At 51.8% G+C, this 137773-nt stretch overlaps 8 protein-coding genes across 12 annotated transcripts in view; 5 read left to right on the top strand and 3 right to left on the bottom strand.

The window, feature by feature from the left end:
• Positions 1–1673, bottom strand: part of AHSG (alpha 2-HS glycoprotein) — a 10862-nt gene extending 9189 nt beyond the window's left edge. Inside the window, exon 1 of the mRNA XM_051991761.1 lies at positions 1420–1673. Coding sequence (XP_051847721.1) covers positions 1420–1629 — 210 coding nt within the window. The 5' untranslated portion in view covers positions 1630–1673. The remainder of the gene's footprint in view (positions 1–1419) is intronic.
• A 25653-nt stretch (positions 1674–27326) lies between these two features.
• On the top strand, positions 27327–55213 carry LOC127558380 (anosmin-1-like). 4 transcript variants are annotated; one of them, XM_051991759.1, is made up of 10 exons: positions 27327–27457; positions 30789–30836; positions 43378–43440; positions 44684–44891; positions 46035–46219; positions 47160–47289; positions 50303–50505; positions 50759–50894; positions 51599–51669; positions 52842–53722. In XM_051991759.1, the coding sequence occupies exons 1-9, from the start codon at positions 27401–27403 to the stop codon at positions 51661–51663; spliced, it is 1095 nt and encodes a 364-aa protein (XP_051847719.1). In that variant the 5' UTR covers positions 27327–27400; the 3' UTR covers positions 51664–51669; positions 52842–53722. The 4 variants fall into 4 exon arrangements, with proteins under 4 accessions (XP_051847719.1, XP_051847720.1, XP_051847718.1 ...); XM_051991760.1 differs by lacking the exons at positions 27327–27457; positions 30789–30836; positions 43378–43440; positions 52842–53722 and adding an exon at positions 55089–55213 and having other exon boundaries at positions 44805–46219; positions 50759–50809; XM_051991758.1 differs by lacking the exons at positions 27327–27457; positions 30789–30836; positions 43378–43440; positions 52842–53722 and adding an exon at positions 55089–55213 and having other exon boundaries at positions 44805–46219.
• Positions 55214–56970: 1757 nt separating this feature from the next.
• SENP5 (SUMO specific peptidase 5) lies at positions 56971–73600 on the top strand. The gene is made up of 10 exons (XM_051991756.1): positions 56971–57072; positions 63415–64825; positions 65956–66061; positions 66213–66360; positions 66728–66775; positions 67303–67380; positions 68378–68515; positions 69132–69215; positions 70232–70282; positions 70639–73600. The coding sequence occupies exons 2-10, from the start codon at positions 63448–63450 to the stop codon at positions 70747–70749; spliced, it is 2142 nt and encodes a 713-aa protein (XP_051847716.1). The 5' UTR covers positions 56971–57072; positions 63415–63447; the 3' UTR covers positions 70750–73600.
• A 1980-nt stretch (positions 73601–75580) lies between these two features.
• On the bottom strand, positions 75581–81737 carry NCBP2 (nuclear cap binding protein subunit 2). Of its 2 annotated transcripts, none has more exons than XM_051991754.1 (4): positions 81573–81737; positions 79557–79719; positions 77500–77621; positions 75581–77336 (listed from the first exon to the last, which is right to left on the bottom strand). In XM_051991754.1, exons 1-4 carry the CDS (start codon positions 81648–81650, stop codon positions 77262–77264), a joined length of 438 nt encoding a protein of 145 aa, XP_051847714.1. In that variant the 5' UTR covers positions 81651–81737; the 3' UTR covers positions 75581–77261. The 2 variants fall into 2 exon arrangements, with proteins under 2 accessions (XP_051847714.1, XP_051847712.1); XM_051991752.1 differs by having other exon boundaries at positions 77500–77638; positions 79538–79719; positions 81573–81732.
• Positions 81738–81772: 35 nt separating this feature from the next.
• Positions 81773–82831, top strand: NCBP2AS2 (NCBP2 antisense 2 (head to head)). Its single transcript, XM_051991755.1, has one exon. The coding sequence runs from the start codon at positions 81871–81873 to the stop codon at positions 82147–82149; it is 279 nt and encodes a 92-aa protein (XP_051847715.1). The 5' UTR covers positions 81773–81870; the 3' UTR covers positions 82150–82831.
• A 2440-nt stretch (positions 82832–85271) lies between these two features.
• On the bottom strand, positions 85272–94263 carry PIGZ (phosphatidylinositol glycan anchor biosynthesis class Z). Its single transcript, XM_051991751.1, has 2 exons — positions 91192–94263; positions 85272–88404 (listed from the first exon to the last, which is right to left on the bottom strand). Exons 1-2 carry the CDS (start codon positions 91463–91465, stop codon positions 86879–86881), a joined length of 1800 nt encoding a protein of 599 aa, XP_051847711.1. The 5' UTR covers positions 91466–94263; the 3' UTR covers positions 85272–86878.
• A 16445-nt stretch (positions 94264–110708) lies between these two features.
• SCLY (selenocysteine lyase) lies at positions 110709–129418 on the top strand. The gene is made up of 12 exons (XM_051991750.1): positions 110709–110900; positions 112947–113059; positions 115823–115923; positions 116397–116583; positions 118081–118208; positions 119585–119749; positions 121733–121839; positions 124479–124515; positions 125834–125917; positions 126300–126399; positions 127232–127301; positions 128079–129418. The coding sequence occupies exons 1-12, from the start codon at positions 110803–110805 to the stop codon at positions 128236–128238; spliced, it is 1350 nt and encodes a 449-aa protein (XP_051847710.1). The 5' UTR covers positions 110709–110802; the 3' UTR covers positions 128239–129418.
• Positions 129419–134457: 5039 nt separating this feature from the next.
• Positions 134458–137773, top strand: part of ESPNL (espin like) — a 33519-nt gene continuing 30203 nt past the window's right edge. Inside the window, exon 1 of the mRNA XM_051991749.1 lies at positions 134458–134751. Coding sequence (XP_051847709.1) covers positions 134458–134751 — 294 coding nt within the window. The remainder of the gene's footprint in view (positions 134752–137773) is intronic.

Raw genomic sequence — 137773 nt, 5'->3', positions numbered from 1 at the left:
CAAAAAGAGAGGGGCTGCACTCTGGAGCCTGTAAGATCCCTTACATCTCAGAAATCAGCAATCTACAAGATCATAAATTCTATGAGGATGAGATCTGTGGCTTCCAGGTTTATCTTCCTGTTTATCCATCTTCTTTTTCTTCCCCTGTAGGACCTAGGACAGAGTCTAGCCTTAGGCAACCTTGAAATCAAAGTTTATTGAGGCGATGACCCTCACTCAGAGGCTCTCTTCCCTCGTCCAGAGTGGACAACAGATCCAGACAAACATGATGTCCCCAAACCCATTCACCGAGTAATAGATGACTTCGGATGACAAAATTTTGAACCATTTTGCCTTTCTGGCTCAAAGAAAGTGATTTTATTTCAAGCCCCTCCTGAGTCGCAAATTAGCCAGGAATATGCTGTAAGTACTTAACAACCGACTCTGAGAAAGAACATTATGAAATGAACATTTCAATCCCATCTGCATTATTAATATTTCCTATAATACTTTCTCAAGTTCAGACCATCAGCCAAACCACTCTAGCTGATTTGTTTGTAACTGATTTCCCTGGCAAAAATTGAAGTCCCTGAGAGCTTGTAGGGCTGACTCCAGCACCCCCAAGAATGGAGACAACCACAGAGCCTCATGGGACAGCCAAGGATTTGAAACTGTCACCGGTAGAGATTAAACTCCCAAGTGAATACAACTTTCCTTCTACAAAGCTCTCTCTTTGGTGTATTATCTTATGTTTGCTCTAGTGCACTCCTTGGGGACCTAGGATAGAGACAGAATAAATGGCTTGCCAAGCAGGACAAGAAATAAGTCTCCTAAAGCCCATTCTAATGATCTTTTCAGTAGATCATCCTTCCCATGCCCTGTAGCCTTGGGCTAATCATTTATTTTTTTATAATAGCTTTTTTTAATTTTCCAAATACATGCAAAGATAGTTTTCAGCCTTCACCCTTGCAAAACTTTGTGTTCCAAATTTTTCTCCCTTCCTCTCTTCCACCTCCTCCTTCTAGACAGCAAGTAATACAACATAAGTTAAATATACTCATCATTTAAAAGCAGCCTTCTGGACTGTCTGACTTCTCATAGAATGTAAGATCCTTGAAGACAAACTGCCATATTTTTGCCCTTCTATCCTCAAAATCAAGCACGGTGCTTGACACAATATGTACTGGGCAAGTTTAAGTTTGAACTCGGGTCCTGTCTTCTGATCGAGCATGAATGTGTCACTGCCTCTATGGGACCCCTGCCCAGGGAGAAAGACCTGAACAAACTGGCCCCATCTGGCAAAGGGCACGGCTGGCAAGGTGGAGCTGGGCACGGTGCTACCCAGCTCCCGTAAATGGCAATCAAAGCTCCAATCCTCCGCCTCCCAGCCCGGCCAACCGCCCTCCACCCAGAGCAGCCCCCAGGCCCTGGCTCGCTCACCCGCTGGTACACTCTGGCCTTGTCCACCTGATTCAGGGTGTACTTGTACCCGTGCCTGTGGTTGTTGTTGACATACTGCACGGCCGCCAAGGCGGCTTGTTCCACATCTAGGTCGTCACAGTTCGGGTCCCTCACGGGGGGCACGGGACTCCGAGCAGCGGCCCAGCTCAGAAGCTGAGCTAGGCAGATGAAGGCTACCAGGGACCTCATGGCTTGGGCCAGGAGAGACGCTGACCTCCTCAGCAGTGGCTCGCTGGAAAGGTGGACGAGCTCCGGGACTCCTGCTCATTTATAGGTTGGAGGGGGATAGGGACATTGCACAATGGCTGGATGCCTCGGTTCCAAGAAATCCCTGCAAACAGTGGAAATGGAAAAGCAAACAAGATCAGAATATTCATGGATGTCTAGAGAACTCTGCCAAAATCAATGTCCCCGGGCTGGGGATGGGGGAAGAGGCTCCAAAGTCTGCTCCCAATGGGATGACTTCAGCACAAAGTAGACATTCAGCATGGCGGAGAGCTGAGCAAGGCTGAGCCCCCACTGGTGTGTCTGGTAGCAGAGGGAGAGCGACAGACCTGATGGGGGGCCTAGCACATGATAGATGAATCTGAGACTGTCGGGTGGTCCCCAATCATGGGCTCTGTCACCGAGAGGCAGCGTGACGAGAGCCAGGAGGAACTGGGGCACAGACGTTGTCCCCGGCACTTGGTGCACTCTGAAATAAAATAAGGGTCATGCTAGATATCATCAAACTCAAACAGATTTCTGCCACTGTGGATGAGCTTAATCACATTTAATCTTTTTCTATTTTATTATGTTTTTTATTTTGTTAAATGTTTCCCAAAGAGATTTTAATTCATTCTGGGGGGACGGGGGAAGACTGTGTGTTCTGCAGGTTCTGAGTCTGATGTCTCTGCCCTCCAGCATCATTCCTGGGATTGTCATGAGAATCATAACAAGGATCTCAGATTGCATTACTGGGCATCAAGGAAGGGATAAGGGAAGGAGCCCAGAGTCTGAAATCAGACAAGCTGGATTCCAATTCTGTCCCTCCTATTTATGACTTTGAAAAAATCACTTCTCATGGCCTCTGTTTCCTCATGCGTAGATTATACTACATGGATCCTGAGGTCTTTTCTAACTCTGACATCTAGGTTATATTATAGATTGGGGACTGATCCAAATCCTATGCAAAGGAGCCCCCACTAGAAGGTCCCTCCCTATAGCAGAAGATCTCCAAGGATGAAGAACTACCATCTCCTTAAGTAGCCCATCCCTACTGGACAGCTCCGGAAGTTCTATAAAGGTTAATACACCAAATGTATACTCACTGTACTCACTGCATGAAAGGCAGATGGTGCTAATGATAAGGAAAAGCCCTCTTCCCCTAAGTAACTGAGGGCATCAACAATTATCCCAGTAGTCCCTCGTCTCAGCCTTGTGTAGCACCAACTGGTTCCTGGACCTCTCCAAGTGGATACCCTAAAGATTGAAGCTTCTTAAATGGCATTCTGCATCGTGTAACTGAATGTGGGGGTCAAGGTATCAAATATCCCATCAAGATTTAATTTTTTATGTAAAAATAAACAAGGATGTCTACCTCAGTATACAAATTTGCTTTCATTTTTAATAAATGGTAAAATTATACATACCAAAGAATTGTTCTAAAATCAATTTCTTTAGGATTTATTAATAATAAGTGTTTGATTTGTATACTTGTTTTATGTACCTGGGGTCACGTAAAATTTTCTCAGACAAAAAGGGGATGCGAGTAGAAAAAGTTTAAGCCCTTCTTTAGACAGCTTTGACTCAATATCCAAAAGGAAACTCTGGGCCTTTCCCTAAAATTCTTCTCTTTTCCTAACTTCCCTGTCATTTCCAAGGCACTATCATGCTTCCAATGCCCTTGGGTCCCAACCACAACATCCTCCTTGACTCCTCCCCTCCCTCCATCTTCCCTTCTAATCGTTCTCCAATATTGACATTTCTACCCCATATCTCTTGGAGTCAGTTTCTTCTCTGTCCACTCAGTCACCACCCCATAGAGGTCCTCATCTCTCCACTCGACTCCATTTTCTACTCCTCTCCCTAAATAGATATGACCATGGCACCCTCTCCCTTCAGTTCCTACTTCCTGCGGGATCAGAGAGAGAATTGTCTGTCCGGCATTTAGTCCCTCTCTGTTTTTCCAGGATTCTCACACTTGACCCCCTCCACACCTGCCACGATCCAGCCGTAATGTTGCCTGCTTGCCATTCCTCACACACGACATCCATCTCCCCTCCTGCGATCGAATGCTCTGCTTCCTTGTCTCTGCTGCTTCCGGGCTCCTCCGAGCTCAGATCCCACCTTCTGCTGGGGACCTTTCTGGGTCCCTCATTGAATAATGCCTTCTCCTTTCAGAGTATCTCCTGTTCTGTTCTCTTCTTTAGATGTGTGTTTTGTGTATTTGTGTATATGATGTATGCATGTTGTATGTATATAAAACATGTGTGATATGTGCGTGTGTTTTATATACATATGATATGCATGTATGTGTGTGGAACATGTATTTGTTATATGGGCATGCTATATGTATTTATATGTGTGTGTGTTATGTACATGTGTACGTGTATATTGTGTTATGTGTGAATAATGTGCTATGTGGATTTATAGATGTCTAACCTATGGATGGGTATATATAGATATATCATATGTAATCAGTGTTTTATATGTGTAATATATGCAAATCTGTAGCATATGTATATATATTATATGTTTGAGTATACACATATTTAGCTTGATATATACAGTTGTTTATAGGTTCTATTGTGAGTCCCTCAAAACCACAGACAGTTTTTGCTTTTCTCTGTATCTATAGAGTTTAGCATAGTGGCTGGCATACAAGAAGTGCTTAATAAATGCTTTTTGCTTTATGAATTCTTTGCAAAAATCTCCATGATCTCAGGACTTCTGAGTCCATTTAACACAACTTATATCTGCAAAAAACAACTCTCTTGGCAGCCCACAGGTGACACCCAAGCTTTCTTTGAAGCCCTCTAGTGAAGGGGAAAATGTCCTTCCCCACAGCAACCCACTCTGCTCACTCTGGGGCAGCTCTGACTGTTAGGAAGTGTAAGAAGAGCCAGAATCTGGCTCCCTGCAATCATCTTCGGGGGCCAACCAGAATAAGTCCAATGTCTTTTCTTATGGCAGCTCTTCAAATTCTTGAGGAGCGCCATCTTGTCTTCTCCATAGCTTCGGTTTTCCAAGCGAAACATCCTCACTTCCTCTGACGGATCCTCTTTGGGCATGGACTCCATTGGCTTTAAAATCTCCAAAGTTAAAAGTGAACCTGACCACCCACCCCCACAACTTCAAACAAAGACATTACCTAGAAAATACTTGGAAATCAAATATCCAGAGCCATCTCTCCCCTGTTGACTTTCATCCCCAATTAGCCAATGCCGAGCTTATCTCTGGACCTGGCTTTTATGGCAAATAAGGAGTAAATGATTACCATATTTCTAGTTAGACTCATTCCAGAAAGCCTGATCAATGCAAAGACCTCCATCTTCTCCATGACCAAAGTTTCCTGCCTGCACGGTTATATCCTCCAGAATTCCTAGGGATAACACCGGTCAGACATAAAGCTTCTGCAACTTGACTCTTCAATGCTGGCCGAAGGTGGGCCAAGGAGCTAATGGCCCTCAGAGGGCCTTTGCTCTGAAGAAGGTAATGATCTCTCCAAAGGTGGTTTTCCTGCCAGGACACGCAGAGGAATCAATAAGCATCTGTACCTCCTCCAGTTTAAAAACTGCCTTTATCAAAACCTCTACAAAGGAAAAAATATATATACAACTTCCAGAACATGGACTCCTCCCAAAATAAACAACTTCCAGAACATGGACTCCCAATAGTGGGACCAAAGCAACATCTCTGTAGGTCAATTAATTCACCAACCAAATGATAAGACCAGAGCTGTAACTAATGTGAAGAGGCTGGGTCATTTCCCAAGGGGCTGAAATTTAGAAGGGGTGCTACTTTCTACTTCTAGTCTCTTTGGAAGGCTCTTTGGAAGCAAAATCTTCACATTAAGCCATACCTACAGCCCATTTTAACATGAAAGGGTAATTCTTCGAGAGACTTTTCTCTAAAGGTGATCATAGCTTGGTCTATATCTGAACTTCTGGGGTAGCAGAGCCTTTGAGAGCCTGGAAAATGTAACTTGTATTTCTTTCAGCTTCCAGCAAACCCTAGGCACTATTCTTTTTTTTAAGCTTTTTTTCCTTCTGGATTTGTTCTTTCTTATAAAGGAGAAACCCCCAATATTTTAGAATATCCCCAAAGGGCCTTTAATTCAAAGACGGTTCCCTCTCTTGATGAGGGAAGACCCAGGTCCTCATGGTCTATCTTGACTTCTAATAAGACATCAGCAAGAAGGGTTTTAATACAACAGTCAGCATGGGGAAAGGCAGAGGAGTGTGGAATATTGGGGTTTTCTCAGCAAAAATATTGGAGTGGCTGTCCACTTTCTTCTCCAGCTCATTTTTTACAGATGGGGAAACTGAGGCAAACAGGATAAAGCGTCTTGCTCAGTCACACAGCTAGTAAGTGACTGACGCTAAATTTAAATTCAGGAATATGAATCTTCCTGATTCCAGCCTAGTGCTCCATATTCCCTACATGCCCCAGTGGGCATACAGAAGAGATTTAATAAATGCTTGTTGACTGACCCTCAGACAGGAATTCTTAACGTGGGCTCTGTAAACTTTTTTTTAATTTGTTGATCTCTGTATTTCAATACATTTGGTTTCCTTTGTAATCCTGAATATTTTATTTTATGTATCTAAAGACACTGTTCTGAGAAGGGATCCACAGACTTCGCTGCCCGCCAACATGAAGAAGAAGAAACTGGTGGGACAGGAGATGCACCTTCCCAGAACACCCATCCCCAAACATCTCCACCACTCGCGGCTCAAGCACGAGAAAACCTTGGGCCAGAGAAGGGCTGATGAGGTCTTCCCACTGCCCAAGTAAGTTCTTGCCTCACCTGGTACAATGGAAGCCACTTGAAGATAAGGGCTTTGCCTTGACTCTCCATGCTCCCGGCTTCTTCCAAAAATGCTGGGAGCATAAGCACTTAATTAGAGTTTGCTTGAATATTGCTGAAGGGTAGCTAGGTAACTCAGTGGATAGAGCACCAGCCTTGAAATCAGGAGAACCTGAGTTCAAATTTAACCTCAGACACTTAATATTTCCTAACTGTGTGGTCCTAGGCAAGTCGCTTAACCCCAATTGCCTCAGCAAAAAAAAAAGAAAGAAAGAAAGAAAAAAAAAAGAAAGGAGAGAGAGAGAGAGAGAGAGAGAGAGAGAGAGAATTGCTGAAAGGAAGAAAGAAACAAAAAGAAAGAAAAAATTGCTGGCAGCTCTTTTTTCAGTGGCTAAGAATTGGAAATCAAAGGGATGCCCATCCATTGGGGAATGGCTAAAAAAACTGTGGTATATGATTGTAATGAAATATTATTGTGCTATAAGAAATGACAACAGGATGGTCACAAAAAATCCTGGAAAGACTTACATGAGCTGATGATGCAAAGTGAAGTGAACAGAACCAGGAAAATACCGTACACAGTAACCGCAATGTTGTTCCAAGAAGAATGGGAAAGGATTTAACTATACAATACAATAATTTAAGATAATTCCAAAGGACAAATGATGAAACATACTCTCCCCCTCCAGAAAAATACATTGTTTGAATACAGACTGAAGCGGGCTATTTTTCATTTCGTTCATTTTTTTCTTTTATTTGAGTTTTCTTGTACAAAATGACACATATGGAAATGTTTGACATAATTGCACATGTATTATCTATGTCTGATTGCTTACCAACACAGGGAGGGGGAAGAGAACGAAGGAGGGAAGGATAGGATTTGGAACGCAAAATTTTAGATTAAAATGTTTTTTAAATTGAGGGAAAATAAATATTTGTTTAAATAAATGATCGATTGAGTAGTAGATTGGTGGGGGTGAATAGGTGTTCAGGAAGACAAGTACCTCTGCTCTGGGGTCAGGCTTGCTGAGTTCTTTTAAGGGCTACTCATTCATCTTTGGTGCCAGCTGTTATCTAGCTCTAACCTGTGGCTCCAAGAAGCTGGAGCATGGGCACTGGGCACATGCCAATGAAACCACCTTGGCAGAAGTGCTAAACCAAGTTGAGGGTTTAATCTCATAGGGTCAATGAGTTAGAGAAGTGTCTGCCCCAAGCACATGAAGACTTCCCCAGCTTAATGTTCCAATGGTCAGGAAGTTGGCTGAAGTAGGCCTTGTAGAGAACTTAGAGGCCAGTCAGACGCTGAAGAGACCAAGGTCTCAGCACATCTAATGCCATGGACAGTTGTCCTGACTTTGGCCCAGCCATTGGATTTTAATGACTTTGGAGGTTGAGGACTTTGGGCAATTCGGCCTCAGTTAAATCCAGTTCATGAGCAAATACCACCCCATGGCCATCGCCAACAGTACATCGGTCCTATCTCTCCCTGAGGTCTTCTTCCTTACCCTTCTTCTGTCCTGCCTGAACAAAAAAAAAAAAGCTCCATAGTATGGCTTGGGTTGGCCCATCCTATTTCTTCCCTAGATATCACCATACTGAGGCAGTATTTAACCAGGATCATTATGAGTTTGGGATATGGTCCAGAGTCAGATCCATCAATACAGCACCAATCAAGCTAAAGTCAGTGCTTTGTCTGTCCTCTATCCCTTTCTTCTCACTAGAGGACCTAACCATATATTTTACCAAGAAAATGGAGGCAATGTGTGGGGAGCTCCCTCTTTTCCCCTAATTCTATGCCTCAAACCCTTTCAATATTATTCTTCATTCTTTATTTTTAAACTTTAGTTCTAAAATGAGGTCCCCCAATGTGCCATCATCTTGCCAAAGCTAACCCTTTTGCCTATGATCCTAGCCCATTGTATTTCTTCTGGGAGTTTGTTTTTTCAAGCATTCTCTCTTCTCTCTCTCTGTCTCTCTCTGTCTCTCTCTCTTTCTCTCTCTCCTCTCTCTCTCTCTCTTCTCTCTCTCTCTCTGTCTCTCTCTCTTCTCTCTCTCTCTTCTCTCTCTCTCTTCTCTCTCTCTCTCTCTCTCTCTCTCTCTCTCTCTCTCTCTCTCTCTCTCTCTCTCTCTCTCTTCTCTGTCTCTTCTTCCTTCCCCCAAATGGTTCCTTCTCTACTGCCTGCCAGCATGATCAGATATCCCCCACTGTAAAAGCCCCAAAGCCTTCATTTGCCTCCACTAATTATCATCCTATATCTCTCTTCCTTTTTACAGTCAAATCTAGAGGATGAAGCCCTTGCCCATCACTCAATGGCTTCCTTCCTCCCCTCCAACACACAGCTTAACCAACTGCCTGAGATCTGGCTTCCAACCACACTTCTCTAGGAGAGTGCACTTCCCATGGTCAGCAACAGCCTCGTGTAATCCCTAACTGCTTTTTTCAATCCTCATGCTTATCAACTTCTCTACAGCTTTTAACACTGGGGTGCCTCCCCTTCCGAATAATCTTACCTCCTTTAGTTGCTCTTTTCAGGTTTTCTTCCTGAATTACTCGATCTTTATTCCTGATCATCTTCCATGTATGCTGCCCCCGACATAGAGGTGCTTCCCAAGACTTTTTCCCAGGACCTCTTTCCTCTCACACTGTCTCTTGATAATTTTATCAGCTCCATGGATCTAGTTAAAGCTGGCTATACAGATTATATTTATCGCCCACAGGCTGGAGGGACAGCTCCACTGAATATTTTCCAGGCATCTCAAACTCTCCCTGCTTAAAAGTGAACTCCTGTCTCCCACCACCCATCCATCCTCCTAAATTTCCCATTTTTGTAAAGAGCACCCCATTCTTCAGGTGGGTGAGTCATTCAGACTTGCTGTCTTAGAGACACTTGTCACTGGGTGTTCCCTCACTCCACTGATCCTTCCGTTTTATACCAATGGTTGCCATGGCTATATCAGCGCCTACACTGGTTCACACCATTCTTACCTCCAGACAATCAAAGGAGCATCCTAGTTGGTTTCCCTGAATCAGTCACTGTCACTGAAGGGACACTCCAATCCTGACCAAGCCAGGCCTTGATTTAAAGCATTCTGGTGATCGCTGTTTCCTTTAGGCTCCAGAGCACCCTTCCTTGTGAGGCGTTTCACATCCTTCAGTCTGGCCCCAGCCCGTTTCCAGGCTGATCACGCAGGATTCTTTATCACTTACTCCATGTCCCACCCAGACCATCCTTCCCTGTGTAGAACATTCTAGGTCTTGCTGAGAACTGGGATGGAATCATGGAAAAGCAGGAATCATTTTCTTTTGTTCCAGGCTTCTACAACAATCAAATCAATCCCTGGAAAAAGTGATGCATTGACCTACCAAGGCTCAGGTCCCATTGGGCATCAGAAGGGTGGATACTGGCTGACGAAGAAATCAACATCGCTCTGGACAATACGAGTTCAGGTGTGAGGGAAAGAGACAAGGAAGTGGCCAAGTGAATCCCATCTAGAGCTGATGGGTCTTTGAAAGCCATTGAAACCTACCCAGATGGGAAACTGAGGCCCAGTGACATTGAGTGGCTTGCCTAAGATTGTAGTCAGAGGGAGCAACCAACCCAGGATTTGAACCCAGGTCTTACAACTCCAGAGCCCATGCTTGCTGCACTGCTATAGGTATCCTGGACCCCATCCTCCCTTTTCTCAGACAGTATCCCCCACGCTCTTCCCCACCGTGAACACTGACCTGCCTCATCCTCTCAGGGATCCTCTTGGCTAGTTAATGAGCCAATTGCAAAGGGACTAAGTTAGTCTGGGGTGATGAGGACTTAATGAGCTTTCCCATGCAAATACCAGTTACATTTTAACTTGCGCTGTCTGATATTTAACTCTTTAACTAAAGAGAGTCAGTGATGTTGGCATTTTGGACAATTTGACTGAACCTTTGAGGAGAAGGGAGGGAGGGAAGAAGGAAGGAAAGAAAGAGGGAGGGAGGAAGAGAAAGAAAGAGAGAGAAAAAGGGAGGGAAGGAGGGAGAAAGGAAGGAAGGAAGGAAGAAGAGATGGAAAAAGGAGGAAAGAGGGGAGAGAGAGGGAGGGAGGGTAAAAGGGAAAGAGGAAGGGAAGGAGGAAATAATAATAATGATATTAATAACTGAAGGCAAAAATAGGGACTATAAAAATAGGCTTATGGCTATCTCCCAAAGACCTCCTACTCCTTCAATGGCCCTCAGAAATCATGTAGTCCAACCCTATCATTTTGGATTTGGGGACAATTGAGACCAGAGAGGCTGAGTCACCTGTCATACAGGTAACAAATGATGGAGCGAGGACTCCTCCCACTGCACACTCATGCATATTTATGTATCCCTCCCCCCTGACTGGGACATAGGAACTGCAAGTATTCATGACCCAGACAGGGAGATTTCTATATCTCTGCCATCTAGATCTCTTAAAATGATCATTGATAAAATCCATCTAGATCTCTTAAAATGATCATTGATAAAATCACTCTCACTTCCTCTTCTTCATCTTGGATGACCTAAGATCCCTTTCAATTTGAAACCCATGATCCATCCTACAGTTGAGAACTCACCTTGTCCAACCTCTACATTTTTCTTATGAGGAAACTGAGAATCCAGAAAACTAAATCATAGAATTTTAAAGTGAGAAAGAACTCCAGAGGCTTCTAATCTAATCCACGCCAGAATAAGAATTCCAGGTGGGTTATCCAAGGAAAATTCAATTCCCAAAGTAGCTCATTCTATTTTTTGGAGAGCTCTGATAAAAAAAATCATACATCAAGTCAAAATGTTTTTCTTTCTAATTTTGCCTTCTTTGGTCAAACAGAACAAGTCTAGCCTCTTTTCATATAAGAGTCATGGGATAATTGGAGATAGCCATCAGCTTTGTATGTTCAAATAAGAATTAACTCTGGAACCAGAGGAGCTGGGTTCAAATCCCATTTTCCATACTTAATAATAACTAAGACCTAGCATTTATAGACAATTTTAAAGTTTGCAAAACACTTTACACTCATTGTCTCATTTTGTCATCACAATACTCTAGAAGATAGATAGATGCTATTATTATCCCCTTTTATAGACAAGAAAACTGAGATAAACAGAAGTGAAGTCATTGCTGTGGAGCACATGTTAGGGAGTGTCTGAGGCAGAATTTGAACATGGTCTTTCAGTGGTGCGATGGACAGGAGACTCATCTTCCTGAGTTCAAATCCATTCTCAGATGCTTTCTAGCTGTGTGACTTTGGAAAATCACCTCATCCTGTTTGCCTTGATTTCCTTATCTGTAAAATGAGATGGAGGAAGAAAAAGCAAACCATTCCAGTGTCTTTGTGAAGAAAACCCCAAATGGGGTCACAAAGAATTAGACACAACTGAACAACACTGACTCCAGGTCCAGCACTCTATTCATTTGGCTAGGCGACTATCTATGTGACCTTGAGCAAGGCACAGCCTCCCTTATTCTGAGTTTCTTCTTTTTCTGTTTAAAAAAAAAAGAAGAAGATAAGACTTTCCTGCTGATTTTCCCAGTTTATTCAACTGATATTCACATACCATGATCTACAGGGTCTGATTCATGGTTACCCTCCAACTGGTCATCATTTTTATTACTAATGATGCTCACTGTCTAGGACCCTAGCCAAATGTTCAATTTTTAATTAAATCTTTAAAGTTTAATCAAAGGTCATGATTTTTAAAAAATATCCATAACAGATCCTTGACTTCATATATATCTTTGTTCTGCAGAAACAAGCATGGGTTGTGGGCTTGTGGGGTTGGTGTTTGCACGTCCTGACCATGGACACCAGAAGCCCTCTTGTCTTCTTTGCACAAACCTATGTTTTATCCTGTTTATTATGTTTATCATTTTGCACAGAAACTTTACTTGCTGTGAATTGAGAACATATAGAATTTTTTGAGGTAGGAAGAGGGACATAGGGGAAAGCAAGGCTTACAGCCAAGTGAAATGTGGGAGTATAATTTACTTAATGGGAGGGGAAAAGTTAAGGAGCAAAGTCTAAACCCACAGGAGCAATTTGTAATCAGAAAATGAGAGAGATTATCTTTTTTTGTAAAAAGTCCAAAACCAACACCCCAGGCCTAATTTGCTTTCTGATGTAATGAAATCCAAGTCCATGGTCAGCATATTATTCTTATAGAAACAAGAAAGCACTCTGTCTTGTGGAGGTGGGCAGCCTTGAGGGTCTCAGATCAGGGGGAGAAGGTAGCAGAGTCTGATTCTGATAAAGTCCCTAGTTCCTGAGTCAATTCTACCAGAGGGGATCATTGTAAACCTGCAGAGAGGCAAGTGCCCACTAGGCTTTGACCAGTAGAAGAAAACACCATAAAAAAGTGCCATTCTTCTCTGACCTTAGGCACTGCAGACTCAGTCACTGCCAGCACCCAACCTTATTAGGATATGAGAAAAAAGAAGAGTCGTGGAGAATACGCACTATGGGAATTCTGTACCTTAGCTTATACCTTTTAGGACATGCTTTTATGTGCCCAGACTCTCCAACTGCTGAGAATTCAGCTAACAAAGCCCTGTATGGAACTGGCACTGCATAAATACAGAGGAAAGATTTCTGGAGGCAGGGGACCTTAATTTATATCCTGCTTCTGTTATTTATTACCTATGTAAACTTAGGGAAAAAGTACTTCTGTGGGTCTCATCACTCTCATCTGTAAAAGGAAAGAGTAAGTCAACTTCTAAGGTCCCATTCATCCCTAAAACTCTGTGACTTCCAGTGTTATATAAGCAGGTAGGTGGATAGCTCGCCAGACCTAGAGTCAGGAAAACCTAAATTCATATCCTGCCTCAGATACTTACTAGCAGTGGTCACATAATCATTCTCTGCCTCAGTTTCCCTATCTGTAAGGTAGGATTAATCATAGGACCTATTTCTCAGAGTTATTATATTAATATTATATTATATTATAATTAATAAATTAATATTTTGTTTATTTTATTATGTATTTCCTCTAATTGCTTTCACATATCACTCAGAAGTTTTATAAATTGCATCCAGCTGAGGACTATGAATTTGAAATCAGCCTCCTCCCAAAATGGGCAATTCACCATTGACCAGTCTCCATCTCTGGCCCCAAGTGACTTCTCTGGAGACAGAACTGACTATAGTTGGGAGCTCAACTCTTTTTTCTTAGACTTGATGAAGTGCTACACTGCCCAACATAATTGAACTTGTTTTAATTCATTTATAATTCCTATTTTGGAAAGATTTGATAGGTCATGAGGATTGAAGGTATACACTTATGGCTAAGACTAGTAACTGAGAAGGAACTATAAAAGGATAGGGTGGCCTTAAGGAGTGATAGAGCTAGTGACCAAAAAAAAAAAAAAAAAAAACTTCTGGAGTGTTTTGCTCTCATATGAGAAAAGTGATAACTGAGTTTTCTTAGAAAAGCAAGAGATATAGCAGGATCTACATTTCACAATCAATTGTGTGACTGTTTTGACCCAGAGGAGAGAATGGAGAATAATGGTTCAGAAACTGTAGAAACACAAATTTGCCTTCTGTGCACAGAAAAAAATTTCTAACAATCAGAGCTGGTCAAAACTGAAATGGCCACCTGGGGAGGGAGTAGGTCCTCCCTCACCGGATTCTTCAAGCAAAAGCCAAGCGATTGTCTGTCCCCAGAGACGATGTGTACTGAATCCTGTTCCCATCGGGCTGGATGATCTCTGGGAGATCTTCCAACTTGGATATCCTATGATTCTGATTCTCTGGAATATGCCATAGAAAATCACTTGTGAAAGAAACAGCCTAGTGGCCCTCACCATGTGTCCATGGAGAATATAGACCTCATTGACCAAGGGAGTAGACATGAGTTTCCCATATTTTGCTAATTCAGTTGACCAGCTTTGAAAAGAGCCCCAGATTTCTGTGACATTCTGTAATATTCTCTCTTCTTGTTGGGGTTTTCTTGGGGTCTCTGAAGGCAGCCGTCCTTTCAGTTCAGTAATCATCACAAGTGCAGCCAGGGATTAAAGTCCAAATCCTTCATTGTCTCTTTCCAAGTCTTATCTCCTTTCCTGTGGACTGGTTAGCTTCCTGGGGCTGGGCAGCTTTCTGGAGAGCCTTTCAGTCTGGCCTTGTTTCCGAGAGCTTGAGCTCGCCTGCCTTCTCTGGCTTCTGAATCTCTCTGACTCCCAAGGGTTTGTGCTTCAGCCTCCAGACACAACAAAGGTGGAAATGGAATGAATCTGTCTCAGCCTCTGAGAGCTTCTAGTGTGCTTGTCCTTTTTGACACTGAGAGCTTCTTGCTTATATACTGTACACTGAGTACAAACCAATTATTATATCACTAGGAAACCATTATTTGATGTAGGAGTAAATCGATGCTAAACTAGATTTAATCATTGTCTCCTCAGTTCCACTTAGTACCTTGTTTCAAATTCTGGCCCATAACATCTCCTTGTAGGATTAAATCAATCATATTGAATCATGCTAAATGAGATAACTTTGTCTCTATCAATCCCACTGACTTAGTACCTTGTAAAAATCCTTTGTTTCAAGTTCAGAGTTCTGGCCCATAATAACATTCCTGTTGGCCAATTGTTTTAAAAATGAGTTTCTTTGAATTCCTTAATAGCCTTATTTTTAGCAAGTAGATTCTAGAACTAGCTGTCCAGAAAACTCAAGAGTCAAGAATCTCAAGTCTTCTTTCAGGGAAAAGCTTAAGTTCTAGGTTCTTATCTGTAAATGGTTTACACTTAAAGTTGGTCAGGTATAGGACACTAATGTATCTATTCTGGCATAATTCTAGACAGCTCAGGTCTGAACATGAATTTTCCCTCATGCAAAGCCTTACTTAGTGGTATTCTATGTAAACAAATTCCTCCTCTGAAAAGTGAGGGCCTGACGATGCCTTCTGGTTCCAGACCTAAGCCTATGATCTTGGAAATGACCATTTGAAGGCTGAAGCTGGGTAAAGAGGGCAAAACCTCTGCCATCGCCTCACTCAGAGGTTCAGATATTACCATTTGGCCCGGTAATAGGATCCCCAGCTTGTCACTAACAGCAAGAAGGAAGCACCTAATGGTAGCTACCCAACCTAACTGACCTTGTAGTTGTCTCTTGGGTGGATCTCTAAGAGGAATAGCAGAAAAGCACCCCAGCCCCAAAATATCTCCCTGCCACAATGACTAACTCAGTTTAAAGAAAGGCTCCTTAACCTAGGAGTACCAAACCCAGAGAGGATCTGTGGATAGATTTCAGGGGGATCTTGAAATTTGGACAGAAAAAAACCCTAAAGCTTTATTTTCCCCCAACTTTGATTCTGAGAAGGCCAAAGGTTTCAATAGACTGCCCACAGAGTCTAACCACCAAATAAAAGCTTAAGAACCTCTGGTTTAAAGGATCAAAGGCAACTGTTAAAACACACATATGATCATGGAGAGCAACATGATCAGTTATTAGCACAGTTCCTCTTAATTACTTTATTGGAGTCTCTAGTTCTTTTCTTAGAGCCTTGAAGGAAGGAGACATAGGGAAGATGGATTTTGATTGGATAAAGGTCTAGAATACAGTCAATGGGCAGCTTTAGGGAAGATGAAATTGGATTAAAATAGGATAATAGTGGTCAAGTACTTAAGGGAATGGGATAAATGTCAGCTAATAATGGTAGCAATAATAGTGATAATATATAGTAATTATAGAAATATAAGCAAAGTCAGTTGACAGCTAGCTCCCTCTCCCCAGTTACGCAGTGCAGAGAGGGAGAGGAAGAGTAAATACCCATCAATGGCTACATTTTTGGGTATAGACTCCATCACTGAGCACATACTTTAAATCTGTCCAACAGTGGATCAATCAGCCCTTAGTTTTTGAGCTCCCAGGGTCATCCCCAGGCCAGGATGAAAGATTAAAGAAGGACATAAATAGGGGTCCTTCTCTGGCTTTTTAATGAAATCACAGAAATGCCTGGTATGTTTTTCATGGCTGCATCCAGGCACAAAAATCTGAAAATCTCTATTCTTATCCCCAGGACAGCTCTAGAGAAAAAAATCTCCCGGTAGATGAAGTGCTTAACTTAGCTTCTACCAACCCAGGGTTAGGGACTTTCCCCCACGACCCAGCATGAGGATGACAAGCATCTATCAGACGACCCTTACCCAACAAGAATAACCAAAGTCTACCTCAATTCCACAAGTCTTTGGGCTCAGGTCTGGATTTTAAATTTGCATCAACCCCACGTGTTTCACTATCCCTCAATTTTATCTCTTTGGAAAGATGCTATTGAATGTCTTGCCAACAGGAAGCCATCTGACCACACATTGTTTTCTGTAGGAATGAAGACCATTGAACATGATGGATGCTCCAAAATGAGAGGGTCAAATTATAGGTTAACAATGGACTTTGGTCTAAGCAGGGGGAGACAGAGGCAGCATGACTTTCTTGGGGCTCCCTGGAGCCCACTTTGAGAACAAAAGGATATGGTTTAAAAAAAAAAGAAGAAAGAATGCTACTCAAAACAATGACCTCTGTCACAGTTTTACATGGGCCTTGTGATTTATCAAACTTCATAAATCAGAATAGCAGATTTGGAACTGAAAGGAAATGGAGAGGCTTCTCAGTGCCACCTTTTCATTTTGCTGTTAAAACCAAGGCCCAGAATGATTAAGGAAGGGTAGCTAATAGGTGTTTGAGGTGGGATTTGAACTCATCTTCCTGGTTCCAAGTCTAGTGAACTTTGAACTCCAAGTCCGTCAAGAAGAAAGAGAAAAGGAGAAAGGAGAGAGACGGGGGAGAGAAAAAAAAGAAGAAGGAAGGAAGGAAGGAAGGAAGGAAGGAAGGAAGGAAGGAAGAGAGGGAGGGAGGGAGGAAGGGAGGGAGGAAGGAAGGAAAGAAGGAAGGAAGGAAGGAGGAAGGAAGGGAGGGAAAGAAGAAGGAAGGAAAGAAGGAAGGAAGGAGGAAGGAAGGGAGGGAAAGAAGAAGGAAGGAAAGAAGGAAGGAAGGAAGGAAGGAAGGAAGGAAGGAAGGAAGGAAGGAAGGAAGGAAGGAAGGAAGGAAAGAAGGAAGGAAGGAAGGAAGGGAGGGAGGGAGGGAGAGAGGAACAAAGGAAAGAAGGAAGAAAGGAGGAAGAGAAGGATGGAGGAAAAAGGGAAAGAAGGAAGGGATGGGAGAAAGGGATGGAAGTAGGGAGGAAGGAAGAGAGGAAGGGAGGGAGGGAGGAAGGAAGAGAGGAAGGAAGAAAGAAAAAAGGAAGCATCCTTTATTGGTTTTTTCTTCAAAAAGAAATGTATTACAGGGAATTTCTCCTTGTAAGCAATATTATCTAGGTCCCAAATATCAGGAGATATTATTTCCTGACAATGCAAATTAAAAAAAAACTAGGGGAAGACCTCTGGTAGATTGTGTGTACCCCTTATGAAGCACATATGGAAGGGTACCCATAGCCCTTCCTATGCTCTGAAGTCTACATGGGATTACATGTCTTACTGCATTGCTCAGAAAGACCAGACTGCAGTCAACCAACTGCCTTGGATAAAAATTGTGCATGACCAATGTGTCAGCATTGTAGGGTGGAAAGAGTAACTCTTCCTTCAATGAGAGGATCTGAATTCAAATGCTGTCTCTGATGCATAATATCTGGTTATCTTAATACAGATTCAGGAAGGGGCAGTATGAAGAAACATGAAGCTCATAACAAGCCAGCTTTGCTTTGAGGAAATAATCACAAAATGAAAGACAATCAGAAAGAAGGATGGAAACAAGTCCATTGGGGCCCCTGAATTAGAGCTGAGCTCCATGCTACAGTCCAGGGGGAAGAAAGTCCCCTCTCATCTGTGTGCTGAAGACCAGGTATGAAGGGGAAAGAAACCTGAACCTGGAGACTAGTGTATTGTCACAGGGAAGAAGGCAGGGGAAATGGTGGCAATATTCCAAAGTTGGTCAAAGGGGCTTTGGGCCATTGTGGTTTCATCCCGTGGTGACCCAGCTCCCTTGTGAGGAGGGATAAACATCTGCATTTAGCAGACTAAAGAGACTGCCGTATCCAAATGCCGTCCACAACTGTGTCTGGTTGCCAACAGCTAAGTGAAAATGAAGTTAGGAATAAAATAAACAAATGCTTGAAGTCTCAAAAGTGAAACAGGAAAGTGGTGAAGACGGACTGTACTTATAAAAACACTTTGAAGTTCAGTCTGCATCATTAATATTTTCTCCATCACTTTCTTAAGTCTAGGCAACCAAGAAAATACTGAAGCATGTCCTGATTTTATTGTTGGTCACTTTGTGAGGTGTAAATGCTCACAATGAAAACCGAATCTTTGGCCCTCCTGAGCTGGTTAGTGCTGGCTCCGATATTTCGCTCGTGATTCCCAGGCGTAAACATTTCTTTGTGTATCTACTCATCAGAACTTTTTTCAGGGACTAGAAATGACCTCACTTTCCTCCCCTGTGGCCTCATCCAGTTTTATATCGGCAGCAAATGCTCTGAAATGCTAAGTAAAAACAGGCCACATTTGAGTCTCATTGGCTATGCTGGCACATCAGTCTGGAGGAGTACTTGAAACTATTCAGGAAACAATTATGCTTCAATTGCCAGAGTTGTATTTCTTCTGGACCAAGGAGGAGACCCTCAGCTCCCATCAGGGCTTTCTTCAGACTGACGACAAGCTGGGTCTTTAAAAGGGAACATACTCCTCTTGGTATTAGAATACAAAAACCCCAAAAAACTGGGTTGGGATTCTTCATCAGGTTTTATTTCTCTGTACTAAGGGATCCCAAAGGTTTGTGGGTATTTAAGAAGGAAAAAAAATAAGCAAATGGGAAAGCGTAGCTTTGGAAAACCCAAGAGTGGAGCAGCCATTTATTATCTAGGGGTGTAGATAGAGAAGACCATGATGTGGACAGTCAGGAGCCCTGGGTGTGAGACCTCAAGGATTGACTGCTCTTCTCTGGGGATCCTTTCCTCACCTGTAACTGAGGGATGGGATTGGGAGGCTCTACCAGGCCATGCTCAAATGGCATTTCCTTGTTTATAAAATTAAGACTAGTTCCCATCCCTCACCCCCAAAGGATGCTAGGAGGCCCCAAGAGGAGACTCGATGAATAAAGAGTTTTATGAACATTCGAGTGCCAGCGACTCCCCCATTATTATATTGTCAGTTATGGGATCTTAGGACCTGGAGCAAGAATAAACCTTTGATCCAACCCCCTCCTTTTATAGAAAATGAAACTTGAACCTAAAAGAGGGACATCACTTGCCTAAAATCACACAGTCCAGCAGAGGCAGAGCAGGGATCCTCTGATCTCATCCTGGCCTTCATTGCCACTGAGATTTATAAAGCATGTCCAGGCTTACAACTGAGCCCCTAAGCCCTTTGGGAAGTGAATAGTGCTTTTTATTTCCATTCCTCCTTCTGCTCTCCCTCAACCTTTTCCCTCTCTTCCTTCTCTTCCTGTTCCCCTTCTCTCCCCTCTTTCCTCCCTCTCTCTTCCTCCTCCTCTCCCCAAAATCCCAGAGTTTGGAAATCAGAGGGGCCCTAGAGGTCACCCTGTCCAAGCCACCCATCCAGAAGTCATCTAGTACCTATGCTTAGAGACCTCCAGGGATGGGAAGCCTTTTTCTCCCTACCTCTTCCTCTTCTTATTCTTACCCTCTTCCCTGCTTCTTCCCTTCCCTTTCCTTCTATGTCTCCATCTCTCTATCTCTTCCTGTCTCTCTATCTATTTCTGTCTCTCATCTCTTATTTTTCTGCTCTTCCTCATCTCTCTACTTGTCCCTCCCCTCCTCTTCTCCCTCTTCCTTTCCCTTCCTCCTCTTTTTCTCCTCTATCTCTTCTCTTTCTCTATCTTCTCTTCTTTCCTCCTCTTCCCCCTTTGCTCTTCCCTTCATCCTCCCTTCCTTTGCTTCTTCCCCTCCTCCTTCCATCATCTTTTTCTTCCCTTCCCTTCCTCCTCTTCTTCTTTCCCTTTTCTTCTGTCTCCCTCTCTTCTTTCCCCTGCCCCTTCTTTCCCCTCCTTCCCCTTTTCCCCCCTTCTTCTGCTCCTCCCCCTCCTCGCTTCCTTACCCCCTCTCCCCTCCTCTTTTTCTTCTCTCCCCGGGACAGAGGCAGAGGCGCAGCGCTCCCCTGGCCGCGGGCGGACGGGCCGGGCCGGGAGCGGGGAGCGATGCGGTGGGAGCAAGGATGCCGTATCCTGGGGGAGCAGGGACGCCGAATCCTGGGGCTGCTGCTGCTGGCGGGGGTGGCGGGGGTAGCGGCTGCCGGCCGGGCTGCTTCCCGAGGCGTGGAGGAGCGGGCGCTGTTCACAGCCAGGTGCTCCTCCCGGTGCCTCGCCCTGCACATCACCCACTTCGGACTGGCCTTCCCAAATCTGCAGGTGAGGGGACCCCGGCCAGGTAAGAGGGTCAGTCTGCCCCCCCCAGGGGCGGGGAGGTGCTTCTTCCTTCCCTCGCACCCGTTCCCGCCACTCTCTTGGAGCTGGATCCCTCCTGGTCCTGCCTCTCAGGTCAAGGGCTCGCCACCCTGACGTCAGCACCGTGTCCCACCTTTCTCCAGCCCATCTGATCTCCCATCCGGGACATCCCCCCTTCTCTCGTCCCTTTCTGTCTTCTACTACATCTCAGGACTACGGCTCAGCAGCCTCTGGGCTGTACTTCTATCAGTTTCATGTGTGTATGTGTGTGTGCACAAATGCCTCCGTGGGGAGCATACAGACATAAATATCAGTGCATTGTATATAGACATAAATATAATGTGTATCATATGTAGACATAAACATAACATGTATCGTATATAGACAAATATAACTTATATCCTATATAGACATAAATATGACTGTGTATCATATATAGACATAAATGACATGTATCATATATAGACATAAATATGACATGTATCGTATATAGACATATATATGACCTGTATCATATATAGACATAAATATATTAAATCGAAATTTATGCAGAATTAGAAATATATCATATGGAAGCTTATTTCATTCTAACAATTATGTACTTTATAATCTCCACAAAATATAGATTCTTTCTTTTTTATAAAGCTTTTTATTTTCAAAATATATGCAGGGATAATTTTTCAACCTTGACCCTTGCATGGCCTTGTGTTTCAGATTTTCTCCTCCTTCTCCCCCTTCTCCCCTCCTTCTCTCCTCCTTCCCTTAGATGGCAAGCAATCCAACATAGGTTAACCATGTTAAAAAAAGATACGTATAAACATAAAATATAAATTTCTAAAAGACAAAAATAATATTTGACTCTAGAGTAAATAAGGAAACCCTCAGAGTTTGTTGAATGGAGGAGGGATGTGGTCAGACCCAAGTTTTAGGAAAATCACACTTTTGAAAGGATGTGTTAAAATGGGAGCCGTCTGGAGGAAGGGAAAGAGGTCCAATTAGGAGGCTCCGGCAATTGTCTAAGGAAGAGGTAACTAGCATGAGTAGCAAGAGGACAAGACTGGCCAACTGATTGGGTAGGGCGAAGGAGAATGGCGAGTTGGGGTACAAACCTGGGTGAATGGTACCTTCTCCAGAAGAACAGAAAGGAGGATGGTTCAAATGTCACCCCTTAAATGTCTGCTCATCTTGTGTGAACCTGACCCCTCCAAAAAAAAGCTGGTATAAACCTTATTTCTCTGGACTCTGGTCTCTGAGTGCAGAGACTGCTGTCCAAAGAGACCCTGCTGAAGTGGGAGGCAGAGCTCCTACTGGAAGCGGCAGAATTTTTCCAATGGCATCTACTCACTGACTGTTATAGGTACCCAGAAGTCTCACTGTTTGGCTATAGCTATCATCCTGAAGCTGGCATGTGGGGACATGCCCAGAGGAGGGGGCAGGGTGGGATGGTGAGCAGGATAAGGGTAATTGGATTGATCGGCCCCATAATCAGCTACAGACTTCTCACCCCACCATGGTATGGTGCCTCTTTTCAAATTTTAACTGAATTTTCTGATTCCCTCCATGCCCAAGAATTAATGAATTATTAGAGGAAACTTGTCAAATCACTTAGTGATCAATTCATAGATAACGATGATGATGATGATGATGATGATGATGACGACGACGACAATGGTGATGATAATTAGAATTTATATAGCACTGAGGTTTCAAAGTGTTTTACATATAATATCTTATTTGCTCCTCATAACAGTCCCAGGAGGAAGATGCTATTATTATTCCCATTTTACAGATGAGGAAAATAAGGCAGGCAAGAAGCTAAATAATTTGTCTAAGGTCACACAAATAGTAAAAGAAGACTAGTTATAATGGATAGAATTCTACAACGAAGAAGACCTGGATTCAGATCTGGACTTAGACACTGACCTCGCTGGGAGACTCTGGGCAAGTCACCTAATCTCTGTACCGATTTCTTTAACTGGAAAATAAAAATAATAATAATATTAGCACCTACCCACCAGTATTATGATAAGCAACAAATGAGATGATATTTGTAAAGTATTAGAGAAACGCAACTTCCTCCTAAGTACCTGAGATTGAATGGTTGAATGTTAACTCAGTTCTTCTTGAATCTGCACTCTATTCACCGTGCTATCTAGCTGCCTCTAAGATATAGGTGTAGATTGAACATAATGTAGATTAGATATAGATATAAATATAGACTGCAGCTAAGTGGCCCATTGGAGAGAGTACTAGGGCCTGAGTTCATATGTGGCCTCAGACAGTTACAAACCACATGACTCTGAGCAAGTCACTTAACTCTATTTGCTTCAGCTTTCTCATTTATAAAATGGGGCTGGAGAAGGAAATAACAAACCATTATAGTATTATCTTTTCCTAAAAAATCCCAAATGGAGTTGTGACTAAAGAATCACACACACACACACACACACACACACACACACACACACACACAAAAACACACACACGTATGTAATCATGTATATCATATGTGTGTGTAGAACATATGCTTACTGTTTAACATGCATATAGGAGATGTTTACTAAGTATTTGTTGAATGAATGGATGAATGTTTCCTGCTACTTGGAGGTATTGTTAGTTACATAAACAGAAGCTAAATAAGTTGGAAGGGAGCGTCTTGCCACCCCCTAGTTACCTGTAGCCTTTTCCTTCTACTTGCACCATAATTAAAGATAATTTCCTTTTTCCTCTATCCCCACCTCCTCCACCACCTCCCTGTAGCTCTTATTTTATTAATAATGAAAAGAATAATCTGTTCTCCTGTTCTGCAGACACAATTTTTTTCTCATTATGAACAGAAATAGCAGCCTTTTAATATTTCTTTTCCATTGGCAAATGGCTTCACTAGCTGCCACCCTGTGCTGGAAAAAGAGTATTAAGGATACCAGAAGAGAACAGGGCTATAGGCAGAGAGTGTCAAAGGGGGATGCCATAAAAAGACTGGTGGATATGAGAATGGTTTGGGTTAGGCAGACAAGAGAGGACTCAGCAGAGTCCAGGACAGGAGGGCTGAGTCAAATGAAAGGTGAAGAACTCTAAGGTTCTATTTTTTTAAGAACTTTTATTTTAATGCATAATTATTTGTTTCCTCTCCCTCCTACCTTGCTTCTTCCCCCAAAAGAAAAAAAGATAGAGAAAGAAAAAGAGAGAGAGAAAGAAAGAAAAAAAGAAAAAGAGAGAGAGAGAGAGAGAGAGAGAGAGAGAGAGAGAGAGAGAGAGAGAGAGAGAGAAAGAAGAAAGAAGGAAAGAAAGAAAATACTTGGCACACATATTCACAGTCATGTCAAATCAGTTTCCACATTAGCTTTGGCCAAAATTGTCTGTCTCATTCTGAATCTTGAATCTGTCACCTTTCTGTCAGGATGTATCAGGACCTTTATCATCAGTCTCCTGGAGTCATGGCCAGTCATTATATTGATCAAAACCCCTGTCTTTTAAAGTTGGTTTATTTTTACAGTATTTTTATTACAGCATAAATTATTCCCATCTTGCATCTTTACTCTGTGTAACTTCAGATAAATCTTCCCAGATTTTCTGAAATTCTCCCTTTCATCACTCTTTTTTTAATAGTTGGATAATCAAGTTGTTGATCCAATATGGATTAGCTTTATTTTTTCTTTTCTTTTTTTTATAATTGCTTTTTAATTTTCAAAATACTTGCAAAGGTAGTTTTCAACAATCACCCTTCCAAAATCTTGTGTTCCTATTTTTCTCCCTCCCTACCTCCCCTCTCCCTTAGACAACAAGTAATCCAATATAGGTTAAACATGTCCAATTTTTCTAAACACATTTGCACAGTTATCAGGCTGCACAAGAAAAATCAGATCAAAAAGGGAAAAAAAGGAGAGGAAAAAAACAAGCAAGCAAATAACAATAAAAAGTGAAAAAGTGAAAATACTATATTGTGATTTAGTTCCTATAGTCCTTTCTCTGGATTTCACTCTTATGGCCCAATAATGTTCCTTTACATACATAGACCATTTTGCAGTTGATGGGCACTTCCAGCTTCCAGTTCTTTGCCACTACAATAATTCCATTTTTTTGTGCATCCTTCATACACTCACAGGATCTCCAAGGGAGGGTCCATATATTCCAACTCATACATAACAAGAAATCCTGTCCCACAATCCCAGATGAGTGGTCATCTAGAACACTGTGCTTGAAGCCTCTCTGCTCCCAAAGTGACCACCTCTCTCTGTTAGGAATTCCTTCTTTATGTTGAGCTGAAATATATTTTCTGCAACTGTTGCCCAATGCAATTAATTGTCTTTAAAATTAAATCTCTTTAAAAAGACATAAAATAGCTTCCTAACCACATAGAAGGAATCTTGAGGCTTCAAAGACTATACCACCAGTGCCCAAGCTCTAGAGGTCCTTCTGATCTAGACCAGCCTCAGGGAGAGGCCTGCAGATGAACTTTCTGCTTGCCAGCTAGGACCAGCCTAGCTAATATATACTAAACAAGCTATAGACAGGATTAAATAGGAAATTTTTATATTATTATATTATATAGTCCTTCCTTTCTTGCCCTTTTTCCCTCCCTCCCTCTTTTTCTCCCTCCCTCCCTTCTTTTCTCCCTCCCTCTCTCCCTTATTTTCTCCTTCCCTCCCTCTCTTCCTTCCTTCCTTCTTTCCTTCATTCCTTCCTTCCTTTCTTTTCTTTCTTTCTTTCCTTCCTTCCTTCCTTCCTTCCTTCCTTCCTTCCTTCCTTCCTTCCTTCCTTCTTTCCTTTCTTCCTCCCTCTCTTCCTTTCTCCTTTCCTTCCTTCCTTTTTTCCTTCCTAGGAGATACTAGAATTAAGACAGGTTGATCAAGGCTTTCTGTAAAGGTGGGATTTTAGCTGGGATTAAAGAAAGCCTGGGAAGGGAGTGGTCAGAGTGGAGGGGGCTGAGTATCCCAGCCCTGCAGGACAGCCAGACAAAATGCCCAAAGCCAAGAGATGGAAGGTCTTGTTGGTGAAACATGCAGAAGCCAGTTTCTCTGGATGGAAGAGCGTGTGGTGGGCAGTAAGGTGTCAGGACCCTGGACAGGGAGGAGGGACATAGGCTGCAAAAGGCTCTAGAAGACAGAGGATCTGATGTTCCATATCGGAGTTTATTGAATGGAGGGGGCTGCTATGGTCAGCCTGAGCTTTAAGACAATCGCTCTGGTGGTTGAATGGAAGAAGTATTTGAAAGGGGAGAGACCTCAGGTGGGCAGCCCTCACCCCAGCAGATACTGCAGTAGTCCAGGGGGAGGCGATGCTGTGAGAGGAGAGAAGAGGGAGTATGTGAAAGGTGGAATGGACAGGCCTCAGCAGGGAGGGAGACGAAGCTCAGATCTTGCCTCAGACACTCGTAGCAGTGGCCAGCTCGGCTGTAGTTCAGTCACTCTTCGGCCAACACCAGCCCATTTGCTGGGAAGCACAGGAGCGGTATCTCAGGATGCCCCAGAGAGAGCACACTATGGTCCAGAGATATGAAGACAGGAATTCATGCTGCCTCAGTGATTCTCCAAGCTCAAGAACCAGTAATTCTGTGCAGCAGAGGAAGCTGGGCCATTACTGAAGCTCCGGCCCTCTTGCACTCAGCCATTCCAAACGAAGTGTTACCTGAGCGTGTGGGAGCAGCCACGGGGATGGATCTTCCCTTGGTGCACACATGGCATGACACTGGGAATGTTTGCATTGACTGATTCCAGGAGGCTGATAATGGGGAGCAGATGATGGTATATGGTGCGGCCTTTTAGAGAAGGGAGGATTTTATGGGAATGTCTCCATCCTCTGCCCCAGTTACAGATTGTTGAGTGAGGGATGGGAACATTGCTTCAAGCCGACATCGCTTTGTGAACAATGCTATGAAAACAAAATAGGAGTTCATGGCCATCCCACTGAGTGGATTATTATAGACTTATTGAGTCCCTTACACACATTCTCTCACCATCGAGGCTCACAACTCTATGAATTTAGAGAAGGAAAAAGAGCCTTGTATACAAGATATCTGATTCAAAAAGAGAAGAGACCCCAGAGGCCATCTAGTGTCATTTCTTCATTTACAGGTAGGGAAACTGAGGCCAGGAAAGGGGAGTGGCCCAGGCTATAGAAGGAGCCTGAAAGCCAGGTAATCAAACTCGTTTATTTTACAAGTCAAGAAACTGAGACTCAGAGCCAGATATTGATTTGCCTCTGGTTACGGGATTTGGTGACGGTATAATCGATGGTCCTCATTTGAATAATCATTACTGCCTTTTCATGGCCCTGGGAACTTGGCAAAGGCAAAATGTGCTGTATTTCACGTCGATCGATGAGGCAGAACCTGGAGACAGGATCATTCCCCATTTTTAAATGACAGAACCAGGGTACAGGAAGCTTGAGGATCAGCCTGGAAGCGCTAGGAGTGGAACGTGAGCCATGCAGCTAGAGGGATCTCAGCAGTGATACATTCATTGTCCCTGGGAGGCCAGGTGTGTCACTCTCTGCTGGATTTCCACTTTTGTGGAGGGTTCTCAGGTGTTCGGGGGCCCAGGATAGGAGCGATGCTGCCCCATGGCAGCCCCATGGGGCCTTTTAGCTGCCAGCCCTAAACCTGTTGGATGGAATCAGGTACAACTTCACCTCCCATAGTTGGATTTCATTTTGTGCTTGGCTTAAAACCAACAACAATAACAAGAAGTGTCTTTGGAATATTCTTTATTCTGTAGCCCTGACTTATGGTGGGAAATGGGACGTGAGACTTGCCTGCTAACGTGCTCTTTACCCCAGCCGGGACCGTACAGAATCTGAGCATGGTATGGAACCAAAATGAACATCACAAAGATGAATAGAACGATTTTGAAAACTGGATTAAACATCTTTGTAGGAATTTTAAAAGATAGATTTTTTTTAATCTTTTATAGAAAAAACTCAATTTGGAGTCAGGAAAAACCTGACTTTGTGTTCATCGGCAAGTCCCAAAGCTTCCCTGAGCCTCATTTTCTCTCCCCTCAACCCTGTAAAATGTGACTTATGATGAGTATAATGATAATAATGATTGATTAGTACTAATAATTATGAGATATATTAAGAGGAAGCTAGCTAACACAGAGATAGAGAGACAGGCTCATGGAGAGAAGGATCTTTGTTCAAAAATTACCCAAGACATTTACTAGCTGTATGACTCACATCAAGTCAACTAACTGCTCTCTCCCTCAACTTAGATATCTCTAAAATGGGAATAATTATAGCAGCTACCTCCCAAAGTTGTTCTGAGGATTAACTGAGATAATGTATTTTCCAAAGTGCTACAGAAATGGTGCTAGGATTATTAAAATGATTGATAACAATGAGGATGATGATGGTGATTGATAATGGCTTATTGGCAATGACAATAACGATGGGTAATAAGCACGATCAATTCTGTAGTCGTGAGTCATTTTTCAGACGTGTTGTAACTCTTCCTGGGTTTTTCTTCTTTAGCTGGTTTTACAGATAAGGAAACTGAGGGACAGAGAGATTAGGTGACTTGCCCAGATTGTCTCAGTTTGTATCTGAGGCTAGATTAAACTCACAAAATTGAGTTTTCCCCACTAATTAGGGAGCTCTGTGCACCATGGTGCCCCCTAGCTGCCCTAATCATGATAAATAAATAATATAAAGGATTAAACAGTAATAACACATTCCTGTAACACTTGAAGGTTTTGCAAAGTTTTGGGTTTTTTTTTCCCTCATCACATTTAGAGCCTGGATAGCCCAATGGGTGAGTGCTGGACCTGGAATCGAGAAGACCCGAGTCTATAAAATGCCTGAGCATATACCCGCCAAAACAGATGCAGGAACTATATGAACATAAACATAAAACACTTTTTTAGACCAATAAATTCAGATCTAAATAATCGAAGTGATATCTATTGTTCATGGGGAGATGAAACCCATATAATTTTTTAATGACAATTTCACCCACCTGTTTATTCACTGTTACCCTGGTTACATTGCTAAAAAAAAATTTACTAAATTAGAAAAAAATAATAACAAATTTCATCTGGAAGAACAGAAGGTCAGAATCTTTAAAAAAAGGGGTGGGGGGAAATGTAAAGGAAGTAGAATCGGCGGTAAAAGACCTTAAACAATATTAGAAGGTATAAGGGGAGATCGTTGTTGAAGCATAAAATGAATAATTTCAATTATCTTAAGTTAAAACTTTCTTTTATAAATAAGACCTGTGTAGCCAAGAATAGAACGAATGCAGAAAATTGGAAGAGGGAGGTTTCACAGACAAGCTGAGACAGAATGTGATTAGGTTGGAATATTACTGTGGTATACTGTGGAATCTACTATGGAAATGATGAGCTCGCTGATTTAGAAAAACAGGGAAAGATGGGGACTTCTGAAAGAAGATGCTATCCACTTTCAGAGAAATAGATTACAAGTAGAAATAAGTATAGTACAGTCATATGTATATGTGTGTATATGAATATATATATATCAATGTCAACATATATATATCTATATATATCAAGGTATATAAGTATATATATATCAATGTATATATAATATGGATATATATCAATGTATATGTGAATATTTAGAGATATCTATGTCTATATGTGTGTGTGCATAAATCTATCTATATGTATGTGTATATTTGTGTGTGTACACACACACACACACACATCCCTCTGCTTAATCGTAGCCTTCTTGGAGGGAGGATACAATAAAATAAAAATTACACAGCAGAGAACAAAAGAAAATCAACAAGGAAGCAAAGAAAAGCTGGGCAGCTTTGAAAACAATGTGTACTATTTTTAATATAGCTTTTCTTGAAATGGAAATTGATTATTTTATGTTACCTCCTCTCTTATGGTCTGCTATGTAAATAGCATTTTTCTCTTTTCTCATTTTATATTTAAGTTTAACTAAACAAAATTACAAAACAAAGACCTGAGTTTAAATTTAATCTCAAATACTTCCTACCTGGGCAAGTCAATTCACTGCTGTCTGCCTCAATTTCCTTATCTGTAAAATGAGAGTAATAATAACTGGCATTTGTATAGTACTTGCTTTGTGCAGGCACTGAGTTAAGTGCCTTATGAATATTTCATTTTTTGGTTTTCACAACATCCCTGAGAAATTAATAATAATAAATATTTATATAGCAATTGCTATGGGCTCAGACATTGGGCTAAGTGCTTTACAAGTATTATTTCATTTGATCCTTACATCAACCCTGAGAGAGAGGTAATATTATGACTCCCATTTTGCAGTTGAGGTAACTGAGACAAATAAGGTAAGTGACTTGCCCAGATTCACACAGCTAAGTATCTGAAGCTAGATTTGAACTTGGGTGTTGGTGACTCTGGGTTCAGCGCTCCAACCATGATGGCATCTAGTGCCCCATATAATAAAAAGCACCTCCCAGGGGTGTAGTGAGGATGAAATGAGATATTTGTTCTACAGTGCTTTGCCAACCTTAAAGCCCTATGTCAAAGCCAGGTTTTGCTATTAACAGCCCTGTGAAGTGGATCTATTATCTCCATTTTATGGATGAGAAAACATTCTCAGGAAGGTAATGTCAACAGATATGTAGAGAAGAGGAACCTCAGATCCCTTCTAATCCATTCCCCTCCTCTTATAGCCCAGAGAGGCTGTGGTCTCCACAAAGTCACATAGCAAGTGAGCGTCAGAGCTGGATTCACACCCAGGTCCCCAGACCCTAAAGAGTCCCTTTCCCTTCCTTCTCTGCCTTCCTCATCTTCTCCACATGGAGGCTGGTTGCTGGATGTTGTCCTTGTCTTGGGCTGGCTTCTTGGCCAAATCTTTTCAAGGGAAAGGGTGGTGATGGGCCAGTGTAGACATGTCGATCATGGCTCCATGCTAATCTCCCGGGACCTGATGCCCTCAGTTCCAGCAGCACATTGGGACTAATGCTGGCTCATCTCTTATTCTCTTTTCCATCTAGAACGATGAGATTCTGACCTGGTGCAGCAACAACCGAAGATGTTCTCAGGTGAGCAGCTCTTCCCCAGTACTATGCTTCTCTGGGTACCAGCTTCCTGCCTCTTCTCCCCCTGGTTTCCTGCCTTCCACCAGTTTTCTCATTCAGGGAAAGATGGAGCCATGATCTACATTCTTGCATTGGCCCATCACCATCCTAGTTCCAGCTTTACTCCTTAATTACAAAAGAGTATTCTCTTCAAGAAAGGGAAAGTACAAAACAAAACAAAAAAGAAAAAGAAAATTAAAAAAATAAAAAAGGGAAAGCACTGACATCAAGGGGACACGGGGGTCACTCACACTTCCATCTTCTGTCACTTGCACATAGGTCAGAGAGAGATTGGAGGAGTAGTATCCACAGACTCAAACATCTGTTTTATCTTCAAGTGAGATTTTACCCTCAGTGTTCTCTACTAAATTAGAAATGTGGGCTTGTTCTGGAATAGTGGAAATCAGTCAATCAAGATGCATTTATTAAGCACCTTCTATAGTTCTTAATCTGAGGTTCACAAACTTTTTAATGCTACATTTTGGTAATTTTATCTGCAGCCTTCCTTTCACAACCTTTTTTATCTTATTTTCTGCCTTTCAAAACATGATTCCAAGAAAGGTCTGTTGACGTCGCCAGACGGATAGCCCAAGGAGACGTGATAGGAAAAACCTGTTAAGACCGCCCTATGTGTCTAATTAGCCCTGTTTCATCGTGCAATTGCTAGATTTAGAGCTAGAAAGAGCCGCAAAAAATCATTTAGGTCAAGTCTTCTTAACTTGATGTCTCCAGATTTGTTTTCTCAGTATCTTGGTAGTTTTACTTCAATCAAAGTAAATCCATGTATTTTATTTAATGTATTTGAAACCATCACTCTGAGATGTGGCTCTTCCCGACCTCCAGGTGCTCTGACTCTGACAAGTTCCTTCTAGATGAGCCAGCCCCAAGAAGCAGAGGGGAACCCAAGGGTCTCCAGAATTCAGCCAACGGGCCAATTAGCCACCCACGTTATTTAGCCTAGAAAAGTGCCAGGCTGTCTGCGCCTTCCCTGGGTGCCACTCTGGATCCTGGAGGAATATAATCCTCCTCCATATGACTCATAGGTTTTAGGACCACATTGGTTTCCCCAGAATGCCGAAGTTGCATTTTTTTTAACAGCAAGGAATGTTCTTAATAATGAGGATCCTGTGTTCACGTCGCCGCTTTGATTAATAGCGTGGGAAGACGGCAGCACTTCTCAGCACCCATGTGTCTTGCCGGGACGTTTGTGAGAGGCGTGCGAACACATCAAGGAGAGCAGAGACCCTCAAATATGCTGTTGACATTTCAAAGCTGAGAGTTTCGAGAGCCCCGGCATTCTTATTAAATCAAATTTGATGCAGATCTGATTTTAACTTAAGACAGACTCCGAGTTTCCCAGATGGTTCTTGGACAAATCACCTTTCTTGGCGAATGCTCTATGCCCCTGCCAGGAGTCGCTGAATATTTAGAGCTGGCAGAGACCCAGCTCTAATGCATAAAGAAGTTAAATGGCCAGCCTAGTTTTAGGGAAAGCACCCTGGCCTGGAAGTCAGAATACCTACGTGACTGGGTGCTCCATATGTATAGAAGACTAGAAAATGGATATACATTTTGGCAGGGAATACAACCAGAGAGTGAGGTTTAAGCTGAGCTTTGAAGGAAAATCTGAGGAGGAAAATCCTAGGCAAGGGGGATGATGGTGACGAAAAGATCTGGACATGGGAGGCTGAGTAGCAAGTAGGTCAGTATAGCGGGGGGGAGTGTTTAAAAAGAATGGAAATGGAGACAGCTAGGTGGGGCAGGGGATAGAGCACCAGCCTTGGAGTCAGGCAGACCTGAGTTCAAATATGGTCTCAGACACTTAGTACTTCCTATCTGTATGATCTTAGGCAAGTCACTTAACCCCAATTGCCTCAGAGGGGAAAAAAAGACACAAAATGTGTGAAGGAGCTTCAGGTTATGACCCTGGAGGGCATAGGGAGCCATTTCTTGTTTACTTTAAATTTGGATTTTTGCACCAACGCCTGACTGCCCAGACAGTCAATGCAGGAATATCTTCCATATGCATAAGAAGCTCTATCCTCTCTTCAGCTATAGCAGTTTGCTTCTTTGTGATAGTATTTTGTTCTCGCCCACCCTAGAACCCGTGAATTTCTGGTTTTCAAAAGTGTTCATGACATCAAGGGGTAGGACTTCTCAGTTTTCTCCTGAACCTTCTTGCCCCTATATTTCCCCCATCCTCACCTTTCCCTTCCTTTTCACCGAAGTCACCAAGCATCAGTGGTTGTTGATTTGATTTGTAGAATCTCATCAATAATTTCATAGAGCTTGGCTACCATTTTGTCTGAAATAGCTGGTGAAGGCCCATGCATTACAGTCAATTCCCTTATTCTACTTCCCTAACCCAAGGACTTCCCATGAGCACACAAGCATGGGCATCATAATCAGGAGACTTGGGTTCTGGCTCCATTTCTACAAATCACATAAATTTCCCAGTCTAAACTTCCTCCTCTTTCTATTGAGTTCGACCGGGGTCCTTCCATCTCCAGCCTTCTGCGGTTCTGTGGTTCTTCTTTGAGGAGTGTGTTTGCAAGAGAGGAAGAAACAAGACAGGGATGGGAATTTTCCACTGGACTCACTCTTGGAGCCTGACTTTCTTTGCACTGGAAGAGTGGAATAAACATTCTGCATTTCAGAAAAGAAGGCAAATGCAAATTTAGTCCCAGACTTTAAGAAGCTGGAAGGCTGCCTGTCTCCAGATCAGTGATGAAAACTGCTGATGGCTGGGAAACCTCTTTCCCAACTAAAGACCACCAGGGACGGAGAAGAAACCCCAGAGCTTTGCTGTCTCATCTGTGACATGTTTATAAAGTTGGGCTAGAATGAGGCTTTGAAAGGAAACCCCCCTGGATCTCTCTGCCGAAAATGGGAGGGATGAGGGATTGAGCCATCCCACTCAAACCATGTCCCATTGGTTCACACAGCAGTAGGGATCTTGGTTTAGAAACAGAACTTCTCCCCTCCCGCTGCCCCAAAAGGTCCAAAGTTCCATTTAAAGATCTGCCTATTAGGTTTATCCAAATGCACAAATTACTCATAAGAGCTTATCGTGCCCCTGAGAAGAGCTTTTGCCACAAAGCTAGAAAGGAAACTTCCCATCCAATTAAATCCTGCAGAGCCAATTGTCCAAAGATGCCCGTTTGCATCTCCAGAGGCAGCCACAGTCTACATGGGCAGGATACAAATAGTCATGAGTTGCCATAATTTTATGTGGAATGGAAAAACTGGCAGCCAAAGGGAGTGCTCTAAAATATAGCCAGTGAGCACATCTGAAGGGGACCCCAGGGAGCATCCAGTTAGGAGAAAGGTGAGAAATCCCCAGAGCTGAGACTCAGCTCTCATCTCTTCTCTCTTGCTCTCTGGTCATAGTGGCCCATTGGATTTATACTAGAGGTAATGAAGAGCCACTCAAGGCTTATGAGGAGGACAATGACCCAGTCAGACTTGGGCGAGATTGTTTTTAACAGCTGGGTAAAGGAGGGATGGGGAAGGAAAGGAGAGGGCAGAGGAAGGGAGACCACTTAAAAGGCTATAGCAATAATTTAGGTTAAAAAATAATGAGGAGCTGGGCTGTGGTCAAGGTCATGGGAGCTGAGAGATGGGAGCCATCCTTCAGCAAGTCTATGTCCATCATGGCGCACCATGCCCAGCCTCTGGTCCTGTGAGCATCCTGGCCATGACTTCCTTTAGGACTGGGAGACCCTCTGTCATATGGACGTCTCCCTGCTGCATCCTGTCCCCATCTATAAGTTTCTGGAACACGGTAGTATGGCAACCAGTCTCCCCCACATAGTCAAGCAACCCAGCCTCCAGTCTGTTCACTGTACATGACAATTTCTCTCTCCGCCATGTTTTCACACAGGCTGTCCCCCCTGCCTATACTACTCTCCCTCCTCACCTTCCTATCTTGGAAACTTTAGCTGCCTTCAAAGCTTCCTTCAGATGCTACCTCCTTCTAGAAGACCTTTCCTGATTCCCGTGTGGTTGGGAGTGACTGCCCCAAATTATTTTATTAACTCCCCTTTGGATGAGTTGTATCTTACTTACTTACAAGAAGTAGCTTCTTGAGGGTAGGGATGATTTCCTTTTCTGTCTTTGTATGTCTAGTGTTCGATAGTCTGCCTAGAATAATGGTAGTTTAATAAATACTTCTTGAAGTGAATTGAACTAAACTGAACCTGATTGAATTGAATTGCCAAATATTACAAAGTTAACACTGGTTTCCCGAGTCAGAAGCAATGGTGGGGAAATGGATAATCACGTGTTACCCTTCCCATGATGACAAATCATGGGGCTTGTCCAGCTCAACCTCCCCCTATTTGTAAACACTGGTTCTCCCACTCCACACCCTCCATTTCTGGCAGAGGTTCCCACCCTTCCTCTTCTATACTCTTTGGACAGTTACAACTAGAGGTACCACATCAGTAACTGCAAAGGAAACTATCCCCATGTTTCACCCTGACCACCAACATACCCAGCGTCCTTTGGAGGGTGGGCTGTGACTCATGGGAGGAGACCCGCCTCCTCCTATGTAAGACAGAGGCAATCCCACAGGGTGAGTCGACGTGGATGACTCAGTGGATTTGCCATATGTATGAGATCGCCTTCTACTGTCTTATTCCCAGTACTCATCCCAACTCGAACTTGCCTCTTACTCTCAAGGTTGCCAAAGACCTTCCAGTCAGCCAAGTTCATAAGCCCAGCATCATCTTGGATTCTTCACTCTCTCTCATCTCATAAATCAAATCAGTGGCCAAATGTCGTCTCTGCTTTCTCTCATCTCTCTCCATGTCCCCTCCTCTTTACTCACCCAGTCAGGGATCCATATGGAGGGGACAGTGAGGCAGGTGACCTTGCCCAGCCCTCCCTCACTTCAGTCCAACTCGCCTACATGTCACGGCATCACCTCCCTGATCCCATGGTCCTCTTTGAGAACAAAGGACAAACAACTAGACAGGCATTATCTTGGTCAGGCCGGACCATTAGGATGGCTTGTTAGTGGCTCTCCCTGCATCCTCTTCCATAGCTACCAAAGTGACTTCTCTAAAGTTCAGGGCTAACCATGTCACTCCCCTATGTGAGAGACAGACGGACAGACAGACAGAGACAGAGAAAAATAGAGAGACAGACAGACAGATAGAGACAGAGAAAAACAGAGACAGAGATAGAGACAGAGATAGAGAGAGGTAACGGATCAATATAAGGATAGATACACAGATAATACATAGATTAAATGATACCCACATACATGAAAGTAGATGGGTGACAGATGACATACTTGGATAGATAGATAATAGATACATGAATACATGAGAGAGATGACAAATACATAGATACATAGATAGGTGTAATCTATGTTATATATAATCTAATAAAAGATATGTAATATAGATACACAGATACAGGAATAAAGATACATAATGATACATAGAGGTATACATAGATACACTGATGATAGATACATAAATAGGTCAGCAGACCATTTATTAAGCACTCCCTGCGGCAGCTGGTGGCGCAGTGGATAGAGAACCAGCCCTGAAGTTAAGAGGACCTGAGTTCAAATCTGGCTTCAGACACTTAAAACTTCCTAGTTGTGGGACCCTGGGCAAGTCACTTAGCCCCAATTGCCTAAGCAAAAAATAAAAAATAAAGTAATTTATTAATTAAGCACTTATTGTATGCCTAACCCTGGACCAAGTGCTAGAAATACAAATATAAGGGAAAAGAAAGAATCTTGTGCTTTCTGGACTCCAAAGCCCTAGTCCTCGATGGCAATTTCACCCTGGAACTTTGCTCAACACCCAGGGTCTCTTCCCCCTGAAACATCCACCTTCCCTGACGTCTCCTCCCCCTGAAGTTTCCCTCCATCCTGCTGGTCCTCTTCTTTCATTATGGAGTCCTCCTCTCCATTTGGGGGGAAGAGTTTAGCTCTACTCATCTCCAAGTTGTAGTTCTGACTTTCTGAACTTTCACACCAGCCCCAACACAAGGAGCTTCCCGACCTGGTTCTTAGCTCCATTTTGAGTGCTCTTCCTGCCTTAGACTTGCTTGTTCGGATTCATCTCCTCCATGCTTAGCTTAGGACCTGGTGCATAACAAGTGCTTAATAAATGTCCATTTCCTATTCATCTGCCAGTCCCCATAATAGAGAGAGGCAACACTTCAGTGGGAGCTGAAAAGTGGGGAGGGGACCAGCCAGGGGAAAGGAGATCCCCATAAAGGGTCACATCGAATTAGATAGCCTGGACACTCGAATGGAGATTCTGGGCAGGGCCTCATCCTTCAGAGGAGGGGTCGGCAGGACCACAGGGATATCCAGCCTTAGCATGCAGCTAGAGATGGAATAATCCAAAGAATCAAGAAACAAACTAATAATAAGCAACTCAGTACACTCCAGTGCCTCCCTACAGCTTCTAGGCTTAAATTTTATCTTTATCTTCCTTTTTCCTTTCCAACTCTATGTTAAGTTTTGTGATATAAGAATAGCTGGCTTTGCTCTAATGCTTTCAGTGTGTACATAAGTACTAGCACAGCACTCTGGGGATGTTACTTATAAATAAGTAAACGTATCCACGTTGGGAGCGAGTGCTCGCACTGCTCACTGCTGGGGATGCGAGACCACAAAAGGGTGAGGGCCGCTGCCTTAGCTTCCCAGGTGCTGGAATGAGTGCTAGAAGATTCTGGCCAGTCCTTTAGGAACGAGACAGGCAGGAAGGTGAAAGGAGGAAAACTGAAGGACAAAATAATCCACGAACCGGATCATTGCATGAATCATTGAGAGCAGAGGGGAGGAGAGAAGACCCCCCTTCCCAGAATGCCTGCTAGAGAATCACATTGAAGTAGATCAGAAGGTGGGGGCTGAGCAGAAAGGGAAGTCTCTCTCATCACAACAGAGCATCTTGTGCCCACATGTTCTGAGAAAGAACTACATTTCCCTGCCTTCCCCCTCTCCCTCCTCACAGGCTCTCCCTCTTGTCCCCAGATAAGAACATAACAGGCCCTTCTAACCTTGGGAGATAAGAATAAATGGGTTTCTATTGTGGACAATGGACGGGATGTGTCGAGGAAACTTTGGATGGCTGTCCGTGGTCCTCCCTGTTAGGACTGCAGCATGACCTCCCACTCCCAATCTCAGACTCCTTCCTTCTAGCTTTGTGTGAGCCTTTCAAACAAAGCCTTCTTGCAATTACTATAACAGAAATGTAAACCATGCTCGATGGCTTGGGATTTTGTTATTGTTTTGTTTTCACGGAGAAACTCAGGGAGTCAGGATAGATCTACACCATCTAATTATGTCTTTCAAAACCGAGGGAGAGCATGAGAGAACCTGAAAAAAATGTAAACCACTTCCTCAAGACAGATGCCAACGGAGCTGGACCCGCAACCCCCATCGCATTGCCATGTGATAGGCAGGAAACGAGGCAGGATTCAGCCGCCTCTCTAGCAAGGGCTACCAACTAGGATCAAGAAGATATGGCTTCAAATCCTGCCTCAGACTTTTTCTTTTATCTCTGTAACTCTGGAGACGTCACTTGGGCCTCAGTTTCCCCATTTGTAAAATGGGGAGGTCAGACTCCATGACTTCTGAGTTATAATCTAATTGCAATCTACACAACAATGACAAAGACATTTTCAAAGTGCATTAGAACCCTTGATCATGGCATTGTAGATGGAGCCCACTGGACTCAAGAGTCAGGAGATCTGAATCCAATCCTACTCCATTACTACCTCTTATTTTCTCTCCTAAAAAGCCTGGGAGAATAATAGCTGCCTCCCTAATTCCTAAGACCCCGGTGAAAAACACTTTGCAAACACTAAATTACCACAGGAAATATGAAGACATCATGGTAAAATCAGAGAAATAAGAACAGTGCAGTGAGTACTTCTAGATGCAACAGCAGGGAGAATAAGGGACAAGAAAGACCAAGTTTGCATCCTGTGTCCCTCTAGGCAAATCACTTAATCCCCCTGTGCCTCAATGGTAGTCACAGCACCTCCCTCCCAGGGTAGATGAGAAGTTTCAATGAAATGACAGGGGTAGAGGGTTCTCCAAACTTTAATGTGCTCAGTAAATATTAGCTATAACTATCATTATTATTATTGCTATTAGATTAGTGAAAATCTTTCTGTGAATGAGCTCAGTCATCTGAACATCAGCCTCCAATGTTACGTGACAGTGAATGTAAAAGAGGGAAGAGAGGGGAAGAGATTCTTTGTCCAACTGAAGGATAAAAGCAACCGAGAAAATTTTTTAAAAATGAAAATAAATAAAATCTGTAAAAATAGCAGCTGAATAGTCGAGGCTTACATTTTACTAGGAAAAGGGGATAATATGAAAAACATTCTTTTTCATTTGCTTTTAAAATTAAGAACAAGGCGCATAAAATCTGTGCAATAACTCCAAACATGAATGAAATCATTGAGGGGTCCATATACGCTTTGTTCTTATACTCTCTCTAAGGGGCCTCTCTGTTCTGGACCCACACATGTTGTCCAACTGGGTTCAATCCTTGGGGAGTCTGCCCTCTGATAGGAGATTAGACTTCCTTTCTTCTAACTCTTCAGCTCATTAAACTTTTAATTCAGGGATGAGCCCTAGGTTTGGGTTCAAGCTGGAGAAGAGGAAATATATTCATTGGATGATAGAAATCAAATATGGGAAGGCTATTATTTCCCACACACAAAAAGATGTAAACAGAAAACAAATGTGCCTTGAAAGTAAGACAAACTAAGCAAAGGGTAGTTTTAACTTCCTTTATATCCAGTTGGGAGATTGTTATTAAAATCCAGCTAAACATAAAGCAGTTTTGGAATTCCCTATTAGACATCTCGTTTTCCCCTGTCTCTGCGCTTGCCAAAAAACCTCCAGTTCTTGTCCTTTAGTGAAGTGGCCCAGGCTTGGGCTAACCTTTTGTTGGTGGAAGCTCCTGCTTTGCATCATTCAGCTCTGATTATAAGGACTTAAGCTCTCTGAATTTCTTGAACTCAGAAGGTTACCACAAAGTCTAGAAACAGTCAAAGTTTGCTCCTCCTCCTCCTTCTCTTCCTTCTTTTCTTCTTCTTCTTCTTCTTCTTCTTCTTCTTCTTCTTCTTCTTCTTCTTCTTCTTCTTCTTCTCCTCCTCCTCCTTCTCCTTCTCCTTCTCCTTCTCCTTCTCCTTCTTCTCCTTCTCATTTTCCTCTTCCTCCTACTCCTTCTCCTTTTTCTTCTTCTTCTTCTTCTCTTCTTCTTCTTCTTCTTCTTCTTCTTTTCTTCTTCTTCTTCTTCTTCTCTTCTCCTCCTCCTCCTCCTCCTCCTCTTCCTCCTCCTCCTCCTCTTCCTGCTCCTCCTTCTCTTCCTCTTCCTCCTTCTCTCCTCCTCCTCCTCCTCCTCCTCTTCCTCTCCTTCTCCTCCTCTTTCTTCTTCTCCTTCTACTTCTCCTCCTTCTATTTTTTTCTTCTTCACCTTCTCCTCTTCCTATCTTCCTCTTCCTTCTCTTCCTCTTCCATCTTCTTCTTCTTCTGTACTTTTTAAAAATTTAATTTAAATAAAAAATGAGAAAAGAAGAAAAACTGGCATGCATGAGACAGAACATAAAAAAGGATTAAATATAAAGCAAAAAGCTTCCCTTTCCAGAAACCCTATATAATAAATACTACACATTGTTTCTAAAGCTGTCAGCTTTTCTTTGCTTCCTGGTAGATTTCCTTTTGTTCTCCTCTGGGCACTTTTTACTTTATTTTTCCCCACCTGAAGAAGATTACAATTAAACACAGATATGTGTATATAAACATATACATAGATATCTATAAGCATACACATATATACACATATACATGCACATACATATGTGTAAGAATGCTTATTTCCACTTGTCATCTGTTTTTCTAAAGATAGATAGTATCTTCCTTCATAATTCTAGGTCTTTCTAAATCAACCAGTTCATCATTTCCTATACCATAGCAATATTTCAACCCACTCACAGTCTATCTGAGAGACTGTCTATGAAAGTCTTTCTCAGTTCTCTGCATTCCTTTTATTCTTTGCTGAACAAGTTTTATTTATACAAGAAAGTTCAAACTTAAAGTAGTCAAAATTATCCATTGGACACTCTCACCTTTTAATATAATTTAAGGTCTGATACTACTGAATGTGCTCCTGTTATATCTTTTTTTCCCTAGTTTCTTTGAAGTTCCTGACCTTTTGTTCTTCCAAATGAACTTTGTTGTTATTTTTTTCTAACTCAGAAAATATTTTTTAGTAATTTAATTGAGCTGAAATTGAATAAATAAATAGATTAGTTAGGTAAAATTGTAATTTTATATTGACTTTACCCATCCATAAACAGTAAATATTACTTCAATTCTTTAGATCTGATTATATTTGTATAAAAAGTGTTTTATTTTTATGTTCATATAACTCCTGTTTCTGTCTTGATAGGTACACTCTCAGGTATTTTATATTTCCTAGTTCTTTTAAATGATCTAAAACAATATTGAGTAATATTAGTTTTCCTGTTTTTCTCTTTTGATTAAATCTATTTTAGCTTTAACTTTGTTTAGGATTATGATTATCACCCCTGATTTTTTACATAATAAATTCAATTCCTGACCTTTTTTTTTTAATCTTTGTGTGTATCTCTCACTTTTATAGCATTTCCTGAAAACAACATATTGTTGAGTTCAAAATGTTAATCTGCTATCAGTTTCCATTTTATGGGTAAATTCATCCCATTCACATTCTAAGATATAATTACTTGTTGTATTTTCCTCCTTCCTATTTTTCTCACTGTCCTTCTGACCCTGTACCTCTTTCTCCTCACTCCTCTGCTTTACTTCTATCTAATATGTTGCCCTCCCATTCTTTAACTTACTAACCCTTCCAAGAATCTATTATCCTCTCTCCCCCCATATCCTTAACCCCTTATTTCTTTCTGAATTTAGAAGACTTCATATCCTTCTAGATATGTATGTTGTTCCCTCTTTAACCTATTCCGACTGAGAATATGGTTCCTGTACTACCATACTCCTCCCTATCAGTTTTTCCTTTTGTTCCTCATTTGTATGAGATAATTTTTATTCCTGTTTTATCTTCCCTATTAATTTTGTGAAGAGGGATTTTTATCTTTCCTTATTATTTTAGAAGTACCCCATCATAATTAGCTCAGCCTTTCCAAGTACCCAAGTAGTGATGACAATAATAAAAGTACTGATAATATTTTTCACATATAAGAAGTAAACAGTTTGACCTTATTGAATCCTGTATAATTGGTCTTTAATGTTTACCTAATTTTTTTCTTTGATGTTTTATGTTGAATTTTCTCTTAAGCTCTGCTGGTTTTGTCACAAATATCTGGAAATTTTTCAATTCATTAAATATCGATTTTTTTCAATCAGGATTACACTTAACTTTTCTAAGTAAGTTATCCTGATAAGCCCCAGATCTTTTGCTCTACAAAATATAGTATTTCAAGATCTATAGACCTTCAACATAGTAGCTATTAGGTCTTGTGTAATCCATGTTATAGCTCCATGATATTTTTTTTCTTGTTGCTGCCAATATTTTTTCCTAAGAGTTTTGAAATATGACTATGATATTCCTGTAAGTTTTCCTCCTGGGATCTCTTTCAGGTGGTGATGAATAGATTTTTTCCTATTTGTACCTTGCCTTCTTGTTCTAAAACTAAAGGGAAATTTTTCTTGATATTTTCTTGTAGGATTGTGTCAATTCTTTTTTACTGTAATTTCAGGTATTCCCACTATTTTTACACTGTCACTTCAAATCTTTTCTTCAGATCAGTTCCTTTTCTGATTAAATGTTTCACATTTTCTTCTACTTTTTCCTTTTTCTTGTTTTTCTTTTATTATATATTAGTGACTTAGAATGTAATTAGCTTTCCTTTGCCCAATTCTAGATTTCAAGGAATTATTTTCTTCCTTAAGTTTTTTATTCTCTCTTTCAAACTAGTTGACTTTATTTTCATCATTTTCCCTGGATTGCTGTTTTTTTTCCCCTAACTTTTCCTTGTTTTCTCTAATTTGATTTTTAAAATCCCTTTTAAGGTCTTCCAAGAATTCTTTGGGGGGGGGGGTGAAGGGGAGGGAAGGAAGGAGAGAAAGAAGGAGAGAGTGGGGAGAGAGAGAAAGACATTGACACAATGAGATGGAGTCCATTTGTATATAAATATAATTCTGACAAAGAAAATAATGGCCGAACCTCCCTTTCAGCTACACATACACTCAAAGCTGAGTAAAGAATCACTGCTCTTTTTGTACGTAAGTCACACACACACACACACACACACACACCTCTGACTTGTGGCCCACTCCAGATAGCATCTTACCCAGTTTCCCATGTCTCTGTTGGATTTGATCAATGAGGTACAGGCCAGAGGGACAGCTCGAACTGTCCCCTCAGCTCGAAGCCCTAGGGCAAGAGTGGGGGGTAGAAAGAGGAGGAGTGAAAGATGGATTGTTGATGAGAATCCTTTCATTTGACTTTTGCAGTGTCTGAAGCCATGCAGAGCTGTGGGGGATGCCCTGAAAATACAATGTTGGGAGTTATGTGCGGTAATTCTGTCTTTTCTCCTTTCCACCGACCTCTGGATCGGGAGTTTCTCTGTTCTTGGGAGTTATAGCTGCTGAGCTGTACCAGCACCAGTTTTTTTTCTTATTTATGCCTGAAATAAATCAGTGCCTCTGTCTGTATTTATCCAGCCTGTGTTCAGTCTTTCTGATAACAAGATCAATGGGATGGAAGCAAAGTAATGGAGAAAAAAAGAGGGGGAAAACTATAGAGACAGAGATTTGGAGAGACAGAGTCAGGGAAGAGAGGGAGGGAATCTGAGAGAAACTGAGACTTCTCCCCCAAAACACATTCTATAACTGGGAAGCTTGACTGAAATGTGCCACCTTTTTGCCACCAATCCAGTTCAGCGCTTAACTGAGCTCACCATTGGGCCAACTGAAATTCTAATATAAGGACCTAGATATATCAGGCCATCACAAGCCATCTCCTAGGTAGTGTCATTGCCTTTACTCAGTAGCCCAAGTCTTATAATCCTCTCAATTTGAAAGAAAACCATACCTGAGTTTATACTTTTGGTGGATGAATTGAGTCAATAAAAATGTCATGACTTTTTGTGATTAACTGAGGAGTGGAGGTGAGGGGAAGGAAGGAACTCTTATCATGGAAAAATTTATCACAGGCACAGTCCGAAATAGGGTCAGCTAGATCATTGGCTAAGAGGGGGAGAGGGAAGAATTTTTTTACATCTCATGCATCAGTTTTCTAAGCATGGGTGAGCAGGTCAAATATGGCAAAGATTTCTTCTGAGCCCTCAACTACTCAAGGAAAATCATTTAAATTCTCCCACACAAAAAAATAAAATAAAAAAATAAATAATAAAATAAAATAAAATAAATTCTCCCACACATTAATAAGGGGATTAAGTACTAGAAATGAAGAGCCACAGACTTAAAAAAAGAAAGAAACGAAACGAAACCTAGCCCTAGATGGATGGCTTCTCCTTCCAAATCTGCCACTTAGACCAAGAAATAAAGAATTTAAGACCAAGAAATAGAGAATTTAAAAATCCTACCAATTGAGTTGAGTCAACAATCATTTATTAAGTACCAAATAGGTGCTAAGCACTGTGCTCTGCACAATCAAACCATGATCCTAAGGCCTCTTCTAACTGTCAGTTTTGTGAATGCTTTGGGCCTCTCACTAGTATAAGATGGTACCCACTGATCCCTTAAAAAATATTCATGTACCTGAATGGATTTCTCCCTTTAACCCTCATTTCCGCAGACTCAACACGAGTGCCTGACCAGCTGCCAGTTTCTGAGGACCCTGCAGACCGTCAAGCAAGGAGATTGCCCGCCCTCAGCCAGGGCGTCCGGCTTTGCTGCCGCCTGTGTGCAGAGCTGCAGCGTGGACCGTGAATGTCCAGGGAGCAAGAAATGCTGCTCCAATGCTTGCGGGCACACCTGCCAGGCCCCAGACAACATGAACAGAGGTAAAAACTGGCACTCCGGAGCCCGTTGGGACTTTGCACAGATGCCTAGGGGAGGGCAGGGGCAAAATGCCAACAATACCATGGCAGAGGTAGAGCTTGGGAGCCAAGGAGGACGAGCATGATGGACGAGAGGGGCTTCAAGGGGAGTAGAATGAGGAGGGGGCAGCAGAGGATGGTCCTGAGTGCCCCACAGGCTCTGCCAGTGAGCCTGTATCCAAAAACAATTTGGTAATTCTCTCATTTTTAGGGGAAAGTTTGAGTTGATTTTTTCTAAATACTAAGTGAACTACATTTTTGTTTCTTTCATTCAATGAAGACAACTGAGTTTCATTGTGATTTTCAGTAAGTGATGACCTTAGCAAAATAAATGAAATTCCCGGGTGCACTCCCTAAAGACTTGGGGAGGGTCCCAGTGCTCTCCCCACTTCTGCAAAGGTGAAGGCCAGCCTGCCCACCACCAGCCTTTCTGTCTAGTTTCTGTTGCACTTTCCTGGGATTCCCCCAATACAGAGATGGCTTTCCAGAAGCCGATTTTTATCTCTTCTAAGTGTCCCATTGCTGGAGAGAGTGGTGAGCATGGAGAGACTTTGAACATGTCTTCATAAATACCCTGGACTTTGTTTTTCTTTCTCTTTCATATATCTACACAAAAAGAAAGCACGGTTGGTATGGAGAAGTCTCCGTATTGGTCTCGCCACAAAGAGCCCTGGGAGTTTGTCACAGATAACCACGAAGTCCGAGTCATCTTTGTTTTCTTCTCTCTTCCTTCTATTTCTCTGTCCTCTCTCCTTCTTTCCTTCCTTTCCTCCTTTTCTTCCTCCTTCCCTCCCTCCCTCCTTCCTTCTCTCCTTCCCTCTTTCCTTCCTTCTTTGTTCCCTTCCTCCTTTCTTTCTTTCCTCCCTCTTTCTTCCCTTCTTTTTGCCTTTATTTCCTTGCCTCCCTCCTTTCTCCCTTCCTCTTTTCTCTTTCTTTCCTCCTTCCTCCTTCCTTCTTTCTTCCCTTCCTCCCTTCCATCCTTCCCTTCTTCCTTTCTTCCTTCCCTCTCTCCTTCCTTCCTCCCTTCCTCCCTTCCTCCCTTCTACCCTTCCACCCTTCTTTCCCTTTCTCTCTATATCTCTTTAACTTACTTCATTTGGCTTTCAGGTGTCCCACTGAAGCCTAGAAAAGGTCTTGTGATTCTGGAGCGGTCTAGTGGAGCAATCCAGGTTTCTTGGAAACCCAAGTCCAGTGTTTCCATAGAACCCGTATTCTACATCCTGCAGAGCCGGTGGCACTGGGGGCTCCACCCCAGTGAGGACGAGGCTACTGAATGGGAGGTGGTAGCTGTGGTAGGTCTCCTCACTTACTCTGAACTGGGTCTCAAGCGCCCTTCCCTAGCCCCGTCAATGTCCAAAGGAACATCCCCTGGACCAGTTCTCTCACCACCTCCTTATTCAGATGAACAGAAAAGGGACAGAAAACGGGGTCTCCAGGGGAAGTTCAGGCAGCTGTAACATTACTTAGCATTTGGGTAACCTTGGATTTCAGTGGCTCAGAGCTCCCAGGGAAGACACCAAGGCATTCAGCACCTGCTCCTAGCCTTTCTCCTCTTAAAAAGTTCCTTGGGGGCACAGAGGGGAGCTTAGGAAACTTTCTCAGAGTCATCCCACTAGTGTAGTCAGAAGCAGTAAAGGAAGAAAGGAAGGAAGGAAGGAAGAAAGGAAGGAAGGAAGGAAGAGAGGGAGGGCGGGAGGGAGAGAGGAAGGGAGGGAGAGAGGAAGGGAGGGAGGAAAAGGAGGAAAGGGAGGGAAGAAAGAAGGGAGGGCATAATTATTAAAATTTACCACAGTTCTTGACAGATAATAAGATCTTAATAATCTTATTAAAAATTCAGTGGCCAAATAGTTCATGTCCCCATGATCATTTTACAAATGAGCAAACTGAGGCCCAGAAAGATGAAGTGATTTTCTCAGGAGAACACAGGGAAGAAGTGGCAGATGCAGGACCCCAGACATGGACTTCTAACTCCAAATAAACTGTCCTTTTCAGTGACCTACCAGGTCTCTATTTCCCCAACTATACCTTAAACTGGTTAAACTGGATGATGCTCAAAGTCCTACCCAGCTCTATAATTTCCTTATCAAGCTCCATAATTGGTATCTTCATTAACCTGTCATCCCCTTCCAAGAAAACGGAGCCTCGGTTTCCAATCTGGTCAAAAACACCATCCCTGGTCTGATTTAGCACAGGCTAGAAACATTGCAACTTCTCCTGACTTTGCTTTGTTAGACCATGGAGGAGAGCGCCCAGCTGGACGACCTCGGGCCAAACAGATGGTACCAGTTCAGAGTGGCAGCCGTGAATGCCCATGGCACCCGGGGCTTCACCCCTCCAAGCAAACACGTCCAGTCTTCCAGAGGTGGGCAAAGACCAGGCCAGATCTAGTCCAGTAGAGGGCACCAAAAGCCATCCATCACTGCCCTGGGTACCTGAAAGTTCTTACTGACTTAATCCCTCGAGCTGAACCTTCCTTCATCACCCTGAAAGGGCTGAAACTTTCTCCTCTTTCCAGCGTGATGGAGGCCAAAAGGTGGGGCAGAGACTTCCAGGTGACTGGCTGAGGAGGGGAAAGCAGTAAATGGCCTCAGAGTTTGGTGGGACTCCTCCGAGGCAGAGCCACTCACTCATTGGTCCTCCCTGAGCACCAGTGATTTCTGATCTCCTCCAAGTGATCTCATTTCAGTCCCAAGCACTTTTCACTCTACTGATGGACTAAGCGTACTTTATTGGAGATTATGGTTACCTCCGTACCATCCAGTCACTCCATTAGATTGTAATCAGCTCGGTATGGTTGGTATAGCTTAGCAGCTTTGTACTTCTTTCAGGGTTAGCACGGTTTGTTTGAATGAATGAATGGCTGGATAGATGAATGACTGGCTGGATAAGTGAATGAATGAATGAATGGTTGAATAGAGGAATGAATGAATGAATGCCTAGATATAGGAATGAATGAAGGGCTACATGAGTGAACGATTGGATAATGAATTATGCATGGATGAATGGATGGATGGATGGACTGCTAGCTGAATACATGAATGAATGAATGGATGGATGGAGGAATAGATGAATGGATAAATAGGTGAATGAACAAATGGTTGACTGGATAGATGAATAAATGAAGGGCTAGATGAGTGAATTGTTGGATAATGAATTATGCATGGATGAATGGGTAGATGGATGGACTGCTAGATGAATACATGAATGAATGGATGGATGGATGGATAGATATAAATAGATGAAAGAATGAATGGATAGATAGGTAAATGAATGAATGGCTGGCTGAGTAGAGGAATGAATGAATGGTTGACTGGGTAGATTAATAAATGAAGGGCTAGATGAGTGAATGGTTAGATAAGGAATTATGGATGGATGAATGGATGGATGCTTTGGGAATGTGTCAAGAGGGAACCTGGGATTTATATCTAGAAGATACTGAAGAGGCCATTTAGTCCAATGCCCTCATTTTACAGTCGAGGAAACTCAAGTCAAGAGAAGTTAAAAGAACCAATAAGCATTTATTAGCTACTGTATACCATGTATTGTACTCAGGACTGAGGTTACAAAGAAAGGCAAGAGATAATCCCTTTCTTTTGCCTTTCTTTGTAACCTCAGTTACAAAGTAACCTCCCTAACCTCCCTAAAAGAGTTTCTGATCTAATGAAGGAGACAATAGAAAAACATCTGGATACTAACAAGATCTATACAGGCTTCACAAGGGAAAAGCAACAGAGGACTGCCATTAAGGGGAATCAGGAAAGGCTTCTCAGATGGTGGATTTTACTGGGATTTGAAGGAAGCCAAGAGGTGGAATGAGGAGTGACGTATAAAAGGACTGGAAGTTAGGCAAAGGCAGGTTTATGGAGACCTTGAAAAACCAAAGAGAGGATTTTGTACTTTGTACTGGAGGAAATAGGGACCCATTTTATTGAGTAGGAAGAGACGTGGTCAGACCTGTTTTAGGAAACTCAATTTGAAAGATGAGCTGAAGATGGCCTGGAGCGGCAGACACAGAGGCAAGCTCATCAGGGTGCAGGGGGATGAGACCTCGGACCAGAATGCCGATGGCATGAGAGGAGAGATGGGGATATATTTAAGAAATGCTGCAGAGCCGAAAATGGCGCCATGTTGGTGGTGGGAAGGTGGGAGATAGTGAGGTATCCAGGATGGATCCCAGGTTATGAGTCTGGGGGACTGGAACAGAAACAGTAACAGAAAAGGTGGAGGACAGTAGGTTTGGGGGAAAGATCATGAGTTCCACTTTGGACATAGCGAGTTTCAGATGTCTACTGTTCAAGTTCGAGGTGTCTGACGGGCAGTTGGAGACCCAAGATCAAAGGTCAGCAGAGAGTTCGGGGCCAGAGAGACAGACTTGAGAATCACCAGCACCAGAGGTGGTAATTAAATCCACTGAGGAAAATAGGAACAGAGAACTCAGGGGACACCCAAGGGGAGCTAATGAAGATGCAGCCAGGAAGATAGAGGAGGTGACAGGGTCATCAAATAGTGTCAAGAAAAAGAGGCTGCCCAAGGGGGTCCCAGACCACAGAGGGGTTGGGAGGAATGAGCCCGGAATCTGGCCCTTCAGAGGTCCCGGCTAACAAGGGGGAGAGCAGCTTCAGCGGAATGTTGAGGTTAGAACACAAACTGCGAGAGAGTTAAAGGAAAAGTAACGATCCCAAAGAGATAAAAGTTTCCAGTCGCTTGAAGTTCCCAAGAACACTTTGTTTTGTTGTGAACTGGTCGTTTCTAACATTTGCTACAAACTCAGAAGGAACTGAATGCCCGGTGGAGGCCAAGGCCGGCAATCGCTAATTTGTGACGCTTTAAAGAGATACGTGGCCGGCACAATCTCATCGTGGACGTGTTCAAACTCTACTCGTTCCCTCGGAGAACCGGGGGATGGAGCGATAGTTGTTACCCTTAGTCCTGCCCTGATTTGGCGTGAGATAATGGCGGGGCTGAGGTGGGAGCTGACCAGACACTAAGCAAGCTCAGAGGGTCAGCATCAGATGAGACCCTCCCCCAAATCTGGGAGCTGATGTTACCCCAAAGGGCCTTCTGCTATATCACCCCTTCTTACAACCCCCTAAATCCTGGCCCCTCACCCTCATCCTGCCGTCGGGCATCTGGATTTAGACTCAGAACCAGATTTGTTCGACCCCTGAGTGTTTTTTAGTCCTCCCAAAGGATCAAGCTTGTGATTAAAGGCCTTAGTACACTACCTGGCACGTAGTAGGCATTTAATGAAAACTTGATTAAATTAATGAAATTATTATTAATGAAAAGCTGATTGACTTTTTCTGAACCGAAAGGGGCTCACGTACTGATTCTTTCTCTCCTGTTCCCCTCCCATCCACCATCCCCGCCTGCAGTTCCTTTACCTCCAGGGTCCCCCCAGAATCTCAGAAAAGGCAACGTCACCACCAACCGCGCTGGGACTCACAGCATTGTCATTTCCTGGGATCCCCCTCCTCAAGGGGTTCTAGCTGTTCATCACTACAGGGTCCTCTGGAGGCCCTGGACACCAGGAGCACATGGGCCTTCTCCGAAGCTGAGGAGCCAGAGAGTCGCAGGGGTAAGGCACTTATTAGCCGGGTAAAACTGGGCAAATCGCTTCCCCCTGTTTGCCTCAGTTTCCTCATGTGTAAAATGAACCGGAGAAGGAAACAGCAAGACGCTCCAGGACCCGCCCATTATCCACTGCCTCCCCTTGTCTGGTGTCTGAGCGGAATGGATGCTTGTTAAATCTGGGAAACTCCAGGGGAGCCCCGAGGTCAGTCCTGGGGACCAGGGAGGTATCTTGAAATGCCCCGATGTGTCTGTTACAGGCCAAACCTGAAGTGCAACTGCATGGACTGGGGGCTGGCACCGCCTACCAGGTACAAGTGCAGACCGTCACCTTCTGGGGCCAGAAACGCCTCAAGAGCGCCAAGTCCCACCTGCTCCTTGTCACGCCAGCCAGAGGTGGGGGGGCAGCGTGGGGAAGCTGGGTCCCGGCGGGCATCCTGACTGTGCTTAGGAGCCAGCCCGGGGGGGGCACGAGGAGGAAGTGTGGCAGGGGCCAGCTTTGGGGGCACAATAACAGAGGGAAGAGAGAGAAAGAGGGGGATCGGGAGCCAGGAGATGTGGGGGTTATGGGGGAGGAACAGTGGGTCCGTGAGAGAGAGAGCTGGAGATTGTGAGTCAGGGAGGATTCTGGGTCAGTGAGAGCTGGGATCGGCAAGAAGGTGGGGGGACTGGGAGTGTGTGTGAGTGTACAAGTGTGTGTGAGTGTATGAGTGTGAGTGTGTGTGTGTTTCAGTGTGTAAGAATACGTGTGTGCACGCGCATACATGTGTGTGCTGTTGAATCCTGCCCCCCCCATGCCATCTTCCCAGCATAAGAGAAATACAGACCCCTCCTCCATCACAGGATGGTTCACAAATGATGAGACTTTAGCCACTAATCAATTGATCTATCCACATTTATCGAGTCCCTACTGTGCGCCAAACCCTGTGCTAAGAAGTGGGGATACAAAGACAGATCCTACCATTGAGAAGCTCCCAGGCTAAGTGGGAGAAAAAGAATCCTGTCAAACAGAGCTCTAGCCAGGGTCAGTCTCTTGAGGGGGCCCCCTTTGGAGACCCCAATTCTACAGCAAACTCACATCTGAACTTTTCCTTCTCCAGAGGCCTCAAATGAGTTCACCGCATCCCAGGAAGGGCCCGCCCTGAGGAGATCCTCCACAGAGTGACCAAAGGTAAAGCCCTCCCCCCCCCCAGTGGGAGGTAAGTCAGGCGGGCTGCCCCTGGGCTGGGGACAAATGCCAGTGACTCAGTCCTGAGGAAAAGGAGAATAACATTGGTTTGCTGTTGGGTCCCTTACCCCAGCTTGTTCACTAGACTTTGTCACCTATTTCTCTCTCTGATGCTCAAAAAGTGCTTGGAGATCTTTCCAAAAGAGAAGGACACTGCCAGTTTTATCCCCACCCCCCACCCCAGGGCTCCCCGGGACTTGGGACTTCACTGGCTGGCCATAGAGAGGTTAGCCAGTTGGCCATGGTCAGCCTGGTCTCCTAATTCAAGGCGGGCTCTCACTCCCCTCAACTGCTGGACCCTCAGGAAGAGCCAGGTTTCCTTGTCTCGGTCTTTAGTCCAGAGCTGGGATCCGGGATCTCACCCAGCGGAGCACAGGCCTGCCGGGCCAGCCTCCCCTTGTCCTTGGAGGGAGGCAGGAGGGGGCAAATGCACAGCATCCACAGGCTCCGGAGTCCGGGGGCCCCACCTGTGAGACTGCCTGTGTGGCTCTTAAGCATTAACCCGTTCCCATCTTCAGTTTCCAAGTCTGAACTATGGGAGTGGAGGGAACTGCCTCGGGGTCCCTTTCAGCTCTGAATCATCTTCCCCCCTGCGTTTCCTCACTCGGGTCTCTCTCAGTGTTACTCCCATCATCCCAGGACTCTCCCATAGGCTTGTCTGGGACTCCGCTCACCCCCGGGTTATCCCATGGAGACCACCCAGGGAGCTCGTTCCTTCTCTCCTGTTAGGCTGGCCAGACTTGGAGGTCCCAGGGACAGTGACTGACGACCAGCCTGGCTAGGGACGGGGCCCAGCAGTGACCGCCTGGCCCCCCAGGCCTTAACAACTGATTTTCCCCATCATCTCTTCCAAATCTCCAATGCCTAAAAGCGCAGGGGATTGAGGCTGAAAGCCATCAGTCAACCAGTCACTGAGTCTTCCTAAGCACCTACTGTGCGCCAGGCACTGTGCTAAGTGTTGGGAATACCTCCAGACACGCGAAGGGGCCCCAACCTCGGGCGTTAGACGGGTATCCATCCCTGGCTCATCCATTCCTTCCGCAGGCGGTGGAGCGGCGCCGCTCCATCAGGGCATTGAGGCTCACGCGGGTGTTTTCCCTTCTCTTTCTGGCCAGCCCAAAAGGCCCAGGTGCTTCCCTGATAACTTGGGATCCTGTCTTGTGAGACGCCGATCATGTGGCGACGGCGGGCCAGCCTCGGGGCATATCGGGACTCAGTTTCGCCCAATCGCTGCCCCTCTAGCTGGAAGGAGCCTGGGTGACCATCCAGTCCACGTGAAGACTCCCTGTTAGACCCGGGGACAGCCAGAGTGTCTGAAAACGTCGGGCCGCAGTCCCTCCCCTCCAGGGGCAGCCCCTTCCGCGGAAGGCTCTCGTTTCAGGAGCCAAGTAGTCCCCCTCCCCCGCCACCCTCAATGGGAAAGCTCATTAAATATTAGCGTTTAAGATGATCACATAAGGGGCAGCTGGGCCAGCCTCCAATTTTATACTTCAGGACAAAGAGGTGCAAGAGTCATGAAGTGGTGGCCTAAATCCAGCGCCCTTTCTTGGCCCGCACATTTCTCCCTGGGTCTTCTCTTCCCATGCTCACCTGGCCTAGCTCCTTCGGTCAATAACCTCCAGGTAATCGATATCCCAGAATGCCCATGGACAAAGGCTAGGCAACATTGGCAAGTCGCCTGGCTCAGCCAACCCATTTTCCAGATGAGAAGGCTGAGGGCCAGACAAGAGAAACAACTTCTTCAAAGTCACACAGGATGTTGGGGGTAACGGTGGGATTAGGTTTATGGTCTTCTGTTTCCCAAAGCTAAATTCTACCGTCTCACAGCTGGCCCTTATCTGTGGAGTAATTAAGGCTGACTTAACTCCTCCCTTCTCCCCAACTCCTCCCTTTTGTTTCCTGGAGAGCCCTCCCTCTATGAGCCTCAATGGCTTTCCTCTTCTAAAACTAGGTCTAAAAAGAAGCTTGCAATTCCTATTCTCCATCTCATTTAGGTTCCAGAAATCAGAGTTCCAAATGGCTTCAAAAAAGGCACAATGTAAGCTCCATGAGGGCAAGTGTATGTGGGGGCATGTGTCTGTGTGTGTATGTGTGTATATGTCTGTGCGTGTGTGTGTTCCCAATCCAAGCTCAGTGCCTGGCACACATTAGGTGATTAATAAATGCTTGTGAGAGGAATCTCCTTTGACAGGTGTGATTACACACTTTTGAAGGTCAAGCCTCTCTGCTTACAAAGTCTTAACCTGGTGGATAAAAAGCAGGATTGAATGTCTGTGAAGAACACACTTTCTTTCCCTCCTCCATTCTTAATGTCATCCACAAGCTTTCCCAGAGTCACTCGGGAAGCAGGTGCCTGCCCCGCCCATCCCCACCTTCAAGTGTGTTGACCACAGTCCCTCTTGATCTCTGCTGACCCTTTTGTCCACACACGTCTGGCTCAGGCCAAAGGGAAAAAAAAATAAGACTCTCCCCATCACATTTTATTGCAGAAACAGGAAGAAAGCAGAGTTCTGGCTGGAATATCAAAAACCTCCTTTTTGGCTCAAATGGAAATATGAAGAAACAATATTATCTTGAGCCTAAAACCTATTTTCTACTTTTTTCCCCTTTGGGAAACTGTCTCTATGGTTCAGTAGAAAAACTGTAGTCTCAAAGTGGATTGCCCTTGCGCTCCCACTTTCATATTCTAGATATGGATTCCAGAGAGGAAGTCTTCTGAGGACTTTTCCAACAGGGACCTGGGAACTTCAAGTTGGAGAAGAAGTGGCTGTTGTTTTAGAAACTGTCATTTTTTTAGAAAGTGTATTTTAACATAACATGACTTTTCTTGTTCAGATCCTTTTAACTGTTACCCTAAATATCCTTGGGAGAGAGAAATGTTTCAAAAAGGAAGAGAAGAGGGAGGGAGGGAGGGAAAAAGGGAGGAAGGGAGGGAAGAGAGACAACTTGGAGTTGTCCACTCTGACAACTATTTGCAAAATCCCTGGGGATCTTCCAGTATTAGGTTTTTGGTCTTTTTAAAAAATTGCTCTCTTTGATTTTAAACTTTACCTTCCTTACGTTATATCCCTCTCCTCCTCTCCTCAGAAAGTCTTCTCTTACAACAAAAAATTCAAGAGACCCAAAAAAAATGTGTTGAGTAAAACTCAACATATGAACTGAGTCAGACAGTATATATGGGATGCTCCAGGCCTAGAGTCCCTGTCTCTGCAGACAAAGAGAGGAAGGACGTTTTCTTAAGTCTTCCTGGGCCGAGCTTCATTATTACACGTCTCATCTTGTTGCTCTTTCCTTATACGTCATTGTAGTCATTGTGTCCTGGCTCTGCCGCCTTGACTCTGTCTGTTGCTATGTCTTCGCAGGCTTTTCCAAATTCTTCCGATGCATCCTATCTCAGGAATCGCCATTATACTCCATAGAAGAGCAGCTGGTTGTTTTCCAGCATCTAATTAATTTTTAAAATATTGCCATAAATATGTTTGGTTCATACGGGGACTTTCTGTCTTTTATCTCCTTGGGGTATCCCCTAACACGGAACTCTGGGTATGATCTGGACATCAAGCCGACATTTGCTGTCCGGTGTTAGGTTCTGAGGCTGGGGGACTGGCAGGAGGCCGGTTCCCTGAGGGGTAACAGCAAAGTTCCGCTGAGGGTGAGTGCGGGGGCACGAGCATCATCCCTGATTTGGATCGGCATTTGGGACGCCGAAGGGACGTCCAGTTTAAAATGTCCACTAGCCGGCGGTTTTGTGGGACCAGGGACCACAAGACAAGATGGAGGGATGATTGAGGTGACAGAGGCTGATTATAGAGGCTGATTATGGAGCCGTTGGCAGAGACGGGCAGTGAAGCCACGGGAGCCAATGAGTCACCGTGTGAGACTGTGTGGGCAGGAAATCCTAGCGGGTCCGGGAGAGCCTCCCGGCCACCGCTGTAGTTGGGCGTGGTATGATCATCCAGCAAGGGATAAAACGTTGCGATGTATGAAAAGTTCGAGGCAATTTCTGAGTGATCGTTGTCATTGATTATGGCTAGGGAGCAATTTTTAAAACGACCATCGTTTGTGTCTCATTAACCAAAAGCTGGATCGCGCCTCTTGCTGCCCGTGTGCCCTCGGGAGAGCGGGCGCTTCTGCTAGAGAGCGGTCAACTCTGCTGGGCTAACAGTTCACGGGGAATGACTACTGGATGAGAGGGGGGCCTGTTCTGACTTGGGCTTCTCCACTCGGGTGTGGCTGAGCAAGATGGTGGAGAAAGGCGATCCCTTCCTGGGGATCCCAAATGCGGGTGGAGGGGCCATAGCTGAACAAGGAAACAGGAAAGGGGAAATCCTGAGTCCTGACTCAGCCATTGGCTGACACACAGATACACGGCTGCGGACTCAAGGGCCGAGCGCCCCATCCGCAGAAGTTAGTTCCCACGGCGGTGCTCTGAGTGGGAAGGGTCCTGCCGGCCAGCAGACACCGCGGGTGCCCGGGAGCATCGGGAAGCGGTCACCATGGTGACCGGTTGGTTACTATGGTGACTGCAGCCTCAGGCCACTGGACCCCCGAGGAGAAGAGAGTCTTGGGGAAGGGCGTTTGGAGCAGATCTAGGGCTCCTTTGGAAGGACCGTGGGAAGGTGTCAGCGCCAACCCTGCATGTTACAGATGAGAAAACTGAGGCCCAGACTGGGCGAGCCACCGAGGGCCTTACAATCCAGACCCAGGGCTGGAGGGTTCCTCGGCGGCTCGCTCACGCAACCCCCTCATTTTACAGAGAGCTTCCAGGGCACATGGTAGTAACTGTCAGAAGTGGGATTTGAACTGGCGACCTCCTGAAGCCGCGGTGATTGAGGCGGAATGACTGGCCAGAAGGAGGCGGAGTTTTCTGGGCGGAGTTTCGCCCAGCCTGGGGGAGGGCCGAAAGGAGGGCGGGAGAGAAGGCGGTGCGAAGAGAGGGATTATGACGCGATCAGAACGCGCCAGAGGCACAGTCCGCGGAGGCAGCTGGCCTGGCAGGATCTGGCGAAGGTCGCGCTGTGTGACGTCATCATGGCGCGCCGGCGGCATAGCCCCGGGAGACCGCTTGCTTGGCAAGGCGTGGTCGCGCGGCTGTGACGCACTCAGAGCGCGCCGGCAGCGGCTATACTCGAGCTGAGCGGGTCGCGCGGCTGTGACGTACTCAGAGCGCGCCGGCGGCGGCGGCGCCTGGGGAGAACTCTCCTGGCCGGCCGGGGCCTGGGGCGGGGGCGGGGTGGGGCGAGCCCACGTGACCCCGGCGCCGGGATGCTCTTGGGGCCGCCTCGGCCGGTGACGGAGCCGGGCCCTGGGACTAGCATCAGGACGCATCGCGCGCGGGGCCCGCAGGTAAGCGAGCGGCCGGCCCGTCGGGAGGGGGCCCCGCGAGCGATAGCGGGCGGCCCTGGGCCCGCCCCGGGCGCCTCACGCGGCCACTCTGGACCCGCATCTGCGTGGGCAGCTCCCGGCTGAATACATCCCATCCCCCGCACAGATTGGCGCCCCCTCCCCGGCGCGCCTCCGGGGGAAACTGAGGCAGGCGGCGGCCGGGGGGGGGCTGGGAGCCCCTCCCCCGCCCTGGCGGGGCTGGCCTCGGTCTCCCCTTCTGGTCAGTGGGGAGGAGGGGCCGGCTTCGGGACACGCCCGGGGGGGTGGGGAGGGGCCTTGTCCGCACTGCCTTCCTCCACCCTAGCGGTGCCCTGTCCGTACTGCCCCCCTTCACCCCAGGGATGCCGTGTCCATATGCCCCCCTTAACCCTGGGGGCGCCGTGCCCACCTGCCCCCCTTAACCCCAGGGATGCCGTGTCCACAATGCCCACCTTAACCCTGGGGGCGCCGTGCCCACCTGCCCCCCTTAACCCCAGGGATGCCGTGTCCACAATGCCCACCTTAACCCTGGGGGCGCCGTGCCCACGCGCCCCCCTTAACCCCAGGGATGTAACCCTGGGGGCGCCGTGCCCACCCGCCCCCCTTAACCCCAGGGATGCCATGTCCACAATGCCCACCTTAACCTTGGGGGCGCCGTGCCCACGCGCCCCCCTTAACCCCAGGGATGTAACCCTGGGGGCGCCGTGCCCACCCGCCCCCCTTAACCCCAGGGATGCCACACTGCACAGGTAGACAGCTCCTGCCACCCCCGCTGCAGGTACTTGAGCTGGCTCGGTGCTGGCTCCTTGGGTCTCTACCGCGCCGAGAGCTTCCCTGGGAAGGTTCTGGCCCCCGGACCCTGCACAAAGGCCCGGGGTCACAGACCGACCAGTGTCCGGGACCAAGCCCTTATAGGGCACCTACTGTGCGCCGAGCCTGCACCGGGCCCTTAGGGTGCTCTCAAGCATCCTCCCCCAGCCTTGGCAAGGAGCAGCTGTTATCGACCCATTTTATAGCCGAGAAATCTGAGACCGGCCAAAGTGACGTCACACGGCGAGGGCCGGGCCCCCTGGGCACTGAGTCACCCCCTGCCCCGGGCGGCGGGCCTCTCTTCCTCGCATGGATGGACAGCTGGACGGCTCAGTGGGTAAAGGGATGGGGCCGTGGGTAGCTGACGAGTAGGCGGGTAACGCACGGATGGATAGAGAGGTATTGGATGGATGGCCAGGTGGATATGGAGAAACATGAATGGAGGAGTCCCTAAGTGGGTGGGGGGATAGATGGAGCAGTGTCGAGTCCTGCCCATTGTGGCGGGAAAGGGAAACCCGATCCCCGGTTTATTGGCCTTTTTGATCGCCGGGAGCAGCCCGGCCGGGCAGTCTGCTGTTCTTTGTTCCGGGGCTCTTGCCCTGGGGCCCGGGGGCTTCCCACGGCCGAGCCTGGGCCCTGAGCAGGGCGGGATTCTGGGAGGTCAGGGCGGTTTCTGACTATTACAGTGTGGTGATCTGCTTTTAAAGTGAGTAGAATAGTTCTCTCTGAGGGAGAAGGCAGGTTTCTGGGGGAGGGTTTCTGGAGGCAGCCTTAGTATCAGTTCGGATCAATAATTACCCCACATGCAGCAGCTGGTAAAACTACCCATGGCTCTTTCTCCTTCCAATCTTGTCTCTTTCCTTGGGCCCGGACGGCTGCATTCTCAGAGGCCTCTCTCTCTGCTGGGCTCCGAGAGCTCCCTCCGAATGTCTCCAAATCCTAGGGTTTGTCCTTCAGCCTCTGCTTCCTTCAGCCTCCGGCCAGCACAGAGATGGGATGAGTCCCTTGCCTCCTTCACTCGGGGCTCGGCAGCTTTCTGGCGAGTCTTTCAGACCAGCTTGGTCTCGGGGGGGGGGAGGTGCAGGAGCCCGGCCACCACAGGGGTGTGAGATGAAGACGGATCTGGTTGTGCCTCTGAGAGGGCCTTCTCAGTCTTCAGTTCTGCTCCAACTCGGGGCTTCTTCTGACTTGACGCTCATCTCTTCGTGTAATTTGGCTGAAATCTGTCCGAGAGCCTCTGTCTGTTTCTTTTATACAAGAGGGAGGAATTGTGGGATACGAGAGAGAGGGATTATGGGTTTTCTCCCAGAGTGCTCTCTGGCCCTAAGAGCTTCAAGGGAGGTGTGAACTCACTAAGTTACAAAGTTTACTTTGTGAATCTCCCATACTTGTGAACTCCAAAGGTATAAAACACAAGCATTGTATCAATTAGTTCTACTTGGTACCTTGTTTCAGGTTCTGCCCAAAACATTTTCTTGTAAGATCAGATCAATAATCTATCAACTCTAATGAGTCAGCAGTTTGCAAAGATTCCAACGTTACAGGCCAGCTGGTTCCCCCTCTTTGACTGGGAAAACCGAGTCTGGAGGGTCAGTTGCTTGCGCGGCGCCCGCCCGCCTCCCCTGTCCCCCTGAGTCCGTGGGGCTCTCTGCGCCTCAGTCCTCAGGAGCCACTTCTGTCTTTCTCTGGGTCTCCCCTTGCCTTTGACTGGCCCTGCTCAGCGTACTGAGTCACCGCAGCCCCCCGCGGTGGTCCCGGCTTCCCTGCCTCCTCCTCCCTCCGTGTTGCCCCCACCGCCGTGGGTAGCTGGAACTAAAGGAAGCCTCTTCTGCTTTCCCGCTTGGGGGACTCGCTTCCTCAGAAGTAGCACAGCTAACGATCCAAACACCGTCCACGTAGTTATCTGAAGGCAGAAGCCGCCTGATGTCAGGGCCCCCCCCGGCCCCCGAGCGGGCATGTTGCTGGGCGACCTTGGGCGGCTCCCGGCTCCGGGCGCCCGGACTCGGAGCAAGGTCGGCGAGTTCCCAAGGTCCGGCCGCAGAGAGGTGCTGACGTCCCTGGGCAGGGGAGTCCGGGCCTCCTCCTGATGTGGTTGTTGGCTTTTTCCTGGTAGATTTATTTATTTCTAATACACGTTGCTTATGAATCGTGTTAGGGGGGAAATCAGAGCCAAAGGGGAAAACCCCGCAAAAGAGAAAAAGAAAAAGAAGCGACTGTACAGTGCTGACTTAGTCAGTCTCCTCAGCCCTTTTCCTGGCTGCATTTGTGTCCAAAGTCTGTTTGACTCACGGAGCCACTGAGAGGAACCAGGGCTTTCGGAGTGGATCTCATCCTCCTTTGAATCCTATTCTAGCTGCCTTTAGTTAATGACCTGCAATGATGGGGAAAGAGCTGGCTCTTGGACTTTTAACGGCCCTTCTTAATTTATAACTAAGAGCATTTTTTTTGGTGGTGTTATGTCACTCTTCAAAAGGCCCTGAAGAAATCCCCATTTGTCAGGCTGAGCGTGGGAGGGGGCGCCCGGAATAATTCAGGGCCGGCCTTGGGCCCCGGGAGCGGGGAAGGCTGACGAGCCGCCCTGAGATGGGCCCCGTGGCAAGATGGGCCTCCGGAAGAAACTGGAAACTCAGATTGGGCTCATTTTGTTTGGTTTCCAGCCTCCCAGCCTGAGCCAGACTAGGAGAGTAGTGCTGAGGGCCTCGGTCCTGGGCTTGCCTCAGGCTCATGGCCCAGAGCCGGGCCTCCTGCTCCCTCTTCACCTTCTCCAGCCGGCGAGGAGCGTGTTGGCGGTTTTAGTTTGTTCTGTTCTGTGCTGGTTAATGTCCCTCCTTTTTGGAAAAGAGTTTGATGGATTCGGGTTTTGTTTTTTTAAGAATTCAAAGGCTCTACCCGGTAAATGCCTAATTAATGCTGGTTGAATCTTACTTGAGGAACATGATGTTTTTTGGCCTTGAAGCTACTGGTGTTCCCCACTTACCTGACTCGCCATTTTCTTTTGCAGGCAACTAGCAATTTCTGTTGACTTATTTTAGTCTCAGATGTTGCTTTACATTAGGGGAGGCTTTCGCCAGGACTTATTTTTGCCACAGAGGTTTTTTTTTTTGGCTTTGGAATGGAATTTTACTGGCTTTTTTTCCACACCCTGGTGCGGTAGGATTCTCTGGGAGGAGGGAGGGAGCCAAGGCCCAAGGCCCAGAGGAACCTTTGCTCTGTAGTTAGTGGTTGGACCAGAAATGACCCAAGCTCCCCAGTGTCCTGTTGGAGCCCCGTCTCTCTGGGTGTCTCTGAGCCGAGCTGGAGGCGACAGCTACACTGAACCCCCCTCCCCGTCACCGTGCTCAGCGCCAGGGACCCAGGGAGGCAAAAGCCAGGCCCTGACCTCGAGCTCCCCGCCCAGGACCCTCTCCCTCTGCGTGGCCCAAGGGGAAAAGGGAGGATGGAGGGGGCCCGGAGACCTCCAGCAGGGGCTCGGCCGGGGCCGGAGCCCGGTTCTCCATGGCCGGCCCTTCCCCCTCCACGTCCGACTGCCGTCTCGTTTCATCTGCTTGTGTTTCTGCCAGACCTTTCCCTGCCCTGTCACCCAGGAGCCCCAGGACCTTTGGAGGCGCTGGTTACAAAAGGGGCCGGTCTGCAGGCCCGGGCTTCTTGTTTTGGTTTCGGGCTGGTTCCTTTGTCCCCTCCTGCCTTCTTTTTCCTGCATTTAAGGCTCTAGACAAGGACTGTGGAGCCCAGATAGAAAGTGGGGCTCAGGAGCCCTGCCCGAGGAGGGGGAAGGGTGACGCGGAGAACCTGGGCGCTGTTGTGGTTTTGTCTCTTCACGTTTTCCTACATTTAATACATTTCCTACATTATTCCTACATTAATCCCAGGCTGCCCCCGGGCCCACGGCGCTGACCCCGGGCAGCCTCCGTGCCGGCCAGCCGGCATCTTCAGGCAGAAGCCTTTACCTTAGCGGGGACTAAGACGTTGACAGGGAAGCCTGGTTAGAGCTCGAGAGACCCCGAGTGAGGGTCTGGGCCTCCGTTTTACAACGAGGACGCTGGGGATTAAATGACGCGGGGCTCGGGGCCAGGCTCCGGTCACCCCAGCCAGCCCCTGACCCCCGGGTCACCCCCCACGAGCCGGCCGAGGTCGCTGGGGAAGCCCAAAGCTTGGGGCCGGGCTTTCTGCTAAGGGCAGCGCGGGCTGCGGCCTGGAGTCCGGCTCTCGGGCCCCCGTGCCCGACACCCCCGGCTCGCTCTTCTCTCCTGACTGTTAAGTGTCCGGTCCCCTCCCCCCATGGGCCATCCTGCCCCAAACGCTCTCCAGTTGGTCAGGCTTAAAACGGGCACGGTGCCGTGGGCCCGAGGGCAAAGGGTGGCGGATTGGCCCCAGCGTGGGCGCCGTGCCACGGACCGCGGGTGAGCTCGCGCCTCCCAGCTCTCAGAGCGGAGTCTGGTTTTTAAGTGTTCTATTTTCCAACCTTCCTTTTTGTAAGACTGTTTCAGCCACCATGAGCAGAACCAAGAGACAGGCAGTGGGTCAGCTGGGCCAAGGGGAGGACTCGGGCCCGTTCCCAGGGATGGGGGATGGAGGGAGCCCCGCCTCCCTTACCCTCCCCCCGCGCCCTTCTCCTCCAGAGCCCGTCTCCCTCTGGATCGTCTCCCGCTTCTCCTCGTCCTCTGCCCTCCTTGCCAGATCCTCACTAGGCTTGTCCCCCTGGGACCCCTTCCCCCTCCGGAGCCCCTTCCGGGGGAGGGGGGGGGGATGGTCTCTCTCCTGGTGATTCCGGAGTCTGCCCCTCGGCCCAGGCTGTCGGCGCGTCCCGGACAGACCCAGATCTTTTTCTCCAAGTCCTTCCCCTGCCCGTCCTGTTCCTGCGTCCCTCGGGCTCACAGACTGGGGGTCCTCCTGGACTCCCTGCCATCGCTCACCTCGCCTCCCCCCATTGGGGGGCTGTGAATCCTTCCTTGGCAGCAGCCCCACCGCGCGCCCCTCCTCTCCTGCCTCCCCCGGCGCAGACCCTCAGCTGCCGAGGTGCAGCCTCCCTGCCGCGGCCCCCAAGTGACCTTCCAAAATGCGCGCTGACCGTGTCATCCACCGGGGCTCAAGAACCTCATGGCTCCCTGTTGCCTCGAGGGGCAGTAGGAAAAGCTCTTTGGGGCAGTCAGAGCCCTCCGTTCTCCTCATGCCTTTGATGCAGGGACCCCGACCTCCGGACGGTCAGACCTCAGGGTCCCAGCACCTTCCGCCCCCAGGCCCCGGAGGCTCTCCTCCCAGTCTGCCCCCCGACTCCTCGGCTTCCTTCCCCTTCTCCAGGACCCCGTGCCCTCGTCCTCCGCCCGCACTGCTCCCCGCTCTGTGCCGTGGGCCCCCGCAGGCCCCTCCCGCCCGCCTCCCTGGGGGCCTGCCAGGGCCCAGCTGTCTCCCGGGCGAGACGCGGGAGGCCCAAGGCCGGGGTGGGCCGCCGCCCCCCTTCTCTCTGAGACCTTGACCTCGGGCCTGCGCTAAAATGTAACTTCTCTCTCTCCCCAGCTTTGTGCCCGGGCCCCATAATGCCCCAGAGCGATGAAAGGCCAGCGAAGAACTCTGCTCGGCAAACGGGGCCGCCTGCCAGCCTTCTCGGAGAAGTGGGCGTCCGGCTTCGAGGGCCTTAACCGGTCCTGCCTGCTCCATGCCAAGCAGGAGAGCCGCAGCACCTGGCACAGGCTCTACCGCTCCCTGCAGCGCCGCCGGCAGGCGCTCTGGCTCCAGAGGAAGCGGGCCCACCACTCGCTGCTGGCCGCCAGGACCCGCGCCGCCCTGGCCGCTCCGCCGGGCCCTGTCAGCCCCCACGCCCGGGGGCCCCCCGCGGGGAGCCTGCCCGCCCCCGTCGGGAGCCCCGCCCAGGAATGCCGGCCGGAGGAGGAGCTGCGGAAGGCGGCCGCCGGCCTGCCAGTGGGCAGCGTGCTGGGGGCGGCCAATGGCTGCAAGCAGAGGACGGACCCCCAGGATCCCGGCGGGCTCAGGGCGGCCGGCGGGGAGGGCCGGGCGGAGACCGGCCCCTCCTTAGTCACCCTGAGGAGCCGGAAGGGAAATGGTTGTTGCTGCCGCTGCCTCCCGGGCCTGGACTCGCACAGGATGGAGCCAGAGCGGCCGTCCCTGATCGCGGGGAGGCCCCAGGCCGGCCCGCGCAGGCCCCGGAGGGTGTCCCTGCTCCGGCTCTATAAGAAACTCTCCATGATCAGGTTCCGCTACCGGATCCTGAGGTCGCCCCGGTTCAGGACGAGGAGCAGAACGTGCAAGCTCCGCCAGGGCCGGCACCGCAGCTGGGTGCAGAAGGTCGCCAGGGACCGTCGGCAGCAGCCCCCGGAGGGCCGCGCGGGGGGCGCCCGGAGCTCCCTCCCTCCCTCGGGACCCGGCAGCCCCTCTCTGCTCCCTCCGGCCCCCTTCCCAGAGATGGACTGCGGCGGCCCCGCCGGAGAGGGCCCGGAGCCCTGCGGGAGCCAGCCGGACGGCAGCCCGGCCCAGGCGTGGGACCCGGCGCCCGGCGCCGCGCTGACCGGGGAGGGCCTCTTGCTGGAGCAGCTCCCCGAGGACCTTCTCGGCTCAGAAACCGAACCGGAAACCGTCACCGTGGGCCTGGAGGATCAGGCGAGGGACGGCGGGGGGGACGAGGCGAAGCCGCCCCTGCCCGACCAGCCGGAGGAGGCCGAGGCCCCGGCGGAGGAGCCTGCGTCCCCGAGGGCGGGGCAGGACCTGGAGGGCCCGGACCCCATGGAGCCGGAGGCTCCCCGCCCCCGCAGCATCTTCAGTGCCAAGTTACTGGACCACCCGTACTGTAAGAACCCCCTGGAGGCTCCCTCACAGCCCACGGGCCTCAAGGGGGGGCGGCAGGTGGGAGGTGGAAAGAGCGCTCAGAAGGCGTCTCCCGTGAAGGACGAAGAGCTGTCCTCCTGCCTCTGTGGTACGTACGCTGGCTGCCCTCCCCCCCCGACCAAGGGTCCTCGGGCTCCCTGCCATGCCCCACTGTGCCCCCAATGCAGAGGGGGGCTTTGGGGTCCCCACTGTGTCCCTTCCCTCCAGAGGCCCCCCCAGGCCCAGCCTCTCGGGCTTGCCCCCCAGTGGCCGAGGGCAGAGGCTGAGGTCTCGTGGGAAGCCCCTGCTTGTTTCCAGCGGCCAGAGAGCGTTAGAGCCCCTGCGGCCTCTCCTGGGGCCCCCGGCTCCCGAGGCCTTGGGTGGGCTGAGGGCCGTGAGGAAGCGATTCCCGCAGTGGTCAGTGAGGCTGGTTTGGGGCTGACCCCGAGCTCAGGAGGAAGGGCCCGGCCCTGGGTTAAGGGGGCCGGCTTTGCTGGCCCCCCACTCCCTTGTGTGCTGGAGGCCTTGGGAGCCGCCCGGGTCCTGCCCCCGCAGAGCGGGCCGAGAGCCAGGTTCTGTGCGCCTTGGGGCAGCTGCTCCCAGACCCTGAACTCCTCCCTAGTCGGTGGGAGGCTCTGCTGAGAAGACGCCCCCCCCCCAACCCCCCGAGCTCACCATTGGGAACCGGAGCTTCACGGAGGGGCCCAGGGCTTGTTCGGCTCCGGTGTTTGTGTCCCCGAGGCAGAGGGAAGGAGCAGGGGGACGGCGGGGACCGGAGGGGCCCGGGGCTGTGGGGGAGACCTCGGGAGGCCTTCCTGGCAGTCCCGGCTGGGGCTTGGGCCGACAGCGGGGCCCCGGGCTCGGGGAAGGGAACCTCCAAGGTCCCTCTTCAGTCCATTTGGGCCGGGCTTCAGTGCAGATTTGAGGGTCATTTTAGTGGACGTTTGAAACCATTTGGGGCTTTGGGGCAGGGGAGCAAACTTGGGGTGCTGACCCTGGGGGATCACCCTTCTCCCCCCTGCTGAGGGGCCTGGGGTGGGGGTGCAGCCTTGTGGGGAACTCCCATATAACGGTACCGGGGGGTAACAGGGGGTCCGCTGCTGTCTCGGCTCTTCTAGCAAAGATAAGAAACCATAAGTCTGGAGATTTTTTCAGAAGTCAGAGATCACCGTCTTCGGGCGACTCCAGCGCGGGCGTCTCCTCGCTTGGTCTTTACGAGTCTTCCTCGTGTATCTGTAGGGTTCCTGGATGAGATGATGAAGAAATACGGCAGCCTGGTCCCCCTTTGTGAGAAAGACGTTCTCGGGAGGCTGAAAGAGGTCTTCAACGAAGACTTTTCCAATAGGTGCGTAGAGAGGGATCCCTGGGAGTCCTGGGAAATCGGGCGTCCCGGCTGTCTGCCCGAGCCCTGGGTCCGAAGAGTCCCCCCTGGTCGGCCAGAAGGGGGCTCGGGAGCTGCCCTCCTGCCTCCCCTCTCACTCCTCCCTCCGTTGCAGAAAGCCCTTCATCAACCGGGAGATCACAAACTACCGGGCCCGGCACCCCAAGTCCGCCACCTGCAACTTCCGGGTGTTCTACAACAGGCACATGCTGGACATGGACGACCTGGCCACGCTGGACGGGCAGAACTGGCTCAACGACCAGGTGCGAGAAGGGTCAAGGGTGGGGGAGGGGCCTCAGGCGAGAGCCACGGGGAGCTCAGACCGGCTGGGCCCACCCCGCGGGGGAGGAGAGGCCGGCGACAGCCCTGGGGGGCCACAGGCCCTCGCGGTAATCATCAGGCACCTGCTGGGTGCAGGCACTGAGGACTGCCGGAGGCTGTTCTGGGCGAGCGCCTTGGGGGCCATCCCGGGTGACCTCTTGGGGGGCCTCCAGACCCCGCACAAGGGCTCCTCTCCGGGGCCTCGGCCCTCTGGGACCGGGCTGGAGCTCCCGAGCTGGCGGGAGGCGGGGGCCGGACCGGACGCGCGCCTGCTGCCTTGGGTGACCGGGGAAGTCTGCTTTTTTCCAGGTCATCAACATGTATGGTGAGCTGATAATGGACGCTGTTCCAGACAAGGTGAGTGACGCCCGCGGAGAGGAGGCCCCGACCTGTCATTTCTGTGGGGCTGCCCAAAGGGAGCAGATGGGCGGGCTCGGGGGGGTCCCTGCTCCCCGGGGGCACCCGGCAGGGTCCGCAGGGCTGGTGTAGACACACCACAGGAGCCCGGAGGGAGGGGGAGGTCCCAAAGGCCCCACTTCAGAGCAGGGGGACAGAGGCCCACCTCGGGGGGCATCAAAGGATGAGGCGTTCTGGGGTCAGGGAGGCTCACACCGCCCGCACCCACAGGGAAGGGCAGATAGAGAGAAGTGACTCTGCCCGCGGCCTCCTGGGGCTCGGCCTCCCTCTGCCCGCGGCCTCCTGGGGCTCAGCCTCCCTCTGCCTGCGCCCTCCTGGGGGCTCAGAGATCGGCCTCCCTCTGCCCGCGGCCTCCTGGGGGCTCAGGGCTCGGCCTCCCTCTGCCCGCGGCCTCCTGGGGGCTCAGGGATCGGCCTCCTGGGGCCGCTGCCCGTCTAACATGTCCGTTCCCATCCGGCCTTTTCCAGGTTCACTTCTTCAACAGCTTTTTCCACAGACAGCTGGTAACCAAAGGATACAACGGCGTCAAGAGGTGGACCAAGAAGGTAGGCCGTGCTGCGGGCCCTCGGGGAGGCGGCTCGGCTCCTCCCCTGGCCTGGCGCTCCTCGGAGGCTGGGGGTGTTCCCTGGGGGCCCGGCCGGGGTGGACGCTCAGTGTCAGTGGGTCAGGGCAAAGGCCACGAGCGGTGACGAGCGAGTGCTCCGGGGCAGCGTCGAGGGAGAAGAGGGCCGGGCCCAGGACGGCCTGGGGGACGGGGAGGGGGTCTTCTGCAGTTAGTGGGCGCCACCTGGATGGACATCCAGCGAAAAGACTGAGCAGGAGGGGGGGGGGGGGGCTGCCACCAGGAGAGAACTTTTGGGGGATTTCCGTCAGGTGACCAGGCCAGAGGCCCTGCCCTGCCGGTGTCCGCCCGTGCCGTCCCTTATCAGCAGTCTGGCCAAAGAGAGGATAAGGGAGCAAAAGCTGTGCAGGGGTCCCCGGGGGGACGGTTCTTGATTAAGCGCGCCTCCTCTGCTGGCCTCGGACGTCTGCAGGGGCCGGCTGAAGGCTGCCCGTCCTGGGCCTCTCTCCGGGAAGGCAGAACTCCCGTCAGTGTGTGGGAGAGACCCCTGGTTTCCCCTGTAGCCTGTCGGGACCCCCCCTCTCTGCAGCTCAGCCGGTCGCCCCTGAGATGCAGCGTCCGGCGCGGCCCGGCCTGGGGTCCCCTCCTGCCGCAGGGCACTATGGGGGAGGTCGGCTGAGAGGGCGAGGGAGCGAGGGCACGGCTGGTCTCCTGACGGGGGGAGTCCGGGGTCCAAGGTCAGGGGGCGTCTCAGGTGCCAGAGTGGAGCTTGGAGTGGACATCCATGGCAGGGACCCCACCTTTGTGCAACCACGTGGGGGGAGGGGTCTGCATCTGTGTAGAGTAGGTTGGGGTTGTATATGTGGGGGGGGTCTGTGTATATACGTGGGAGGTCTGCGTCCATGTAGAGTGGGGGGTCTGCATCTGTGGGGGGGCCCAGGGGGATCCGCGGTGATGAGCGCCCCCTCTCCCCCGGCCAGGTGGACCTGTTCAAGAAGAGCCTCCTCCTGATCCCCATCCACCTGGAGGTGCACTGGTCCCTCATCACCGTGACGCTCTCCAACCGAATCATCTCCTTCTACGACTCCCAGGGCATCCACTTTAAGTTCTGCGTGGAGGTGAGCCAGGGGACGGCTCCGCTGGGGGGACCCGCTGCCGGGGGGGGGGGGCAGCACGAGTCCCCCCCTGAGCCCCTGGCTGTTCTAGGCCACCACCAGTTCCCTTGATGAGATTTTTAGACCCTGGTGGCAGGTGGAGCCTTTGGAGGCCCTGGAGCAGCGGCCCCGGCCTCTGGCCTTCTCCATGGAGGTGCCCCAAACTGAGCGTTCGGCGCCTGGTGCGAGAAGGGCCGCCCTCGGGGGCTGGGCCTTGGTGACGGTGACCAAGGTTCCCCAGCCCCAGGGCCTCTCGGGACGCAGTCGGGGGTCCAGGCCTGGGTGCGAGGGGCGGGGCCTTTAGGGAGCACTCGGAATGGCCAGAAGCCCGGGGATGTTTTGGTTTTTTCAGTCAGACTGAGCCCTGCCCTCGCCCCTCCTCCATCAGATGGTCGGCAGGGAGGGCGACCGCACCGTCCTCGGCCCCCTGCACGCTGCCTTAGTCAGTGTCCCTCCAGACGCTGAGGGGGCCCTCGCCGCGGGGCCGGGGAGGAGGGGGCCGGGGAGGAGCGGGGCCGGGGAGGAGCGGGGCCGGAGGCCAGCAAGCAATCAGGCCGGGTCTGGGTTTCTGTCTCATCAGAACATACGGAAGTATTTGCTGACGGAAGCGAGAGAAAAGAATCGGCCCGAGTTTCTGCAGGGCTGGCAGACGGCTGTGACCAAGGTGAGTGGGCCATGGGTGCGAGAAAAGGCACTGGGGGCCAGGGGCCCGGGGCCCACCCACCGCCCGGAGCCCCCAACCCGGGCCTTCACGGGGCAGCCTCTGTCAGCTCCCACCCTCAGCCCTCTCTCCTGACTCCTGATGGTCCCGATGCCCCCGAGGCTGGTTGGGAGCCGCTCGGGGCGAGGATGGAGGGGGCCTGTGTGCTCAGTGCCCCCCTCCCGGTGCCCACCGCCTCGTGCCCTCCCAGCTGCTCCTCTCCTAGACCGGCAGACAGGACGAGGACGAGGTCGGAGGCTCGCTCCCACAACCAAAGTGACTTGACGTGGTCTGGGGGGCGCCGCACTGGGGAGAGAGGGCGCTAAGGCCCCTCTGGAGAGGGTCAGGGTCTTGTCTGGGCCCCTTGGGACCCCTCCCTACTTTGGGTGCTTCAGCCAAGCTTTAGAGGGCGTGGCTGTGGTCTCTCTTCCGGCGGGGTCAGACCCCCTTCTCAGAAGTCAGGCCCCCCCGCCGGGAAGGTGGGAAGTCTTCTCCCCTTGAAGGAGGACTGGGGGGGCAGAGGAGCCAGGGCCAGGCCCCGCCCCCATTCCGGCCGATTGCAGGCCCGAGCACGAGACCTGCTTGGCCTTCCCCGGGGGCGGCGGCCTGGCCCCAGCTTTCTGGGGGAGGGGAGGAACCTGTACCCCAACCCCCTCCCCTGTTGTGCTGAATTTTCTGAGGGGGCCACAAGGTTGGGGGCTGTGACCGGGGAGAGGGGCCTTCATGGCGGCGCGGGTCCCGTTCTTTGCTGAGCGCGGTGCTCACGGCGGCCTAGAGCGGGGGCTCCCCCAATGCTCGGGTCTGGGCAGCAGCTTCCCCGCAGAGGCCTCGGCTCTCCCTCGGGGGTCTTTGGCTGAGGATCGGAGGCAGGGGGCCGGCCCGGGAAAGAGCCAGTGGTGGGCTCCCAGGGAGGGGGTCCCCAAAAGAGCTCGGGGCCCGGTTCCGCTGGAGTCACGTTCCTCTCTCCTCTCCCTCCCCAGTGCATTCCACAACAGAAAAACGACAGCGACTGTGGAGTCTTTGTGCTCCAGGTAAGCGGCCCCCTCAGACCCCCGCTGAGGCCCGGGGGAGTTGGGCGCTGTGAGGGGGGGTCCTCTGCTCCTTCAGAAGGACAGGCAGCATCGCTCCCCTGCCGGTTTTCAGCCTTAGCCAGTAACAAGGACGAAAGGGCGTTTGCTCCTTTTCTGTCGGACGTCCTGGGTCCCAGAGCTCGGCCTTTGGGTGGCTCTGAGGGGGGTCCCCCTGCTCGGCCCCCAGGACGCGGGTGGTGCGGTCGGCCGTGTTTGGGGAGAGCTGCGCAGGGCGGGCGCGGTGAGCAGCAGGGGCGCCCGGGGGCTACTCGGGGAAGGGGGGACTCACCCCGAGTTTGGGGGCTGCCTTTTTTCAGTACTGCAAGTGCCTGGCCTTCGAGCGACCCTTCCAGTTCTCCCAAGAAGACATGCCGCGCGTCCGGAGAAGGATTTACAAGGAGCTCTGCGAGCGCCGGCTCTTGGACTGAGGCGGAGCCCGGAGCCCCGACGCCCCTCGGCGTACCTCACCCCAGCCCTTGTCCCTGGCTTGTCTCCTCCACCGCCCCGTAACGTCCCCTCACGCCCTGCTCTGTCCCTCACTGTTGGATTTCCTTCTCGTATTTAATATTTATTATGAGCGCATGCCCGTCGACCAAGCATGCGGTGCCGAGTATCAGAACAAAGCCACGGCGGGCTCCCCGCTCAGCCGCGCCCGGCCCACGAGCCACGTGCTAACGGGCAGGCCCGGAACCTACAGATGCGGGGTCTGTGTTCGGATCCCGACCGTCCGCCCGCTGAGGAGTCCTAGAGTCCTCCCCCTCCGGCCTTGCCCTGCCTTGGGGAGCAGCTCTCTCGGGGCTCCCTCGGTGTTGCCGAGGGTCAGACTGAGCCGCGTGTGGGGAGCTTCTGTCCTCGGAGGGTTTGTCACCGCACGTGCCCTTGTCCCTTTGGGATAAAAACGAGACCTCGGAGCCCCGGAGGACGGGCCGGGACGGTGAGTGCGGCTGATGCTGGAGGGCCCTGCCCGGGGGCATCGAGAGACTTCCGTCCAGAGGAAGCGGCGGCAGACGTCTCCGTCCCTTTTTGCTTCCCGTTTTTACATTGAAAAGCAGGAGCGCCCTGCCCGAGTCGCCCCTCGCCTTATGTCACCTGCCCGCCGTGCCCGTGGGGAGAGGAAGGCGGCGAATGAGCATCACTGTCTTGGCGCTTTGGGAGCCTCGTTCTGAGCCCCCGACAGGGAGGTTCTCCTGGGAAGCACCGGTCATTGAACTGCGGGACTCTGGCCTGAGCCGGCCTGAAGAGCGCTCGGTCCGGGTTTTCCTTCTGGACTGTCGGCCCCGGGCAGACGTGCCGCGGGCCCAGGAGGGCCGGGAGCTCCACTTCTGGCCTTTCTCATTCACTCCCTCCCTGCCCTGTTTGTTAGGTAACCCTTCCCCTCCCCCCCGCTTCCCTGGCCTGACCCCCCACCTCAGCAAAGAGAAGTGACCCCATCTTTGGACACAGAAAAAGCAGATCTCGCATCTGGAATCTGGCTCTCCTCCTAACACGAGCCTTTACATGAAAAGTGAAAACAACTGGATGCGCGTGAAAGGGGCTGGACCGTCCGTCTGTCCGTCTGTCCGTCTGTCTTGGAAGATTAAGAAACACCCAGAGTGGCCAGAGGTGCCCAGAAGCGCGCAGAGTGAACGGCAGGTGCTGCTTGACTTAGGCCCGGGCGCGTGCAGGAGCACGAGAACGCGGTGTCACGTTCCCACAGGGCGCAGCTGAAGGGGGTCAGCGGGCCAGAAGGGCCCGAGCCTCCCCGTCTCCCCACGCCGTCCTCGGGGTCTCACCCCAGCAGAGTAGGGGGCGTAGGCCAGGGCTGCGAAGGGGGCGGCCTCAGCCCCGGGAGGAGAAGGAGACCTCACCCATCAGTGTCACAACCTGTGTTGAGCTCATCCTAGTTTGCCTCCCCCCCCTCCCATGTGTTTGCCCCTGTGTATTTATAGCTTTTCAGGACTCCCAGAAATCCCAGGTGCAGAGGTTTGCTCTCGCACCCAAGCCTCTGTGTTGGAAAACCAAAGCGTGACCGCTGGACAGTCCGAAGGCCTTTGCTACCCCAAATGCAGAGCCCTCCAGAAGCCTCCCAGCTCCGGGCCCCAGGCCAGCTCGGCCCCCACACGCCGCTCCCCCGGCACGGGAAGTCAGAGCGGAGGACGCCCCGGCAGCGGGGTCCCCAGGACCGAGTCCTTCCCCTTCCCGCCCACTTGCCCGTGGGCCACCAAAGAGCTCGGACGGCAGTGCTGAGACCAGGAGGCTCGAGCCGGGGCTGCGGAGGACTCGGCTCCCCTCGGGGTTCGGCACGCGCCGCCATCGCGCAGACCCTCCGAGCCCCTCCCTGCCGGCTTCCGCGTAGGTCAGAGGCCGGGAGCAGAGCCGCGCCCTCCGTCCTCCTGACGGCGGGCCTTGTTCCCTCCCAGCAAGGACGGTCTGAGCCGGGGCTGTCGGATCACTGTGAGCCCGGCCCCGACACGCCCTCCGGGCGCCCATGGCCGGGTCGGTCTAAGCGCGGGCGCCGTGTCGCGGCAAGCTCGGCGCTCCGTGCGGACTGAACAAGCAGATGTGCCCTTAACAGCCAGGGGACTGTCCACGTGTCTCTGGCTGCACTGATTTTTTTTCCCAGAGTTTGCCTTCTGATTAATCTACAGTAAAGAACATGGAACTCGGCCCATCCCAGTTCAGTGAACTCTCGTTCAGCCCTTTGGAGAGGTTCCACCGGTGAAGACATTTCCTGTGGACTTTGTCATGCGGGTCTTCTCCCTGCTTTAAATAGGGGGGTCTTCGGGGGTCCTCGGGTCCCCCCAGCAAGCAAAGTGATAGAAAACCATCGGTGGAGATCTGGGCCGGGGAGGTGGGGGGCAGGCGGTTCGCTCTCCATTACTAGAGACAGACGGCCAAGAGCTCGGCTTCCCTTCCAGGAGGGCCGGGGCTTCGGGCCTTCCCTGGATGGGAGGAGATGGCCCTGAACCTGCTCCGTGGCTCGTCCTGGGGAGGGAACAGAAAGACGGCTTCCCGCTGTTCCTGGGGAGAAGGGTGACCTGGAACTGACGGCTGACCGATACGAGGCAGGAAGCTGCTTGGCCAGGGGAGACTGAAAAGTGGAGACGTCCACTGCCGGCACTTGGTCTTGAGAGGAAGGGGGTTTCACCCGGTGCGTCAGACCAAGCTAAACCTACTGTAGATAAAGGCTGTGATGATGTACAATTCCAATATCAAACGTAGTGAACAGTGAAATGTTGCGGGGGGAGGGGGGGACTTAGTAAAATATTTTTTTGAGAAATAAACTAATGACTTTATAAATCTCTGTCTTTTTGTGTTGACTAGCACTGATTGTGCAGGGAGAACTGGCCACGGCGCTTGAATAAAAGGGTCGCTCCTGAACAGTATCACATCTAAGTAAACCCCGGCAGTTTTAGCAATATGAGCTCCTGCCGGATCATCCTGGGATCTTACGGGGACTTCAGAAAACCTGTTTGGGCAGAAACTAGCTAAAATGGCCTAAGTCCCCCAGAAACCTCAGTCCTACCTTGGGAGGCCAGGAGACAGACGGCCGCTCGTGGCCACGTCGTGACCGGGGGGGCCGGCCTCCTGCCGCTCGGGGCCACCTCGTGACCGGGGGGGCCGGCCTCCTGCCGCTCGGGGCCACCTCGTGACCGGGGGGGCCGGCCTCCTGCCGCTCGGGGCCACCTCGTGACCGGGGGGCCAGCCTCCTGCCGCTCGGGGCCGGCCTCCTCCCGCTCGGGGCCACCTCGTGACCGGGGGGCCATTCTTCCCTTTTAGGAGCCGCTGCTCTATATCCTCACCTGTGAAACTTGTTAAGTAACTTTGTTTCATGATTTGGGGAAACATCAATTCAGAAAATACTAAGTGGTTACAGTTTCCAAGGCAGAGCTTCGGGTTCTAGGAGGGAAAAGGACAGGTCCCTGCAGGGGGATTGAGGACAAAAGAGAAATCCAGAGTGTTTTAAGGAGAACCTGACACCCCTAGGACAGGGGAAGATGAGGCAGGCAGCCCTCCTCCCAGCCACCAAGCTGGGGCTTTCGCAGCTGCTCCCGGACACCAAGGTACCCAGACATGGCGGCCACGGCTGTTCACCCCTTTATCAGTAGGGAGGGAAGCCAGCGATGGACGCGGGGCTCATTTTATTTATCAACGTTCAGAAGCTTTACCGTTTGCAGACGAGTTGGTCATGAGGAGCTCCACGTGTCCCATAGGACGACTGACTGTTAGGCGTTCTTGCTGTCTCTCCGACAGCTGCAGAACTTCCCTATTTCTAGCAAGGCTTGTAGGGGAAATGGCCCTATTTCCTGCGAACAACCTTCCCCGATCCCCCGTCTGGCAGCTGAGTCACCCAGCTCCGAGTCCGCCGATGACTGGGCCTGGGAATATGGCTCTTGGGCTACGCGGGATCCAGGGCCTTCCTCTCTGGCCCTCCAGCCAGCCTCTTCCTGGAGGTCCCCGGACTGGCCTCTGTTTCCTAACGATGGGGTGAACAGACCCCGGCAAAAGGCCACGCCCCTCCTAGCAGTGTCCAGGTGAGCCCGGGGGAGGGACGGTGACAGGACTGCTTTGTCCCTCGTGGGCTTCTGGGCTGTTGTGTACAATCTGTTGACCCGCGGCCAGGTTATTGTTTGCAATTAGGCAGCCAAGCCTTGAAGTCAGCAGTTAGCATCCCTTCCTTAGAGGCCTTTCCTATAAAAGATCCCGTCTCTCCCCTGTCAATGGCCAGTTCCACTAGGGAACTAAAATCCTCTTAGGGCCTGGTAATTTGCCCCTGGTCTCGGCTTTGGCCCGGCCTATGAATCCTTTCCGGACAGCTCTCCCCCTCCGCGACTCTCGTACCTCATCTGCTGCCTCGTACCACCAGAATCCTAGGAGAAACTGATTCTCTGGGATCGTTTATCTAGACCAACCGCTTTTCTCTCTCCAGACGCTTGTTCCTAATAAGTGCAAGGCCCTTCTGAGGTTTCCATCTTTTAAGATAGAAGAAACAAAAGCTTCTTCTCTCCCCTCCACCCCCCCACTGTCTGCACCTTCAGTACAATGGCTCCACTCTCCCTCAGGCTGTGGTCCAAGTCACCTGCCCACAGAAGGAGGCTGGGGACCGTCCCTGGGGTGGGCAAGTGGGCCACGCATCTGGGGTTCAGGGAGCTTTTCGGCAAAGCCACAAACACCTTGGAGACTCTGGGTACGGAACATGCCCTTCCTGGTTCCACTGTTACCACTTTCTTCCCACCTGTTTTTAAAATAGATGAACAGCAGCACACACACAGCAAAGGATGGAGGGATAGTTACAGCTTTATTGGAAGGGGATCTGGCCAGGTAACTCGGGAGAAAAAGCGTGGTCCCTTCTAAAATTCTTCTTAAGGACTAAATGAAATTCAACCTTTCTATTTATCACAGAATGAAAGTAAAACATACAACTAAAACTACCCTGTAAAGAAAACTACAGGAAAAAAAAAAGTCTCCGTGGGTGTGAAAAAATTAGCCTCTCCTCCAGCCCACCAAGTGACTGTTCCTCGCTATCAGCAAACCCAAAATTAAGAAGTGAATACGATTTGACCGAGATCACAACGTACAAATTAGGGTCACTCGAAATGAGACAATTCGTGTAAACTCTACAACCTCATCACCTGGTCGTAGTTTAACATGCAAAAGTTCGACATGTTTCCCTGTGAGAACTTTCCTCCCCGGTCCTCTTAAGCCACAGGTCACTGAAAAGATGGCAAGGTACTGGCTGACTTGAGTCCTTCTTGATTTTTGCCCTTGGATCAAAATTCTTTACTGACTGACAGTGGGTTTCTGCTGTTAGTTCCCATTTGTGCTCCTCAAGAGAGACACCAGTAACGGATGAGCCAATAGACTTTGCGGGAAAAATCTGTCAAGATAAATTGCTCTGCCTTTTGGGAGGAAACATCCTCCTGCTCTGGCCCTGCCGAGTCATCATCTCAGACACACAATCCAACAAGAATTCCGTTCTTTTATCAGTAGTGCAAATGCTGAGAGATTGACCACATCATTTAGTTGTGGACCAGGAAATCTGTTCTAGGTGAAACTTCTCTGACCTCTCAGATTATAAAGGTTTTGTTTCCTTGATTTTCAGGCTCTCCTTTCAACCCTTCCCACTTGAGTAAAATAAAAAATAATAAGAATAATAAGTACAACAGGCCTAACATCAACTTGTTTCAAAGTTAAAATGAACCCCTTCAGAATTCATTGAATTTCCCATAGGAGATCCTGTTTCTTTCCGCTCTTAGGCTCACATCCTTTGGACCAGCTTCCCAGTAGAAGCTGAAGGATGCGCTTAATATCATAAATATCTATTTCTTTCTGGATCATCCATTCTGAGCACGAGAGCGGAGCCCTCTCTCTGGGACTGTCGATCATTCGAGTTAAGACTGAACTGTTTTAAGAACCTGTGTATCTTTATGAGTTAAAAGTCACCTTGGGAAAAAGGGATATCTTCAAAAGATTTAAAAATAAATCTCCTTGTTTATAGGCTATTGCCAGAGAGCACAGACCAAACTTTTATCAATTTCATGAGGATCTTTTCCCTAAATGACCACTCCTTAAGCTCTTATCAATTTCATGAGGATCTTTTCCTTAAATGCCCACTCCCAAGTTGTGAACACTAAGCAATTGCCATATAAAAGACTTCCAATTCTGTGCTATATCGGGTTAGTATCAATGAACAGAGCTACTCAGTTACTAACTGTTCCTTAGGATAAGCGACCAGATCTCAAGGTTCCAACACCAGGACCAGTCACTTGCTTAGTTTCGGAAATTTAATGATTTTCAGAGTGAAAAAGCCAAGTCGAGGTTTGGGGCTTAATTCCTGTGTGGAGAGAAAGAAACCAAAGACAGCCTCTTCTACGTCAGCTGTTTTCGAGACTCGAGCGTTGCTCTTCGGAGGGATCCGTCAACCAGCCAACGTCCTCTGTTTGTACACGAACGGCTTCCGTCACTCATTGATTTTGCACATTTTCCCGTAGCCTCCTCTGCCAGCATCATAGTCTTTTCGATACTCATCTCGTACCTCGAAAAGAAAAAGTAGAAGACATTGTCACTGTCCCATGAGAATGAGATGCCATAAAAACTCACCGATAACCCAAACTCAAGAAGTCGTATTTATTCTCAGAAGGGAAATACAGCTAAAATCGTATGGGAAAACCACAGAGAGATGGCTTCAGGGACCTTACCTGGCCCCCAGATCGTCCTCGTCCATACTGGCGGCCCTCTTTGAAGCCGGCGTCCCAATCGGTTCGGATAATGCGATCGTCCAGACGGGTCCCGTTAATATAGCGCATGGCATTTTCAGCATCTGCTCTGGAGTAATATCTTGGTGTTAAGTGTTAAGAAAGAGAAGGCTGTACTTCTGCAAACATATGTTGATAAAGATGTCCAAAGCAATCACTTTTTCAAATATAGCTGAACACATGTAATCTGAGCTTAAAAGTGACTCATCCCAAGCGAATGAAGTCAAGAGTCAGATGAAAGATTAAATCTAAAGGCATTTGACCCAGAGACCCGAGAATTTTTTGCATTTTCAGCACCTGTTTTATGCCAGGCCCTGATCTCATTTGATCTTCACAACTCCATGAGGCAGGTGCTCTTATCATTCCCACTTTACAGTTTAGGAAAATTGAGGTGGAACATGCCAAAGGAACTAATGATATCCAACATCCTAAATTAAGGACAGATTTATAGCCAGTGTTTCTGATAAAGGTCTCATTTCTAAAATATACACAGAACTGGGTCAAATTTATAAGAATACAAGTCATTCCTAAATTGATAAGTGGTCAAAGGATATGAACGGATAATTTTCAGATGAAATTAATCATATTATGATTCTATGAAAAAATGCTTTAAATCACTATTGATTAGAGAAATGTAAATTAAAACAACTCTGAGGTACCACCTCCCATTTCTCAGATTGGCTAAGATGACAGGAAAAGATAATGATGAATGTTGGAGGGGAAGTGGGAAAACTGGGACATTGATGCATTGTTCCTGTAGTTGTGAGATGACCTACTCATTCTGGACAGCAATCTAGAACTATGCCCAAAAAATATAAAACTGCATCTCCTTTGATCCAGCAGTGTCTCTACTGTTCTATATCCCAAGGAAATCATAAAGGAGGGAAAAGGACCCACATGTACAAAAATGTTTGTAGCGGCCCTTTTTGCGGTAGCAAAGAATTGGAAAATGAGTGACTGCTCATCCGTTGGGGAAATGGCTGAACAAGCTGAAGGTCATGGGATATTATTGTTCTATGAAGAGGCTGATTTCTAAAAGGTCTGGAAAGATTTACACGAACTGATGCTCAGCAAAACAAGCAGAACCAGGAATACAGTGTATATAATAACAGCAAGAATGTGCGATGATCAACTATGGAAGGCTTGGTTCTTCTCAGTGGTTCAGTGAGCCAAAGCAATCCCAGTAAACTTTGGACAGAAAATGACCATCTGCAAACAGGAAAGAACTATGGAGACTGTATGTAAATCAACACATGCTCTGTTCACTACTTTTTTGGTTTTTTTTCCTTCCATGATTTTTCCCTTTTGTTCTGATTTTTCTCTCCCAACAGCATTCATAAAGCAATGTGTGTTAAAAATAAAAAAAAAAAAATTTTAAAGAAAAAAAAGCTTAAGGGCAGATACCAAATTGCAACCAGAGAGACTTCCTCTTGGCCTGTGCTTCAGCTCTGTGTCTTGCTGTCCTCAAGCATTCTCCACAAGCCCAGTTCTTCACTGGCAGCAGCCTGGCCTGACAGGCCTTGGCCAGAATCTTTCTCTAGCAGCAATCTCGACATGTCGCTCCACACTCTAGGCCTACCATTGCTTCCCAATGCTCAACAGCTATGCCTGGCTAACAAGTCTAAGTCCTATTTTTATGATGAGGAACCTGGGAAAGAGAGATTAAGTGACTTGCTTTTGGAAAAACTGGAAACAAAAATTCCTGCTACCAAGTTCAGCATCAGTCACAATTCCACCCTGCAGAGGGAGCAACACTAAGCTGCTTCTTGGGCACCCCAGTCAGCCGAAGAGTACAGAAGCCTAAATACAGTGAAAACTATCTGTGGTACCTGTGTGAGCTTCTGCAGTTACTCAGAGATGGAAACACACACACACACACACACGCACACACACACACACACACACACACACACACACACGAAGGCTGGGGTCTCACTGCCTCCATCCAGCATCCAAGGCCTCATGGGCCCACTAAGGATACTCCACAAAGCAGAACCCACATGCTGTTTTCTTTACTTTATCCAGGCCCATAATGATTTTCTTGATGTCACCGCTTTTTCCGAAGAGCTCATAAATCTGTTCCTCGGTGGTATAAAAGGACAGGTTCCCGACATACAAGGTGCAGCTTTTCTTCAATAACTTCTCTTGGTCCTTCTTGTCACCCTGGAATTTGAAAGAAATCATGGCAACATGACAAGTGTGGCCTGAGGTAGCAGAGCATTCTGGCCTAGGACTCTCTTCACACACAGCAGCATTAGAGCTGAGAAATGTGTCAAATCATCAAGAATTTATTTAGCAAGACCATGTTTCCAGGCTCCGGGAAGCCCTGGGGACACAAAGAGAGGCTGCAAATGGTTCCTGCTTTCAAGGAGCACACAATCTAATGGGATAAATTAGGGGTAATCAACAGAAGGAAGGAATGGACATTGAAAGAGGTGAGACCTGAAGGAAGCTAGGATGCATGAGAGATGGCCAGAGAGAATTCCCACAGCAGAAAGAGGGAGGTTTTTATTTGTGGACTGCCAAGAAGCCAGGGTCACTGGGTCAAAGAGTGCCAGGGAGTGAAGTGTAAGGAAACCAGAAAGATAAGAGGGGGCCAGGTTATGAAGGGCTTTGAATGCCCTTTATATATATATATATATATTACTCTTTTTATATTTACTCCTGGAAGCGACAAAGAACCCCTGGAATTTATGGTAACTGATATGATCATTGGTATTTTATGAAATCGCTTTGGTGACCGAATGAAGGATGGACTGCAGTGGGGAGACTTGAAACAAGCTGATCCACCCCTAGTTACCGCAATAGTCCAGAGTGCTGACGGGGTCAGAGAAGAGGAGGGGACAGTCAGATGTTTGCTGCCTGACATGAAATCGACAGATGTTTCAGAGGTGAAACTGAAAGATGAGAGATGAAATTAAGGAGAGATATTTCAGGGGTAAAATCAACTGATGTTTCAGAGGTGAAATCAACAGATGTTGGAGATGTGGCAGAGATGAAATTAAGGAGAGACATCTCAGAGGTAAAATCAACACATGTTTCAGAGGTGAAATCAAGGAGAGAGATTTCAGAGGTGAAACTGACAGATGTTGCAGAGGTGAAACTGACATGTTGCCAAGGTGAAATCGACAGATGTTAAAAAGATGAAATTAAGGAGAGATATTTCAGGGGTAAAAATCAACTGATGTTTCAGAGGTGAAATCAACACATGTTGGAGATGTTGCAGAGAGGAAATCAAGGAGAAACATCTCAGAGGTAAAATCAACACATGTTTCAGAGGTGAAATCAAGGAGAGAGATTTCAGAGGTGAAACTGACAGATGTTGCAGAAATAAAATTAAGGAGAGATATTTCAAGGGTAAAATCAAAAAAAGAGATGTTTCAGAGGTGAAATGGACTAAGAGGCCAGTAGAAGCTGGAGAAGGGTGGGTAGATCTGAAAATTAACACCCAGAGATGTGCATTGAACCCAGGGAGGCTTGGTGGGATCCCCAGATGAAGTGGAAGATAGGGCCCAGAGGGCCCCCCAGGTACGGGTGTGATCTGAAAACCCAAAGTGAAGTGTTCGAGAGTCAGGACTCGAATCCAGGGCCTCGGTCGCCGGTGTCCAGCTGGAACGGAGGAGTGGGGGAGGTGGGGGAGTGAGAATGACAGCACACTGTGCGCCCGCTCCACGAGCCTCGCTCTCCCAATTATGGGACTTTGGAGAGGTCGTGCCCCAGGCCTCTCCAGATCACCCCAAGTGCTTGACACTCATGTCCTCGGATCCCTCCACGCTGGGCCACTTTCGGACCCTCCTCCCCACCTAAAAGCTGGTTTTTATTCCGAGGGAGCCCGCCTCCGGGGGCCGGTGGGAGAGCAGGGGGTGGGGGAAGGAGGGACCTGAGTTCCGATCCCGCCCACGGCCGAGGGGGCCCACTGCCTCAGTTTCCTCCACGAGAGGGCCTGGGCGAGACGCTCGGCGAGGGGGCGGGATCGAGCCCAGCCATTCCCCCTCCGCCCCCCGCCCCCGGCCTACCCGGAAGTGCTGGTCTCGGTACTGGCCCAGCTGCACGTAGGAGTCGCTGTCCAGCGCGCTCAGGAGCCCGCCCGACATGACGGGGGTGCCGGCCCGAGGCGGCGGGGAGCTCCGCAGGAGAGGCCGGAGGCTGGGGGCGGCCCGGAGGCCGGGCTTCCGGGGAAAACCGGAAACGACGACGCCCAATCGGGGGGCGCACCGCTGGTGACGTCACCAGACCGCGACGGCGTGCCGTCACCACTCCGCGCTCGTGCTCTCCCTGTCCGCTCCGGGGTCTGGGCCGGCCTGGGCTGAGAAGATGGTGTTGCGGCAGCTCCTGCACTCGCTCTTCAACACGCCTCAGCTCGTGGAGCGCCTGGCCGAGTCGCGGCCCATCCGCCGCGCGGCTCAGCTCACGGCCTTCGCGGTGCTGCGAGCCCAGCTCGGGGCCCGGGAGGCAACGCGGGGCCTGCGGGGGCCGGCGGAACGCGCCGCGCGCCTCGGAGCCACCTTAGCCCGGGGGCTCCGCCGCGCCCTCCGGGAGCGGCCGGCGCCGCCCGCGGGCAAGAGCGGCCCGGGCCGGGGACCGAGACAGTGAGGCGCGGCGCCAGGGAGCCCCTCCCCGTACCGGCAGCCGCTCCCCCCTCCCCCGCCGGCCTCCCCGCGCCATCTGCCCCCTCCCCTGCCGAGAACAGAAGGGCTCTCCTCCCTCACATCACCTGCCCTTCCGCCCTCCGTCCCCGCTGCTTTTGGACTGGGGCCTCTGCTGGACTCCTTTGACCTTCAGCCGCCCTGGACAGAGGAGGAGGGACGGACGCAGTGCCACTCTTTATGCGGTTCCGGGGCTTCTCGACCCTTCCCGCGACATTATCACCTTTCACCTCGAGAAGAATTTCAGCCGTCCGACGCTGGCCTTTTAAAAGCGCCCACTGGTGATCGGGAGGTTTGGGGCGGCAGGCCACGAGCGCACGACCTCTGCCGGCCCGAGGACCTCCTGCGCGGGGGGAGCGCGTCCCGCTGTCCCAGGCGACCCTCCCCGCGCCCGCCCCGTGGAGCTGGGATTTGCGGCGGGCGTGGATGTGGATGAGGGGCCTCATCTGCCCCTTCTGCTTAGGACCCTGGGAGGGGGCCGGGCCGCGCTCAGGTACGCCTTAAATGCGGTCTGCTCTTTTCCTGCGCGGATTCCCGTGGGTTCCCTGGACTCTGGGGTTGGGAGTGAGAAATTAGGAATTGGGGCCGGAGGCCAGCGTGCGATCCAATAAAGCAGACCGCAAAGTGAAGAGCCGTGAGTGTAGGATTGCCGAGCTAGGAAGGGCCCAGGCTTAAGCCCACTCTCCCCTGCTCAGCGCGAGCCTGGGCTGTGCGAAGGTGACCCCGAGCATCCTGCCACCTGAGGGATGCCCAGCAGGGGGCCGTCCTCCCCGTGAAGGGTTCGGTTTGGCTCAGGTGGAGGGAGGAGAAGGAGGGAGGAAGGTCTGACCTGCATTTGCCTTTTCGGGGCTCCTCATTCTCGGTTCCCCTCCCTGAGGACCGGGGGCTGAAGGTGGCCCGGCCGGTCCGAGGTAATTGGGGCCCAGTGAAGCCCGGTGTAAGGTGGTGTCTCTCTTTGGTGACGCTTGATGGGTTACAACGGGCTTTCTCGGCCTACTTAGCCTCCCACTAATCACTTCCAGAGGTTCTTTCCCTGAGAACAGGTACAGGCAACCAGAAGTCCTAGTGCCTTTCCTCTCTGCGGGGCAGTTCTCCTGAAATGATCTGCCGGAACCTCCCACCCGGCACCAGTAACCAGGGCTCCAAAGCCCCTCGGTCATCCTTTCTGACACTCCCTCCCCCCTTGCCCTTAATTCCAGTCAGTCACTAAGCCCTCAGACCTCTGAAATGTCTCTGGCCCAGACCATCCTCATCAGGGCGGCCCCCGTGGCCTGGCCGCCTCTGAGCTGTTGCCGTCACAGTCCAATCCCCAGAGTCCCTCCCGGGACCCTGCTCCTGCCCCTGCCCCCCTCCCTGCCAGCCAAGACTGACCCTGGCATTGGGCGCTTCCCTCCTGGAAAGCACGGAGTTCGAGTCACCTGTGATGGTGACTTCGTGGCCCTCACTTCCCGCATCTGTTTGGACCAGATTAAGGGCTCTGAGTGGGTGAGACACAGGGTGCTCGAGGGCCACCAGAGCTTTGCCTGCAGGAACTGGGAGGCAGCTCTTCCTTCGGTGGCCCTCCAGCTTTGTAGATGGTTCCCCAGAACCCCGACTACCACAAGCACACACGGGCACACACACACACACACACACACACACACACACCCCCACACGAACCATTTCCCAGTCCTGAGCTGTCCCATTGTCCCGCATCTCTCTGGTGGCCCATTTCCCCTCTCCTTGTGGTGGGACTGCTTGGCCATGCAAGACCTTTCCCAGGACCCGAGGATGGTGGTGCGTGAGTGTCCCAGGCTTTCTGAAGGACCTGGGCAGCATAGGGAAGGGGGGACCCAGGCGGAGGGGGAGGGCTGGGGCCAGGAGCAAGCTGATTTGTCTTCCAAGCTTTCCAGGTCAGCTCCTGACCCAGTGGGGGCAACTGAGACAAAATTCTCATTTCTGAATTATAAGAACAGTGGGACCAGGAGAGGCTGGGGCTGCTCATCTCTAGCTTCACTAGGGTTACCTAAGAGCAAACTTCCCCCGGAGGCAGAACGGTGGTGGAGAGGGGACCTCGCTACCTGGGATCATTGAGCTCCGGCGAGCCTCAGTTTACACTTCTGTAAGATGAAGGGTTGGAGCTCATCCAGCTCCACCCTCTGATTGAAACCTTGGCCAGTCTCGGGTGGGGGTGGGAGGGCTCTTGCTTGAGTGAGAAGTTTGAGAACTCCTAAAGAGCACCCAGGGCAGGGGGTGAGGGTGGGGGTGGCATTCCCTGCCCTGCCCCTCCTGCTCATTTCTGGGTCTTCTCCCGAACACTCAGCGGCCATCTTGGGCCAGCTCCCACATCCCCTGCTGGCTAAGCCAACCTTGACTTTCATTTGGTTCAATGAAACTTGCCCGCCCAGTCGAGTGGAGCAGAGAGTGGACACTGCCTCCTGTCTGGAGTTCCCAGACAACCACGTTCTGGCAAGCCTGGAGCTTTAGTCTCATTCAGGTGTTCGGTGAACTCAGTGGCTCCCCACTTCCCTAAAATGTGGTGCCTTTAACCTGCTACCTCCTTTCCCTTTTTCTACTCCAGTTCAATGCTTATAGTTTTCCCCCAAAGGCATATGGTACATGGGTCCATTCAGACCAATCATGGCCCCTTTACACAAGGGAAATAGCCCATCTCTTGCTGTCCTATGGGAAGTCCCCACGTGGAGGTAATCCTTGCCTTGAAGGACCAGTTGCCCAGTCTGTCACGTAGCTATCAAACTCATCTTCCCCGCACCCCTTCCTGCAGCCTCGCATACAAACTCGGGATCTGGCTCAGTGAGTGTGGAGACTTCCTCCTGCTCTCCTGCTCGCTTGGCCCATTCTAGGCAGTCTAGCCCGCCTGCATCCTTTAAGTTCACGAGCCTTCTCTGAATGTGTGCACGTGGGTCATGCTCTGCCCTGCCCCGTGTCCAGCACTCCCTCCCTCATCTCTTCCCAGATCCTTCTGTTTTCTCGGACCACGTCTGGTGCCCCTTCCCTGCTCTGCCCCTCCTCCTTGGCAAAAGTGTTCCCTTCCTCCAGTTATTCTACAGTCAGTGACAAGAGACTTCATTATAATCCAAAAAAAGTAAATTCACATTTAATGAACATAGAACACGAGCTTCCTTTCAGTCTTACTGGGGGAGAGAAGCATTAAGGAATATAATAAAGAGAACAAATCCAAAGTGCTTTGAATAATGCATATAACATGCATGACATAAACACCCATGTATGGTCCATGTTCAGGAAGGAAGAATTCTCACAAACAAGCACAGCACTAGGGCTTCCCCCCACTGTCTGGCCCCTAGCTCAGGCCAGCTCAGCTCAGGTGACCTTGACTGAGAGACCATGGACTTTGGCTGAGAGATAAGTCCAGATCCTATCTAGGAATAAACAAGGACCGGCCTGGCAGGTGCAAAGTTCCACTCAGTCTCCATAAGGGAAGGAAACGGGATCATTGTGGGATCATTTAGCCCGACTCCCTCTACACTACCCATCCTCTGGTTGGATCTGCACCCCACTTAGACATCCTGAGGAGGGGGAGCAGTCTACAACTCATGTCAAGCAAGGTTTGAAAGAACTGGATGTTTCTGGCCTGAAGAATGGAAGGCTTCTCAGCATCATTAAGATATTTGGAGGGGCTTCCTGTGGAGAAGGGAGTGCACTTGTGCTGCTTAGCCCCAGGAGATTAAGCCAGGGTGAGAGTTAAGGTCTCCCTAAGGAACCGCTTCCCTGCTCTGACAGTCCAACAGGAAAATGGGCTTCCAGATGAAGTAGTAAGATCCCCATCATGGAGGTGGTCAAGGTTGGATAACCCTTTATTGAAGATATTGTAAAGGGGATGGTGAATGCTGTAGTACTTAGATGACCCCTGGGGTCTGTAACTCAAGTCTATTGGTTATAATTCATCGGCAGTGACGCTTCACAGGGTGGTCCACCCCATCTTAGCACGTAGAAACAGGCAGGAAGATGGGATGGAGAGAGGAATGACAGGTAGATGGATGGACATCCCCTTTATTAAGCACTTACTATGTACCAGGCACTACCCATTAATTAAGAAAAAGGTTTTACTGGGCAACTCACTTGACTCCTTTGGGTATTTGCTTCCTCATTTGCAAAATAAGAACTAACTGGACTGAGGCCCCTCCTTCCCCTCTTCCATCCAGGGATGCTTCTGGGCTGAAATCTTACCGGCCCACTCCCTTCCCCAACTGAAGAAAGCCCTTCAAATGTATCCAGACAGTATCGGGTCCCATTAGACCCTCTCCCTTAGCCTCCCACTGTCCCCTGCCCACCATCTTTGTCCGGACCCAACATTCTAAGTTTCTTCCAATTTTTCCTCCTGTGACATAGCTTCAAGCCCCCTCAGGGGACTTCAAGTGGCCCGGGTCTCCTCAGACAGGAAATTCCCACGGTACGGGAGGGCCTGGGATGCAGCCCATAACCGGGGACGAGCCGGGCTGACACAGTTCGACTCAGTTCGACTTTGGCTTAGTTTGGCCTGGGACGGGGAGGGACGCTCGCTTTGGTCATACAGGTCCCGGGTGCTGTCCAGGGTGTTGTCCAGTCTGTCGGTGCGCCCTCGGGGGACTCCGCCCGTCATTTATTAGACGAAGGAACTTGGGTGGGGCAGGGGAGGAGGGCAAGATGTGGGCAGGCCCACCCCCTTTCTGGAAGGGTCACTGCCCCTTCTGCTCGCCCACTTCCAGGATGTAGAGGCCCAGGGAGTCCTTCCAACGGCTGCTCAGCAGAGCCGAGAGCCCGGGAGGGTCCTCCAGAGTCACGTGGGGAAACACCCGAGTCTCGTTCTTCAGGGAGAAGGGGCAGCCGGCCGCAGCCTCCCTGGCCGTCCCGGGGGTCACCACGAAGATCCGGCAGAGCCGATCGCCCCCGGCGCTGTCGCAGATGGGCTGGCTGGTGAGCTGCTCCAGGGTCTGGCAGAGGGTCCCGCTCTCGGCCCCGCCCAGGTCGATGACCTCCACGGGCGGCTCCTGCCCGCGCAGGCGGAGGAGGTAGCGGGGCGGCATGTAGGTGTGCGTGAAGAGCAGGGTGTAGTGGGAGGGCTGCCCCTTGAGCCCCGGGGAGTGGATGCTCCGCTCCAGGTGGGACAGGCAGGGGACCAGGCCGCCTTGATGCAGACAGCCAAAGAACAGGGCCCCGAGGCCGTTGAAGAGAATGACCGCGGCGGCTCTCCACGGGCCCAGGGGGCGGCCCTTCTGGCTGCTGAGCAGGGTGAGGGGCCCCAGGAGGGGCACCAGGAACCGAGGCTCCTGATGGCTGAAGAGGGAGAGCAGGGCCAGCGGGACGAAGTAGAAGAGCAGGAGGACCGTGCTCCTGTCCGGGAGGCCGCCGGCGGCCCGCGCCCAGCGAGCCCGGAGCTGAGCCAGCGAGCCCACGCTCTCCTTCAGCACCTTCCACGCGCTCATCACGGCCGAGACGTGCAGCAGCCCAAAGAGCAGGACGCCGTTGACGGCCAGGTGCGTGAGGCGGAGGTGCGTGCCGTGCCGCGCCAGGTTCTGGGGGTCCAGGTTGTAGCCGAGGAAGTGGGCGGGCGTCAGGACCGGCCCGGGGCCCAGCCCCAGGCGCCACGAATAGTACCACGTGTCGGCGGCCACGAAGAGGCCGGCCACCAGCGTGGCCCCGGGGAGCAGCTCCAGCGCGCTCTGGCCCAGCGCCTTGGCGCTCGGGGGCAGCGCGCCGGCGCCGGCCCAGAAGAGCAGCGGCAGCAGCGCGAAGCCCAGGAAGGTGGGCCGGTTGAAGAAGCCCGCGGCCAGCAGCGCGCCCAGGAGCCAGCCGGGGCCCCCGCGCCGCGAGCTCGCCTTCCCGTCGGCGCCCGGGGCCACCAGCACCAGCAGCCACATGAAGAGCACGCCCTCCACGGCGTTGGCCAGGGTCCGCGTGTGGAAGACCAGGGTGACGTGGGAGCCGGCCAGCAGCAGCAGCGCGCGCCAGGGCTCGGCCCCCCAGCGCGCGGCCGCCCGGTACACGCCCCAGTCCAGGCCGAAGGAGAGCGCCGTGAAGACCAGGCGGGGCCCCACCAGGAGGCTGTAGCCGCTGACGGCGCCCGGCCACAGGCCCAGCTGCTCCGCCAGCTCCAGCAGCCAGAAGACCGAGCCGGCGGTCAGCAGCGGGAAGAGCACACTCCGGCAAGGGGAGCCCGGGAGGAACTCCCAGGGCCGGTACACCTCCAGGCCCAGCACGTCCTCTGGCAAAGGAGAGAGAAGGAGTGAGCGCCGGCAGGAAGCCGGGGGTCCCGCCCCGCCCCCACGGCCGAGTCCTGCTGCAGGAGAAGGGGAGGGCGCAGAACTAGCTCCTGGCAGCCCCTCCCTCACGGCTGACCCCGACCCCCTTCCTCCCCCGCCTAGCGGGGGTGGGCCACCTCTTGTGCGGCTGCTGCGCTGGCCACAGGACCCCTTCCTCTCTGGGGGCCCTCGGGACCCCTTCCTTCTCTGGGGGCCCTCGGGACCCCTTCCTTCTCTGGGGGCCCTCGAGACCCCGGGTGACACTTGCGAGCAAGACCGTCACCAGCCCCATTCAGGGACGGATTGGGGCCCTAGAGGAAGGGGCAACTGCAGGGGTGGACTCTGGCCGGCCGGCTTCTGTTTCCTTCCCATAAGGAACGGTCAGGTGAGCAGGAGGTCAGGCAGAAAAGTCACGGAGAACATCCTTCAGGGATGCAAAATCAAGGACATCAATCACAAAAAAAGACAATCGGTCTTGGTTCCCAGACGGGAACATCCGCCTCTTAGTGGGGATCCTTCCATGGACCAAGGAATAATCCCTGGGAACTGGCCCACTGGCATTGCGGCCACCCTCCCCATCCAAAAACCCCTCCGCAGGGGCATACAGGCCCCGTTGGGTAACATCAGGTCTGAGGGGCTCAGGGTGACCCTCAGAGGGTGTAGCTTCTATTTCCTGGGACTGGTTTTGTGTATACATATATTTCCTTTTCCTGGCTCAAGTGAGATAATCATCAACGCTTAGCCCGGTGCCTGATGAATGGCAGGCGCTTCATAAATGTGGCCCCCGATGGAAGCTTCTCCAGGGCAGAGACTTTGCCTTTTGCCTCGGTCTCCACTACCTAGCAGAGTGTCTGGTGTGTCACAGGGGTGAAAAAATGAATAGTAACAAATAAATCAGCAAACATTCCCAGAGCTATTTGTGCCCCTGCCCTGGAGAAGCTCCCATTCTAACGAGGAAGGCCAGCTGGAGGAGGACATAACGAATGAGGTGATTTGCCAGGGTGGGGGCTGGGCCAGGGCCCTGCCTGGATCTGCCCTTCACCCAGTTTCAGCTGTTTGCCCCGGCCCTCTCCGTCCTGCCAGGTGGGCTGGGCCCTGCTCCCAGATTGGTTTAGAGGTTCTTTTCTCCCAGAAGTCACTGGCAAGAAACCAGGCAAGCAACTTGGGAGCTGTGCCTCGGGGACAGAGGGCACAGCCGCCCACTTCACTACAGATGCTTAGGATTCATTAAAAACCAGTTCCCCTGGCAGGAGGGGAGGCCCCAGCTCCTGGTGGTGGGAGCTCAGAGGCCTGGCGCCTCTGACTCGGCTGAGACCGAGGGACCCCGAGTGCCCCCGAGGTGCAGAACCTGAGAAAGGATGTGGAGAGGGGACCCTGGAATTTGCTCATCTGTAAAACGAGGAGGAGGGGCTTCAGAAGACTGAAGGAGCCCCACTCACACACAACCGCATCATCTCCCATCCCCAGGCACTCGCCGTGGCCGTCCCCCGGCTCTCCTGCCTCTGCTCTGCCTCAAGGCCCAGCTCCAACCCTGCTAAGGCGGCCTTTCCTCCAGTCTGCGGCTGAGGGGGTCAGGGGGCAGCTCTTCATGGCCTCGGGGCCCCTTCGCACAATCATGTTCGTGTGGCCACATTCCAAATGGAAAACAAAGGGGCAATTTTGCTTTCCTCTCCGAGTTCTCAGCCCCTCTCGGGTCTGGGCGCAGAGCCCAAGGGGCTGGGGAGTCCAGAGTCTGGCGCTAGCCACTGCTCTTGGGCAGGCTGGGGCTCCTCCAGAGTTCTGTAGCCAGCAGGCCCCACAGTGCCTGGCATACAGGAAGCACCTAATAAATGCTTACTGACAGAGTGATGGAGCCATGATCCCATTCATAGGGTCTTTGAGGTCACTTGTCTAATTTTCTCATCTTACAGGTGAGCAAGCTGAGACCCAGGCAGGCAATAGGGGATAGACCTAAGGCTTGGTGATTCGCACTCGGGTCTCCGGGGCCACTGCCCTTCCCACCACACCTCATGATGTCCCTGAGAGCCTAGGAGATGTCCTTCCCCCTGGGGACCATGTCTGGATGCTCCTGCCTGAAGGACAGCTCAGAGCGGGAGCCCTTGTCTGTGCGAGCCCGGGAGCGTACGCCCACATGGGCTCCCAGCCCTCGCTCCATCCAGAGCCGAGGTCAAAGGCAGCCCCTTTCGGGAGACCTTTCCCAACTCCCCCCCCCCCATCACTGCAGTTGGGTCTGCACCCTATGTTCATGTATCTGTAGCATGGGAAGGGAAGGGCTCCCAGGGCGGGCACCTTACGATTGGCTGGGGTTTGTCTCTGTACGCCCAGCTCCCAGGGAGAACTTTAAAAATCACTGCCAATGTACCGGCGCTCGATTCCCAGGCTGGATCCTTATCTCAGTCTCCCTTCCCGGGAGACAGTGTTTGAACTTGTGGGAGAGGGCGCCCCAGGTGCAGGGAGGGGGCGCCCAGGTGCAGGGAGGGGGCCACAAAGGAACCTTTTTTTGCCGTGCCTTTGCTCCGGATTAAACGCACCCTCTGACTGGTAAAAGCAGCAACTGGGGGGGAGGGGGCCTAGGAAACTGTGGTTTTTGAGAGGATATCGCCTCCCAGAGCCCCTCGAACCTGGGCTTCCTTCGGCACTTAAACGGCCCTTGTTTGCTCGCCGGCTGGTTTTTAAAAAGCATCCATAAATGTGGTTTTAACAACAGAGAGAAAGAAAATGATCGGCCACTTAGGGGCGAGGGGTTTTACCTGCCATGACTTCGGGCGACTGGAAGAACTCATCGGGATGCAGGTAGCCGGTCTGGGGGAGAAGACACCAGGCGATCCGCAGCAAGCTCAGGCCCCCCCAGAGCACCCGGGCGGCCCCCATCTCCGGCCCCGGCAGCTCTCCCTCTACGCAGTCTGAAGTGGGACAAGTCAAACGTGAAAAACAGAATTTAGTCTCTATCAGTAGCATCAAAAATGAGCCGCCAAGAGAAAGCAGAGGTGTGGCCGTGGTTTCTGGGGACCTCTCCCGCCCCATCCTCTTCCTGTGGGACTCACATGTGTCTGGGGGCAGGAAGGGTCTGGCTAGGGCGGGCCCGTGCCAGCCAAAGTGCCCCCGGGCTCCTTAGCTCGCCAAGCTATTCTTCAGCGCTCTTAGCCGCCAGGGTGGGACTTGGGCAGAGCCACAATGGTGAGGCAAGAGCACTTCCTCCTCAGATAGGGCTCCGGCCCAAGGAGACAGAGGGAGAGGGCCCTTGCCTCCCTCCCTGCTTCTCCAGCTCCCTGTGACCTTGGGAAAGGTCATCGCACTGCTCTGGGGACCCTCGGGACCCTGGGAATGGATGGAGCTGGAGCAGAGACTGAGGGCTCCGGAGTTCACGGGTTCCGTCCTGCACCGGGAGGCTGCACGGGGCTCTCTGCCATGGGACACTGCCCAGAGGCGCCCGGCCCCTGCAGGACGGCTTCTGACCACTGTGTGCCTCCTCTTTAACCCTTCGGCCTCCCGTCTGGGGCTCTGCAACATCCTTCCCCTCCTCTCCCAGGGAGCCGGCCCGGCACAGAGAACCTTTATGGGACCTTTTTAATGGGCCCAAGCAGAGCCCTAACTGTCACCCTTTAGCATTCCAGCAGCGGTTTCCTGAGAGCAGACGCTGGCAAACAGCCGCGCTCTGTTCCACACTTGGAGTCCCTCGGGTACCTACTCCGGGCTGGACAGGAAGAGCCCCATCTGTGACTTCCAAGCAGACCAATTTGGCTCAGTTTGCGCATCTGTGCCATGGGGGAGTTGGCCTCCGAGCTCCTTTCTAGCTCCAGATCTGTGGCTGAACCCACCGTGGGAGCCATCAGCTCCCACATCCCTTAAGTTCTTCCCTGTAGTGCTCAATCAGCAAATGTTTATCAAAGTCCCCTCCAAGACTAGAGACTTTTCCTTAGCAGGTCAAGGCCTTGGGAGAAGAGTTTGAGATGCTCCTAATGAACCTGCAGCTCACTTCCGACAGGAAAAAACAGCACAGGAGCCTGCTTTGGTCTTTGCTCTCTATGGGCCTCAGTTTCCCCATTTGCCAAAGGAAGGGATGGTGGCAGAGATTACTTTACGCGACAAGAGCTTCTTTTTTGCAGTGGGAAGCCCTCAGCAAGCTTCCAGTCCAACTCCTCGCCCCTCCCACCAGGCAGGAGCAGAGGGGCGGACCCCGGCGGGGAGAAGTCATCGCTTACCATAACCCAATCACAGCCTTCCTCTGGAGCCGCCCCGCCCCCTCCATGCAAATATAATCTTGCAGGCTCCAGTTGGGGAGGATCTGCCTCCTTCCCCTTCCTCTTTCGGGGAGACCTCTCCCCCCCATAAAGTGGACGCGGCCTAATGGGCGGGAGCGGAGGAGACCGTTAAGAAAACGTATCTATCCTCCGGGACCACGGAGAGGCAGCGTGGGTGGGGGGGGGAGCTCCGTAACCATAGAAACGGCGGCCTGCCCCAGCCCCGAGCGCACACATGCGTGTTGTTATTAGCGGGAGGGAAGGGGAGTGAGGAGGGTCTGCGCAGTGCGTTCCCAAGCATCTTCCGAGCGCGCAGCCCGCGCAGCCCGCGCAGCCCCGGGTCCCCTTTCTCCGGCCCAAGGAACCTCGGCTGCAGGCCCCGCCCCCATTCGTGGAGCAGCTGATAGAGTTTGGCTTCGCGCTGGAATGGGCTTTAGGCCTGCGCTGGGCCAACCGCCCTCGTTTTACAGGGGGGGACACAGGGGAAGGCAGAGCAAAGGCTCGGCAGCCCTCGGATCCGGCACGGCCGGACGCCTCTGGTTCCGTGTCCTTCTCGGTAACCCATGGGTGTCTTTCTCAATGGAGGGCCACGAATGGGAAAGCTGTAGCCAGGCGGCGCCCGGGGTGGGCCGGTTTGGCGGGGTTTTCCTTGGGGAGGAGTGGGGGGAAGTGACTGCCATCTATAAAAGGAGGGGTTGGACTAGGCCACGCGCAGGTCCCCACTCTGGGGGGTGTCTGGAGGATGGAGCCCAAGCTGACCGCCTCCCCCGGCCCCACCAGAGTCAATGGCGGTCACGTGGACTTGAGTCTTGCCTTCAGAGCTTGGAGGCGACTCCTCTGGGCACCTTGGGTTTGGAGTCAGTCTGCCCCGTGTCGTCCTCTGGGAAATGGACGCTCCCTCCTGGCTCCATTTAGAAAATGGCGGCTTTGCGGTGGGCGCTCCCTGGCCCTTGTCTCTGACCCCTTGCTACCTTCTCCTAGTCTTGCCTCGGTTCCCGTCTCTGACAAGGGACAAGTCCTCCCACCGGGCCCTCCGGCAGATGGCACCTCCCTCCCCATGCCCTTCGGCAGCCCGCCTCCCCCAGCATCCCTTTTACAGTTTTCTAGTTCCTTCCCTACTGCCTTCAGACACGCTGGTCTCACCCGACCTTAAAACACTAAGCCGGGAATGCCTCCAGTTTCCGCCCAGGGTGATGACCAAAGTCTTGGAAAAGCCAAGTGGGCTCCTCCCTCCTCACCCTTCCACTGAAACTGCTCCCTCCAAAGGACCTGCGGTCTCTGAGTCTCCAGATGAGATGGACTTTTCTCCATCCCCATCCTCCTCGACCCCTGCTGGCCCCTCCCACAGGGATCTCCTTCCTCTGGGTCTGCATGACCCCGGGGGTCCTTCCCCTCACCCCCTCTTCTCACCCATCCCTGCAGGCTCATGCTCCAGATCACTGCCCCTAACTGGGGGGGGGGGGGGTCCCAAGGTTCTGGCCCAGAATTCTTCTCTCCTGCTGCTCCTGCTCATCACCCCGGAGCCCCCACCCCAGCCTCAGTCTCCCCTCTATTCAGTCTGCCCTCACAGCTTTAAACTCTGCCTGCCCTTCCCCCCAAATCCTTCCCTCTGGGAGTCCCTGTCTCTCTGAAGGTACCGCGGTCCTTCCATCTTGGAGGTCTAAAACCTCCTCCCTCTCCCTCACCCTCCCTTATCCCATCACCGCAGGATGAAGCATCAGGAAGGCTTCAGGGAGGAGGGGGGAGCTCTTGCTCTGCACGTGTGAGGGGTGAGAGTGGCTGCGGGCGCACAGAACCCCAGATTTCCAGCCGGGAGAGACCCAGAGGTGGGCCCGACTCTGGATCCGGAGCTGCTCCCCCTGCTTCCCGGACCGGCTCCCGGGTCAGGGGCAGACGCGCAAGTTGTGCTCCTCCCGGCCTCCTCTCGGCCCTGCCGCCGACTTTCAGCCGCGCTCCCACTTGTGCGGCCACGTCTGTGCCCAGAAGACTCGGGGCCCTGTCGGACCCCGATCAGGACCACGATTCTCCAGAGACGGCGCAGAGGCCCCCGAAGCCGGGCAGGGAGGGCGCAGCAAAGCGCCAGAATCGGGGCCCACGGAAGCAGCGTGGCAACGGCCCCCCGACAGCCCGTTTTAGCCATAGCAGAAAGCCCCCTCCTTACCCCAACGGAGCGGGGCTCCTCCTCCGGCCGAGAGGAGTCGGTGCCCTTGTCTTTTCCCTTTTGAAGTCAGCTCTGTCTGCGGCGCGTCTCGCTCGGTCTCTGGGGCTTCAGGCTCGGGCTCCCCAGCTGAAGTTCGCGGCTCCCGGGAGCGCCCCTGCCCAGAAAATGAACAAGCGGCTTACCCCCCTCCCCCCATGTCCCTGCCTTCCGCCCTCCCCCCGGCCCCGCACGTGAGAAGCCCCCGGGACCCGGCCCCGCTCACCGGCCGCAGTCCGGCGGGGAGACCTCGCGCAGCGCGGAGCCGGGGGGAGGGGGCCGGCCGGCGCAATGCAGCATCCGCGCCCAGGCTACCTGGCAGAGCGGGGCTGCCGGGGCGGGGGGAGGGGGCCACTTAAAGGAACACGGCCCAGAACCTGCCGCGGGGGGCGGGGGGGCCGGGAGGAAGGGGGATGAGAGAACTAAGGGAGCATCTCCTGACAGACAGGAGCAGCCACCCCCTTATCGGGAAACGGCAGGAGGACGCGAACGCAGGACACGGATTCTGCGCGTCCTTCTCCTGCAATCCGTGCGCGCCGGGGCCAAAGGGAGCGTTTCTAAAGCGGGGCCGCCCCAGGAGACCCTGGGGGACCGGGACAACTCAGCCTGCTTCCTGCGGCCGGGAGAGAAGCCCGCAGCTGCCGGCACTCAGTCTGCCCGTTCTGTATTCTCTGCCCTGGCGGGGCTCAGCCCTCGGCCTCGCCGGCCCCCTCGGACCTCGCCCGCCTCCTCCCCCTCCCCCCATCTTGGGCTTTCCCACAATCATTTCTTGATTTTTGCGTTAGGGCAACACTTCCCAACGTCCTCCCTGCTCCTGATCCCGGCCACTCCTCCGGCTCCTGGCGGACGTCTATGGCCCTGGGACTTAAGGCACCGAGGCTCCTCCTGCCTGGGGCTGGAAGGGAGCTTGGGGGCCTCGGTCCCCGGAGGGAGAGCACAGGAGCCTTACAAGGAGACAGTGGTTAACTCCAGTTTAGCATTGATTGATTTAATCCTACAACAGATAATGGTTTCCCAGTGATAGAAGGATGGGTGTATACTCAGTGAGGGGCATAGAAGGAGGAGCTGTCAGGGCCAGAAGGGACAAGGGAGGCTGAGACGGATTCATCCCATCGGCCACCTTTGTTGTGGCTGGAGGCTCAAGCACAAACCTCGGAAGTCTGGGAGATTCAGAAGCCAGAGTCGGCAGAGGGCAGAACGGAGGAGGACAGAGAAGTGGTGGCAGGCTGTTCTGTGGAGAGCACGGGAACCAAGACCCCGAAGGCCTCCAGAAACCTAGCCCAGCCCCAAGTGAAGGAGATAAGACAGTAAAGGACTTTAATCCCTGGCTGCATTTGGGGTGATTATGGAACTAAAAGGAAGGCCTCCCAGAAGCCCCCGGAGAAACCTGCTCCCAGAGAACATTACATTTTAGAGAAGAATATAGGGAAGGTCCCCATGTGGGAAGGAAGGACATCCTGGCAGAATGGGGCTGTGGGAACATCCCCACTGAGGCATCTGGACCAGGAGGAGGAAGCCACACGGGGCCAGATTTGTGAAGAGGGACTGGGGAGGCCGCCCAGAGAGCCTCCAACGGAACTGGAGGCGAGTGTCCACACCAGTCATTGTGGCCTCCGGGACCTAGGAGTCATTGTGTAGACACCGAAGATCCGTGGGGCCTGGACAAGAAAAATGGAGCTGATGGTCGCTTTCCAAGGGCGTAGGCGTGAGCACTTCGAGCTCATCATTGCCTTAAATAAACTTGTGCCTTTAATGCTTTTGTCAGCCTGAGCACTTGCAGGGGAGTCAGGAACCTGTGACAAAAGTCAGATTCTGATGTTCTCTGGGTGAGAAATGATTCCTCTGGGCCCTTGCTCTCTTCCGATCGGAATCAGTTTGACATTTTACATAAATCGAAAAGGATAATGAGATGATTCTCATAATAGGCCTTTTTAACAGGCTTCAAACTTTAACGGAAGCACTATTTCCTAGTTTAGAAGCTCACTTGCACGGCCACAAAGGTAGCTCCATCCCGTTTTACTCCAATTCCATGTCTAAACCTAATGTGGGTGAGATGCCTTGGAGAGCCCCCAGTTGGTTTTTGTACCCGCAGACTGCTTCCTCTTGACCAACGAGAGCGGGTGACCATCGACTGACTCTTTAGTTTCTCCCACCCTGGGACTCCTTCTCATGGATGCATTATTTTGGGTCCTCAAGAGCAAGGTCACCCAGCCGATGATGCTGTATTTTATTTTTTATTATATATTTATTATCATTTATAATATATAAATAAATATTAGATAAAATTTTTGCAACTTTTAGTATCAAACCCTATAAAAGCAAGGTCCCTTGTTTTCATATTATTATGAACCAAGTATTCACTGGGTATGAACTTGTGAACAAGTGGGAACTCTATGTCAGGCTAAACGGGTCTCTGGGTGACCAAGGAAACCCAGCCATTCCTGCCCAGAACTATCAGCAGCCAAACTTTTTTAGTTCTTAAAGGGCTGGCACAAAAGGGATCCCAGGTTCAGTTAAGCGTGATGGGTGATCCCAGACACACCAGGGGCAAAAGTGCGTGATGGCCATTTGTAAATGCGAGTAGCTCTGAATCAGCTTGCACATCGTCACCTCCACTGGTGTCCATCGGCTGGCTTGGACCCTCTGAGCACACGCAGAAAAAGATTATTATTGGGTCAAGTCAGACTCTGATCCAGGCTGAATGCTTCCCTAGCTCTAAAGCCTCTGATGTCATAGACCCAAGCACCTGCATGGATTCTGACGGGGTCTCACCGCCTGATATTCTGGAAACGGCCTGACGAGAATGACCTTGTAAAGGTGAAGTTAGAACTCTCTCGTCCTGTCTCCGTCTCCGTCTCGGTGAGTAAGATATTCTCCCGTCTGGTTAATTCTGAGGCTGATTAGGATACCGTGTCACGTAATTGGCTGCCCGTGACTCACGTCTGAAATCAGACAAAACGCTGTCTTTCTCCTCATTTGGCAAGGACAAATGTAAAAGACGCTAAACCCTCTGGGTGATTTTTGATGAAGTTAAACTGCTAGGATGGGGAGGAATCAGTTTGAATTGTCACAAAGAATAGAGACCATGAAACTTCACAACTGGTGGGTCGCCAGTCACGTTCTCTCATTATGTTAATAAGGGTAGTGGCAGATGCCACTTGGTGAAAAATGTGACAGTTTTCAAAATGAGATTAAGAATTTTACATGTAAATTCTTTTTGAAACATCGAATAGAAAAAAAAAAAAAGAAAGAAACATCTAATAAGAAAAAGACAAAGACTCATTTTCCAGGTCAGGCCCTCGTGATGCAATAACTGAAATTTTCTGGAGTTTCAGGTGAATTATGTGTTCTTAATATCATGATTCTATCTTATATCGAGTTTGTATCAAAAAGCAGATCTAGAGAAGTGAATAAAACCAAAAAAACATCATATACAGCGACAAGATTATGAAATGATCAATTCTGACAGCCTTGGCTCTTTTCAACAGTGAGGTGATTCAGGTCAGTTCCGATGGACTTGTGAGGGAGAGAGCCATCTGCACCCAGAGACAGGACTGTGGGGACTGAGTGGGGCTCACAGCATAGCAGTTTCACCTTTTTTTTTTGGTTTGTTTCCTTGCTTTTTATTTTCTCATTTTTTCTTCCTTTTTGATCTGATTTTTCTTGTGCAGCAAGATCATTGTGGAAATATATATAGAAGAATTGTACATGTTTAGCATATATTGGATTACTTGCCATCTAGGGGCGGGTGTGGGGGGAAGGGAGGAAGAAAAAATATGGAACACAATTTTTTGCAAGGGTGAATGTTGAAAACTATCTTTGCATGTGTTTTGTAAATAAAAAGCTATTTTAAAAAAAGAAGAATTAGCTCTAGAAGGAAGAAGCTCTTCAGAGCTGACCTAAGAAAAGTGGCTTGTTCTAGAAATATAAAAATAAAAAATAAAAAACCCTTGAATTTTTTTCATCTACATCAAGTATATGTGATCCTTAATAACAGAACCCACCTAAAACCATGAAGTTTTGATTATTAGAACTTACCATTAGATCTTTTGAGACTATAATGGATTTTATTCTTTTCCCCCCAATTTTTTAGCATTCTTATTTAAAGTTTTGAGTTCTAAATATTATCCGTCCTTCCCTTACTCTCTCCTTCCTCAAGATAATAAATAATCAATATAGGATATACATGTGCAATTATGGAAAACATTTCCATCTCAGTCATTTTGCATAGAAGACTTGAAAAAAAGAGAAAAATGAAAGTGAAAAATAGCATGCTTCAAGTCTCAGGAGCCAGCTCAGGGCCAATATAGGCTCAGATCCATGTATGAGTGGAGAATAAAAGGGTCAAAGCCTGCAGGGTTCCCCCCTCCCCTAGCTGGGCTTCTCTACAGACATTGCCACCATCCCTCATGAGGAACTTCTTTTCCCCACCCATTTTCAGTTCCCTTTTCTGTGTAGTTTCCCCATTTATCAGAGGGCAAGCTCCTTAAGAGCAGGACTCTCTCTTTCCCTTTCTCTCTCTGAATCTGTCTCTCTGTCTCTTTTCTCTATTTATCTCTATGTGTCTCTGTTTCTCTTTGTGTCTGTCTCTTTTCTCTATTTGTCTCTATGTATCTGTCTCTTTCTCTGTGTCTGTCTTTTTTCTCAGTGTGTCTCTGTCTCTGTCTCTTTTTCTCTCTGGGTGTGTCTCTGCATCTCTGTCTCTTTCTATCTCTGTGTCTCTGTCTCTTTTCTCTCTGTCTCTATGTATCTGTTTCTGTTTCTGTCTTTCTCCATGTCTGTCTCTGTTTCTCTCTGTCTCTCTTCTGTTTCCTTTGCTCCTTTGCTTCCTTTGTTTGCTTATGCTGACACATAAGTGCTCAATTCATGTCTGTTGAATTGTTGCCTTAAAGCAGAACCATTTCCCCAAGAAGTCTGGATCAGGAAATGTCCTGGACTGACCTTTTGTCCCTCGCCCTGGCCTGTACTGTTGTCCCTGACCTAGGAAAGACTTCACCTAAAAGATCCCAGAGCAGGAATGGAAGCTCCGGAGGCCTGATGGGCGTCAGGATTGGGATTTTCCCAGAACCTTCTCAGTTGTTGTGACCCCTGGGAGTTCCTGCCAATCCCTAAGTCCAACAGTCAGACTGAGAGCAGATGATTGCCTTCACTCTCATGCAAAGCAATGGGGAGCCAGAAGGGTCTCGTCTGTCTGGCCTTCAGTGCCCGCTCTGTGTTAGCAGCCTGGGCCTTGGGGCTGACCCTTCTCTGACAAAACAACCCAGGGAAGGCAGATTTAGGTGCATTTGGAGTATCCGAGTCAGAGAATGGATTTCAAGGGGAAACATTTATAAGAAAAAAGCCAAGAGACTTTCAAAGTAAATCCCTGAGAGATGGAACTTATCTTCTTCTAAAAATGAGTGGGACCCCCGATCCCTGTAACAGGAAATCGTTAAGAGCATCCCCAGGGTGGATGGGACTCCAGGTGAGTCACTCTCCAGCTTCCCGGGTATAAAGCTTCCTCTTGTAGAAAGTAAAAACTGGACAAGACGGAAGCCGGCCTGGCAGCTCAGATGGTCTGGAGTCTGTATGGAGGCCAGAGGGGCAAGAAGGAATAAAGTATCAAGGACCAAGTGGGACCAGCCTAGAGTGTTGGAGCCTTCTTAATGCTCAGGAGATTCTTGGGATTCCAGAGTGATAATTGGGGCAAATACTTGCTTGGTGGGAAGACCCCTTCCTGCTATGTGTCTGAGAGGAAAAGACAGTGGCCTTTGAGTTCCCTTTTGTGCCTGGTGTGGGTGGCTCGGTTCCAACGGGCAGCGCCCGCTCCCTGGGCAAACCTTCCCGAGGCTGGCAGGAGTCGTAGCTCACCCTCAGAGCCCCCCTGTTCATGGGTGCTTTCTTCACAGCGGCCATGGGGGAATGGAGAACAAAAAGCCATTATCCTCATTTTATAATTAAGGAAACTGAGTCAGAACAACTGGACGGCTCCTCCACAGACACACGATTGGAAAGCACCAGAGAAGAAGCAAAAGTTTGGTGCGGGAGTTCTGAACTTCTTTGGTTCCAGACCTCAGGGACGACCGGCCACCAAGCTGAGGGCTGTGGTCCCCCCACTTAGATGCAAAAAGTAACTCCTCTGATCACAGGAAAGCCGATTATATTGAAATACAATGAACAACGTATTTAAAACAAAGAACAAAATGAACTGGCAGATCCCAGGTCAGGGAGAGCTATCATCTGGAGTACGGGGACTACGTTTATCATGATAAATAAAGTTAAATTAAAATTCCATGAAAGCAGCACCTGCTGCATCAGATCCTGTGACATTAATTTCTGTCTCCTTGAAATGAGAGGGGAGAGGGGTGTCTTTGGGACCATTTTAAGAGCTCCTTCCAGAGTGTTTCCTGCAGGGGGCAGCAATACTTCACAGTGGAACCTGTCTCCACCTTCTCTCCATCACACAGTCCTTAACATGGGGAAGGGTCTTTCTTTTGGCTCCTTTCCCACCAAGCCAGAGAGCTTCTCTGCTGGTGCAGTTGCCTCCCTTTGAGAGACCTTCTGTTGACTTATTTCGATTTTTTTTCAGTAAACTGAGAATCTCTGCATTTTCAAATCAGTCAAAAAGCATTTCTTTTTTTAGTTTTTAATCCACATTGTTTTATGAATTATGCTGAGAGAAGAAAATCAGAACAAAAAGGAAGAACCATGGGAGAGATTAAAAAAGAGAGAGAGAGAAAAAAGAGGTGCACAGAGCATGTGCTGATTTACATTCAGTCTCCTAGGTGCCTTTTCTGGCTGCAGATGGCATTTTCTGTCCAGGTCTATGGGGATGCTTTGGCTCACTGAGCCACTGAGAGGAACCAAGTCTGATCATTGGTCACCGCACAATCTCGCTGTCATTGTGCACAATGGATCCCTGGCTGAAGGCAGACGGGCCCAAAGCCAAGTCCAGTCTGTCAGAACCCACAGGCTGCAGCTCGCCTGACACCAAAGTGAGACTGCATCTGGCTGTGTGCCCAGGTCAGGGAGGAGGCCCTGGAGGGCAGGGACGTTTCCCTGGTGGGTGACTCCGCCCGCCCAGCACAGAGCCTGGAACATCTGGAACTGCCAGATGAACCCAATTATGGAATAAAGGAACTGTCCTCAGACGCAAGAAGTAAAACCACGCTGGAGCTGTTGTTCAGGGCTGGTGAGAGAGCAGGCCGCAATCCAGTGAGCTGGGATAGTCCAAAGGGACCTCGCCCCTGATCGTGTGAGCTGTTTGGCCACAGCGCGTGGATGTTGGGAAAAGGAATGGCTCTCTCCCACTCAGTGATGAACCTTCTCCTCCCCGTCTCCTCCCCTTCCCGTGCCAGTGATTCCCGCTATTGCAGAGCCTCCCCCGGTCTTCTGTTCCACCCTCTGTCCCCTAATTCTTTATTCCCAGCCTCCTCGACAGCCCCCTCCCCAACCACAGAACAGTCCTCCCGCGGTGCCCTCTGAAATGCATCGTCCGTAAGGAACATAATTCACGCCATCTAAAACGATTCCCTCTCCTACGTCATCTATGTAAGAATGAAATCTTACCCCGAAGTCCGGTGGTCACTGCTGACGGCCCCAAAGACTGCCCTCGTGCCAGAGTGGGGGTCCGGGGAGCTGACACACCGTGGAAACTCCAGAGGCCGGACTGATTTCCTCTCCGAGGGGCCGTTCTCCCGCTCCTCCCAGTCCTCCCTTAATTGGATGTCTCATGACATAGCAGCCCCTGCCCCCAAGGAGCTGACTTTCCAGCCAGAGGAAAGAACAAGAGATTCTTTCCAAATCTCGCCCCCACCCCTGATAAGGGGAGTCAGCCCCTGCCCTAGAGGAGTTTACATCTTGGCAGGGAGATAACTAACCTCCACCCCTGATTAATCTTTAACATCCGGTGGGTTTCAACTTTCTGATTGGTCTCATTTTTCCAGTTTATTTTCATAATCTGTGGAAACCAAATAAAGGCCCATCCCTTTCTCCCAAGTCCTAGCTCTTCCCCAGGTAAGTTCCCAGGGAATCTGGCTCCCCCGTAGTGACCAGCCTCCGTGGTACCCCCGGAGAATGGAGGCGGGGAACAGGGAGGCAGTGGGACAGAATCCCACGGAGTCACTGAGGGAACTTGGATTGCCGTGGGCAGTGCTCCAGGGGCAGGGCTTGGGGTCCTAGGGGAGGGTGGCCCGAGTGAGCCTGACCTGAGTGACCTTTGGCTTGGTGCACTCACTGTCATCTCAGAGTTATGGATCCCACCTTGTTAGCCCCATGCTTCTCTGGTTTTACGGCAGACTCTGCAAAGTGAAGGCTGTTTATTGGGGCTTCTCTTAATCTAGCACAGTCTCTGGATGTGGTTCTCATTAGCTGAGAAGGCAATTACTTCCCCTTAGGCTCCTAATTCCTCTTTATCGCTATTTTATGACAGTTCCTTCCATACTGTCTAGACTAAGGGGGGAGGGGGAGTGTGGAGTGGGGCGGTGCTTGTGGGGGCCACAGACACACAGGCCTCCAGTCTCCAAATCCACCAAGTTCTCCCCAAAGTGACCCATCGCCCCCAACTCCAGATCCAGGGGCCTGTTTCTCAATCCTTCTTCCCTTTGACCTCTCTCTGATACTGTGGATCGTCAATAGGAAATCGCAGCTTCCCCAAACTATGTGAAAATGAGGTTTATCATAAGAGAAATAAACAGGCAGGAGGGAAATCAAGGCCGGAGCAAAGAGTCTGCAGCCCTGGCAGAAGTCTGCAGATGGATGGCAGCAGGGCAAAGGTGTTGAGTCTAGATTTGGGGACCTAAATGAGATTAGGGCTTAGTTGAGGTCTAGTGGCAGGTTCGGGAGCCAAATGGAACTCCCCTGCCATCCCCCTGGATTTGGCGCAAGGATATGGGGTAAATGGGGTCTAGTAGCGAGTCCCCAATAAAAGCATTTATTGGCTGGAGAGCTAGATTGATAAGAGAGGTTTATTATGGGGGTTGGAAGTAAGGAGATAGGTGAAGGTAGAGATAAGGAGGGCACCGGACAGAGGGTCCGATGGACAGAGGATCCTCACATGGCTACCATGTTTGGGATTTCTGCAAAGAGGGAGATCCCAGCATCTCCCTTTTATAACGGGAGGTTTAGCTCAAGGGGCTTTTGGGTGTAGCCCCAAAGTTGGCTCAGATCCGGGTGGGGCTGGGACAGGATCTTCTACTGGAATTCAAAGGGACCAGGATTTGTGAGTTAAAGGGTGATTTACATTATTAACTAGGAGAGGGGGTGTTTGGGGCAGTTGCACCGACCCAAACTGCCTACTCAGGAGTCCTCCAAATGATGCACTGAAAGAATGTATTAGAATCTCGAGATGCGGCCGGTCCTGGCCCGTGGGCTCAAAAGGACAGCAAGGATACCCACAGGAGGAGAGTCATTCACTTGAAGATGCTGACTACTTTTATACATTTCAGACAAAGAAGCCCCCAAATCCCACCCTTTACAGGCTGTGATTGGCTGCATAAACCTTTATCCCCCTATTCGGTCAGTGGAATGCAGGGGAAAAGGTGATCTACAGCTTCGGCCCCTTAATTCCTTCCTTGGACAATGGAATGCAGTCCAGTGCTAATCTGAAATCAAGTGACTGGGGCCTAGAGGCCTGATCTACTTCAGTTAACAGTCTCTGATCCATATGTGCTTAAGCTGTAAGTTCTTCACCTTTCCACACAGTGGGAATCGAGAAAGGAATCTTTCCCACATCAAAGGGGGCACGGGGAGATATTAGAGAGGGGCACAAAGTAAGAGGGGAAGGGGCAGCAAATATGGGAGAGGACAGGACCATCCCCAATGGGGAGGAGCAAGGCAAGGGCAAAAACCCGGAGTCTTCTCTCTTGGGAGCTGCTAGTCTACAGAGACAGGAGAATCCCACTCCTCCTGGTTCTCCTCCTCTCTCTCTGACCCAAGCTCCTCTATCTTGGTGATCTCTGGAGCTCTCAAGGATTTAATGACCATTTCTAAGAGGTCGTCCCCACATCCAGCTCTCCAGCCCCAAACACATCTTAATTGCCTTTCAGATAGCTCGAGATTCACATCTCAAACTCAGCATGGCCCCAACAGAATTAGTATCTTCCTCCTTAAATCACCTTTCCCTCCCACCACCTCTGTTACTGTAAAGGACCCTAACATGCTCCCAGGTTCTCCCCAAACCTGAGAAACTTCTCACTCTTTCACTGCTCTTCTTTTCTCTTTCTCTCTCTCTTTCTCTGTCTCTGTCTCTCTCTCTTTCTCTGTCTCTGTCTCTCTCTGTCTCTCTTTATTTCTCTTTCTCTTCTCTGTCTCTCTCTTTTTCTTTCTCTCTTTCTCTCTCTCTCTCTCTGTCTCTGTCTCTCTGTCTTTCTCTGTCTCTGTCTCTCTTTCTCTGTCTCTCTTTATTTCTCTCTCTCTTCTCTGTCTCTCTTTTTTTCTCTCTTTCTCTCTCTCTCTCTTTTTCTTTCTCTCTTTCTCTCTCTCTCTCTCTGTCTCTGTCTCTCTGTCTGTCTGTCTCTCTCTCTGTCTGTCTCTCTCTATTTCTCTCTCTTTCTCTCCCTCTCTTTCTCTTCTCTCTCTCTTTCTTTCTCTCTTTTTCTTTCTCTTTCTCTCTTTCTTTCTTTCTTTCTTTCTCTTTCTCTCTTTCTCTCTGTTTCTCTCTCTCTGTCTCTCTCTCTTTCTCTGTCTCTCTCTCTCTGTCTCTGTCTCTCTGTTTTTCTCTCTGTCTGTCTGTCTGTCTCTCTCTGTCTCTTTTCTTTCTCTTTCTCTCTCTCTCTTTCTCTTCTCTGTCTCTCTCTCTCTGTCTCTCTCTTTCTCTCTCTGTCTCTCTCTCTCTCTTTCCCTCTGTCTCTGTCTCTCTTTCTCTCTCTTTTTCTTTCTCTTTCTCTCTTTTTCTCTGTTTCTCTCTCTCTGTTTCTCTCTCTCTCTCTCTCTGTCTCTGTGTCTCTGTCTCTCTCTCTCTCTCTCTCTCTCTCTCCCTCTCTCTGTCTCTCTGTTTCTCTCTCTCTCTGCTGAGGCAATTGGGATTGTGACTTGCCCCGGGTCCCACAGATAGGAAGTGTTAAGTGTCTGAGACCACGTTTGTACTCAGGTCCTCCTGACTCCAGGACTGGTTCTCTGACCACTGCGCCCTCTAGCTGCCCCATGTCTGATTTTTTATCTGTCCATTTCACCTTTGGACCATCTCCTGAAAGCGCCTCCTTCTCTCCTCGCCCTGATGCAGGCCCTCCTGACTCACACCTGGACTCTCACAGTATCCTGCGGGGGAAGGGCTACCTGGTGTCTCCTCCCCCCCTTCCCCCCCCCCCCCAATCCATCCTTTGCCACCAAAGTGTCCTTCTGAATGTGTGATCACGGCTAATCATTGACTAACTTCTGGCAGCTCGCTATGACTCCAGCATCTCTAGAGAATATTCTCTGACGTTCAAAGCCCTTTCTAACCCAGCCCTTTCTGTCCGTCTTACTCTGCGTCTGCTCCTTGGTCCAGGCCGCAGCCCTCTGGCTGTCCCCCCAAACTCCACCTTCCCGGCCTCCATCTTCGGGGCTTTGCAGGGAGCTCGGTGGCTCAGAGTCGGGGGTAATCTCTCTTAGGAAATGCCTCACTACGCCCTGGCTTTTTCTGGCTTGCACGGCCTCTCTCCACGTGGTGAACAACCCAACCAAAACCAGAAGCCAGCGGAAAGCTCTCTGCGGGGGACGGGCCAAGTTTACCTGGCCGTCAGCACCTGGATATGGGGGGAGGGGTGTGTGGCTAAGGGCCCCTTCAGGATTTACTTGGGCAAGCGTGACAACCCTGTCTAATGGTTTTTCCTAGTTTGTGACCAATGAAATTATGTTTATAAGGGACTGGAAAGCGTTCTTTCCCAAGAGAGTAGCTTCCACTGGCTTCTGGGATTCAGTGCTGCCTGGAGGGTGTTTGAAACCATCCAGAGGCAGAAAGAGTAAATCCCCTCCCCGTACAAGGGCCTGTTCTTGGACAGATGAGAGTCAGGGGTAGGGTCAACTGGGCAGCAGCTCTGGTGGTCGAGAATCACCATTCTTTCCATATGACCCCATGGGCATGTAAGATATGAAAGGCACATTTAGGATCAGCACAGATGTTGCTCTCAGTCCTTTCCTTAGTCCTAAAGCTCTGGGGAGGGCAATGAGGTCCACTCCTTGCATAGAGGTCTCAGGGGGAATGGTTGGATCTCTAAAGTGCTATTAAGGCTGACCACAGAGAAACTACTTCTTTTTCCAATCTTTCTTTTTTTTCTCTCTTTTTCCAACCTACCTTCCTTCCTTCCTTCCTTCCTTCCTTCCTTCCTTCCTTCCTTCCTTCCTTCCTTCTTCCTTCCTTCTTCCTTCCTTCCTTCCTTCCTTCCTTCTTCCTTCCTTCCTTCCTTCCTTCCTTCCTTCCTTCCTTCCTTCCTTCCTTCCTTCCTTCCTTCCTTCCTTCCTTCCTTCCTTCCTTCCTTCCTTCCTTCCTTCCTTCCTTCCTTCCTTCCTTCCTTCCTTCCTTCCTTCCTTCCTTCCTTCCTTCCTTCCTTCCTTCCTTCCTTCCTTCCTTCCTTCCTTCCTTCCTTCCTTCCTTCCTTCCTTTCCTTCCTTCCTTCCTTCCTTCCTTCCTTCCTTCCTTCCTTCCTTCCTTCCTTCCTTCCTTCCTTCCTTCCTTCCTTCCTTCCTTCCTCCTTTTTTGCTGAGGGGTTAAGTGATTTGCCTAGAGTCACACAGCTAGGAAGTGCCCACCGCACCATCTAGCTGCCCTCTTTTTCCCAGCTTAACAAAACAGAATCTATCTATATTGATTCATCCATTGGGGTTGCCAAGTGGAATGTCCCCTAAGCCAGGGCAGGGAGAGTCGCCAGCACCTAAAGTCTTGCCACTAGGAAGAATGGCACCGGGTGTGGTCAGGAAGCAGGGCCTGGGCTGAGAGTGGGCACACTGAGAGCAGCCTCCAGCAGCAGGGCCGCTGTTTGGGAAGCCTTCCGTTGGCAGCCACTGATGGCTTTTAGCTTCCAAAGCTCTCCCTGTGGGGAGAGGGGCCTCCAGGGACTGGCCAAGAGGCAGTTTAGAGGCTCCCTCAATTAAAAGGGCGGAGGCAGCCACAGCTCCGAGCCACCACGGCCAGCACAAAGCCACAGCATCGATTTGTTTCAGTAAGCTCAGATCAGGTCCTAGGACTGAGTAAAACCTCCTAAGACTTGGCTCATCCACAGATGGAATGAAAGGCTCCTCTACCATCAGCCGGCACTCAAGGCCTCCTTCTCCTCCTGGCTTCCTTAGGGACCCCGCCCTGACCTAGAAGCCCCTCAGAATGCTCTCCAACAGCCCTGGGCAAGGAGAACATCCTCAGGTTCCCGCAGGACTCTTGCTTGACCTTGCCTGGTGCTGGACAGCCTCAGGTTCAGGCGGCCTGGGACATCTCCTGGGAGGGCCCCCCAGCCCATCTCCTCCGGGGGGTCCCTAAGCCTTGAGCGGTGAGGGGTGAGGGGGGGACAGGCGGGTGCAGGACGCCCTTCCCAATGAACTCATCAGAGACATCATCAGGCACAAAGACAAAGCCTCCCTGCAGGGAGAGGCCCAGACACACACCTGGGAGCCCCCCCCCCCCAATAAAACTCCTTGAAGGACAAATCCTCCTTGAATCCTGCCACTGTAAACACCCCCCCCCACTCCCACCCCCCTTCATTCCCTTCTCTAGGTGGGGCTGGTTGAGTCCTAAGCTGGAGAATTCCAGCCCTATTCAAAGGAAGATTTTCTATTGGATTCCGGCTCAGGCTGAAACCCAGCTCGTAGATAAAAAGAGCCAACTTGGAGCGCGGTGCTTGCGGAGGAGCTGATGCGCCGCCCGCGGCATGTTAGGCAACTGCCCCCGAACTTTCAGCCTCGCCCTCTCTCTCTCCTCACCCATCTCTGGGGGGATTTCTCTACCAGACTTTACTTCTCTGCCAGGACTCCCCCACCACTCTCTCTCTCTGTCGGGACCTTGCCACTCAGGATTCCGCCTTTCTATTCATGCAGAGCAAAGGCTGACTTCCCAGTGCCTACAATCAACTGCTTTTTATCAGGCTAGCTTTTCGGGTGTGCAAACCTAGGACCGCTGGCCGCCAGAAGGGGGTCCCCCAATCCCAAGGGGCTTAGGGGAGCCAAACCTCTTCCTTCGGTCCCCGAACCTGCCACTAACCAAACCTAGGACCGCTGGCCGCCAGAAGGGGGTCCCCCAATCCCAAGGGGTTTAGGGGAGCCAAATCTCTTCCTTCGGTCCCCGAACCTGCCACTAACCAAACCTAGGACCGCTGGCCGCCAGAAGGGGGTCCCCCAATCCCAAGGGGCTTAGGGGAGCAAACCTCTTCCTTCGGTCCCCGAACCTGCCACTAACCAAACCTAGGACCGCTGGCCGCCAGAAGGGGGTCCCCCAATCCCAAGGGGCTTAGGGGAGCCAAACCTCTTCCTTCGGGTCCCGAACCTGCCACTAACCAAACCTAGGACCGCTGGCCGCCAGAAGGGGGTCCCCCAATCCCAAGGGGCTTAGGGGAGCAAACCTCTTCCTTCGGTCCCCTAACCCGCCACTAACCAAACCTAGGACCGCTGGCCGCCAGAAGGGGGTCCCCCAATCCCAAGGGTTTAGGGGAGCCAAACCTCTTCTTTCGGGTCCCGAACCTGCCACTAACCTCATCCTCTAACTCCTTGGCCGCCAGGAACCCTAATCTCATTTCGGTTCCCTGACCAAACGGAACCCCGAAAACTGGACCTCGCCATTAGGACAAGACTATCCCTAGAAAACTTGAAGGATGTTTGGAGAAACCTTAAATCAGGAAAAGATCACAGAATGTTCAAACTTGGTGCGGGTGGGGAGTTAACCTTTCAGAACAAGAATCCCGCCAGAGGTTAATCACGCCCATCAATCCACTTCCACAAGACTTGCCCTTTGTTCTGGGCACTTTCCTTAAGGTTAATCCTGCAAAGGGTTTGACTGACACAAAAGTCTAGGTCCGAGAACGCGGGAGGCAAGAGGGGCAAGGCGAGGGGCGACCTGCGGGGAAAGGCCCCGGATGCCAGTCCCGCACGACCCCCCAGTTTTAAGCCTGAGAATGGCGACGTCCCCAGAGTAACCGGAAGGGCTTAGGGGGAAAGAGCGAATTCAGCTCCGGGCGCGTTGAGTGTAAGCCGGCCGGCGGGCTCCGGCTCGGGACGTCCGGGCAGTTCCGCTGCCGCACCAGGCGCCTCTGTGAGCACGGCAGCAGCGCGCCGCGGGGATGCTCAGCCCTGAACTGCGGGTCAATTTCCAGGGCTTCTTAGAGGGAGCGTAGAAAGGCCGGCGTGCGAATCCTCGGTACGGGCTCTGATTGGCCGAGCTCTCCACGCTAACCAATCATAATGCTGTCCCTTTGGTTCCCTCTCTGCCTCCGCGAGGGGGAAGGAAAATAGGCAGAGCCTCGTGACGATTGGCTGATGTGGTGGCAAGACTGGCCAATCATATCTCGGATCGAGAATTCTCACAGTTCTTTCTCCTCCCTTGCGAGTTTGAGTCTAACAGTCCCGATGCAAGAAGGGCACGGCAATGATTGGCTAGAATGGCGGTCACCAGCCAATCCAAGCTTTGACCGTGGCTTTGTACGTCAACTCAGACAAGGCCCGGAGGGGAGGCGGGGAGAAAAGTCGATGGGAAAACGATGATTGGCTGGAAGGGCTACCATCCCCAATCATCTCTCCTATCGATACCCGCCCATCCCCACCTCCTTTTCTGTGCTGCCAGGAGGGTGGGCCCCGAGAAAGGAGGATGGGGGGGAGGAGAAGGGTAGGGAAGCCGTGTGGTGATTGGTTGCTGGGGTGGCCCTCTGCCAATCGGCGCGCCCCTCCTCTCCAACTGTCAGCCCAGGCTCGCCTAGATCGGCTGTGTGCGCGTGGAGGGGCTCCCCCGGAGGCGCGCGCGCCGGCCCGCCTCGGCACCAGTGGGCTCCAGCATGGAGGGGGCGGCGGCGCTCCCCGCGGGGCGGACGGGTTCGGGAACCCTGCCAGTCACCGGGGAGAACGGCGGCGGAGAGACCTATCCCCGAGAAAGGTGACTGGGGCAGGCGGGGAAACCGAGGCCCACAGGCGGGGTTGGACCGCGGCCGCGGACAGAGGCGGGGTCCGGGCCCGCAGCCCCCTGAGCGCCCCCCGGCCGGGAACCCTGTTCTCTGAGGCAGGGAAAGCCTCGGGACGAGGCCAGAAGGGAAGAGGTCGTTAGGACCCGGGGGGGACTGAGGGGACTGAGGACAGAGGGCTGTCCGCGGTGGGGGATTGGGGAGGGGGGGGCTTAGCTGGGGGTGCCGGGGAGAGCTTTGCCAGGCCGGACCGGGACAGGGGGAGGGACTGTGCTCAGCGCGGGGAGGGGGGAGCAGGAGGCGCCTCCTCACAGGGTCCGGGCGGCCGGAGGCCCTCCCGCGGCCACAGATCCGAGAATGCCGAAAGATGCCGGGACAGGTGGGGGGTCCGGGCCGCGTCCGCCTGTCCGGCGCCTCTGCCTCCCGCCCCCTCCCTGTGAGCAGGGGCTGTGCCAGCATCCCTGATCCTTCCGATTGCCGGCTCTGCGCTTCCCGGGGTAGCCCCGCCCGGAGGTTCCAGCGGAGCCCGGGGGGGCGGGGGCTCGGGCTGCTCCCCGCGGCCCCTCAGGACCAGCTTGTCCCCGGGCCGGCCGGGCGGGCGGACCACGTGGCCGGCCCTGTCTGCACGGTCTGCCCGACCCCCTCCGGGCCCCAGCCGCGGAGCCGCGTGTGCCCGGCTCCATCCCCGGAGCAGGAGGTGTGCAAAGTTCCTGGTGCGGGAGGGCTACACGGCCCCGTGAGAGCCCCGCGCCCTCCTGGCGCGCTGCTTAGGAGAGAGGGTAGTAAAGGGGCGCTGGCGTCGAGTTCCAATCCTGCCCAGAACTGGGCCTAGCAGGGCCCTCCTACGGATGGAGGGGCGTCCGGAGGGCTGGGTGGGGGTCGCCCCTCCCTGCCTTCTCGGCCCCTCACCTCGGCAAAGAAGGGAGCTTCCCTCCCCGGGATGTTGGGAGGGCGTTGTCTAGGACACGGTCCGGAGCCCCCGCCGCCATTCACCGATCCGCTGGGTACCGAGCCTGGGCCCGGCCTGGCCCCGGGCCGGCGGCTGCTCTGTGGATTTGAGGCGGGGCTGGAGGATCAGGAGAGAGTTCAAAGCCCCCCGGCCCCGGCGTTCTGGGAGACCTTTTAAAATCTTCACCTCTGCTACTTCCTAAGCCCGGAGAGCTGCGCCAGGACCATGGTCAGTACATGGCCTGGGGGACCCAGGCGGGCTGGGAGTGTTTGACACCCTCCCGGAAAGCCGGAAGAAACTGGTGCAAACAAACTCCTCCCAGGGAGTTCCCTGCTAGGGTGCAAGCGGAATGGAGATGACATTGCCTTAGGGAGGAAAGCACCAACCCCAGTCAGGCAACCGGCCGGGACCCAATTGGCCAAGTCCAACGGAGCTCTTTCCTCCCGCTTCCCTCTTTTCCTCCTTTTTCCCTCCTCTCTCTCTCTCTCCCTACCCCATTTCCTTCCCCTCTCCCTTCCTCCTTCCTTCCCACTCTTCCCCTTCCCCTCTCCCTCCTTTCCTCTCTCCCTCCCTCTAAGCCCTCTCTCCTTCCTCCCTCCCCCACCCTCCTCTCTCTTTACCTGCCCCCTCCCCCCTTTGGAGTCTGCTAGCTCAGTGTTAAACTGCAGCTTCCTGTTTGGGCCAGAACCCTGAGGGTCTTCCCCTCCCAGATGGATTTTTTTTAGGACTAGGTAAAGAAGGCCCTTCTTTGCCCCATTTCTTATCTAGCCTCAATCTCTGAGTTCTATCAAACTGAGACCTGTGAAAAACCTTAACTTGACCAGGCCGAGGTGTCCAGGCTTGTCCCAGAGGCCCTGGAGGAGAGTGGGCCCCGTCCCCCTCATTAAGTTCCTTTCCCTTTCAGTCATGGGGACTGCCCCATGCCTTCTACCATGAAGGCATCTTGGGAGAGTCACCTGTGAGCCTTGGCCGGGGCTCGCCTTGGCCCCATTAAATGCGCTTCTCTTTGCCCTGAAGTTGCCTTGATGACGGCACATGGGTTTCTCCTTGTGAACCCCGTCTTGTTTTCCAGGAAGGTTTACATGGATTATAATGCTACGACGCCTCTGGAGCCGGAGGTCATCCAGGTGGTGACGGAGGCCATGCAGGAAGCCTGGGGGAATCCCAGCAGCCCCTACCTGGCAGGTGAGGGACAGAACTCGGGAGGGGGGGCGCCTTTGGAGAGGCCTTCCTCCCAGGTCCTCAGCCTCTTTGTGGCTGATGAGTGCAGCAAGTGGTCTCCTAGGCAGCAGGCGTGGCTACAGCGGCCTGAGGGCAGCCCCCCTCCATCCGGCAGAAGCCGCCCCGGCCTTGTCCCAGGCTGCTTGGAGCCTCTGGTCCTTTGCACACTCCCTGTCCCATACAGTCCTGGGCTGTCCCCACTGGGTCCTTCCTCCACTGATGCTGCTCTCACCCCTGGACATCCTCAGAGAACCGCTGTCCCCTCCCCTTTTTGATCTCTGTCCCAGGGAAAGCGTAGGATCCCACAATCGCAGAGCCCCCTGAGAAGGGAGCGCAGGGCCCCTGGCCCAGTGGCTTCAGGCGGGCCTTTTGTGCCCGAGTCACTGACCAGGAGGGCCGGAGGCAGGTATGAGGCAGCCCGTGACACTGCCCGTCCCAGCAGAGCCATGGAACTCTGGGTAAGCCTCTCGGTGTCTGCGTTCATCACTAGGTTAGCCAGCCCCTCTCGGCCCCTCTCGGCCCCTCTGGGCTCATGTGTTGAATTTCAGTCTTAGAATGAATCTGGTCCTCCTAGAGGAGAGGGAAGACCTTGGAAACTGTGACGCAGACCCGGCCTGCTCCCTTAATCCTCGATTCCTTCTCGGGCCAGCCTGGGTTTTAAAGGAAGAGAGTGTTTCACACCCAGAATTTTCAGGGACACCCAGTCTCCCTGGCTCCTGGTCGTCGGGGCAGTCCAGGGCCTGCTGCTAGTCACTCATTAATGTCCTTAGTCCATCTGGCAGCTTTCCCAGCGGCGTCCTGGACCTTGCCCCTGCCCTCTAACCGGCCGGAGCTCACCCTGCACTGACGTGCGTTTGGCCAGATTTCTGATCAGGGCAATCGGGGAAAGGGGCTTCCCTTGGGGAGCTCAAAGGCAGGACTACCTGCCACCCATTTCTCCCGTTTCTTTGGTTCCCGATGGGGAAAGCCCTGGCAAGTGTGGGCGTCTGTCTTACCAACTGGGAAACCGAGGCTCGAATGGTCAGTGGGCGTGCCCAGGGAGACTGGTGGAGCCGGTCCTGGAGCCCAACAACCCCTCAGCTTCACGGGGCTCGCTCTTCAAAGCAGAATCAAGAGCAAGCGTTTGTGGCCCCTGAAGGTCAAAGTGTTGTACACAGGGCACGTCCTCTGACCCTGCTGCTGGGCGGGGAGGCAGGCCGAGGCCGAGAGGCTAATCCAGGGGCTCCTGACGGTCCACCCCGGCCCGCCTGCAGCAGCATGAAGATGGACTCCCTGCCGCACAACCGCCTTCCCCTTCCTGTGATGGCCACTGGGGGTCAGGGACTTCGCCCTGTTTGCTCGTGGAATGTCCTCACCGAGCTGCAGCGGGGGTGCTGGCTGCGGTTCCCTTTGGAAAAGGCCTTCAAGGTCTACACCGGCAGCACCTGGGAAGGCCCCAAGGCCAGCTCTGCTCCTGGGCCAGGCTCGGCACGGGGCGTTGGGGGTTCTGGAGACACTTAGAGTGGGATGGCCCCGGGAACAAGAGCCCGTGTGTGTGTGTGTGTGTGTGTGAGTGTGTGTGTGTGTGTATGTGAGTGTGAGTGTGTGTGTAAGTGTGTGAGAGTGTGTGTGAGTGTGTGTGTGAGTGAGAGTGTGTGTGTGTGTGTGTAAGTGTGAGTGTGTGTGAGTGAGAGTGTGTGTGTAAGTGTGTGAATGAGTATGTGTAAGTGTGTGTGTGTGAGAGTGTGTGTGTGAGAGTGTGTGTGTGTGAGTGTGTGTGTGTGTGAGAGTGTGAGTATGTGTGAGTGTGTGTGAGTGTGTGTGTGAGTGTGTGTGTGTGTGTATGTGTGAGTGAGTGTGTGTGTGTATGTGAATGTGTGTGTGAGTGTATGTGTGAGTGTATGTGTGTGAGTGTGTGTGAGTGTGTGTGTGAGTGTATGTGTGAGTGTGTGTGTGTGAGTGTATGTGTGAGTGAGTGAATGTGTGAGTGTGTGTGTATGTGAGTGTGTGTGTGTGTGTGTGTGTGTGACTGAGTGAATGTGTGTGAGTGTGTGTGTGACTGAGTGAGTGTGTGTGAGTGTATGTGAGTGTGTGTATGCGTAAGTGTGTTGTGAGTGTGTGTGTGACTGAGTGAATGTGTGTGTGAGTGTGTGTGTGAGTGTGTGAGTGTGTGTGAGAGTGTGTGAGTGTGTGTGTGAGTGTGTGTGTGAGTGTGAGTATGTGTGAGTGTGTGTATGTGTGTGAGTATGTGTGTGAGTGTGTGTGTGACTGAGTGAGTGTGTATATGTGAGTGTGTGTGTGAGTGTGTGTGTGTGTGTGTGTGTGTACACACATACGTGGGGGCGACTGGTAGAGCATCAGCTCTTCCCCGGGCAGGGGAGCCCGACCGAGGGGACTGCGGGGCTCTGGCCTCCAGTCGCTCTTGGCTACATGGAATGCCTTGTCTCTAATTCTGCACACACTGACCAGAAGAGCCTGGTGGCCCCTGGCCAGACATGGGCCCAGAACCGCTTGCCCTCCCCTGGCTTTTCACCCACACCACTGAGAGAGATCCAGCCCCGGGCCTTCGGACGCCGCCTCGTGGTGTGGAGGTGCCCAGGCCAGGGTGGGCTGCCCACTGACCCTGAGGGCCGGCAGCCTCTGGCCACCTGGGCCCAAGCCACTGGTTCTGCCTCCTAGGAGGCCTTTAAGCACAGCTGATCTGGCTTCTTACGGCAATTGTGGTCGTTTTTGTTTTTTTTTTTGAAGGCAGAAAAGCCAAGGATATGATCAATGTAGCCCGAGAAAACTTGGCAAAGATGGTTGGTGGAAAATCTCAGGATATAATCTTCACTTCAGGGGGAACAGAGGTAAGGGCTTTAAACGTAGCCTCCTTCTCCTGAGAGAGAAGTGCTGTTAGATCGGGCACTTGATTTAGCAGCCATTTATTAAGCACCTAGTGTATACCCCCTGTCTGTGCTGCGGCAGCTGTCTGTGAGAAAGTTCCCGACCTCACGGAGCTTCCACTCGTGTCAGGGCTTAAATCGCAAAACCCCGCCTCACGTGGGAGGTCTGGGCTTTATGGGACAGCGAGAGGTTTGAGGCAGAAGAGGCTGTTTGAGACCCAGGAAAGGAGGGGTGGGAGAGCGCTCAGCTAACAGAGGCCGCTCAGCAGGAGATCCGAGTCTGAGGAGGAAGGTGGGCTTCGTGCCTCAGTTTCCTCCCTTGTCAAATGGCGCCGGGTGACCTCCACGGCCCCTTCGAAGTCTAAGCCCCAGGTCCCAAGGGATTTTAAGCAGCAAACTAACCTCGGTGATTTGTCCTCTTGCCCTGCTTTCAACAGGCAAACAACTTGGTGATCCACTCCACCATGAAGCTGTTCCAAGAAAGCCAGCGGTCCAAAGGGGCCTGGCTGGCCGAGCAGCAAGCTGGCCTGGTCAGCAGGGCCAAGCCCCACTTCATCACGTGTACCGTGGAGCACGACTCGATCCGCCTGCCCCTGGAGCAGCTGGTGAAAGAGGGCGTGGCCGGTGAGTGCAAGCCGAGACCCCCGCTCGGCTCAGGCCTGCCACCAAAGGGACCGCCCCAGACCCAGGCGTGACCTCCACCCGCTCCCCTTCCAGAAGCTTCAGTGGCTCCCCCAGGGTCACACCCCCTTGGTGTTCCACAGCACTCTTCACACACCCTCCTGGCCCCTCACTCTCTGGCTCTCTCCATGGCTTTGAACAGGCTCCTCCTTCCCCATTCCCTATGACCCCTCATTTCCCGCTGCAGCACACCCTGTATTCCTCCCCTTCCCCCAGATTTGCTTTGCATTGACTTGGTTCCGATCTGCTTGTGTCCATGGCATCCCTTTGGAACGCCAGCTTGTGGAGGGGCCGTGGAGCCCCCAGGACCTAGCCCTGTGCTCGACCCCTAGCAGACACTTAATGAAGGCTTTCTGATGGATCGCTTGTTCGGATGGAGGAGAGCCGGCCCAAGTAATGATGGGAGTCTGGCCCAGACCAACCAGAAATAGTTCCAGGGAGTCTTTCCCCAGCCTTTGCTTTCCTTTATGTTATGGGTGCCTTGCTTTCTGGTCTGTGAAAATTATTTCAATATAATTGCATTTACTTTTGTTTCCCATAATTCCACTCGTTGACTAGATAAAGCTTTCTCAGCTCCTCACAACTGTGGTGGATGGAATCCCACGTGCATTTGATCCTTCACAATTAACAAACAGTGAGATTTTTTATTTCATCCTCAAGTGTGAAGTCCAAGCTGGGAGTTAACCCCTTTGGGCCATTCCACTGTCCAGTTTTCTTAGCAGTTTTTGTTAAATCCCGATCTCGAATTGATCCAACGCTGATCAAACATCCCTTGTGTGCCCCTTCCTGGGCGCGAATCCTGGGCAACATTTGGCACCTTCCATTGGCCTTCACGGAATGAAACTTGATGTCCTTGTGAGATGCTTCATTCATTCGTTCATTCATTTGTTAAGCCACTGAACACTTAACAAATGTGTTCAGAGAACCGTGATGGGTACGGGGGCAGTTTGGAGTTTACACAAGAAGCCTCCGCTCTCATGGGAGACTATGCCCTGGCACATAGTAAGTGCTTACATGGCCTTTTTTTTTTTTTTTTTTGAGCTGCAAGGGATGTCGAAGACCACTGGGTCCAACCCCCTCATTACAAGTGAGGAAACTGAGGAAGCAAAGATCCCACAATAGCAAAGAGTAGGGTCAGCCACTTCAGAAACTACATGTCAGGAGATCTCAGGGCCCCCCTCGGTACTAAGAGGGGAAGTCAGTTTTCAAAGTGTGGGAAATCCAGGAAAGAAGAGGCAGCATTGGAGCCCCTGGGTGTGGCAGGCCAGGCAGGCAGGAGCAGGCTGGAGAGGCCGGCCCCGTGGCCATGGCTAGGCCCGGCTGGACACGGACGAGCTCACACTGCATGTGGTGGGCCATGGGCGAGGGCAGGGAAGTAGCACATGCGGGCCCGAGACAAGGTCAGGCCGCTAACCTGAGCCCTCATGTCCCTCGCCGCAGAAGTCTCCTTTGTCCCCGTGTCTAAGCTGAGCGGCCGGGCAGAAGCCGACGATGTCCTTGCGGCCGTCCGACCCACCACCCGCCTGGTGACCATCATGCTGGCCAACAACGAGACCGGAGTTATCATGGTAAGCAGGAAGGGTTCGTGAGGGCAGGACTGCTCTGCAGGGGGTGCCCCGGTGCCGCTCCCTTCCAGGCTCTGTGCCTTTGCAATGAGCTCAGCCTTTGGGACACTCAGACCCTCCTCAGCCCTTGGGACAGCTGTACCCTCCCTGGGACACCCATGCCCTCCTCAGCTTTGGAGTGAGCTTGTTTTCCCTCATAGCCATTCCCCAGGGGGTGGGCAGCCCTCCATTTCCAGGCCTTTGCCAGCGCCACCATGTCCGTGGGCATTTTTGTGTCTATCGGCCCTCCTCCTCTTCGATCTTTTGGGGAATAAAGCTAGGACTGGTATCTCCAGCTGCAAGGGTGCGCTCGGTTTCGTCACACTGTGGGTATAGTTCCAAATAGCTTTATGGCGCACAGTAGGTCCCGACTGACTGACTGAATGGAGCCTTTCCCAGCTTCCCTGAGAGCGCATTCATGCGCCGGACTCTGCTACTTTGGCCATTTTCCTTTTTTTAGTACTTTATCGATCCAAAGGTGTGAAGTGGAGCCTCTTAGTTGCTTTAGTAAAGATTTCTCTAATTTTCGTGATAGGTCTTTGGCCATTTCTCTATTGGGTAAGGGCTCTTATTGGCTCTTGTAAATTTGGGTTCTTCTATAATGATGATAACTAATGTTTATTAAGTATTTACTGTGTGCCAGGCACTGCGCCAAGTGCTTTACAGTTAGAATCTCACTTGTTCTTCACAACGCTCCTGATCCCCATTTTACAGAGGAGGAAACTGAGACAAATAAGTCAAGTGACCTGTCCAGAGTTTGAGGTCACATTTGAACTCAGTTCTTCCTGACTTCGGGCCCAGGGCTCTATCCACTGGGCCACCTTGCTGCCCTAATCTTAGAACTACCTTTATTGGAGAAATTGACTGAAAAGACTTTATCCTCAGGTAACGGTTTCCTCCTAATTCTAGCTGCCTTGGTTTTGTTTAAACGAGACCTTTTAAGTTTTATACATTTCAGATTTTCCATTTTCTCCTATTGTAATCTTTATTCCGTGATACTCTCTATCACTTGTCTGGTCGTGAACTCTACTCCCAAAATAGTCCAAACATTAATTTCTTCTTTCTTCTCTAGTTTGTTTTTTATTTTCTTTTGGCTTTAGTACATTTTATTTTTAAAATTACACGTGGGGCCCTAATTTGTTTATGATGTGATCATTTGGCACGTGTGTCCGTATGTGGTGGGAGATGGCGGCCTGCACCTAATTTCTGCCGGTCTGTCTCCTGGTTTTTGCCCAGTGATGGGTGCCCACTGGTTCCAGTGCCCGCTTCTGGCTGCTTTCACGCATCCTTACGGGACCAGAGCCAGGTGAGGTCCAAGCCTCCTTTGTTTCCCGTTCTAGCCCATCCCTGAAATCAGCCGCCGGATCAAAGCCCTGAACCAGACTCGGGCGGCCTCGGGGCTGCCGGCCGTTCTCGTGCACACGGACGCGGCCCAGGCTTTGGGGAAGAGGCGCGTGGACGTGCAGGACTTGGGGGTGGATTATCTAACCATTGTGGGCCACAAGGTAAGGAAGGCTCCGCTCCCTTTGCCACGTCCTCACATGCTCACTTCTTAATACATTCTGGAGAGACAGAACGGTTCTCCGCCCCCGACCGCAAAGTCATCGCGCTGGAGAACACCCCGTTCTTTATCACCTTTTACGTGGAAAGTGGGAAGGGGATCCACGCTGACGGTTCAGTTCGCTTCTTCCTCTCTGATCACGAGTGGCTGTTCTATGGCCGATCAGAGCCGGAGCTGATTCTCGGTAGGAGAACCCGAGGATCCCCCCAGAAAGGAGAGAATCTGGGCTTGTCCCTCCCCGGTGGCACCGGGATACGGGCCCATCCTTGTACTTAGGGGAGACCCAAAAGAGTCAGGCCCTGAGGTGGGATAATATAGAGCAAGCGCCCTTGCTGGAGCCCCGCAAGTTAGTGAGGCATCTTGTGCCCATCGGAGCCCCCTGGCAGCCCGGGGCGGTCCCCAGAGTTATGACACTGGAGGGCGGGGGCTCTCATTGTTGCCTCCCTGCTCAGTGGGAGACGTGGAAGGGCTTGTGGTAATGGTGCAAGGACACGAATGTAAAACGCTCCCCATCACTTGGGGGGGGGCTCTTGTAGGGGAGCCACCCAGAAGCTCTCCTTTGGATCAGGGTGAAAGGCAGACTAAGGAAGCGATGGGCAGGACACTGAGAGTCCTTCCTTCTTGAAACTCCCCGCCTCCCCGTGAGGTGGGGGCTGCAGGGCTAATGGGCCTATTTCACGGAGGGAGAACCCGGGCCGGGTGGGTCTCTCACGGACACCTTCCCGGCTCTGAGACCAGCCCCGGAGCCCTTACACTGTCCGCTGTGCTTGCGTCCGGACACCCCCGGCACCGACTGCAGACCCCTGGGTTTCCCCCTTCCCCCGCCTGAGATCTTCAAGCTGTGGCTGCCCCAAATGCTGTCAGGGCTGCCCCGCTCCATCCCCTCCGCGCATCACGACCTTGTCAGGTGCTTTGGTTAAACATGGCTGAACTCTGTGCATGTGACACCTCCCTGAGCGCCGGGTCTCCTAACTGTAGAAAAGGAGTCCCGTCCCCTGCCCGGGCCCTGCCAACCGTCCCTTCCATCTGGGGGCCCCCCTGCCCTTCCCCAACCCTTCGGCCCGCTCCGTTCTCCCCGAGCTTCCGCAGACCACACGTGGGGCCTCCCAGACGCGTCTGCCCGCTCCGAGCGCCCAGGCCGCAGGTCAGCCGGGTGCGGCGACTTGGAGTCGTCCAGGGAAGCACCACCAGCTCGCTGGCCATGGGGGCTCTCCCCTCTCCAGCCCAAAGATCGTTGTCTGTGGCAGAGAGAGCAGCACAGTCGGTGCCCCTTTCGTGCCTGTGAATGGGTTCCCTTTGTATCTTCGGGACAGAGGTCCTTGCAGTTCTCTTGTCTTCTGGGGGCTGCCCTCGCGGTGGGATCCGGGCAGCGGGATTCCCCGTCTCCAGGGGCATCTGAGGCCTTGGCACGGGCCCTGCTGTGATGCAGGGGGAGGGGTCGGACCACCCCGGCTCTCCTCTCTTCTCTCAGCGTTCCCCCATCCCATCATTCCCACCTCAGCGACCAGGGTTTCCACATGAGGGAGATTCAAACCCCCCCAAGATTTGAATCAAATCTCCCCCAAGAGACTTTCCCACCATTGAAGCTTCTACCTTTTGAAAAAGCTGTTGGGGAATGAGTGATGGCTCCTCTTTGGGGAGAGAGGACATAGGGGTGAGACGGAGCCAGCGTGGCCGCCCTGCGCCAAGCTCTCGGCCCGAGCTCATGAGGCCGCGGGGGCTGGCCCCCAATCTCGGGCCCGAGGCGTCCGGGGGACGTGGGAGCGCGGGCACCTCGGGGGCTGGGCCCCGATCTTGGGCCTGAGGTGTCCTAGGGGACATGGAAGCGCGGGCACCTTGGGGGGCTGGGCCCCGATCTTGGGCCTGAGGCGTCCGGGGGACATGGAAGCGCGGACGCCTCTGACTTGGTTCTGCCTTTTCCTCCCAGTTCTACGGGCCCCGGATCGGAGCACTGTACGTGCGCGGCCTGGGCGTTGTCACCCCGCTGCACCCCATGCTGTTTGGAGGCGGCCAGGAGGGGAACTTCCGACCAGGGTGAGGCGGGAAGCGGGGCAGCCTCGGGGGGAGGGCCCTCTAACCGTCTCCGTTTGCCGTTTCTGCTTCCCCGGGGAAAGGGGGGCCCGAGGCCCGAGGTGATTGCTGTGAGGGCCAGGCACTGCCGGAGTGAATCCGGGCTGCCTTCCTCACTCTTACGAGCGCGGCCCACTATGAGCCCGCACCGAGGAGGACGACCCCTCTCCCTTTGGCACAGTTTGTATTCTGAGACGCAAATGGCCAAGCCCTGCCTGCTCTGGCCCGGGTCCCGCGCTCCCGGGGCTCTTCCTGTCGTTTTTGGTCCCCGATGCTCTTAGTTAGAATTGGAGTCACTCCCTCCCCTGCTCCCCCTCGGGCTCCCCGAGGTCCTTTCCTCCTCGGTCAGGCTCTCCCGCCCCAGACGGACCGCCCGGGGCCTCGGAAGGCGGCTTCCCCCTGGGGCTTTTACTGGCATCTTCTTTGGATGTGTGGTTTCCGGGGGATACAGAGCCAGCGTGGGCCCTGCTGGTCCGAGGCGGGCACCGTTGGGTCCGAGGTGGGCACAGTTTAGCTTCCTTCTGCGGGTCGTTGGGTGGTCGAGGAGCCCCCGTACCAGCTGAGGAGTGCTCGTGGCGAGTAATTGTTGGCACTGTGAGTGTTTGTGGAGTAAATGCCAGTGCCCCGAGGAGAGCCCGGGGGGAGGGAGCGGGAGCCCGTGGAGGCCCCGAGCCCTCGGCGCCCTGGCTCTCTCACCGAGTCCCCACTGACTGCCCTTGTAGGTTAGCTCCCTCCTGGCCCAGAGCCCAGCAGCCTCGGTACGGAGCAGCTCCTGGGGGAAAGGAAGAGGCCACACTTGCTTTTTGCTTGGGTTCGGAGAAGAATGACATGGGCTCTGCGGGCCTGGAGGGGAGGGGGGCCGAGAGCCGCCTCCTGGGCTCCTAAGAGGCCTGCGACAGGCCTGGGAAAGGCCGGGGAGCTGAGGGGCCGGTGGACCCTTGGCACCCACTTGGAGGTGCTTGTGACCAGAGCTGAGGGGGCAGCCCCAGACGGGCTCCACGTGCTGCCTTGTGCTTGTTGCTGCCGCCTCCGGCCTCTCCCTGCTCCCGAGCATCCTCCCTTCAGGTGCTGGACCCCGGGGGTCCCCAACGCTGCCCTCCAGGACCCAATAGGAGATCCTTCATGGCCAGGCCCTCCCCCACCCCACTCCCGCCCCCCACAGACTCGGACCCTGCCCTCTGCCCTGCCTCCGGTCTGTCTCCTGTCCTGCAGGTCCTGCCTCAAACCCCCCCACCACCTTTGCTCCCTCAGGGGAACCCCCTTGGAACTCAGAGGAGTTTACCTGTGCAGATTTTCATTGTTAATCCAGCCCCCAGGCCCAGAGAGAGACCCACAAGTCCTAGCGTTAGGGGACCCCCAAGTTCCGGCCGAGAGGTGGGTCGAGTGTCTCCGTCCCTCGGGTTAAGTCTCCCGGCACCCGGGGAGGAAGACTCGGGCTCCGGCCCCCTCCCTTCCCCAGGCCTGCCTTGGGTTGGGCTCCCCCACCCGCCGGTGGTCCAGGCAGGCCTGCGGGATGCTGGTGCGGGATCTCCCCGGGGCTGCCCTGCTTTCTGCGGCCTTGCCATGGGCACCTGAGGGTCGGCCTGGAGCCTTCTGCTGTGGCCGGGCTCCCCCACATCGGGCCCACACCCACTGGGTGCCCTTCTTGGCCCTTCGGCTGGCCGGGGACTTTGATTGTTGCCCCAAGATTTCCAGGCGGGTAACCCCAGAGGTCTCGGTGGCCGAGGGGCAGGGGAAGGGCCCGTCGGGGCTCTCGGGAAGCGCGGGTCAGGAACACGCCCCAACAGGGGACTGGAGGAGACTGAGGAGCCCGGGGTGGGGCAGAGCCCGCTGCCCTCCTCCTGCTCAGAGGGGACCCGGCCAAGGAGGGAACAGGTTTTTCTTGACAACACAGACTTGTTTTAAAAGGGTTTTATTTTTCTTTTTCTCAATGAGAGTTGGGGAAGGTGGGAGGATGGGAACATAAATGGCTGCTAATTTTTAAAATTTTATTAAAATTAAAGAACTTTTGGTTTCCCAGATTTGACCCAGGGCCCATTTCTTTCTCCCTCTGGGGTCTGGGCCCAGCTTGTTCCCCTGTACCCTCTCCCTGCCCCTCCTCCCCCGAGTTCCACAAAAAGACTAAATCGGTTTTGTTTCCAGGCCTGAAAGATTCCCTGCCCCTCCCACCTTTTTTTTATCCTACATCCATCCCCCTCCCCCCTTCCCCCACCATCTCCTCACCTGTTTCTTGCTGCCCAGAGACCCATAAGCCAGGAAAACAACTCCCATTCACTCTAGGTGCAGGCGTCTTCCTGAGTCAGTGCTCTGGTGTGACCGGCAAGTGGCCCCCAGTCTGGCGGCAGAGCCCCCCGGGAGGGAGGAGGGTGGGGGGCTCACGGCGCAGCCACAGAAGGCCTGGGACTACCCGAGCAGCTTGTTTGCTAGAGCGAGCCTTGTGTGGGGTGATTACATGAAGCTTTTTCTTGTGAATAAAATGAATTTATTTTAATGTCCACTTCGCCCAAAGGTACCTCGCTCCTACAACCAGAGGCCGTGGGGTCGGGGGGCGACATTTTGTTTTCTCACGGGGGATCTGATCTCCAAAACCTCCTTTCTTTCAGGACTGAGAACACCCCCATGATTGCTGGGCTCGGAAAGGTGAGAAGGAAGTCTCCCCCCAGGGTGCAAGGGCCTAGAAACCCCCTTCGGTACCAGCCTTCCCACAAGGCGGGATTAGGAGGGTCTGAGGGCCCAGGGGATGTTACTGGAGCCCAGGAGAGCCCGTCTGTAGTTGCTGAGTGGACTTGAATTGCTGCCGATTTTTAACCCTGATTGGTCACATTGGATGATTTGTCCAAAATGTCCACATCTGTATAATTCTGTCCCAAGAGCCCATCAGCTGCCCCAAAGAAATGGCCTAGAGATACGGAAAGACCCCCCGGGATGCGTCCAGGCCGTTAGCGAGCGGCCACATCAAACGGTGTCGCCATGTGAGCGATGTCATTTTTCCGTAGACTTAACCATTAGAATGGAAATGGCCACGGTGCCGCGGAAGTCTGGCTGGGACTCCGGAAGCCCCAGGGCATTCGCGGTCTTGGGACCAGGGCCATGGCCCGGGGGCATCGTTTTCAATCGGAACTTTGGCCAAATGTTAGCTTAGGTCAGCTGGGAGTCCTGATGGGAAGCACAGAGCTCTCCAGGCTCCTCCAGACTAGATTCACTGGGTCTGTAGAAGGGAAGCTTCTAGTTGGTCCAAGGGTGGGTGCTGCAGACCCTGGGAGAGTAGGAGGGGGGCTCCCACAGGGAGCGTGTAACCTGGCAAAATTGTACAGACATTTATTAAGCACCCGTTGGATACAAGGCGACTTGGCACAGCACTCCCTTTGCTAGGAAGGGCTCATTGCTTGCTTTGAAAACTCCTGAGATGTGAAATTGCCTTTTATAAATAAATCCATTTTCTACCTTATTATTCAATTCTCTGCCTTGATCGCTGCTTGATTAAAAATTAACTTTGCACACAGGCCCCTGGGCGGGCAGCAAGTGTTTCTGGGACAGAAAATGCAAGCCTGTGTAGCCTTGGCCCGTGGCTCAGTGGGGAGCTGGAGGCTGGTCTCCGAGCAGGGGAACTTGGGTCAGAGCCCCTGGTGTTGGAGTTTGGGTGTGTTGGGGGCTGACGGTGCCCGGGTTTATCTGGCTGATGCTGAAGCAAGTTCTGAGAAGTAATTGGGATCTAGTTAGCCACAGGGAGGGTTACTTTTTCCCCCCTCTGTTCTTCCTCCTTTTTCTCCTTTCTCTCCTTTATAAATTGTAATTTCTTCCTTAGTATCTTGTGTTTTATCCTCTGCTCTTTAAAGCTGACTTCCTGGCTGGATTTTAAACGAGATCACTGCCGTGTCTCCCTTAAATAACGTGCGTCCCAGAATCGGGCGCTGCGCCGAGCAGGGGCAGCCCTGGGGACCATGTTTTCTGTTTGTAGGCGGCCGAGCTGGTGAATAAGAACTGCGACGTTTACGAGGCCCACATGAGGAAGATGCGGGATTACCTGGAGGGCAGGTTACAGGTAGGGCCTGGCCTTGGGCCCCCGCAGCAGCCATTCTGGGGCCTGTGGGTGAGAAGCATTGGCTCTGATCCGGGGGGTGAGGTGGGGGGGACGGGGGCAGGGAGCAGGGCCGAGGAGGAGGCCGTGTTGGGCTGAAGAGCTTGAAATACTGCCCGAAAAAGTCAGGAAGGAACCCTTTATAGTAACGAAGAGGGAGACAGACAGCGAGGAGGGAAAAGGCAGGATCCCAGGCCCCGGAGCAGGCGGGCAGCCAGGGAGCTTCCTGCCCACTCGGGCCCTCGATCTGCTCTCCGTAAATGGGCCCTTTCACCCGGACACGTGGATGTCTCTGGGGAGGCGAGCTTCCTGGGGGAAGCTTTCCTGAACCTCCTTGTCTTTCCAGGCTGTGTTTGCAAAGAGGCTCCACCTGAACAGCCTGTTCCCGGGCTCTGAGCGTCTCGCCAACACCTGTAACTTCTCCATCAGCGGCCCGCAGCTGCAAGGTGACCCTGGGGCCCCTCATTGCTCCGTCAGGACCCCCTTTCCATTCCTTAGCAGCTGGTAGGGGACGGAGCAGGACTCGGGGGAATAAAGTGGCCAAAATCAAGTTTAAAGACTTCTGGGTCCTGCTGACCCTGTCCTGCCCTGCTGCGGACACGTTTAGATGAACTCTCCCAGACACAGGGATCCTCCTGCTCCCCCTCAGCCCCGCAGAGCAGCTCTGACCGAATCCAGCCAAAAGCAGGTTTCGAGCTAGAATCAAAAACTGCGCTCCCGTGACTCTCAAATGATTGTTCCTGAAAAGCCTGTGGCTTCCTGGAGGTCAAGGCTGATGTGATTTTGGTCACCTCTGAGAAAAGCCCTTTCCCAGGGGGAGGGATGGGGGCAGAAGGGCCCAGGCCGGGGCACAGGAGATCCTGGGCTGGGAAGGTGGGGGCCGCCAAGGCCGCAGGGGCTGCTCACTCACGAGAAGGAAAAGGGTGAGGGGCTTTCGGGTAAAGAAGAGCTCGTTCCATAGCAGAGAGGGTCCCTTTCTTGTCCCGGGAAGTCGGCCTTCCAATCCCAAACTGGCCATGTCTGTGTGTCTGCCTGTATGTCTGTCTGTGTCTGTGTCTGTCTGTGTGTCTATGTCTGTGTCTGTCTGTGTCTGTGTCTGTCTGTGTGTCTGTGTCTGTGTCTGTGTCTGTCTGTGTGTCTATGTCTGTGTCTGTCTGTGTCTGTGTCTGTCTGTGTGTCTGTGTCTGTGTCTGTGTCTGTCTGCGTGTCTATGTCTGTGTCTGTCTGTGTCTGTGTCTGTCTGTGTGTCTGTGTCTGTGTCTGTGTCTGTCTGCGCAGGCCGGCTGGTGCTGTCTCACTGCAGGATGCTCCTGGCCAGCGTGGGGGCCGCTTGTCACCAGAGCGACCTGTGAGTATTCTTCTTTCAGGAGAAGTTTTCTGACTCGGAGAAGGTGGGAGACACGGCACCGTGGGGGAGGGAGGAGAGTCGCTGGGATGGCCTTTCCTGACATGGAAAAGGGCGCTGGGGCCCCGCGCTTCCCAGGGTGGTCCGGAAGCCCCCTGGCACTGACCGCTTGGGCAGATTTGGGCCTGTGAGCCACATCCTTGGGCATGGCCCGTGGGAGCCCCGGAAGGCCCAGCCGGGAGGGCCTTTCCTCGGAGGTCCCTCTGCCTCGGGGCTGCTGCTGCCCCCCAGGTCCCCCCCAGGTCCCTGAGGGAGCATTGTGTGATAGGCCACACCAGGCACTCGGGGGCTCTCCCCTGGCCCAGCCAGGCCGAGGCTACGAGGGCCATCAGATTTAGCTGGGATTTCCCCCCGCTTCGGATGAATGAGCGCAATATGAAATGATCCCCCCCCCCCAAGGGAAGAGGACGGGCATCCTGGGACACCTCACTCTTCTGCTCCAAAGGGAGGCTGTAGAGGGGGCCACATTCAGGCCGGGGGCAGCAGCAATGTCCGGCTCCTTCTCAGACCAGAGCTGAGAGTGACTGCCCGGTCCCCTCATTTGGTCGGCCCTGTGGCCACCGCTAGGGGTAGGACCTCCTGAGGGGAAGGCTCTGCAGTTAGTGATTGGAGGAGTCCCATGAGCGTCCAGCCTCGGAGGCCAGTGGGTAGAAACGCCCTTTCTCCCTCGGGCGGGTCCTTCCTCAGCAAACGGCTCACGGCCCTGGCTCTCCTTTCCAGCCCGTCGCCCATCCTGCTGAGTTGCGGCATCGCCCCCGACGTGGCCCGCAATGCCGTCCGGCTCAGCGTGGGCCGGACCACCACCAAGGAAGAGGTGGACCTTGCAGTGGAGGACCTGAAGCAGGCGGTCGCTCAGCTGGAAAAGAGTCTAAGCTCGTAGAAGATGGCGCAGCTCCGCCATGGGGAAGACCGTGGAGAGGAGCCCCGTCTTCCCTTGGGATGAGGGCAGGGGTCCCACCACAGTGAAGGAAAGCTGCTCCGACCCATAGGAAACTCCACGGCCAGTCCTGGCGTCGCTAACGTGGAAGACTTTAGGAAATATTTTATTTAATCTGGAGGAAGAAATCTAGGATAATCGGATATTTTTAATTTTGCATCCGACATATGATGATGTAGGAATTGGGACCGATGTGTGAATGTCCAGGAAGGCTCTGTGCTGGGGGGTTACCTTTTCTTACAGGAAAGAAGGAGGGGGACCCGCAGGTGGGCTTCCCACAGACAGAACCAGGGCCTGCCAGGCTTTTCTATGGAGGGAGATCTAACCCAGATCAGGAAGCCCCCTCAGGAGCAATTGGGTGGAGATGGAGGCGATTGGAGAGGAAGGAAGGAGGCGGCCGGAGTCCCTCACGGGCCACCCTGTCGGCAGCAGGGCTTTGGCGGCCTGCCGTCCCACGATGAATTTGCACAGCAATATCGGATAATTGATTTTTTAATAATTTCAAGTCCATAAAATCTTAGTTTGGAATAAAACTCAAGATGTAAATTTAATTAGTTCAGTCCTAGTAAGGTGCACCTTGGGAGCCGGATAGGATATTATCTGTTTTATTTCCATGTTCAGGTTATAAATGTCATTTTCATAGGAAGGTCTTCAGTTTCAGGAACATAATGCTTAAAGGTTTGTAAATCTGCACTCAAAAAGAAAAGTAATTTTTAAATCCGAGGAAGAGAAACTTCTCAACATATGCCGGATCTGTTCCCCTTCTGGGGTCAACTGATGTTCCCTGTTTTGGGGAATGGCAGTTGTACTTGACGCTGCTTCTACTATATACCCCAGAGCCCCCCACTAACAGCCAGTGGCAACAAGGGTTTTCTTCAGGGGAGACGACCCAGCCTGGTGAGGTTGCCCTACATCTGGGGAAGGGCCAGCGGTTGGGGATTGACCACAGCTGTGCCGGTGCTTTGGCCGGGGTCTCTGAAATATCTTCTGGCTTAGACACCAAAGACTGAGAATCTAAATAGGAATGGTTTTTAACAGATTGTCTCTATTTTAATTGTGCCAAATTTGCTCATTACCTACGAAAACCTCGGTGTTTTCAGCTAATAAAGTATTTTTATGCTAATGTTCGCGTCGTGGCTGCCCTGTTCATCCCTGGTCCCGGCCTGGCCGAGGGCTCGCGCGGCACTGGGGCCCGGGGACGGGCGGGTTCTCGGCAGCTTTCGCTCCGGAGGGAGACGCCGCTGATGGCGGCAGAGCGAGGGCCCACGTCCAGGTCCTGGTTCCTTGGTAGCTCAGATTGGTACGGCCTTCTGGGAGGAGAGAGGCAGGAGAGGGCCAGTGAGCCTGGGATGCGGGTCTCTTACGGGGCTGGAGCCGTTTCCCTTCCTCCCTCTTGAGGTTGTGGGTCAGGGACGCTTCACGTTAGCAGAGTCGGCTTGGCGTGGCTAGGTTGAGTTTGGGGAATTTATAGGACTGGGTTAGCCGGCATTGATTTAGTGCCCACCCGTGTGGGTGCCATGGTGCCTGGCTCTGGGCGAAGCCGGGGCCTACCTAAAAGGCAGAAACATGGGCCCTGCCCTCAAGTTGCTCAAGGTAACGGGACAGAACATGCAGACAAGACAGACGGCTACATTGGAAGCCCCAACAGTAGGAGGGCGAAGAAAGACTTGTAGGAGGTAGGATTTTTTTTTTTTTTTTAGTTAAAACTTTATTTACAAAACATCTGCATGGGTAATTTGTCAACATCGACATAGCCTCGTGCTCCAAATTTTCCCCTCCCTCCCCCCACCCTCTCCCCTAGCTGGCAGGTAGTCCAATATGTGCTATACATGTTAAAATATGTTAAATACAGTCTATGTAAACATACAGTTAACTTGCTGCACAAGAGAAATCAGATCAAAAAGGAAAAAAAAAGCTAATAAAATACAAGCAAACAACAGAAAGAGGAGAGTGCTATGTTATGATCCACCCTCAGTTCTCTCTCTGGGAGTAGATGGCTCTCTCTGTCCCGAAGTCTGTTGGAATTAGCCGGAATCACCTTATTGTTGAAGAGAGTCAGGTCCATCAGAACTGATTGTCGTATAGTTGTCTTGTTGCCGTGTACCATGGTCTCCTGGTTCTGCTCCCTTCCCTCAGCATCCCTTCCTGTCAGGAGGAGGCGGGATCTCGGCTAAAACTCGAGGGAAGACGGGGAAAGCGGAGAGCCGAGGTGAGGAGGGGTAAATTCCAGATGGGAGGAACAGCCTGAACGTAACAAGGCGGCGTGTTTCCAGTTGGGAAGTCTCCGAGACTCGGTCCCACTGATGCTTCAGCCCAGGGATTCTGGAGGAGGGGACGCTGTTCCTCATGTAAGGAGTGCAGGGGGCTCGGGGAAGGCAGCACCTCTGGGGGCTGCTTCCCACGCAGCGCTCGCCTGTGGCCCCAAGCTGTAGCCCGCGCCGTGGGCCCACCCCAGGGAGCCACGGCAGCAGGTGGGCTTAGCCAGGTCGAACCGAAAGGCCTTGAACCTAAGGTGACTTAGGAGCATGTGGAGACTTCCCCCGGGGAAATGGGCGGCGGCACCACAGAGTACAAAGAGCTTGGTCGGCTGGGGAAGATGCCAGGGGGCACCCACCGCGTCCCGAGCCATCGCCGGTCATCCCGACTTTGCTCTGCCTCCCTTATGTCCAATTTGTGTGCGCATCAAAGCCATCCCTGACCAGGTTAGCAGTTTTACCTGCCTCAGAGGCCTGGAGCCACAGGCAAACGAGGAAGTGGCGGGCTGGACCACGGGGCTGGGAGGTGTCAGTAATCCTGCACACAGGTGGCCCAGCCATAGGTCATCGCACTGGTCAGAAGGAACAGTGGGATTTGGAAACCCCTCTCCCCCTGATGCCTGGTGAGTCTTTTTAAAGCCATTTCTCATTTCCTTCCATGAGGAAGGGGCTAGAAAAGGTGCCTAAAAGTCGTCCGCTTCGCCTAGCTCTGACTTGCTGTAGCAGACAGGGATCCCACCCTACACACACACACACACACACACACACACACACACACTCTCACACTCACACACGTACACACACATGTACACACACACACTCACACGTACACACACATGTACACACACACACTCACACTCACACACTCACACTCACTCACACACACTCACACACACACTCACACACACACTCACATACACACTCACACACTCACACACACTCACTCACACACACTCACACACACTCACACTCACACATACACACACACTCACTCACACACTCACACTCACACACTCACACTCACACACACTCACACACACACTCACACTTACACACACACTCACTCACACACACACTCACACACACTCACACACACACTCACACTCACACATACACACACTCACACACACTCACACACTCACTCACACACTCACACTCACACACACACTCACACACACACTCACACACTCACTCACACACTCACACTCACACACACACTCACACTCACACACTCACACTCACACACACACACTCACACTCACACACACTCACACACACACTCACACTCACACTTACACACACACTCACTCACACACACACTCACACACACTCACACATACACACACTCACACACACTCACACACTCACTCACACACTCACACTCACACACACACACTCACACACACACACACACTCACACACACACTCACACACACACTCACACTCACACACACAGTTATTTAACTGGAAAAAGCTCCAGGCTGAACTAGGAGAGCCGATGCCCCGGGGGCAGCCTCTGGGGTCAGCTCTTAGCTGCTGTTTGCCTGACAATGAACACCCAGAAAACAGGAAATGGAGGCCCGATAGACCCGTCAGATTCAGTTTCCCAAAGGTCACTAGGGGGTGCCCCAGTACACAGAATCCTGGGCCTGTAGTCAGAAAACCTGAGTTCAAATTCTGCCTCAGACACGAGTTGAGTGGTCTTGGTCAAGCCACTTCAGAGCTATCTGCCTCAGTTTCTTCATCTTTAAACTGGGGACAACAGCAGCTATTCTCATAATTTGTCTTGGTATTGCCCGGAGGGCCCAGCCCAGAGATCGCAGTGTTTGTGCAGCCACGGCTTTTAGCATCTGGTACTAAGTTATCTTCAGCCCCGTGACTAAGGGCCGCCCTAATGGACAGATCCAAGGCTTACAAGCCCCTTTTTTGTTTGCAGAGGGCTCACCCTGATCAAACAGCCCATCAGAGGCAGAGACTATGGCTTAATTCCATTTTACAGGTAAGGAAACGGAGGCTTAATGAAATTCAGTGCCAGAAGTGGGACCCAAACCGGGGGGCTCCTCACTCAGAGTCCACCGCCCCTCCCCCCAACACTGCTTGGCAAGAGGCAGGATCCGACTCAGTTTTCTCATCCCAGTCTTTGCGCAGCAGCGCCGTAGGCGGGACTGAGAGGCCGCTGTACGGAGGCCGTGCAAGCGCCCTGGGCTCGCCACCGCCCCCCGGGGTCTGAGGGAACGTGCACTTAGCGCGCGGGTGAACGGACTCGGGAGAGAAGGGATCCCTAACCAACAGGCCGCGTCTGGGGGGCCCCGCCGCCCCACCGAGCCCCTGGCTCTGGCTTTGGGTCTTTGAAGGACACGGCTGAGGAGACAGCGGGGAGCTCTCCGCCTGGGTCAGCAGGGGATCTCCCCATGGTGCTCCCTGCGCTCGGCCGGAGACAGAGCCTTTTGTCTAACAGCCCAGGGCTGGGCGGCCGGGAGAGAAAGGCTCTTTCTGTCCAAGAGTGACGTGACCTGGGCGACGTCGGCCCCTCGCTCCCACGAGCTGTGAGCTTGCCGCCAGGACTGTCTTTGGGCGAGGAGAGACAGCCCCGTGGACGCCCTTTTGCTTTAAAAGGTTCGGGAGACCCGTCGTGTCTGGGAAATCTAATCCTTTTACTCATAATTTCCCAGACACGATGGGTCTCTTGAACCCGTTAAAATGTCCTGCTTGTGCGGCAGCTAGGGGGCGCAGTGGGCAGAGCACCAGCCCTGGAGCCAGGAGGACCTGAATTCAAATCCAGCCTCAGACACGCAACATTTCCTCGCTGTGTGACCCCGGGCAAGTCACTTAGCCCCAAGTGCCTCAGTTAAAAAGAAAAGAAGCGTCCCCCATAAATCAGTAACGACGATGAGAGACTGTGCTTTACGGCTCAGCACTCAATGGGTACTAAGTGTGTTGTGCACGTGATCTGTTTGTTAACCGTCCCGGCCCAGGGGAAATACTGCAGGCGTCACCCTAATTTACAGAAGACCAACCGAGGCCCAGAGACCTTAGTTAGGCAGCTGCCCGAGCCCCCGGGGACCCCCCCGGATGTATGAGCGTGCGACCTCCCTGATGTGGCCGCTCTCTCCAAAGACTCAGGTTGCAGCCCATCCCTGCGGCCTCCTCAGGAGAGAGTGACGTCCCTCGCCAGGGCCCCCTCCCCCCGGGCTGCGGCCCTCGGGGCAGGAGCGGACCCCACACGGGAACCGGCCGGGCTGCCCCGTCCTTCTTTGGGGACAATCATCTCCGAGGTCTTTCTCTGGCCTCCGGAAGCGCCTCCTTGGTGATGGATTACGGCCGGCCAGGGACGCCGTTGTTGGGAGACGCACAGTGGGGACGGTCCCCAAGAGCGATCCAGGACCCGCAGCCGACCGGGTCCCGCGGGAGCACAGACGGGCCTGGGACCCGGGCTTTCTGGGGGGGAGGAGCCGGCGCGGCCCGCCCTGACTGAGGCTCGGGCTCGGTCTCCCTAGGACCCCACGCAGGCTGTGGGTCTCAGGGGATGCAGGAGCCGCTCAGGCGGGGCGGAGTGTGCCCGGGAGTCGGCGCGGCGCGGCCACACGCGGGGGACTTCCTCAGTGCTGGCTGACTGCTCAGGGACTCTGCCCGGCCTGCTCCAGGCCGCCTCCTCACACTAAGAGACCCCCCCCCCCCGCCAGAAACGGGGCCCCACGGGCATCTGGGAGGCTAGAGCCCGCCGCGGAGCCCTCCCGCAGCTCCTCCCTGTCTTTGCCGCTGCCTCCCATCTGCCTGCCGGCCCCCGAGCCTTATCAGGTAACCAGAGATGGCAGCTCCCGGCCCCGCAGGAAACAGGACCCTGGGGGAGCACGGGCAGCTCCCCAGAGGAGCACCGGGGCCGGCGGGAGCGAGCCAGGATTTCAGGATGGGCGACCAGAGGGCCCTCGTGGCGGCCCAGAGCGGGGACCTGCCCGCCCTGAAGCGGCTCTTTGAGGACGGCGTCCTGGACCCCGCCGTCACGGACTCCCTGGGGGCCGGCCTGGTGCACCACGCCTCCCGAGCCGGCCAGCTGGAGTGCCTCAAGTTCCTGGTGGAGAGAGTCGGGGTGCCGGGGAACCAGCGGGCCAACAACGGGGCCACGCCGGTGCACGACGCGGCCGCCACGGGCCACCTGGCCGAGCTGCACTGGCTGGTCCGGGAAGGGGGCTACCGGGCCCAGGTAACGGAGCGAGCCGGGCGGGAGCGGGCCGGGGGGAGGCCGGGACCCGCTGATGCTCACCGCCCGCTCCGGGAGCCTCCCTCTCAAAAGCATCAGCCAAGATTTCAGTTAGGAGAAAACCTGAGCAATGGGAAGTCTCTCCGGGACGCTTGTACCTGTGGCCGTCCGGGGCAGCCGGGGAACCGGGGGGCCCAGGCTCAAATCCCAGCGCCAGCACTTGGTGGCTGCGGAGACTTGGCCGATTTACGGCAAGTCAGGCTCAGTCTCCTCGTCTGTAAGATGGGAGCAGGAGATTTTAAAATCCTTTTCAGATCTAATTCACGTGAACCTACTCTAGATTGTAGGATCAGAGGGACATAATCTGTGGCTCAGACTCTAGTGTTTTCGAGTCTATATTTCCAATGTAGTCATTCTTTTTCAGTTAACACTTTTTGGGGGGAAGAAAAAGAAAATCCTTGTAAAAAATGTCAAACAAATGTGTCTCTTTAGTGTGTGTGTGTGTGTGTGTGTGTGTGTGTGTGTGTGTGTGTGTGTGTATGCTAGAAAGGGAAGAGGATCTCTGTCACTTGGCCAAACAAATTCTATGCTATGAATGTAGTGCCATGAAAAAATGATAAAAGGAATAGTTTTCTGAAGACTTGGGTGAACTAATATGGAGTGAAGTCTATTGAGCCTCCAATTTTTTAAAGATGCCTCAATTTCCCTAAGTATTTTTATATCTGCAGATTTTATCAAGTATTTTATACATGTATGTATTTATTGAGTATATTATACATGTATATTTTATACATGTATGTGTTATTTTATACAGGTATGTGTTTATTGAGTATATTATACATGTATATTTTATACATGTATGTTTATTATTTTATACATGTATGTATTTATTGAGTATTTTATACATGTATCTTTTTACCAAGTATTTTATAGGTATTTATTGTAAGTACTTATTGAGTATTTTATATATGTATGTATTTATTGAGTATTTATACATGTATATTTTTATCAAGTATTTTTATACATGTATATATTTATTGAATATTTTTATACACGTATATATTTCTTGAGTATTTTATACATGTATGTACTTATATAAATACATTTATATACACTGTATATAATGTTATATAAAAGCTAAAAAATAGCCAGGATGTCACATCTCCATATTCTGACCCCATGATTATGGCGGAACAGACAAATAGGGTCCAAAGAGCATCATTTGTAGGGCCGAACTAGGGAAGTCCTTTAAACGCCTTAATGCAAACGAAAGCATTGTCAATATATATATCGGCTGAAATCTGCATCTCCATTAAAGAGTCTGCCACCTAAAGTAAAGGATGAGCCGTGGGCTTTTTCTGGTGCAGAAGCCCCGACCTAATCTCCATCTCCATCGGGCTGGCCGTGTGTGTGCCGGGCTAGCAAAAAGCTTTACCATAGTTTTTCAATCTCCTCGGTGAGATCTGTTGGGAAGTAGGTGAAGATGCGATTGGTCAGAGATGGAACAAGAGGAGGTAACCCTAGAGAAGTGATTTGTCCAGGGTCACTGAGGACATCGGGGGCTGGAGTTACACAATGGCGTCCTTTCATTTGGGAGAATTTAATTAACTTATCTAGACACGGCCCAGGGGGAGTTTGGCGGTAAGGGGATCGTGTTTTCGAGTAGAACCCAATCCTCCGCTTTCCTTTCTGCTGCTGGAGTGGGTGGTTCTCGTCCTCAGTGTTTCTGGGTTCAGATTCAGCCGTTATTTTGACAGCTTCGATCATTGAGTGTTTATCTAGTACCTTATATCTTCTGGACATCCCACAGGCCCACGCAGAGGCTCCAATATCCTTCCTGCCAGAAGGCGTCGCCCCGTCAGCCGGGCACACTATTGGTTTTCAGGGCAGCCTCCAGCCCTGGGGGTGGGCAGGGCAGGCCGGGGAGTCTCTTGATTCCAAAGCCGAGATAGGGGCAAGAGCAGATCTGGTTCCCCAGAGCAGTTCAGGGCGGGATAACGCTCAGTTCACAAGAGGCCTTTCTCGTGCTAGGAAGGGACGGAGGACCGGGGCAAGGAGAGGGTCCGGGTCTGGGGACAGTAAGCCGTCCTAGCTCCGCTTCTCCTGACTCGTTCACAGAGGAAGCCGAGGTTTCCAGAGGCCAGCCTTCAAAGGCCCCACATGGAGAATTAGGAGACTGGCACCAGTCCCCATAGGAGCCTCAAGGAGAAAAAGAGCTGGGGGGACTTAGGGGACTACAAACTCAATCAACATGGTGGCCCAAAGCTAAGGGAGTCTGACGGCGATTTATCCTAGTGTTGAGGGCCAGAGAATTGCTACAGAATGAATTCAACAGTGTATACAGTAGGAACGAGACAACAAAACTAACCTTGCGTTATTCCAATGACTAAGCTTGATCTGGTTAGCACATGTGTTCACTCTATGCTTTCTATGCTTGTTATGGGCCACTGGAAGACACACTGGGTAGAGATGGACCTGGAGTCAGAAAAACCTGACTGTGTGACCCTTGCAAAGTCACTTACCCCTGTTTGCCTCGGTTTCCTCATCTGTAAAGTGAGCTGGAGAAGGAAATGGCCAATCCTCCAGTATCTCTGCCAAGAAAACCCCAAATGGGGTCACAAAAAGTCAGATGGGAAATGACTGAACAAGACCTTATTATGTGCTGGGGCGGCCAGGGGAGTCAGGAGACTTGACTCCTCGGTGATCTGCTCTCCCCCGGCCTACTCTCCGGGCTTCACATAGACCATGCCCGACATCTGTGCCCTTCATGCTGGCTGCTCCCCAGGCTCGAAGGCTCTCCCTCCTCACCCCCCAACCCTGCATGGCCTCCTTCAATCTCCCCTCCTGCAGGGTGCCTTTTGTGTGCCCCTCCCTGCCCCACCACCAGCATCCACCCCCTCTGAGGTGACTTCCTGTCTCCCCCATACATCTCTGTTCCCAGTAGGCATGTGGTGCAACAATCTCCACGGCGCAGGCAGCCACCAGCCTCGGCTGGGGGGACCGGGGCCGCTCAGCTCAAGGCAGT

The sequence above is a fragment of the Antechinus flavipes genome, chromosome 3 (assembly GCF_016432865.1).
Source record: "Antechinus flavipes isolate AdamAnt ecotype Samford, QLD, Australia chromosome 3, AdamAnt_v2, whole genome shotgun sequence".
Taxonomy (NCBI): domain Eukaryota; kingdom Metazoa; phylum Chordata; class Mammalia; order Dasyuromorphia; family Dasyuridae; genus Antechinus; species Antechinus flavipes.
Note: the sequence above shows the minus strand (reverse complement) of the source record. Positions and strands in the feature narration are given on the sequence as shown.

Excerpts from the sequence above, each read along its gene's own strand:
- NCBP2AS2 (XM_051991755.1), top strand. The coding sequence starts at position 81,871 with ATGGTGTTGCGGCAGCTCCTGCACTCGCTCTTCAACACGCCTCAGCTC.
- SCLY (XM_051991750.1), top strand. The coding sequence starts at position 110,803 with ATGGAGGGGGCGGCGGCGCTCCCCGCGGGGCGGACGGGTTCGGGAACC. Across the intron at positions 113,060-115,822 it reads CAGCAGCCCCTACCTGGCAG|GCAGAAAAGCCAAGGATATG; the intron begins GTGAGGGACAGA and ends TTTTTTTTGAAG. Across the intron at positions 119,750-121,732 it reads TAACCATTGTGGGCCACAAG|TTCTACGGGCCCCGGATCGG; the intron begins GTAAGGAAGGCT and ends TTTTCCTCCCAG.
- SENP5 (XM_051991756.1), top strand. The coding sequence starts at position 63,448 with ATGAAAGGCCAGCGAAGAACTCTGCTCGGCAAACGGGGCCGCCTGCCA. Across the intron at positions 66,776-67,302 it reads TGGACGCTGTTCCAGACAAG|GTTCACTTCTTCAACAGCTT; the intron begins GTGAGTGACGCC and ends GGCCTTTTCCAG. Across the intron at positions 69,216-70,231 it reads GGCAGACGGCTGTGACCAAG|TGCATTCCACAACAGAAAAA; the intron begins GTGAGTGGGCCA and ends CTCCCTCCCCAG.
- LOC127558380 (XM_051991758.1), top strand. The coding sequence starts at position 45,560 with ATGGAGAAGTCTCCGTATTGGTCTCGCCACAAAGAGCCCTGGGAGTTT. Across the intron at positions 46,220-47,159 it reads AATGGGAGGTGGTAGCTGTG|ACCATGGAGGAGAGCGCCCA; the intron begins GTAGGTCTCCTC and ends TTGCTTTGTTAG. Across the intron at positions 50,506-50,758 it reads GGAGCCAGAGAGTCGCAGGG|GCCAAACCTGAAGTGCAACT; the intron begins GTAAGGCACTTA and ends TGTCTGTTACAG.
- NCBP2 (XM_051991752.1), bottom strand. The coding sequence starts at position 81,650 with ATGTCGGGCGGGCTCCTGAGCGCGCTGGACAGCGACTCCTACGTGCAG. Across the intron at positions 79,720-81,572 it reads ACCGAGACCAGCACTTCCGG|GGTGACAAGAAGGACCAAGA; the intron begins GTAGGCCGGGGG and ends TTCAAATTCCAG. Across the intron at positions 77,337-77,499 it reads GAGGACGATCTGGGGGCCAG|GTACGAGATGAGTATCGAAA; the intron begins GTAAGGTCCCTG and ends TTTCTTTTCGAG.
- PIGZ (XM_051991751.1), bottom strand. The coding sequence starts at position 91,465 with ATGGGGCGGGAGAGGTCCCCAGAAACCACGGCCACACCTCTGCTTTCT. Across the intron at positions 88,405-91,191 it reads GTCGCCCGAAGTCATGGCAG|AGGACGTGCTGGGCCTGGAG; the intron begins GTAAAACCCCTC and ends CTCCTTTGCCAG.